This window comes from Squalius cephalus, assembly GCF_949319135.1.
Source record: "Squalius cephalus genome assembly, chromosome: 11".
Classification (NCBI taxonomy): domain Eukaryota; kingdom Metazoa; phylum Chordata; class Actinopteri; order Cypriniformes; family Leuciscidae; genus Squalius; species Squalius cephalus.
This window is the reverse complement of record NC_137132.1, coordinates 14,209,666-14,326,213: the sequence shown is the minus strand read 5'-3', so window position 1 is coordinate 14,326,213 and position 116,548 is coordinate 14,209,666. Positions and strand designations below refer to the sequence as shown.

Below are 116,548 nucleotides of genomic sequence, written 5' to 3'. Positions count from 1 at the left end.
GAGGTGGTGAGACAGGGTCATGCTCACAGAACAAAGGCTCTGGTGAGACTGAAGAGAGGAGCAGAGCTGTCTATCACTCTTTCCTGTCTCAAAGGACTAGATAAACTGCATCAAGCTCCCCACAGTCTTTCAGAAAGTGCAAAGAACAACATGTACCCGTGGGAGAGAATGTTATTATGTGCTGAAATTCACAGATTGCATCAAAAGATATGCAAAAGTGTGACATCTGAATGTTTGCCCTCTTGACCCACATTCGTTGAACTTGATATCAAGATACTGAAAGTCGATTAAGCAGTTAATTTAATATTTGGATGCCTGTAATAATACGATAAGACGTTGGCTGTATGGCACCTTTTAAAGGGATAGTTCATCAAAAAATGAAAATTATGTAATCATTTACTCACCCTCAAGTTGTTTCCAAACCTGTATGAGTTTCTTTCTTCTGTTGGACTAAAAAAAAAAAAAAAAAAAATTAAAGAAAGTTGGTTACCAAACAGTTGAGGGTAGCCATTTACTTCCATAGTGAAAAAAACAAAACAAAAACTATGGGTCAATGGGGTCCATCAACTGTTTTGTTACCAACATTCTTCGAAATATCTTCTTTTGTGTTCAGCACTCATACAGGTTTGGAACAACATGAGGGAGAGTAAATGATAACAGATTTTTCATTTTTGGGTGAACTATCCTTTTAAGAAAGAAAGGGGTGTGAATGGGGTTGGTTTGCTACCGTGTATTTTTGTAAGATTTACAAAAAAAATCATATTAAAATATTACAGATTAGTATATAGTAATCATAATTAGAGTAATAAAGTATAGCCTACTTACATAAACATTGTTCATATTATATAAGACAAATGTGCTGTTTGTTAAAGAAACATTTTCCCTGTTAGGTTTGAAAGGTAAAACGTCATAATATAAATGTAGTCATTAATTAACAAAACTGAAGTAAAAAGGAATGTTTTGTGTTATTGAATGTGCCTGTTTTTTACAGAAGGCCACACTCAGTTTGCATTTAGTGGAGTTGTTTGTTTGCGTCTAGTGCCTCTTTACAGTTTTGGGTTTCAGGATTCAAAGAATTTATTTATTAGACTAACAATTTAACAATAAATTATAAACTAACAAAAAAAAAAAAAATCAGTCTCTCATTTCGATCTTAAACTACTCATAGGGTACAGGTAGGCCTATAAATTGTTCTTATTAGATGGATACAGTTTATCGAAAAACATAGCCTACCTGTATCGCCTATGATGGTATATGCATATATGTATGTAATAATCTCTGGCTCAGAAATTGTTTTCTTGGCAAATTCATATTCTCACGTCACGTGAACTTGCATTATTTCGTCTAACTTATAGCTAATAATACGGAAGCCTTAAGAGGCCATGCATTATTGTCTTGCTTTCTCGATTTAATAAGATGGTTTCTCGATATTTCCTATTATAAATGAGTTCTCCTATTTTTTCTTGGTCTGGAGGAAACTAAATATATATATATATATATATATATATATATATATATATTAGCTTATTTAACTAACATATTAATAAAACATTACAGAAGCGGTAACAGGTTTCAGTCATATTATGTTTATATTGTGGTGGTCTTAAAATATTACACGCTTTGAGGCCATTTACTATTTAGTACTTCAACCTGTATTTAATATTATGTGAGCAAATATTTTAATTGAAATGAAACATTAAGCTGCTAGTGAAAGAAATCCTAACATGATATGATGACCTGGATGAGTGAAAATACCAGGGACAAAGACAGTTTCTAACACTTTTATTCAAGTTTAAATGTTAAATTATTACATACATAGTGCATATATAGGTTATTTTCCCCAAGAACGGCATTGCATGCATTATAGACTTTTCAATTTAAAAAGGCATTTTGTATACTACACACTGAATAAGTTTCTTTTCTCTTTTTCCTTGTTCTCATTGAAGATCATAAAACATAGGACAACAAAGGTCAGAATTACTAAACAATATTCTATCTATCAAATTGAAAAATAGAGGTGTTGATAACTGACATATATTTTCTCACATTTTTGCATCATGTGAGATATCTTCTAAGACTGTTGTGTTCAATCAAGAGGCAAGGAATTCCCAAATCCTGATGTAGATCATCATGCAAGTATTGATGTAGAGAACCAGTCAAGCAGAAAGAAGCTCAGCAAACCAGTGGCTATGCCAACATTCGTCAGTTGAGGGATGGATGCTGATGAGGTCACTAGGTATATTAGGGGGGAAAATCAACATCAAATCACATCATCATAATGAAACATTAAGAAATGTAACTATTTAGATAAGGTATTGTGTTTATTAAAATGAAGTGTTGGTAAAGAGAATTCTTACATCTAGCGGGCATAAGGCCACCTGCTGGAAAAATAACAGAGAATTGTTTTATTGTTTAAAATCAGTAACTTTAGATATATGTGACCCTGGATCACAAAACCAGTCACAAGTCGCACGGGTATATTTGTGGCAAAAGCCAACAATACATTGTATGGGTCAAAATTATCGATTTTTCTTTTATGCCAAAAATCATTAGGAAATTAAGTAAAGATCATGTTCCATGAAGATATTTTGTAAATTTCCTACCATAAATATATAAAACGTTTATTTTTGTGAGTGAATGCTGCACAATCGCGAACATAAATGGACAACTTTAAAGGTGATTTTCTCAATGTTTCGATTTTTTTGCACCCTCAGATTCCAGATTTTCAAATAGTTGTATCTCGGCCAAATATTGTCCTATCCTAACAAACCATACATCAATGGAAGGCTTATTTATTCAGCTTTCAGGTGATGTATAAATCTCAATTTCAGAAACATGACCCATGTGATTGGTTTTGTGGTCCAGGGTCACAAATATAAATGTATAAATATAGGATGATTCTTTGTACCGTTGTCAACTTTGGTTGTGATTGGTCCTGATGTGACAGTGGCTACATCACCAGAGGTGTTCTCTGTAGAGTCTACTGCTCTCACTTCTCTCTTCCTTACGCATTTCTATAAAACACACATATAAAAAGGTCTGATAATATCCACACACAACCATAAACACAGTCGAACCAAACAAAATCTAAATAAAAAAAAAATACAATAAAATAAAATTATTAATAAATGACATTATGGCATCATAAATGCGTGATTAATTACCGGAGTCACGGCGGCACAAGTGGAGTTCTCACAGAGTCGGGTAACACAATGCAGGTAGAAAGTGGAGATGGTCAGGTTCTTATGTTCCACAAAGCGGAAAGCCTCAAAAGAGAAGCGACCTTCTTGGGATATCCCATTTAAGTCGATTACTGTCTGGGGATCACGAGTACACCTATAAACAACAATAGATGTGGTTCTTACAAGAGAACTGTCTTCTTAACCGCTCTCTTCTTTTAATAAATGACTCACCCAACAAAAAGATCATAGGAGGTGCTGCTGACTGGATACGGGCTTGTTGTGGCATAGCAACGGTCCAGCAACACATTGAACCTTACAATACACAATAAGACAGAGAATTACATTGATCTGTAAAGGTATAATCAGCAGTGTTAATTTTCAGATTCATACATTCAAGAGTTACTGTGCTGTCATTGTAAAGACTAAGACTATTGATATAAATGTTAAGTGAAATAAAGCTGAAATAAAATCAAATATAAATATTAGGTGAAACACTTAAACTTAAAAACCTCAAACAAAAATGTAAAATGTTGAATAACATTGAATAAGTGAATAAGTTAAAGTTTTTTTTTTTAAAACTAAAACTGTAAATAGTTATTAGCTAATATTAAAACTGAAAAAAAAAAAAAAATATATATATATATATATATATATATATATATATGACAATCACAAAAAAAATAAAAATAACTTTGAACTGAAATTAAAAAAAGCTAATTAAAAATATGGATAAATAGTAGCCTAAATACAATAATGGTATATAAATAATTCTAAAATAACACTGGATTGCATTCTTACTTGTTTGTGAGATTTGTTGCCTTGACCTTCACATATATGCGAGTTTTTAACATCAACCCAGATCCTGGTATCTGGAGTTTGCTACTATAGTTGACATTCTAATATCCGAAAGAAAGGGAGATGTCAAGAAAGTTGCATTTACTGACTCAAGTGTAAATGTCATTTAATGAAAAGATCCTTACACTGAAAAGACTCATGCTTAGAGTACTGATGAAGGTGCCGTTGTTGTCCTTTACAGCTAGACTCACTCCTGACCTGTTGGCATGAAGACATGCTTTTGTCTTGAAAGTTACAGCACAGAAACTTCAACATAGAAACAGTTTCTTGCAATATATATACTCACACGCTGAGCTCGGTGTTGTTGATTAAATACTGGAGCGGATACAGACACGAAAACTGGTACATCAGTTGTTGCCTGTAAGTGATTGCGCTAATGCTGGGATCCCAGGAATTGATTAATCCAGAGATATTAACAGACTGGACATTGGAGAACTCTGCGAATAATCCTGAGCCCACTTGACTTGTAATCTAACCAACAAACATGCCACACACATTTTAGAAATCTGTGCCATTCAAATTTAAAAAATGTATTGCTTTAAAGTGAAAAAGCTCTTTTACGTTCATATTGTTGCCACAAAGGGTGAGGGCATCCTGAGAGATTGAGAAGTTGAACATCAAGACGGGAGGACTGACAGTCCAGTCTGCTACTCCACGGCAGGCTGGGATGTTAAACTTAGCATTGAGGGCCATTAGAGATTCGTTGTATCCCCCATAATACATCGGACACAGGACAACTTTTAAAAACATCTGATCGGTTCCACATGTCACTGTTATATCACTGTTTTCTGAAAGATTTAAAAATATATATATTCTGTTACTCAAGATTCTGTCTCGATTCTGTATTCATTTTCTACAAAATCATTTTGTTTTCTAGTAAAAATATCAAAGTATCCTTAAAACAAGTTACATGTATTTGAGAAGTATAATTGTCTAAGATCATTTTAATTTTGGAAGATAAAAAAAATAAGAATATTCTTCTAAAACAAGACATTTTTAGCTTTTATTTATAACTTTCTTTTTTTCTACCTTACCAGCTGTTTTTTTGTTTTGTTTTTATGATAATTTTTTTTTTTATTTGCTAGTGGAGTAAGAATAAAGTTAACTCAAGATATATAGTACCTGTCAAAATATTGGAAACATTAAAGGACAAGTTCGATATTTTACACTAAAGCCCTGTTTACAGATCGTTTCTGATGAAATAGAACGGTTAAGATTAAAATTTGGACACATGCTGCTGTCCCGAGAATTTTAGGTTTCTTTCGCTTCCCCCCCCACCTACAGAATGGCTGCATATGTGCACTGGAACAATCCTTCCTAAAACACATTAAACTTTCGTTTACAAAGACGTGAAACTCACCGAGTGGTCAGGGGTGTTCACTGATATGCTCACACAAAAATCGCTGCAAAAGATGCTTATTATATTATTAATTATTAATATTAATAATAATAAGAAGAAAGCAGCAAATCAGCATATTAGAATGATTTCATGTGACACTGAAGACTGGAGTAATGATGCTGAAAATTCAGCTTTACCATCACAGGAATAAATTACACTTTAAAATGTATTAAAATAGAAAAACAATTATTTTAAATTGGAAGAATATTTCACAAAGTTAAAAATGTATAATGTTTCTAAACTTTTGACAGGTACTGTATATGGTCTGAAACATCTTTATATCATGCATTTTTGCTTCTCAATTAAACTTTTAGGCATTGTTAACGTATATTTAGATAATATTTACTGGACAACAAGACAAATTATCATCAAAATCATCACCAATAAGATTTCTGCACTGCATATATACAGAAAGAGTAATATAACCACTGACCTGCCGGTCTGTACGTAGGGCTCGTAAGGCATGCTTGGAGACCCGTAAGCTGACCTTCACACTGTAGAAGGACGCCAGCAAGACACAATAACTGGAGCAGCCTGATCATCCTGAGACAAACTAAAGAAGACAAACCGTTAGAAAATACACAAACCGAAGCAGTAAATACTTTTTCATCTATATAAAGTATTTTAAATAAAAGTGTTCTCACATCACTGTTAAAACATTTGAGAATAAAAGAGATGTTACCTTTTGGATGCACAAACTCTTAATGAGTAACTTCACCTTCCTTTCTTCCAGATTCTTCCAGATTCAGTATTTATACAGACGAAAAGGGTGTGAGAGAAAACTTGACAAAGAAGAGAGCAACACGAGACTCTCCAGTGATCTTGTCACTGATAGCTATTCAGATCTGGTAACTAAGTTTACAAAACAATTTTGTCATCAGTATTGCTGACTGAACAGATAGTTCTAGGGCAACAACTGAAACTGGCACATGGCAATTAAAGTATGTCAGGTCTCTATTCACATTAAGGTCTTAAGACCTCAATTTATCATATTCAGTCGAGCCACCCAAATCATTCAAAAGCTCAATAACAATACCAATTTAGGGTTACTAGTGCAAAATGCCCGTGCAAAATCAGTTTTTGTGTGTGTTTTTAGTAATTGTTGGTTTGGTGCCCGTGAAAGAGACTGTGAACGCATTGAATTCATGGAGCAGGCTAGCCCTTTTGCACGTACGATCACACCGGTGTGATCAGTCTAGGCCAGGGTTGCCAGGTGCCAGCAAGGTTTTCCAGCCCAAAACCTCGTCAAAAACCGCCCAAAAAACCGCCCAATTTTTTGTGTGGTTTGTTTCTCGTTTAAACACATTAAAATCATTAACAAGCTTTAAAATGACCCATTTTTCGACTTAGCCTATCCAATTTTAGAAACAATATTAAATCAAATGAACGCAAAAGTAGGCTACTGACCTCAATCAGACTATTCTACTAAACTATAAGCTTATGTTACGGAAAATAATGCGATCAACTTATCGATGATGAGTCTCTTTATTGTCAATAAAAGTCACTTGGAAAAAAAGCATTCAGTAACATAAAAACAGTGGATATATGGACATAAAAAATAACCCACTTTAACATTTCAGTTATTTCAAATGGCAACATAAAACATGCATATTAGGGCTTGGGGGAAAAAAAATCGATTTTTTTTTTTTTGTGATTTTAAAATCGATTTTTTTTTTATTACAGCTATTAATTCAAATTAAATTGCTTTTTTTTTTTTTTGCCCTTGCTTATAGATGAGGTTGACCGAAGTTAGCCACTTTCGTTTCAACAGAGGATGAAATGTGTCGTTACAGAGCTGCACCATTCTTTAAAAGTCTGTGATCTCGATTCAAACACTCACGCGTTCTTCTTCCATTTCGTCTGTCTATTAAACCTTTGACAAAATCATATCGCAACATTCAAATCTGTGTTGGCGTGCGTGCGTGCGTCACTTTAAGGTAGCGGGAGGGAGTGTTGTGAGGTTAGGGGGCACATCAGCCAGAGTTGTAGTGTGTGTGTGTGTGTGTGTGTGTGTGCGTGCGTGTGTGAGTGAGTGAGACTGCTGCCTGCTGAACATTGGGTCGCAGGAATAAGGATCTGAAGTGCCGGTGTTTCGGGAACAAAAACCCGCCGAACTGATCCGAAACCAGCCCAACTTTTATCCACCCGCCCAAACCCATTTTTGCCCGCAAAATAGATTGCAAAACCGCCCAATCTGGCAACCCTGGTCTAGGCTGGTCCCTGGAGCGTACGATCACACCGGTGTGATTAGAACGGTCAGTGCATCACGTGATCAACTGCTAAATTCAAACGTGCTTTCGCGCGTTGGCTGGCGCTGAGCCAGAGACAGGCGCGCTCAGAGCTGTCATATATCACAACTTTTCAGTGTTTTCAACCACATAATGTTTATTTTAGGTTTCAGACATATAAGTACTAAAAAAACAATACATTTAGAGTTTGTAAAATACACACTGATGTCAAAGGAAGAGGCAATAATAATCATTTCCATTATAATTTTTATTCATATCAGATACACATTGTGTAAGTAACTTTAAAGTTTACTCTATTCTTCTCCCAGTTCACCGGCCACTTACTTTTATGTATTTCGGGAGTCGTGGATGAATTCACGTGTTGTAAACAATCCAACAGATCCGATTCTCTGAACTGCGTCTGCGGCACAAACTAAGATGGCGGCGCCCATCGCGCATACAGCTCAACTAACGCGATCGTTATAAAGGTGTTTAAACAACAAAACACTTCCACTTGCATATATTTGACAATCGGAATATCAGATATTTCATGCCATATCTAACAAATTTGTGAATATTTTGACTAAAAAAGGAAAAATGACATAAAAGCAGATCATCATTCATTCAGCTCTGTTGTTGCTGCGGTGTGTCACGTGACAAGCAATGACGCGTCACCATGGACACCATAAAGTGACACATTCTAATGAACGGTCGCCTTGAAAAACTCACGCTGGGGGGTCAGCCAGAATATTTTAAATTTACGTGTGAAAGGGCTAGGTTACTACAAATGATGGCTGTGAATAAACTATAATATTCAGAAGTAAACAGTGTAGCTGACTGAGCTAGGTTACTACAAATGATGGCTGTGAATAAACTACAATATTCAGAAGTAAACAGTGTAGCTGACTGAGTGTTATGTATACCACAACCTTCTAAGTGCTAGTGCAAAATGCCCGTGCAAAATCAGTTTTTGAGTGTGTTTTTAGTAATTGTTGGTTTTGTGTGATTGAGTGCTCATAGTTACAATTACACAGCAAAAGTTCAGTGACATTTTTATTTGTGCATGGTAGAAAGCACACAGTGAACTCTGAGAAAACGCTATGCTTGAGCAAACAGTTTGTGAATAGGCTACTACAAATGATGGCCGTGAAAGAGACTGTGAACGCATTGAATAGGATATGTTTAGTTGGTAAATAGCATAGGCTACTATTACACAGTAGCGATAACGTTAAGCGCACCAGAATGAAATAAAATATTCCGAAGTAAACAGCATAGCTGACTTACAGATTCAGTTAACAAAATGAATAAGCGCGTCGATTCAGGGAGCAGTGCAAAGTGCCCGTGCAAAATCAGTTTTTGTGAGCTGATTGCCGTCAAAAAAGTTCAGGAGATATTTCTTAGTGATGGCTGATATCAACAGTTTCAATATGATAGCATTTTGAAAAAAAAGTGTCATGAATTTATTGCATTTTTGGGGAAAAACAATCCGTTTTTATAATAGATCTTAGAAAATCCAAATCTGGATTTGAATTTTTTATGATATTATAATCTAAAGATGCTATGTGAAAGTTTGAAACAGAAAATAGTGGTTTTCATCTTGCCACTTTCTTGGTAAAGAAAACACATTTTTACTCAAATTAATCAAAACTAGTGCAAAAAATGCCCGTGCAAAATCAGTTTTTGTGTGTGTTTTTAGTAATTGTTGGTTTGGTGTGTTTGAGTGCTCATTGTTACAATTACACAGCAAAAGTTCAGTGACATTTTTTTTTTGTGCATGGTAGAAAGCACACAGTGAACTCTGAGAAAACGCTGCGCTTGAGTAAACAGTTTGTGTATAGGCCACTACAAATGATGCCCGTGAAAGAGACTGTAAACGCATTGAATAGGATATGTTTAGTTGGTGAATAGCATAGGCTACTATTACACAGTAGCGATAACGTTAAGCGCACCAGAATGAAATATAATATTCAGAAGTAAACAGCATAGCTGACTTACAGATTCAGTTAACATCCACAAATGAATAAGCGTGTCGATTCAGGGAGCAGTGCAAAATGCCCGTGCAAAATCAGTTTTTGTGTGTGTTTTTAGTAATTGTTGGTTTCTTGGTAAAGAAAACACATTTTTACTCAAATTAATCAAAATGGATTTATCACGTTTTGGATCCAAACTATAATATTCAGAAGTAAACAGTGTAGCTGACAGATTGTCAGAATGTTTATTTTTAAACCACAACCTTCTTGGGGCTTCTTTGACCGATACAACTCTCTAGTGTCAGAATGTTTATTTTTAAACCACAACCTTATAAAAATGATATATTTAACGATATCTTTATCATTTCTCATCCAAACAACGTCAAACTTGGCACTGCACTTACTCGTGACCGTAGCGAGACACCTGTCAAGTTTGAAATCAACAAATGATGCCCGTGAAAGAGACTGTGAACGCATTGAATAGGATATGTTTAGTTGGTGAATAGCATAGGCTACTATTACACAGTAGCAATAACATTAAGCGCACCAGAATGAAATATAATATTCAGAAACAGCATAGCTGACATATAGATTCAGTTAACATCCAACATCCACAAATGAATAAGCGTGTTGATTCAGGGAGCAGTGCAAAGTGCCCGTGCAAAATCAGTTTTTGTGTGTGTTTTTAGTAATTGTTGGTTTCTTGGTAAAGAAAACACATTTTTACTCCAATTAATCAAAATGGATTTATCACGTTTTGGAACCAAACTATAATATTCAGAAGTAAACAGTGTAGCTGACAGATTGTCAGAATGTTTATTTTTAAACCACAACCTTCTTGGGGCTTCTTTGACCGATACAACTCTCTAGTGTCAGAATGTTTATTTTTAAACCACAACCTTATAAAAATGATATATTTAACGATATCTTTAGCATTTCTCATCCAAACAACGTCAAACTTGGCACTGCACTTACTCGTGACCGTAGCGAGACACCTGTCAAGTTTGAAATCCATCGGACTAACGGTTCGAGAGATATGTGGTTAACAGACACACAGACAGACAGACAGACAGACACACACACACACACACACACACAGACAGACAGACGTTTCTGTAATTTATAGAGAGATGTATTTATCACGTTCTGGAACCAAACTATAATATTCAGAAGTAAACAGTGTAGCTGACTGAGTGTTTATGTCAGAATGTTTATTTTTAAACCACAACCTTCTTGGGGCTTCTTTGACCGATTAAAAATAAACATTAAAAATGTTTATTTTTAAACCACAACCTTTTAAAAATGATATATTTAACGATATCTTTAGCATTTCTCATCCAAACAACGTCAAACTTGGCACTGCACTTACTCGACGGTAGCGAGACACCTGTCAAGTTTGAAATCCATCGGACTAGGTTCGAGAAATATGTGGTTAACAGACACACAGACAGACAGACAGACAGACGTTTCTGTAATTTATAGATAGATATGCTTATTTTATAGACATCTGCAGCTGTAATGATCTCCTCAAACAGCATGAAGAATGTATCGTTTTACATATTCATTTTCGTGTTAATGTTTGACATATTATAACTACTATTCATACAACCCTAATTAATAAACCTCATGTAATTAAAAGGATGTGACCTGACACAGTGGTAAACATTCCTCTGTCCCAACTTTTTTGGAGTGACCTAGACCTTACGCGCCAGAGAAACGAGGGCGCCGCCATCTTTAAAATATTGTCTTTTAACTTCCGTTTTTGCGGTCGCTCTGTATATTTCAATGGCATTGATGTCCAGGAGTAATTAGCTCTTGAAGTGGACTTACTTAATGTAAAGTTAACGAAAGTTATCATGAGGGCTGTAATGTTTAAAGCAGACGACTTAACAAATCTCAATCGACCGGGAAGATTTTAAAACGAGCCGTTCATTAATAAACACGCAGAATCGCTGTGAAAATACAGACCGGAAGTCAAAAGACAACGAGCGCAGCGCTGAAAAGGGGCGGGGCTACATAAGGCAGCCATTAAAATCAAAATTTGTTTAATGTACAAAATACAATTAAGTGAAAACATTGGAATTGTTTGTGTACTTTTGTCAGTTAAATAAAGGTTAATGTCACGTGTCAGTGCTTGTTTGGACTTTAAGTTTGTGTTTTGATTGTTTCCTATTTTCCTTTGTTCTTTTCCCGACACTCCTTCGTTTCTATGGTTACTGTCATTTAGTTCAGCTGTATCACCTGTTTTCTGTTAATCAGTGTCATCTGTGTTTGTATATAAGTTCCGTCTGTTCAGTCAGTCTTGGTCTGATCTCAGTTACGTTTTAGTGTGTGTTGCTACCTATTCTGCTGTCTTGTGAGTTATTACATTAAACCTTTGTTTGTGGAAATAGATCTTTGTCTCCGTCTGCCTTCCTGCAACCACCCGTGACAGTTAAAGAGAATTAACAAATCACAGATTCTTGATTTTATTAAATTTTTACAAAATGTCCCAGATTTTCTTGATTTTTATTAAAATAATTTGTTATAATTTCATTTAGTTTTAAATTTACATTTGAAGTTAATTTACTCACCATAACGTCATTTCAAACCTGCACGAACCTGTATGAAAAAATTAATGAGGGATTCATTTTTTTTTTTTCCTTCAAAATAGCCTATCAGGGTGAAATTCAGGGAGAGTAAATGATGACACCTTTTTTAAATTCATTTTTGGTTGAACTATCCTTTTAACAAATTAAATAAGAGTATTTTGATATAAATAATTGATATTAGATATAAGTGTATTATATGAAAACTGACCTCACTACTTTTAAATGTGTTTCCCACTCAATTCACAATGGAATTATGCTCTTACAGTGGTAAATAATGTTTGATGGGTGTAGTCACTTTGTCGCCAGGCAGGGTGTTAAAAAAAAGTGTTGGTCAAGGTATTTTAGTGATAGAATTTCTCTTTATGAATATTGACACTTATGCTATACTTACATCATAGTTAAACACTTATTTCAACAAAAAGCTGGCCATGCACCGTTCCTTTCTCAGGTCAGCAAACACATTCAGGACATTCTCTTGATGAAACCAAGCACCTTTTCAAAGATTCTTACAGGACATAAAAAAGGGAATTCCTCTTGTAAGGCAGAGGCAGAACAATGATTCTCAAAGAGTTTCTCCAAAATAGTTACAAAATGCCACTTTTGGTATTCAACAATTAGTACATCACACTTTTTTTAAAAAAAATAAATGTTTAAAAAAGGGGGTATTTCATTCATAAATGGAACTTATAATTAATTTCCAGAAATTGTGTTTCCATAGTTTTGGTTAACCTGTGACCTGTTAACCTATATTCAGTGTATAGTTTTTAGTGTTGTGTAAAGTGGTGATTTCAAACTTTATTTTGTTGTATATGACATGTCAAGATTGCATGCTTGTCTACCCTTTAGCTTTATCCAGGTCAGGTACAAAAGCTATTGTGAATAAAACTATACAATACCATTCCTCTGTTTTCTGATTGACCTCTCTTTTGTTAAAAATGTCACATCCCAGAGGATTTGAAATGATCAGCCACTTTGCTTTGTCTGGTGCACAAGGGTGTGTCGATTTCTGAACTTGTGCTCTCTGTTTAAGCTGAACTCATCACACCCTCTATACAATACCTACGTCCCTTTTTTAAGACTTTTAGTTTCTACTTTCACATATTGTTTTCAGTGTAAGTGGACTGGTTGTCTTACTAACATAATGTACAGTACACTATTGAGAATTGTGACGTCATAATTGTCAACAGAGTACTGTACATGATGTTATAAGACCCTGTCAGGTCTCTGACTGTCTCTGACTGACAGGGTTTTCCCACAAATATGCCGCATGTGGACACTTACTGATGTGGCATCTTTTACAAATGAAGCTATACGGCAGTGCAATATAGAGCAGCTGATGCCAACTCAATAAGAAATGTATAGCCTAATAATAAAATAAAGTAATTATTAATAATAAAAGCTATTAAGTATAGCAGTAGTGAATAAATAAATCTAAGTGCAATATGAGGTTAATACAGGTGTTGTGGGACAAGAAGTTGAGTTGTATATTGCAATATATACAAATTGAATATTTCTATATTCATTAATTAAGTTTATCCGAAACTTTTTTTTTATTGCAGAGAACGGGAACATACAAAAGAATAAGCATACATCACATAATATCAACCACAACAATAATAAAGGAGAAAACAGCAACACACAAAAATGTTCACATGAAGAGATCAAAGGCAGAGCAAATCCTAACAGCCCTTAGCTTTCTTATTAGTAGATACTGAAATCACATTTAAATAATTTCCCATTTATTTTACGAAGACAGAGAAGACAGGTTAACAGTTTGAAAATGTGCATTTGAATAAAATATGACTAGAATTTTTTTTTATTAATAACAAAACAGATATTTTCTTTTGTGGAGTCTGAGTCCAAATACGATAATGTTTCGTATATGAGAAGCCTGGCAAAATCTTACACTTGACAAATATACCAATATCATTCCAAAGCTTCTGAATGTAGTGACACGACCAAAATAATTGAACCACTGTTTCACCAGAATTCAAACAAAAAGAGCATGTTATCTCAATGTCAGCTTTAAATATTTGTATAGGCCTACATTTCTTAACAGCTAGAACATGTGTATGAGCTTAAAAGGAAATTTCTTTCATATTTGTGAGAAAGAATTTCTGCATTAAAAACCCTTTTTTTTTTTCAAATTAACAAGCAAAATTATTCCAAAAGTAAATTATAGGTGGAACAGAAAACTAATTATTAAGAAATAAACATCTTATTTTATAGGTTTTCAGCTTTCGACTCAGAAAAACAGATTTGACCAACAGGCCTATCACAAGGTTTAGGAAAGGATGCAGTAGATACTGGGGAGTAATTACAGTTTTTAAAAAGCATACATAAACCAGAGGGAATATACTGTAGCAAATTATTTTGGGGTTATCCGAAAGGGTTAGGGCTTCCTTCTTTCTGACATAATTTAAGGGGGCGTAACGTCACGTGTGTGATAGAGCAGTGCTGGAAAACACCAGTAAACAAAAAGGCTGGGTATGCGTCTCAAATGTATGTAGGCTATTCTTCATTTGGAAGGCGGCGTCCTCCGGAGAAAAGTCAGAATAGCTAACCATTATAAATATTAACCGTTATTCCAAGTGAAGCGTAAATTGTTGTAATTTATTAATGACTTTGGAATGGTGGTCAGTTTACTGAAATGAAGCAGCCTCAATGACGGATGCGGCCGACATGCAACTTCCGGAGGACACAGCCTTCGAAATGAGACACGTACGGCTCATATACACATTATAGCCTATATTAGATTACTGCACCGGTCGCGAACAGAAAAAGAGCTCACCTGAGGAGGTACCCATAGCGTAACAACAGCGCCATCCCCTGCCAGTAACGTTAAGCTCCTGCGTTCTCAAATGTGACAAATCCCACATGTTAAGAAAAGTATTTCGTTGTAGCCTACTTGTAAGGATATTATCATAAAGGGTTTTATTTTCTTACTCACGGGGTTTTGTTGCGACCGTCGTCTGGTTTTTAGAAATGCGAAACAAAGACGACACTGGAGTAAAATGCCGCTAGAGGGAACTATGTTTTACCCTGTGGGCTGTTTTCGATTAATCACTTGCTATAGAAACAGTGTCTGTCTGTTCTCTTCTTATTTTATTTAATTATTTAATATTATATATATATATATATATATATATATATATATATATATATATATATATATATATATATATACACATACACACATTTTGACTGGATTTCTGATTAGTGCAAAACTACTCTGAATCACATGGGAATGTTCTGGAACCATAGATAGATACTTTATTATATTTCTAAACATTCGGTTGTGTTATAGGCTGAATACTGCAGGCATATTCTCCATCTCTGAACGCTTCAGCGACCGTGCGATGTGATTGGCTGCTGCGCTCGTTCCATCAGGTTCTGGACTGTTCTCTCAGGAAGTCTTAAAGCGCGTTACCGCACCGCACAGCACACATTCAGACAGTTCTGCTGCAGAGAGAGATCGCGCGCATTTCGAGCTGCGACACAGCAAGTGATTGACACAGTCAGCGTTTTATCTGGTGAGCATTATCACGATTATTATTATGCATTAAAAGTAAAAGAGTTTGGGATTATAATTATATATAAACTCATTTTACAGTTACTAATGCTTGTCAAGATATAACAAAATGGACCACCAATTTTAATCGCCCATATTATTTTGATAGTTTTGTGCACCCGATTTGCATACTAAACCATCGATGGCGTGGAATGTTCTAGACCTGTAATAATTTATGACATTCGAACGTCCTCGCAGTGTTGAGTACGTGCGCGCGTCCTAGATGATTCCAGAAAACACTCCCATTTCTTCCAGTTCCGAATGCTCATTGCTCACTGAAATCACGAATGTTGCATAATAGTGTAGCGCAAACGAGGAAACTGAACCTCGACGTTCCCTCGGGTGTAGTCAGTTATCCTAGAGTGATAGGTCACTCAAAACGGAAAATGTAATTTTCTCAAAAGGAGATTAAAGTAAATGGTTTATTCTGTCTGACAAATTTTGTCTACAATATAAGAAAAAAGAAGGCAGGAAAAGGTGCGGAACGAAATTAGTCAATGATAATGTGATTTAAACTTTGGAAAGTAAAAATATCATCAGTAATGAAACCGAATGAATGATTAAGCTGTGAAGTGCTTTCCACAGCTCTGTTTGAGTCTGACGTAGCATCCTTTAACACAGTGACAGCTGATCTGCTCTGTGCTCTGCTCATGCAGGCCAAAGGATCTTATGTCTTGTGAGCCAGAAAAGCTTTTGAGTGAACAGTCACAACGTTAAATATATTTGAGCTATAAATAGGATATAAACAAAACTTATATCCCTTATTTGGAAGGCTTAAAATATGTTTCATAATGAATATTAACCATTGCCATAATGTCTGTTTGCTGCCAGCAGAAACCATGTCAAAGGGACCAGCAGTTGGCATTGACCTAGGGACCACCTACTCCTGTGTGGGGGTCTTTCAGCATGGCAAAGTTGAAATCATTGCCAATGACCAGGGCAACAGGACCACACCAAGTTATGTAGCATTCACAGACTCTGAGAGGCTGATTGGAGATGCTGCCAAAAATCAAGTAGCAATGAACCCCACCAATACGGTCTTTGGTAAGTGATTTTATGCATGCTATACATTTGAGATTTTTTTAAATTGACCTGTATTGACTGATTTTGGATACTAAATTGTGCATACTACCTTTTGCTGTAATTTAACAGTTAGATTTAACTTTAAAAACACAAAAAATGTCATATTGTACATTATAACGGTGTGATGCTTAAATTTAGCATTTGATTTTAGTTTCTATTTTAATTTAATTAATTTACTCAAAATTGTATCCATTTTTGCCATTCATCTTTTTTTTTGCCATGACATATTTGTCGGCTTATTTATCAGAAAATAACCATCGGCTTATTGGTATCAGCAAGAATTATAATAGCTGTGCATCCCTGTGCTGACATTACTGTTTTTTCATGTTTTCAAAGTTGTTATATAAGGATACAATGTAGTTGCTGAGATTGTTGCCATATTTGTTTCTCTAGATGCAAAAAGGCTTATTGGACGGAGGTTTGATGACACTGTTGTACAGTCAGACATGAAGCATTGGCCATTCACTGTTATAAATGACAACACACGCCCCAAAGTTCAAGTTGAATACAAAGGGGAAACCAAGGCCTTTTACCCAGAGGAGATTTCTTCCATGGTGCTTACAAAGATGAAAGAAATTGCAGAGGCATACCTTGGAAAAGTAGGTTTCTGTCAAATACCTTGCCCTCATACTCAGCATACTGAAAACAAAGAGACTATAATTCTATACAAACACCTGTATTTGCAATAATGGTTTTGAGAATGTTGCTGTAGTAGGTCTAAGAGGTTGACATTTTCAACCTGTCAAATTGACACATGGCAATATATTAGAGAATGAAGGCCTGTTTGAACAACACATCTTAGACATTTGTGGAGAAAAGTGCCTTTTGATTTAGTAGATGACTTCAATAAAAATAATCAAAACTTTGCACAATATTACATTTCACGAAAGGCATGAATCTGTTTTTGCAGACCATCACGAATGCTGTTGTTACGGTACCTGCTTACTTCAATGACTCCCAGCGCCAGGCCACAAAGGATGCTGGGACTATCTCTGGTCTCAATGTTCTACGAATTATCAATGAACCGACTGCTGCTGCCATTGCCTATGGCCTGGACAAGAAAGTAAGATTGTTACTTTTACAATATAGCAATATTAAAGTGCGCATATTATGCTTATTTACAGGTTTATAATTTTATTTTTGGGAACCTTCAAGGATACATTTACATTATTTAAAGTAAAGAAAACAAAAAAACACGTTTTTATATTTATTTTACATACAGTACATTGCTGCATCACCTCTTGTCATCATCTGTTCTAGTTCCTGTCTCTTTAAAGCCCTCCTTCTGAAACACCCAGTCTGCTGTGATTGGTCAGCTGACCCAGTCTGCTGTGATTGGGCAACTGCTGGTCAGAAATGTAACTCCCCTTACCATAATCGGGATTCAACTCCCGAGTCTTCATGAGCAGCTGTAAATAATATTAGATTATTATTTAATATAAATTGGTATTGCTGTACCATTTTGAGCCCAAGTTCGATAATGACAGCCAGGGCCGGCACCACTTGGGGAGTGAAGGACTCACCCGGACTATCCTGCCCCCTTATTTAAGATGAATGTGAAAATAGATTTTAATGATGAAATAGAATTGACTATTTAAAAAAAAATCACAATTGCCAAGTGGATAGGCTTTCTAGCATTAATATTAGGCTAGTATAGCAACAATTTAATTAATTATGGTCAGTCTGTTTCACTAAATCACATTTTGATTGGCACATTTGACACACAAATCTTCCCACGCCACAAATAATGCAGCTCTGCTGGGTAGGCTAAAGATATGAAATATTTTTTCATGTTTAGAAGGCTAGATAATTGGTTGTAATTAGTTGATTATTTCATTGTATTGTTATTGTTTGTCAGCAGTTGCTGTTCAGGCTGTCTTTTTTTGCATCTCCGGCCCTAATAACTGTAGTAGCGGACAGACTTGTTTACGGTCCGACAAATACATGAATGGGCCACATGTTTTTCTAGCTGGAATACTTTGTGTTATTTCATCGCCCTCTTTCATTACTTCAGACCCCTTCTTAATGCTCTGCTGTGAGCATCTCCTCGACATAGTGAAATCACTTTCCCAACTGACGAGGTGTTTGATGCAAGTGGGAGAGATAAACTCCCATTTGTCTTGGACTTTGTTCTTTGTAACTGTACAAATCATTTACATGCACAATTAGCTATTTCACACTAAAGGAAAGGTCAGATCAAAATGGCATATTAGGTGCCTTAAAGGCAGTCATTTTTTAATAAAACTGATTTTTTTTTCCTATACCAGGTTGGTTCTGAGAGAAATGTCTTGATCTTCGATCTTGGTGGTGGCACTTTTGATGTGTCTATTCTTACCATTGAGGATGGCATCTTTGAGGTCAAGTCTACAGCCGGAGACACTCACCTTGGGGGAGAAGACTTCGACAATCGCATGGTCAACCATTTCATCTCTGAGTTCAAGCGCAAGTACAAAAAAGACATCAGCGACAACAAAAGGGCTGTACGTCGGCTGCGCACAGCATGCGAGAGGGCGAAACGCACTTTGTCCTCCAGCACTCAGGCCAGTATTGAGATCGACTCTCTTTATGAGGGAATCGACTTCTACACTTCCATCACCAGGGCTCGTTTTGAAGAGCTCAATGCCGATCTCTTCCGTGGCACGTTGGATCCGGTAGAGAAATCCCTTCGTGATGCTAAAATGGACAAGTCACAGGTTCATGAGATTGTCCTTGTCGGAGGGTCCACCCGTATCCCAAAGATCCAAAAGCTTCTGCAGGATTTCTTCAATGGGAAGGAACTGAACAAGAGCATCAATCCGGATGAGGCTGTCGCATATGGAGCAGGTAATCAAAATGGACTTCATTCTGAAAGTCCTATTCCTTCGTGAATGTCTTTTGAATTATAGACATATTTCCTCTTTTACAGCTGTCCAGGCAGCCATTTTGTCTGGAGACAAGTCTGAGAATGTCCAAGACCTGTTGCTCCTGGATGTTACCCCTCTGTCCTTGGGAATTGAGACTGCTGGTGGCGTTATGACCATCCTGATCAAACGTAACACTACCATCCCAACCAAACAAACACAGACGTTCACCACCTACTCTGACAATCAGCCTGGTGTCCTCATTCAGGTGAGCAACACCTGATGTCCATCGATTTTGTCCAAAGTTCCTTGCAGAGTTTCATGTTTAATTGAATTCTTCTAGGTGTACGAGGGTGAGAGAGCCATGACTAAGGACAATAACTTGCTTGGAAAGTTCGAGCTGACAGGCATCCCTCCTGCTCCTCGTGGCGTCCCCCAGATTGAAGTAACCTTTGACATTGATGCCAATGGCATCATGAATGTCTCCGCTGTAGACAAGAGCACCGGCAAGGAGAACAAGATCACCATCACAAATGACAAAGGTAGCATAACTCTTGACTTCCTGAGTGTCTCTTAATGTGCAGTCACATTAGTGGAATTGCAGCAAAAGCAAAAGGTCTATTGTAGGACTGCTCCCTCATATTCGACTAATCGTTAGTCGACTAGAAGAGGCTTAGTTGACCAAAAATGTTATTAGTCAGTTAGTCGCATAAAAAACATAAATGTCATGCTGTCTATTAGGGACAGGTCATTAGGAAATCCAAACGTTCGCCTATCATCCGTCAACCTCAAATATGGCTTATCATTTGAAACCTAAGTAGCAACTTTACATGGCCGCTCACTCTAATGTTAACCTAAAATGTGCGCTATTATTATGCGCATATCCCAGTGTTCAAGCAGGGTGTGGAAGCTTAAAGGGGCATTTCACCCATTTGAACATTGTTTTTTATTGAAAGTGGGTCATATATGTAGTCGAAATGTAAAATAAATTTTGAATTTGGTGCCTTTGTGACCGAGAAAAGACAAAAAATAACTTCAGGACGCATTTGTATGAAAGACAACAACTCCCACAATGCACCACATTGCACAGCTCCGCAAGCCACTCCCACTAATCCAGAAAGCGCATATCTGCCTATAAGAGAAATCACTCTTCCGTCTACAAGGCTAGCTACTACCAGAGCTTGAAATTAATTTCACATTCACACAAAATGTCTAGTTATTTGGCGAACTCATTAGTGCATTACTCCTTGTTTGTATTTCTTTCGAAAAGGTGAATTATTGCATGGTACCTGGATGTTCAGTCAGAACATATGCGGTGCGAAACTAGGATAGTTCACAACACAAACGTCCGTGTCCTCGTCTGATTCAGAGATTTCGTCCAGGAGAAATTGTCATCGTTGAAATTCTTTGCCGCAGACGGACTCTATCTCTGTGTTCGTAGCGGTTCGTAGTTGCATAGTGAGATCACCGGCACCACCAGTCCGCCCTAACTCGAGCCAGTCCGGGCTCCCCGTCCGCGGCAGGCAGGTCTTCTGCCTCGGCTGCTCTTCGCTATAATGCGGCTTGTAAAGGTAGCCACAAACACCTGATTCAAGCATCAGACTTCCGAAATCCTCTTCTTCTATATCATATTGAGCACTCTCCTCCGCTATTGTCATTACTTTACATCTGTCTCCACAGCGCCTGTTAGCTTAGCTTCAAACAAGATGGAGGATATTGCTTTCAGTTTCAGAGAGTAAAGTCCCACCCACTGATCTGTAATAGGTCTGTAGCGTGAGCGGGTCCCGCCCCCTGGGAAAGATGAGGAACTAGTGCTTGTAGTCTCAACAGAAATCCCCCCCTCTTACACTTCCTCCTACAATGACGCAAAATGACGATTTTTGCGTCATTGTAGGAGGAAGTGTAAGAGGTAAATAACAGATTTCTCCCGTCTCAGGGGAAAATGAGAGAGTGTTGCACGACCATTCAATAGTATGACTGGGTTTCTAACAATGCAAAGCTTAATGCAAATGGGTGAAGTGTCCCTTTAAGTATTACACACGCTTACTGCACGACATGGAGGCTCCGACGCCTTGCATTTTTTCTGAGAATAGCAGAAACAACTTAAAATACTCTTGGTCATACAGATAAGAGAAACTGTAAAGGGTCTACTTATATTTGCATAAACTCACAATAATGAGAAATTTGATATGTGTTATATAGGCAATCAAAGGCTTATATGGCTTATTAATATACACGTGCGATTAGTCGACTAATCTTTTAAATGAACGACTACTAGTTGAGGGCAGCCCTAAGCTATTTTCAGTTGTGTAGAGATGTATGGAGCACTGCTCACACAGAATTCACTCACACATCTACCAGCTTTCTGTTGGTTAAGGCTTGAAAATGAGCTAAATCTGCAAGAGGAACTTTTTCGCCCTCACACAAATCTTTTATTGGAATGACTGGATTTCTCACGTGAAATTACTATTATTTATTATTTGAAACCTAATCAGTTGTCCTAATCAAACTCTTCTAGGACGTCTAAGCAAGGAGGACATTGAGCGCATGGTGCAGGAAGCTGAGAAGTACAAGTCTGAGGATGATGTTCAAAGAGAAAAGGTTTCTGCTAAGAATGGCCTCGAGTCCTACGCCTTCAACATGAAATCCACCGTTGAAGATGAGAAACTCAAAGGCAAGATTAGTGAAGAGGACAAGCAGAAGATCCTCGACAAGTGCAATGAGGTCATAAGCTGGCTGGACAAAAACCAGGTATGGTCCTCAACTTTTGTCTCTGAGGTCTTTATGCATCCGTAGTACTTACTTTATCTTGTCATTTCTGTATAGACCGCTGAGAAGGAGGAGTTTGAGCATCAGCAGAAGGAGCTAGAGAAGGTGTGCAACCCGATCATCACAAAGCTGTACCAGAGCGCTGGTGGGATGCCTGGTGGGATGCCAGAGGGCATGCCTGGAGCCTTCCCAGGAGCTGGAGGTGCCCCTGGTGGAGGTGGATCCTCTGGACCGACCATTGAGGAAGTTGATTAAATCATTATGAGAAATGATTTCACTGTGTGGAGCACCTTACTTTGTTGTTTCAGAGCACTTTAATAAGCCATTTTGTTTTCTTCTGCATGTTTCTGTGATGTAAACATCTCAAAGCTTTAATTTGGTCCTGTGTGTTGATGTGTAATTCGTGAGCATTTATTACCAGTTTTCTTTGTAGCTGTTGATGTAAAACATCTCAGCTTTAATTTGGACCAGCTGTGAGTTTTTGTGTAACTCGTGCGCATTAAGAACCAGTTTTATTTGTAGCTGTTTTGAGCAGCATGTTTTTGTTCATGTGTTAAAAATGCTGCTGCAAATGTATCACATCCTGTTGTGTCTAACACTTCTGACAATAAAGGATTTGCTGTTCACAAAGTCAATGCGGTGTGTTCTCAGTTCTTCCTTAAAAAATGTACACAAAGTATGAAATAAGTCAACTCTAAACTGATAAAAGTTTGGGCTCAGTAAGATTTTTTTTTTTACTAAATGTAATAGTTTTATTCAGCAAGGATGCATTAAATTGATCAAAAAATACAGTAAATACATTTATAATGTTGCAAAAGATTTTTATTTCAAATAAATGTTTTTAAACTTTCTATTCATTAAAGAATCCAGAAAATGTGTCACAGTTTCCACCACAATATTAAACAGCACAACTGTTTTCAACTTTGTTAATAATAAGAAATATTTCTTGAGCAGCAAATCATCAAATTAGAATGATTTGAGAAGGATCACACTTTGCCATCACAGTAATAAATTATATTCAAGTTCATTCTACATATTTTACAATTTTACTGTGTTATCGATCAAATAAATGCAGCCTTGGTGAGCATGACTTTTGTTTCAAAAACATAAAAAATCTTACCAACTTTTGAATAGTGTATATAATTTGTAAAACGTTTAAATGCAGATTAAATTACAAAAGAAATTCAACTCTACATTTCACCATAAAAAGCCAGTAATTCTAAAATTTTTCAAACTTTTCCAAACCTAAATATATATAAAGTCTTATATTTTAATACCAACCTAAACTGCCCATTATGTATCACATATATATTGGAAATTAGATTATGTATAAACATAAAATGAACTGAACATTTGTATTAGTCATTTATTCATTTGTGTTCTGATTTTAAAATAAACAATAAATGACAGGTCTAAAATGAAGGGATCAGGGATGACATGATGGTTCACATTCAGACTGAAGGGTTCGAATAGCAGATCTAGGATGAGAAGCATCAGCGTGACATTGGGCCTCTTGGCTCTTGCATCCGGTAAGCACACATATAGAAGATCCCTGCAGAGAAACACCAGGAATGATAAGCAACAATAATCCTCAATAATTACTGAGAGACATTGACCATGTGTTCATGATGTAACATTTCAGTTTTTTGTTCTTTAAAGGAATATCCCACAGAAAATATCATTGACTCGTACCTCAGTTTGTAAAAACAAACACTAGACGTCTATGGGACGCCTAATGGACGTCTATTTTAAATTGCACTTATACTGCACTATTTTAAATGTGCACTTTTATACACACATTTTTCTGTAGTAGGCTAATATGCTCTCAATAAAAGTGTAACTTAGTTAATCACACGCTTTGTCTAGTGTATACCTGAAAAGAATGTGAGCACCACAGAAACCCAACCCATTATGTAGGACCAAGAGAACCGCCAGTTCCCATATCGTTTTCCATAGTAGTTGACTGTCATGCCAGTGTAGACAGCCATGGCCAGCAGCACAAAGAAGCCTGGAAGGTACAGCCACAAAATCCAACTCAGGTTCGCAAATAAACTGTGACTTCAGATACATTCAAGGAATAAATAAAACATTCTTACATGAGATGAAATAGAGAATTCCTGCAGAAAAGGTTTTGTCAAAGCCGCCAAAGGGGGAGTAATTGATGAAAGCCATGACACCGACGATGATGCCAAAGAAGCAAGCTAGGATAGCCAGGATCATGAAGGCCCGGGTCGCATCCCAGTATGCTGTTCCAAATCAACCAGATACTAGTCAGTCAGTATAAGTACCTTGTACAACATCCTAATGGATACATTTTTAGTCCGTGATGTGATGGTCTCACCGATGCTGTCTGTGTGCGTCATGCATTTTCCAGGCATACAGTAGCGCCACAGACCCTGATGCATAAAGTTGCTGGACTGGCGGTACTGCATCCAGTAGTCTGTGGCGGTGGAGATCACCAGGAGTATGTTCCCTATCCCTGCGCAAAACAATCCACCTCCCATAAAGCTGTACATCTTGTACACCTACAAACAAAACATAAAAAATAGTCAATGCTAAAATGAATTCATCAAGGTGATATATTTTTAAACACAAGATTGATCAATCATGGATTTATTAAATATTTTTTATATACTACAGTATTGATAATATATCGAATGATCTTTTATTGTTATGTTGGCAACACCTTACAATAAGGTTTCATTAGTTAACATGAACTAATGAACTACATTTTTACAGTATTTATTAATCGTTGTTAATGTTGTTAATGCACTGTGAACTATCATGAACAAATAATGAACAGCTGGATCTTTATTAACTAACTTTAACAAAGACGAACAAATACAGTAACAAATGTATTGCTCATGCTCATAGTTCATGTTAGTTAATACATTAGCTATTACATTTAACAAATTAACAATCAATTTTGTCATGTGCTTTTATTATATATACATTTTTCGTCTAACAATTATACTTTATTTCAGCTTCATTTCAATGAACGAAAACAATTTTTAGTTTTAGTGAACGATAACAATTTATTAGGCTTTCCATCAAAAAGAGCAGAGCTTAAATTACACTTAATTTCAAAAAATACATATTTACAGTTGTTTAAATAGGCTAAATTCTGAATAAACTAATTTCAAAGTCATTTTGGTTTCATTTGTCCATGAATGAATGATGCCAAAAAATGATACCCTTATATTTTTCTGGTATACTGTAAATAAAGATAAACTAGTTTCAGAACACTATTTACAAAAAAATGTACAGCATTTAAACCCCATCAAATCTGCGACCACAAAAACGTGGCCTTTTGTAACTCCAACCCGAACTACAACCAAACATATAATATGAAAAAGGATAACCTACCTGTTTTTTTCTTCCCCCAAAAAATATTATTAGACTGAATAGTGTGAAGCTCAATTAAGCCAAGGCAGGCAGATTTCCATGAGCTATTGGCAGTTATTTTTTTGGTGAGGGCACAGGAGCTGGGTGGAGAGCGGAGAGGAACAATAGAGCAGTCAGACCAGCAGCCAATCAGAGAGGCCCAATGAGTGCTTAAGAGAATCTGCTGAAAATACAAAACTATTTTGCAGTAGTTTTCACTAATACTGATGACAGAGTACTTTCAATTCACAATATAGACGCATCATAGAAAAGTTGACAGCAAACTGACAAGCAGTTTTTCAGGTGATTCAGAAAAAAACAAACAAAAAAAAACATGACTAATTCTTGTTTCCCATTATAATCTTTTTTTTTCTGTTAATTTAAGGAGGTCCATAAAACAGATTACGAAAGAAGAAAAAATTGCCATAATTTATCAGTATTTATTTGTTTTACAGAAAGAATATGTGAATAATTTTAAGCATACAAAATGACACCAAAACATGGCAAAAAATGTATTTCCCCCCAAATTAAATATTTATGTATTTAGTTTTGGGCCTTTATTTTAAAAGCTTCTTCAGCTCTATGTCTTAGATGCCACCTAGAGCCTTCACATTACAGTAATGCAGTAGACTAGAACATAGAAAGTAATGAACAGATAAAAATAGAGCTCATCTGCAGACAGGAACTAATAAAACATAAATCCTCTGCAGGACATTGAACATAATAGCAGCTGGAACTATATAAATGAACCATTTACACTTTAATGATATTTTCCTTTTCAGAAAAGAAGATAAAGGTTTGACTTTTTTATATTTGTATTTGTGAAAGGATTAAAGAGCAGTGGCACCTTACTCATACACATTATTCATATGATCCAAAACAGCTTAGATTAAAAACAATGTGGGTAAATGGTTTCTAGGTGATGAGGATGCTGTGCACATTTTACAACCAGCAGAGGGAGACTTTTTACCATATATACACTCTCAGAATAAGTACTCTCAGAACTTATTTTGTACCTTGTTTTCTGAGAGTGTAGGATAAATAGGGAGTATGTCCTTTTAACAGCATCTGTACTTGATAGTAGAGCTTTAAGTTTTCTGAATACACACACTGTAAACAAAGTTGCTGCCGTAAATTCTTAAGTAAAATCAACTTGGATGTTTAAGTCATTTCAACCAGAATTACATTAAACTGACTTAAAAAAAATGAGTTGAATCTTGCATAACATAAAAAAGTTACAAAAAATGCTTATTTTGATGAGTTAAAGTAATGTAAAAACATATGTTGTCATAACTTATTGATCATACAGTGCACCCAACATACCGACACTGTGTTCCTCATAAGGGATAGGCCTACTTTTATGTTTTCTGTCTCCAGACAGATCTTCCCTGTAATATTTACAGATCAAACATGGTTTGGCTCAGTCAGGTATCCAAAAGTTATGGTGTTCATTTCACTGAGGCCTACCCCAAATTCATGAACATACTGCACATAGGCCTATAGGTCAACATTATTTTTGAGACTATGAAGGCCTGAGACTTGAGTGCGGCAAGGATGTTGTATTTTTGTATGGCAAATCACTGAAGCTAGTTAGCATTTTAACACTTCCAGTTCTGTTATCCTGAAGTCAGTGTTTTTTTTTTATTTTGATTGGGTTTAAAATATGGTCTGCGGTTACAACAATCTAAGATATTTTAATGTTTTATTAAAAAAATAACAGTCAAATAAAATACATCAGTATTACTCTCCTTTTACTTGTCTTGAAAAAGGAAGTTGCTAACAAGTGGTTACAGTAAATGGGAATAGATTGTCCGTTGTCGGACATTAAACGCCATCGGGCCAAACAAGTGTAAACTCATCTACACATTAGTCTGCTTTCACAGTGACTCATTAAGCACTCTTAGGAAAAAAATCTAAATAACGTTTTTGTCTGATTGTTTCGGGAAAAGATTCAGATGGCAGTGGTTTAAAGTATTTGAGTAGCCTAAATATAATTAGTTACTGTACTTAAGTATATTTTTGGCTACTTTGTAGTTTTACAGAGTATCAAAGATAGGCCTATTAGCAACTTTTACTCTCCTCTACATTTTAAATAAGTGTACTCTTTACTACAGTACAGAGTAGAACACTTGCTCGTTGCATTTTTCTTCAGCACTTTATTTCTGCTGTAAAGAAGCCATCTACAGGGCATTAAAGGTACTACATCTTGTGCGTTTTGCCCTTACTCACCCAAACTTGTCAACAAGGCTATACTTTACACAAATGTGCGTGCATTAGTGTAGTTTCTGAATCACAGGTGTTTCATATGAGATGGGGCCGAAACCAGCACGTCCAGTGCAAGTAGGCTTTGACTATTTCATTTTACTCAACGTTATTTTATTTATCAATTGTATTAAAGCGATCTTTTTGAAGGATATTGGTTTACTATGGCCTTTTTGAGCACTTGAGCTCAACTGAGACTTGAGTGTTTGTAGACGTTTTAGAGGCTGTTGTGTCAACCTTGATTTATTGCGATATTGAGATGTTCAGTTTTATTTTAGAAAATAAACGTGATTTGCTCTCCTTACAAATCAACTGTTTCTTGTTTTTCACTGGCATCTCTCTTGGGTGCTGAGGACTAGTGCATCTTTGAGCCTACATTCACTATGAGTAAAATACTTAAGTATTGTTAAAATCAGAATCTCTAAGACTTTTACGTTACTCAAGTCGTATTGAAATTGGTGACTTCTTGTATTGGAGTCATTTTCGCTAAGGTACTTTTACTCAAGTAGGTAGGCTACTCTTTTCAGGTCCTCTTTACACCTCTGCTACTGCTAGTCGGTGCTTTAGATGGTGAGTGGTGACAATGAAGTCATGTGACCGAGTTGTAGTAGTTTGTTTATAGCCTAGTTTTAGGTTTTTACTTCTGGGAATTGTATTTAGGGTTCAAAAATTCATAAGTATCATTTAATCACTGTACATTACACTCAAAATTTTATGTTGGATTTAAATCAAGAAATGTGAAAATGTAATAGAATAATAAATTAATTAATACTAATTATAATAAATAAGTAGGGGTCATGACTTCAAATAGACAGGATGATTATTAGGTCTACTGAAATACTATGTATACTCTTATCTCCTTTTGTGAAATAAGATCCCATCCAATGTTGTACGTTATATAGGCCTATTGTTTTATCTGTTTTTTCTTTTTGTGAACATATAAAACAAAATTTTATGTACCTGCTTTGTAAAAAAGAGATGGATGAATTTTTTTACTATGACTAGTAATTATAATAAATACACATACACAAACTAGACTAGGAACAGACCGAATGAAAGGAGCTTTTTAAATGAATGATTTGTGGCCATCGAAACTTGCTCCATGGGGTACAAGAGAGAAATCAGAGCTTATAATGTATAATGAGGAGTTTGTGATGCAGAATTAATTCACTCCTCAATTATACAAGCTTCATTGTATTTGTTCCCAGGGGTGAAATTGTACAAGGCAGGATGCCCTCAGCATAGTAATGCATCCTGACGTCAACCTTTGTGTCATAGGCATTGATTTTGAAATGACGCAACAATGGCTAAATGATCACATGTGCCGTAATCCTCCTGTGTTTTGTCTGAATGGCTTCTAAAGGTGCTGAAAGCTCACGTTGGGACACACGATTCCTTTCAGAGTGCTGAGGGAACTGCGGCAAACGACGCAGTGTGTCGGATTCATTAGGCTAAACGTCACTGTGGATCAGTGCTGCTGGCTAACTAATTGGCTAATTAGATTTGTGCTCGTCTAAATCCATTTTACAACTGAAACAATGGCTTCAAGCAATTGAGTTTCCAATCTTCTCCTAGTGCTTTTTCAACGGTGCAAAAATGAGCTCAAACACTGAAAAAGCAAGTAGTGGTAATCAGTAAGAAAGAAGGCCTCAATTTTAGAAGACATTCTGAAATATACCTGGTTGAGGAGAGACCCCTGACATGATTGTAAAGCGCTTTGGGTGTACAGTATAGTACATATGAAAGCGCTATTTAAATGCCTCATTTATTCATTCAAAACACTTTACATATATTATACAAATACATTTAAATGAACTCAAATTGTTTCTCTTCAGGTTTATAGCCTAGATCTTAATACATCTTTATACATCTATGTATACTTCTTTTTTACGCGTACACGTATGCGTAAAGCCGAATGCGGAGCCTTTCAAAAGTATACTCCATCGCTGCGTCCGAAATCGAATTTTATTTTACTTATTTATTTTGGCTTTGGTGGAATAATTCCTAGCAATGAAACACTTAGCAATACTAAGTGACTAGTAAATTCAGTGTCAGAATTGGAAAATTGTGATATTTTCAGTCTGACTGTTACTTCTGCCTCTGACTGGAACTGTGTTTTTAGTTTCAACTTTCAATAATATATCAAAAGTAACAGTCATTTACATTTTAGATAGTGATGCAAGGTCATTACACACTCTAGAGCACATTTCCCCATATGTCTGAATTAAGGCACTCTGTCAGTCATTTCTCCTCATTAGTTTATAATCCAACACAGGCCTTGCTGTAGCTCAGTTAATCCACATGAATTAAAATGGGAAATTACTCAAAGTTAAAGTCAACCAGTCTCTCTTCGATTACATTTGTCTTGTGGATTGAAAATCACAGTATAAAACCCTGATCCACTGCGCTCAAACATAGTAGAAGAAGTGTTTAAATCAAGTAAAGTTACCTGTGGAACCTGTGCCAATATTACTCCAGTAAAAGTACAATTACTTCTTTTAAATTATACTTAAGTACAAAAGAGCTTACTTTTTAATGTAAGCATTTTAAGTAAAATTACTGATTGATGGATCACTTATTTATAATTTACATCAAAGTCAGCATGAAATAAAAATTCACCTTCTCTATTTTCTCAATACATGACAACCTGTCACTCACATGAGATCCACCAATAGCAAACTGCATCCAATCGATTCCCAATGGACAAAATCAAGCCCCGCCCAAAAAACTTTCTTGTTCGAGAAGCCGTTTCACTCTTGAAAAGACTATCCGAACTTCTGTTTCATGCTGACTTTAACAACAAAGGCCTCTATTTCAAGTCTCTTCCACAAATTCTCTGGATAATACCCCAGCAATGAGGGATCCCACTGCAATACAATCCTAACAAAAAACTCCCCACCAATCAATGCAGAGATTTTAAACATCTTTAAATGTCTCCAAGAACCAACTGGGATGGAAACATTTCATATGGCATCATATGTGTTAAGTGACTGAGTACAAGGACAGGCCGATTCACTCAGTGATCCATATTTAACAGCATTAACTGCATTACCGATAACGTATCCCAGCAACGGCCCATCCACACTAGCATACATTTTCAAATGTTTTTCTTATTTAAACCCAGAGGGCCCTACAGGGTTTTAAATATCACATGTGAGTTAATTAAGGCTGTGTGTTGCCGACTTGTGTGATTTCGAGTGTGCCTCGGCTGCAAGAGGTGAGTGGGGTCAGAGTCAGAGGCAGAGAGACATGTAGAGATCAAGTGTTTGTTCAAATTTCAAAATGATCTCTGGAGAAAGGTCTCAAGTGAGACACATTCACATTCTCCTCTGGTCCACATCTTTGTGGATGACTTAAAGCCATAGTTAGGCCATAGTTAATGTGCTCAAAACAGGCTGGTGTATAAACATGTTGTCTAATTCTGCACTTGTTTCTAAGCGACTGAAAGTTCACATGTCTGATTTGGAGTTGTGTTGATGCTCTTGTGCTAATGGTGTTTTGTCCTTAAAAAAGTCTAACAACTCCAACACCAGAACAGTCTTTTGATTTATGTGGCAGTTAAGCCATTTCAGGGAGTAAATTCAATTTATGAAGAGAGGAATTCAATCACTGGCTTGTAACTTTCCATCTAAATAAAATAAGTAGGTATTTGGATGGTCACGCGAGACTATGCATTGGGCCATAAATATTTGCCCATTTGGTTTTAGTAAAAACACAAAGATAATTAAGCAATATTACAACATTATTGATAATGTTGTCAGACAGTTCCATAAACAAGAATTTAAGAGTTAGTAATGTTCCTTTTAGGCACAATATTGCCAGTTACTTTGTTTTTGCTCCGCCAAAGAAACTAGTTACAAAAGAATTGAAAGCAAAAATCATTGTTCGTCTCAGAACAAATCAATGAATCAGTGTGTGTGAACAAATTGGTTGAGTTAATGTTTCAATGACTCATTCATGAAGATAGTCAGTGAACTCGGAACTGCATTTTGGCATACTATCCTTACTAATTTACCATCTTTGGCATGAAAGAATGATTCAATGATGACTCACTCATAAATGCAACATTCACTTGTTTTGTTCATGAATGCTAGCCTGACTACGTCAGACTTCTTACTTCCGCTCAATTTCATTTCGCTTCTGTACTCAGTCTGAGACAGCGTAATAGCTTTCCGTTTTCCTCCGGCCTGAAAACAGCCGGGCCAATCAACGAACAGAGAGCGGGCTGAGAGCCGTGACGTAGACGCTGATTGTACCGTGGATGCGTAGATTTACTTCACATAATCTGCAAAAGTCGCGCACAGCCATGTTCACTCCGGTATTTCGCTCGATGGTTTTGTTTTCGCATCATACATGTGTTTAGAGTGGAAGTTAGATGCGGCTGAGCATGCGCATAACACACGCCATAACCAAACGTTATGTGATTGGCTTACGGGTAACCAATGATTTTAAACTTCAGACAAGCGCCCCCCGCGAGAGAGAAAACACTTCTCTATTATGCCATTCCAGACTCTGTCTACGAAGCAAAGCGAAGTAGCAGAGTTTGGTATTACCAGGCTACATGAATGCATCAGTTTTTGAAGAACTGGTTGAATGACTCATTTAAAAAGACAGCCCGCTTGTCGCCACCTACTGGCATATCGATGTAACTTGCAGTCATTCAATGTCAGTAGTGGAACGATGAAAAAAAAAAGCTTAATCAGAGGTCACTTCCAAACCAAGCAGCTTTATATTTGTAAATGAGGCGAATTCGCATGTTAAAAATTCAAGTGATCGCACCTTATCAGTGGAATCGGTGCTCCTGTAATCCCGCTCAGCCAATCAAATTCGAAAACGAAAGACTGAGATTTACATTATTCATTTTCCATTCTCCATACACAAGTGCACAGTTATTGACAAAATAATACAATAAGAAATCCATATCAGCAACAGTGCTATAAAACATGTCTTAGAACATGAATTTTATTGTTTTGTATGCAATCTGCATATGATTGATGCATTTGTGGAAAACAGTCTGACGTGGTGCAAATCATTCTTCAGGAGAAAAGAAAAACCCTTCAGTGAGCACAGGGTAACAAGGTGACAGTCCTAGTGAGGATTTACAACAAGAAATATCTGGTATTCTACAGGCTTACTAATGTATAATGGTTTGTTCACATACCCTGATAACATCTGCTATATTTTTCACGAAAATGTTGAAACAGCTTTTTATCACATGTAGACATTGAGGCATACATGTATGAACCAGATACATTCAAACATCATGTTCATCTAAAATTTAGATTTGTGTTTTAGTTTTCATCTAAAACATATATTTTTTTTAAAACATTTCATTTTCTTTTTTAACTAATAAATACAATAAATAATAATAAATAAAATAGCACACCATCCGGAATGCTTTTTCCTGACACAAAAAAACATTGTAAAAATATATACATACAGAGGTAGGACAACAATGGATCATTTAAGAACGTTTTCAAAAAAAATTACCTAGACAAAAATCAGAGGGGTGAAGGACCAGAGCGTGGAGGCATATACACTGCATGGCGTATGTTGCATGTAGAGCGGTGAACGACAGGACGCAAGGACAACTTCCTCTCTTCATATCATGTTCTGAAAATAAACAAGCCCAAAATTACATCAAATCATCATTTTGTTGCCAAGCAATCTAATCCTGGAATATGAAAGCACATGCAGTAATGTTCTTACCGACAAACATTGGTAGTATTTTTTAAATTCATTGCAAATATCAATACCATGGAGACCACATGAGACATCGCAGTTCTTTAAAAAAGTGGAAATGTAATAATTTTAGTGTGATTCATTTAGTGTGTTTCCAGCTCTGCGCGCTCAGTGTCCTGGAGCTTATCGATTGCTAATTTACTACAACGCTTCAAGGCCCCCCATGCGTGGCGAGCGACTAATGAACTTATTCAGACCTTGTGCGACCAGACAAGACACACAGTCCCAAACAAACTCATCTAACCTGATTTCTTCTCCTTCCTGCCCCCAAGGAACGCAAGGTTGCGGAGGATTGAGAGGCAGAGCTTCTCACGAGGGAACAGTGGCTGGACATCTGACCGCTGGACAGCAGGTTTGCTTTGAAATACTGGATTAAATCTTCATCTATGCAGGAAAATATTCAACAGTCAAATACAAGAAACAAAAAACAAAACAACACACAGAACCATATTTGTATATTTCACAACCACACGTTATGAAGAAAATTAGAGTGATGTTTTCCTGTGCTAAACTCCCATCCATGACTCTATAGTGTTACTTTATATATATATATATATATATATATATATATATATATATATATATATATATATATATATATATATTTATTTATTTTTACCATTTTTTGCTTTATTTTACCATTTTATTTTAAAAACTGCATCTTATATTTTATTGCATTGCTATGTATGTGTTTTGGGGCTGATTTTTAGTAGTAACCCTAAAGTCTGACCTTCCGTGCTCCACTGTGCAGCTGTTCTGCGGTCTGATCTTCTCTCTCTGTGCTGCCGGGCCGTCCTGCTCCCGCCATTGTCCACTATGTCTGTCAGGTGCTTGAGAGGGTTCTCTGTTAGAGGAGGAGGCTCAGGTGGAGGCGGCAGGTCTGCAGACATGCAGAAACCGAAAGTGTGAATGATCATTTATACACTCCATTATTACAGACAATGGTTGACAAAGTACACAAATTAAGCTCTTGAGTATAAATACAGATAGCCTAATAAAATATACCTCTAGGTAAAGTCTTAAAGGGATGGTTCGGAGTAAAATCAACCTAGGGTCCTTTGCACCATGACCTCGAGCCAAACACCCCCCCCCAGAAGCCTTTTTTTCCTTGGTCGAACATTATTAAAGTTAGAGCTTATTTAGAGAAATCTGCCGGATGGCTTAGTGCAGGCGCTAATGGATTCAAGGTTGTATCTCGTAAATTACCCCACTAATAACGCCCAGAATGGTACCAAACTTATAGAGTAGTACAAATAGGTTCTGTACTCATAAAACGAGGCACTGGAAAGTTTGTAAGTACATCAGGAGTGTATTTAAATAACACTTGCCTGATGGTTAATGCTACCGCTAACCCGCACATCGAGGTCACTTCAGTGATTTGAGAAAAGCCCGTAAAAGTCCTGGCAGAAAGCGATGCATAAGGATGTAGTGTAACGACGCCCAGTTCCAGGAACGCACTAATATTTTGTTGGTAGTACCAGTTTGCAACAATTATTAGTTAACACTAAGTTGTCAACACTTCGGAAAAATAATAATAAAAAATGTTGGATATACTGGCTTTCTGCCAGGACTTTTGGCTCGAGGTCATGGTGCAAAGGACCCTAGGATAATTTTACTCCGAACCATCCCTTTAAGTACTCCTTTTAAATTTTACTCGTGAAAAAGTACAAAAGTACTTGACTTTTAATGTACTTAAGTATTAAAAGTACTGATTGATGAAATAAAAATGGGTAAATCAAAATGTGTGAAAATGTGTGTTGACAAATATACTGTAAACAAAACCAGACGTCACACAGGGGAAAATGTGTTAACATTTTAAAAAGAACACTATACAAACATACTAGTTTCACATAATTAGAAACTGCTACAGAGACGGGGAAGATTTATGGGCATTCATTTGTGTTATCGGATCAGTCCAATTCACAAATGAATCATTCAGTGTGATATGCGAACCGATTTAACAGGTTCATTGAAAATAATCAGTTTGTTAACAACTCAGACACCGCTATCGCGTCTCGGGTGACGATTTAAATCAAAATAACGAGGAACGACATGCTTTTATGAAATGTAGTCGAGTAAAAAGTATGATATTAATCTTTGGAATGTAGTGAAGTAAAAATAAAAGTTTCCCAAAGTAAAAAAAAAAGTACACTTGAAAAATTTGCAAAGTAAAAACAGATTAGAGAACTACTTTAGTTGCTTTCGATCAATAATTTATTAACTATGTGGGTTCTTACTGCCTGGTTTCAACACTTCTCGTCTCTTTAAGAGTTAGTAATGTTCCTTTTAGGCACAATATTGCCAGTTACTTTGTTTTTGCTCCGCCAACGAAACTAGTTCCAAAAGAATCGAAAGCAAAAATCGTTGTTCGTCTCAGAACAAATCAATGAATCAGTGTGTGTGAACAAATTGGTTGAGTTAATGTTTCAATGACTCGTTCATGAAGATAGTCAGTGAACTCCTTACTATCCTTACTAATTTACCATCTTTGGCATGAAAGAATGATTCAATGATGACTCACTCATTAATGCAACATTCACTTGTTTTGTGAATGCATCAGTGTTTTTGAAGAACTGGTTGAATGACTCATTTAAAAAGACATAAGACATAAAAATACATAATTTATTAACTAAGTGGGTTCTTACTGCCTGGTTTCAACACTTCACGTCTCACAAGGCCATCATCCCTCTGAGATTTCTTCTTAGGCCTTGGCTTCTGAATTGAGGATGTAAATGACGTATATTCTCCTAATAGCAGTAAGAAAACAAAGATTATGTTCTCCATCCATAATCATTAGCAATAAATGTAATAAAAACAGTCATTTTTGCAGTGTTGAAGGGCCTACTTGTACCTGTGTTGTTGGAGAATAGTTCCTCCATTTCTGCAATGTCTCTCCAGGGGCCGCTGTGGTGGGGAACACTGCCAATGAGAGACTCTGTCTTGGTGAACGGCTTTGTGTTGGAGAGAGCAAACTGTGCACTGTGTGTAAACTGTGCTTTCCTGTTGAACAAAACACATTAACAATTTAGTTTTTTGTTTGTTTTATGCCATTTTAGACTCTAAGGCTACTGTCATTGCAAAACATGGTAAAATTAGAAAAAAAGAACAAGAATTTTTTTTTTATTTGAATAATTTTATAAGCATTATACACTTCTTTTCAAAAGTTTGGATTCAGTGAGATGTTTTAATGTTTTAAAAAAAGTTTGTTAACCAAGGCACCATTTATTTGATAAAAAAATACAGCAAGAACAATATCAATTGTGATATATCACTACAGTGTCAAACAACTATTTTCAATTTGATTATATTTTAAAATGTAATTTATTCCTGAAATGTCAAAGCTGAATTTTCAGTATCATTACTCCAGTCTTCAGTGTCACATGATCCTTCAGAAATTTGCTGCTGTATTGTATCTATTTATTATTATTCATTGATAATGTTGAGCTGTCAAATTAAATATGGTTGGTCAACTTAATGAATATTTTAAATTTCACATCACTTTAGAAGACTTGATACGTTCAGGGTGATTCTTTTAGGATGCAGCCAGGATATTCTTCAAAAATGTATGTTCCACAGAAGAATGAAAACGACATGAAGATGAACAGCAACTGAGATTTTTTTTTTTTAAGTCATCATGAAATCAAAATGGACAATTCAAATTTAGTGAATTTTACAGTATTTATTATAAATTATCTATCCATTCACATCATTATTATAATTAATGTGCCCTTGTAATCCTTAATCAAAATAACTTCCCCTCTTGCAGCAACACCTCTTCTCATCTCTGATGACGTGTTTACTGGCGTGATGGCGGGACAGCCTGTCACTCACATGAGATCCACCAATAGCAAACCTCAACCATCTAATCAATTCCCCATGGACAAAATCAAGCCCAGTCCTAATTGTTTTCTTATTTGACAAGTCGTTTTACTTGGATATACGTTACAATATGGAAGAAAAGACTATCGGAACTTGCTGACTTTAAGGGTTCCTTTATTGTCAAAGCCCTGATGTGTGTATGTGTGTTTTTACCGTGGCAGCAGGTCTGGATGCTGCAGGCGTGGGTTAGCCGGGTATTGCTCGTCGCTGGGGGAGGGTGTGAGAGTTGCAGTGGACTGCAGACTGTAGGTTGTGGCCCTGTTGGTTTCCTCTCCCCTCAAAGGCAGAGTGGCTGCGTCCTCCAGACCCTCAATCAGATAAGTTCGCTCAGGCAGAGGAGGACACCACTCTTCATCCTTCTCAGGGCTATAGAGATGTAATAGACTAGGATGCTAGTTAAACCTATAAACTCAATACACTACTAAAACACAAACTAAGGGTAAAACAAAGCAAGGGCCAAAGAAGCACATAAAAAGAACACATATCAAAAGACTCAGGACCCCTGATGTATCAATCACAGATTTCATTACACGATAAAAGACTGCGGTAAATAAAACCAGACTGTGGTCCTTTGAAAAAGAAATAAAAATAAATAATATCAAAGAGAATCCGATGTGGGTACAAAAGACGGCATTGTAAAAAAGCGTATCAAAAATTTGTCAAAGCAGTTTCATTCACGGAGGGTGATGATAAAAATTGGTTGTGAAAGGAAGAAAGCATTGAGGACAAACACTGGTATGCGTGGATTTGATTCATTCCAAGCCGTGGCTATTCTTAAAGGTTCATTCTGGGAAGCCACGTCTGGTGACCTGCCTCTCGGCCCCGTCTCAAACAGCCAAAAAGGCTCGGCTCTAAGCGCTAACATCATTAGCCCCTGTCACTTTGAGCTGAAACATCAAATAAGATTAGATAAGACCTCAATTTATCACCCAGACTACATTTTACCATGTTGCACAGGTTCCATACTGGGTCACTTTTCAGAGAAGGAAAATTATATCCAAAAGTGTCAGAACTTTTAAAAAAAAAAAAAAAAAAGAAGAAGAATGACAGCTACTGAAAACCACATATATAAGCTTATGAGATCTTCTGGAACTTGGCTGACAGACTGTTACAAAAAAAGTATAAAAAAGTAACATGGTATTACCATGATGTTTGGACATGTACCCTTGTATAGACACTTGCGATGGTATTATCATGTTTTCTTTTTAAATTGGGGGGGGGGGGGGGGGGTGGGGGTGGTGTGGCGCAATGGATAAGACACATGCCTTTGGTGTGAGAGACCCGGGTTCGAATCCACTGTGAGACACCAATGTGTCCCTGAGCAAGACACTTAACCCCTAGTTGCTCCAGAGGCGTGCGACCTCTGACATATATAGCAATTGTAAGTCGCTTTGGATAAAAGCGTCAGCTAAATGAATAAATGTAAATGTAAATGTAAATGTAAATGTAAATGTAAATTGCACTTTATCATTTGATTTGGACAAGCATCATGGTACTACAATGGTTTTATGACATGGCACCATGGTAATATCATGTTTTATTTTAGATCTGTACCATGGTATTATAATGTTTTTTGATATGGTACTGTGTGTTTGGAAATTTACCATGGTATTGCTGTGGCTTTTGAACATGCACCATGGTATTACCATAGCATTTTTGGCATAATACCAATTGGACATGAACCATAGTATGACATTGTTTTTATGACATGGTACTATTGTTTGGGGCATGCACCATGGCAATACCATGTTTTTTAGATATGTACTCTGACATGGTACCATGAGCTGTATCATGGTACCAGGAAATGTACCATGGTATTAATATTGCTTTTTGAACAAGTACTATGGTCGTTTGACATGGCACCATGGTACTACCATGGGATTTTGGCATGATACAAAGTTTTGGACATTTACCATAATATTACAATGGTTTTATGGCATGGTATTATGGTTTTGGACATGCACCATAATACCATTTTTTTTTTTTTGGATATCTACTGTACCAATGATTATAATGTTTTTGTGACCTGGTACCATGAGTTTGGAAATGTACCATGGTGTTAACATGGCTTTTTGAACAAATACTATGGTCTTTTGACATGGTGCCATGTTTTTTTTTTTGGACATTTAACATGGTATTAGCATGTTTTTAAATTTTTTAATTGTCCACAGTTTTTGGACATGCACCATGGTTTCACAAAGGTTTTATGACATGTTTTGGACATTTTAATGCCATACTTGCCACATTTGTTTTTTGAGCTGCTTGAACATGTACCATGATAGTGCCATTTTTTTGTGTGTGTAAATTTACCGTAAACTACCATGTTTATTTGGACATCTACCAATACACTGCCACAGTATGGCGGTGGTTATTACCTGTGTGTTTTGTCTGTGTTTTGAACCTCCTTGTTTTGTGCTGAATGTAGGGACAACACATCAGACCACTGGGGTGAGGAGGTTTGTCCCAGAGTCTTCTGCTTCATCAGTTTGGCTGTAAAATAGCATGAAACAGTCACAAGGCCGAACTCAAGACCATTTGCATAAAATTCAGCATCAGCATTTGTTGCAGCACTTGTTGATCCAATCTGTCTGCATAATTGCTGCCTAATACCTTAAGGATTAATCCCTTAACCTTTATGATTGAAATCAATGTCGCTCCTACCATTTTCGCCTCTTGGGTACTGAAGTTTTGCATATTCTGCTCCACTATGGCTGGACTGAAGGCTCCACTGGTCCAGGTCCTGCTCCATGCTGTAGAGGTCAGTTTTGGAGAGGACAGGTGTGCTGGTGTACGGGTCTGGACCCTGAGAGTCCAGGCTGCACAGGTCATGCCCATCTGCATCGGTTGGGTTGATGGTACAGTATATGTCGCCTTCATTAGAGGCTGGGCTGTACTTCCCATTCTGGTTCAGATAATTTGATAATCCTGAAGCTGGAAAACAGATTAATGAGTTATGGGAGATATGATTTGTAAGTGTGACAGTACCATAATGCAGAGGACCGCCCATGACAGAGATCTTACTGTTGTAGTATTGATCTGTGCCTGCACAGCAGTTGACTGAGTCTTTTCCATTTCGAGAGAAGTTGCTGGCGGGCCACGAGTCAGCCAGCCAAGGGTAACTACCCAAGTGGGACTCCAGCAAACATGGCCTGTCAGGAAAAGGAAATATTTAATGTAATATAGATTATTTTACATAAAATATAAAATATTTCTATATAGTTTTATTAAATTATTTCTTAAAAATAATAATAATTAATTCTTTTTAAAGGGATAATAGTAAGCCAAGTTTCTTTTAATATACTTTTTCATGATCGCTTTCCATGTTCTACTTTTTTTTTGCTGCAGTGTTTGTAAGATGCTATATTCCAATTTTTATGTGAAAATAAAATAAAATCCATAATATGACCCATTTAACGATAATCACATTGAATTATATTAGACATTTACACATACAGTACCATTCATTTTTTTTAATACAGTAAAACAGTAATACTGTGAAATATTTACAATTTAAAATAACTCTGCCCTACAAAGGCAAAAGACCTTAAGTCGCTAGAGTGTGGAACTGAGAAAAATGACTTTAAAGATTTTTAGTTGTCCCGCCAAATTAATTATAGGTAGGACACTGGAAATCTGGCAAATAGATGTTTTAGTAATGGAAATTATATACATAAAAAAATCTTGAGCTCAAACTTGACTTTTGACCACTATTTTAAAGTTACTGTACTCTGCCTTTGTATTGTCAGCAAAAAGTGAGAAGTCTTGCCAAGGCAAAAGGCAGTAACTTCCACATTATCAATATTTAGTTGCTGATCACCATTAACAAAATCATTACAGTACACACCTATAAAATCTAGTGATCATTGCATTTATTTTGTATGATTTACAATTATTTATAGCCATCTACTTATTGCTATCCTGTGCTTTGGTTGCATTCTGATGGCATTATTAATACATTTGACATGACAAAATACCTCCTATTAGTCCAGCGTTGACTCGACCGCGTTTAGGGCGGGGCTGAAGGCGAAGTTTTGGCACTCTGCCAGCTAGTTTGCCGAGCTTTAATTCTTGGTTGTATTCATCTGATACGGCAATGTGTAACGTTTTTCTGTCAACTCTGCATAATCCTTCGCGATCGATATCGCACGTTTGTCGATGGAGCAGACCATACTAAATGTTCTGACCGCTCTGAGGACATCAGAAGTTAGAGCGACTGATGGCAGCTGTACAAAGTACACAGGCTACACCGTAATTTTAATTTTAATGGACATTAAAACAAAGGCAGATAACCATACAATCTGGTAGGTAGCATTATTTGATTAAACACCGCCACAGTAACTTCATATTGACGCGCGGCTAAACAAAGGCAGAGCACCGTAACTCGTAATTTGAGCGTTCCAAAACAAAGCCAAAGAGCGGTAACTGATGTTACGGTGTTCTGCCTTGGTTTCTCATGAGCTTTTGGAAGTTACTGTTAAGACAAATCATTATTTTCTCGAAAAAAAAACGGAATTGATTCAAGATACTTATCCACATGATAAAGAAGGTCTTGAATGTGCCAAAAATATAAATAACTCATTTTCGACCAAAAACGAAGTTACGGTCTTTTGCCTTTGCACGGCAGAACTGTTTTCTATTTAAATATATTTCCAAATGTAATTTACTCCTGTGATGGTAAAGTGTTACATGATCCTTCAGAAATCATTCCAATTTACTGATGCTTAAGAAACATTTCTTATTAAAACAAAAATGTGTAATATTTTTGGTGGAAACCATGATACACTTTTCAGGATTCTTGGATGAATAGAGAGTTCATGATACAGACCTTCCATTTATAAGATCTGACCCATCACCATGAGAGAGTGCAACTAAGGAACAAAATAGGAGAAAGAAATCATCACAAAGCCCATTTGAAAACATGGTGCACTGCTAGTTTTGTGCTACAAAAAGGTACCTGCAGGCGTGTATGCAAAGGAAGTAGTATAGTGTCCAAGTTCTTTCCTCCTTCTGTGTTTGCAGTAGATCCAGGCGCTAAAGCCCATTAAAACCATCCAAGACGATACACCAATCCCGGCGATGAAGGCTGGCTGACGGACCACCTCTGTGATCTGCTCGGATAAGCTGACACTATCATCTTTCACTACTGACAAGGACTGATCTATTGCTACTTCTGATAGAAGATATAAGGAGGAAATGGGAAAAAGTGAATAAGAGGGATTATGTAAAATTGGAAAAGAGACAGAAGAGTAAATGCTTCCTGTCTTATACAGGAAACATTTTATAAAAATATATTTCACTCAATCTATCTTCAACTGACACACAACATGGAAATACATTCAACATTTTCGATTCCTTAAAATAAAATACGAGTAAATGCTAAGATAAGAATCTGTCATCTGCCATCATTTTTTTCCCTAAACCTGCTGGAAAAATCTATCTTAAACTTATAGCTGTGTTTGGAACATAGTAGCAGGATTAATAGCTGGTTATTAGCTGAATTAAGCCAATGATTAGCTGGCAAAGCATGGCATTCGGTGATCCGTGAAGGTTATCAGCTGGTTCAATTTGGCCATTAGTTGGCCAAGCTGGTTATAAGCTGGATCAAGCTTGATAATAGCTTGCAATCTGGCAATTAGCTGGCCAAGCTGGTTAGTAGTTGGATCAAGCCTGTAAATAACTGGCGAAGTAGCCTATTAGCTAGCCAAAATGTATGTGTCTAAAGCTGTTATTACTTGGATCAAGCCAGTCATTAGCTGAATCAAGTCTGATAATAGCTGACAAAGATGGTAATTAGCTAGCCAAAATGGTTCTTAGTGGGTCTAATTATTAGTTGAAACAAGCCCGTCATTAGCTGGATCAAGCTGGTTTTTAGCTGGACCAAGCTGGTCATCAGCTGCTCGGCCATCTTAAGCTACTATGACCATCTGGTAACTAGTTTGTTGACTAGCTTAAACCAGCTAGAAACCAGCTACTAGATTTTCCTGGGTGGAAATTATGGTGATACTCACTCAGGATGATGAACACAGGTTGGCTATGAATGCCCACTCCTGCAATTGTCACCGCTGCAACCTGTATACGATACATTGACTCGGGCAACAGCCCGTCCAACAGCACCCACAACACATCCCCATCCACACTCCTGTTGACCACCTGCTGAGACTCGTTTCCTACACACCACACCTGTATGACACAAAACCAGACTTCAGAGTTACCATTTTACCTAGTGGCCACAGAGAAGGTGTCTGCATAAAGGCTTACCCTGTACTCTAGTATGAGTTCTTCCGGCACATCAGGGGGAGGAGGCTGCCAGGACACTCGCACGGTTGAACTGTTACTTAACTGCACCACGCTGACTCCCTGTGGAGGGCCGATGAGCACTAAAAGCAGAAATATGATGGGCAAATGACAAAACATTACAGCAAAAGTTAGAGGGTAAAATGAAAGTCATACAAAGTAAAAGCTAAAGACTAGAGTATCAAAACAAGTCTTACCTTCATCAGGAGTGCGAACCACTGCGATTTCACTGTCAATCCCCTGGAACTCATTGTAATACGGTCTAATTTTGAGCTCGTATTCCTTTCCTCTGTGTAGCTCTTTCAGGACAGCAGTGTGTGGGGAACCTGCTTTTATGTCCTGGATCATCCATGCGCTCCCCACAGGCCTGTAATACAGCCTGTAGCCTTGAATGTAGCGAGGGTGCCGGTCAAGCTGAAATAATATCATACATATACATATGATATCAGGTCAGGAGATTCAGTTTCATTGGCAATTTCAGCAGACAGTGACAACAAATCATGAATAATAATTTGTATGTTATTGCAGATAAGTAATACGATGGCTGATATTATAAATGTATACTATTAATGATATATAATAATCAAAATATTAAGCCTGGTAAAAATGATTCAAAATGCATGTTCACATACATACGTACAGCACGTCACATACTCACAGTCCATGTGATCTGAATACTGGAAGGGCTCAAGACTTCCAGTGTCTGTAGACGAACCTTCACCCCTCCTAAATCAATCTGTACATGTGCCTGGTCTTTTTCCTGACCATCTGGGCCATCTGAAAATGCATACAAAACATCATGCAGATCTGCACAAATGATAAAATCAGCCATCACACACACAACCCCAGAAACTATTCAAACCTTGTGTTCGGACTGGCTCTGAGATGGGGCTGGGGTCACTCAGGCCGTAGGAGTTGACCGCTCTGATGATGAACAGGTACACAGTATTGGGGTAAAGCCCAGACACTGTGTGCTTCTCCTGCCTCACAAGGTCAGCTACAGTTTGCCATGTGCTGCCCACTGACTGACTAGAATAAGACACACAAAATTAACACTACACTTAGTACACTAATTCACAAAACACATCTCCAGTTTTAAAAATAGAATGGATTAGCCATATTCAAAGCTGTTGATTGTACATCAATTGAATTCTATACTAATGTGCCAAGCTGCAGCTTGCAGTTAGGCTAAAGAGCTATATTACATGTACATTATTGAACGCAATTATTTAAAATGAGTCTTTTTTTCTTCTTTGCTATTGATGCCTTTTTATAAAAGGACTAAATCCTTCACTGTGAAGCTCATCCGTACACATAAAAAGAAGTTATTAGAATAATGTATGGGTTCAATTATACAACAGAGGATATGCATATTCAAAGAATTGTGATATTAGTGATTCTATTATGTGTTGGGGAAGCTACTTTGAAACTGTAGCTTGTCAAGTCAAACTATTCATAATTTAAACTATATTAAAGCTGCTCTTTAGTAGTAAAAAAAGGAGTTAGCTACATTACAAGCTACTAACAAAGACAATGAAGTAATATTAGGGAGCTTTATCAGATATAAATGTGGGGGTTTGAGGTCAGTAAGAATTGATTAAATGTGACAGTAAAGACATTTATAATGTTTCTGTTCCAAATAAATGCTGTTCTTTTTAACTTTCTATTCATCAAAGAATCCTGAAAAAAATGCAACATGATTTCCACAAAAAAATATTAAGCAGCACAACCGTTTTTAAACATTGATAATAATAATGCAATCAATGCAGCAAATCAGCATATTTGAATGATTTCTAAATGATCATGTGACACTGAAGACTGATGATGCTGATGAAGAGTAATGATGCTGAAAATTCAGCTTTGCATCACAGGAATAAATTACATTTGAAAAAATCCTTAAAAAATATATATATCAAATTTTAATAACATCTTACAATATTACTATAGTTCATGTATTTTTAATCAAATAATCTCAGCCTTGCAGAGCAAAAGAGACTATTTTAGCAATCTTCCAGATACCCAAACTTTAAATATAATATAAAATTATGATTATATACAATTAAGTTTAGAGTTAAGACAGTTAAAAAGAACAGTATTTATCAATAAAGGAATCAATGGTATAATACACTAAACTAATAAAACTAAACAACAGCCGTATAGCATACAGACAACATATAACTGAATAATGGTGTTAAATAACAGTATTTATGTTATGGTTTTGAACCAGTTCATTAAAATGAACCATCTGAATGAACTGACTCTCTAAACTAACCTGATTTCCCAACACACTTTGAGAGATAGAGACGTTTGTTTATTCCCTCAGCTTGCTCGGTTGCAAGGCTGTGTGTAGAATATAAACAGTCATGCTACACCGTTACTTGTCGGAAAAATAGCACGTTACTAGAAAGTATTTTAAAAACAGCTGAGCTATTGTCATGCAAATGAAAAATGTAGCTAAAAGCTTCACTAGCAAACTGAATTGGACACATTGGCCTTTGTTATTGAGAAAAAATGAGCATGGAGCAGGGTGTGAAGGACAATGGAGAGGATCTGGCCACGTCTCCATGCACCGTGAGCACATAAGGGCTGCCCACTTGACTTCTCGGAACGTGCACATGACCCTGACCTCTCAACATAGCGAGCTGCAACATAAATCCGAGTGTCTCCTTAACAAGATGTCAGAGCAGAGCTAAATTATGACTAGGCCTCTACTCTCTGCCTCCCATGCTGCTCTCCTGGCGGGACAATAATAGAGCCTTCTGTTCATCTGACCTCTACAGAGCCTAGAGGGACAAGTTCTGCTGAATTCTAACTGCAGCCCCAGGGAACATCCAGCCTGGAAGAGAGCATTGCTTCACTCACACTTCAGCATAAACTTCCATCCGCTCTGACACTCTGAATGACGCCTCTAACTTACCCCGGCACAATAATGAGAACGTCTGCCACTCACTCAACCCATCAAGTCACTGGAGAGGGTGCAGAACCCCATTCCCCTTATATTTCTTGTAAATATGCAGCAGTGCAGGAGACTTTAAATCCATGCAGGAACCGATTGAATGCATTTCTGAATACCAGATAAAAGTGCAAAATTTGCAGTAGAGGAATGTTCGACAGCATCTTTGACATGCTTTTGATCACCACCAATCTGAGGCCTTAGTTTGTAAACACAAGCAAAAATCATACATAATGCATGCAGGGTCAGAAATTAAAGGTGGCTCAGAGGAAAAAAATGCCCCTGAATTAAAAAAAAAAAAACCAGGGGCAAGAAATGCTCCATAATGAGCTCCTCTGTTTTTCTCATTTGTAACATCTGACATAGCTCTTAAAATTTTATTCTAGGCCTAGTTATCCGTAATATGACAGAAAATACGAGTTCATATTGATTTAGTTTTACTGGTGACACCCTAACATCCAATTATAAAACATATAAAAAGATGACAGAGTGATTTGATATGGTTAGAAATAAACACAACCTCATAAAGGTAAAAAAAAATGCCCCTGAAAAAATCAAATCCAGGGGGCCAATATCGTCTGTTAATGGAAAATTGGATTTCTGACACTGAAAGTGTGTATAGTAATGCATTACAATGAAAGTCTACAGTGCAATGTCTTGCACTGGAATAAACCGTCTCATGATGCACATAAAGATACTAGAGAAAGGTTGTTTACACTGAGAAAAAAATCCAATAGGAATTAAATATCCAGAAGTTCGTCCACCTAGAAAAGTATTTCAAAAACCTAAATGAAAGCTGCACATTTCTACTTTTAAACACCTTGGTGGATAAAGAGAAAAGGGGCAATAAATTAAAAATATAATAAAATATAAATTATACATTGTTTTGAGCCCTTTAAATGAAGGAAAGTTATTAAAAAGTAGTAAGTTTGTGTTAATGGTATCATATAAACCTGAAAGCCTCGATGATATAGGAAGTGACAGCAGCTCCGCCCTCATGTGGGTTGGGCTGCCAAGTGAGAGTGACGCTATTTGAGGTCACATCTGTTACCACAGGCTTCTGTGGAGGACCAGGCAGCTGCAGGGACTGCGAGACCCGCGGGACAGAGGACGTTCCAGTCGCTAAACACAAGAAACAGAGTCAAATGTGACCACCTGACTATTCCGTCAAGGGTGCATTCATGTCCAAGGACGTTTGACTGCACATTGAAATCATCAGTACAACGTGTTCCTTGAAGTGTAAGCCTTTTCAAAGTCTTATAAAGAGCTGTGTTACAGTGAAGAATGCTTGTATGCTACCTTTCACTGTCACGGTCGCACTCCAACTCGTCTCACCAGTGGAACTGGATGCGACACAGGTGTACGTTCCTGAGTCGGTCTCCTAGCAACAGAGAAGACAAAGTCATTTCTGAAAGACGACAACGATAATTGCGAGCATGCAGTGTTTCTGAAGTAGTTCTACGCTCTCCAAATGATGCGGATCAAATGTATCGTTTCAGCCGATCAGTTTGTTTTCAGTTAGTTAGAGGTCTTGACCGTTAGAACTCCTCTGAGATCATTTTTGACATCCTCAATGCCTGTTTTATATTCTGCATACTGCAGTGTAATCTGTCAAATGTCTCAATTAAACTATACAGACCTGGTACCACAGATGGCATTCAGTTTATCGGAATGTTTTTGAAATCCGAAGCAAATAAAAGCTGTATGATACACTGTTGCTTCTCTTAATTAAAATAACTTTTGAATGACAAAGTCTTTTGAACATCATTTATTATCAGCATTGAACAAAACTATGAATTTAAGAACTAGCTCCCTTTCGGTATGAATTTGAATAGAACTGGCGGCATGCTACAGGAATTTGAATTGGAACAACAGGAAAAGGAGTTTACTGAATTGCAATTAACACAGAGCCAGAGGAATATCAACAGTTCAACACACGAATGTTGAAGAACTAATTATGCCTATTTATTATATACCTTGACAGGTGGAATATATTTTTTCTCTAATTAGGCATTTTAATGCCGTGAAACACATTCTTCACTTTCATTAGTTTTGAAACATAAAATCAAACAGTGCAACAAATTACAAAATAAATTGGCATCATTTTTGACTAAATTAGTGCATACTGGGAAATGATGTGTTGCTCCACTCTGGTCCATAAAAATGAAAGTTAATTTATTAAATAAAATGCACATATAATTAAACACAACCATATTTAAATAATTGATAATTAATATAAACTAGTGCAAAAAATGCCCGTGCAAAATCAGTTTTTGTGTGTGTTTTTAGTAATTGTTGGTTTGGTGTGTGCTCATTGTTACAATTACACAGCAAAAGTTCAGTGACATTTTTATTTGTGCATGGTAGAAAGCACACAGTGAACTCCGAGAAAACGCTATGCTTGAGCAAACAGTTTGTGAATAGGCAACTACAAATGATGGCCGTGAAAGAGACTGTGAACGCATTGAATATGATATGTTTAGTTGGTGAATAGCATAGGCTACTATTACACAGTAGCGATAGCGTTAAGCGCACCAGAATGAAATATAATATTCAGAAGTAAACAGCATAGCTGACTTACAGATTCAGTTTACATCCACAAATGAATAAGCACCTCGATTCAGGGAGCAGTGCAAAGTGCCCGTGCAAAATCAGTTTTTGTGAGCTGATCGCCGTCAAAAAAGTTCAGGAGATAATTCTTGAGATGGCAATATGATCAAAAATAACTTTATATTGATTCAATGGATTAATTGCATTTTGAAAAAAAAAAAAGTCATGAATTTATTGCATTTTTGGGAAAAAATAATAATAAACCTAAAGATGCTATGTGAAAGTTTGAAACAGAAAATAGTGGTTTTCACACATTTAGTGGTTATCTCACATTCGAGAGATATGCGAATAACACACAGACAGACAGACGGACGTTTCTGTAATTTATAGATAGATGGATTTATCACGTTCGGGAACCAAACTATAATATTCAGAAGTAAACAGTGTAGCTGACTGAGTGTTTATGTCAGAATGTTTATTTTTAAACCACAACCTTCTTGGGGCTTCTTTGACCGATACAACTCTCTAATGTCAGAATGTTTATTTTTAAACCACAACCTTCTAAAAATGATATATTTAACGATATATTTTGCATTTCTCATCCAAACAATGTCAAACTTGGCACTGCACTTACTCGTGCCCGTGGCGAGACACCTGTCGAGTTTGAAATCAATCGGACTAACGGTTCGAGAGATATGCGAGGAACAGACACACACACAGACAGACAGACAGACGTTTCTGTAATTTATAGATAGATGTTTATGTAAATGATAAAATGTTTCTGGAAGTACTCCATATGCTATGTGTATGAAATATTTTTTTATAATATAATACAATTATTATCACTACCACTTCTGAATGGCACACAACCTTTCTTATACTGTTATATGTTAAGATATACGATGTATGATAGGCTGCTTTAACATTCAAAAGAGCTCCACAAAGTTATATTTGCAAATTAAATATTTCAGTCCTATATCTGATTATTTGATAGGCTAATATATCTATTATGTCAAACACTATCATGACATGACTGATTTGGCTGGTTGTTCAGATGTATGGAACCCAGAGCTTTAAGTTCTCAGCTATTTTTCCACTGAACCTACTTGATGAATGAATGCCAGAATCAATTAAAACAAATCTTACTCTTTACTCCGATCTTGGAAGGAAACTGCAGATTAGTGTCACTTCCACTTTATCAGCGTAATTTTGTGTGCGTAATTACATTTGAGCTAAATGTACGCAGAGCTTCTCAGAGCGATCAAATCTGTTGGTTATTGATTTATGAACATTACGCGGCTAAATGTGTTTTGCATGCGTTGATGGAAACCCTGCCTCGAGTATAAGAAACGCTCAAGTGGACACCATTATTTCAGGTGTGCTTGTGAACGTCTCACTCAGTTTGAAATGTTTTCTCAGAGCCTCTCTGTCCAGGGAGATTTTGCCTTTCACAGCCCTAATCAAAACAAACAATTCACATCTTTGTCTGATGCGTCTGTCAAATACCTTCACACCGCTGATGTGTAAAGTGCCGTTTTCCATTAGGCTTATGTGAATGTCATCGCACAGAACGCTTTGCCCGTCCTTCTCCCACCTGACGCTGGGGATTGGGCTGCCCATCACATGGCACTGGAGTAAGGCGCTGGAGCCTAAAGCGAGCGTCTGGTTGGCTGGACCCTGTCGGATAATTGGAGGGACGAGATCTGATGGGCCTGGAGGATAAACAGCAGAGTGTGTTTGTGAGGAGTGTGTTTGCATCTGTTCAGTTGTCTAGTGCCTCTGGCATCCTAAGATCAGCCTTACTTACTTGTACGGCTAGGGAAGCGCAACTGGCAGTCAGAGTTAATCACACTTTGAGAACACAATGGCAAAGAAGATGGATATATTCTGGAATTGGGGTGATGGGTCAGGATGTTAGACTAGAAGACCACACTGTGTTTCTTACTTTGTACATTTGTCTTGTTTTCTAGTAAAAATATCTAAACATTCTTGAATCAAGATACATTTACTTGAGATAAACAAAATTACTAAAGATATTAAGGGTCAGATTTACTAAAAAAGGCAAATCCCATGGGAGTTGAAAGTTCTGCGGGTGATCTACTGACAATGTGCAAATTAAAGAACACAGACACAACTGGATCATTTCCATAATGACCAATGCAATCTATCAAGAGCAGCGCAAATCTGTGTAGGAGCCGATGAAAATCAGGTGCGTGTGATCTACTAACAACACAGGCGAAATTGGGTTAAGACATGCTTTTTTGGGGCATTACATAATGGCACAAATACCAGTAAATTGACTAGCGCCAAACCTTAGTAAATCACGTTGCATGATTCATTTAAATACTCTCCTCCCATAATTTTTTTGTCTGAAAGATAAACTCCACAAAATTTGTGATAAGGACACCCACAAAAATAACTGTCCATGCATTTTCATTGCAAACATTTCACAGTCTTTAGTAAATCCTGTCATTTTTTTTAACACCAAAAGAGGGTTTGCACTGATGCAAGCTGTTAGTAAATCTGTCCCTGAGTCTTGTTTTTTGAAAAAGTCATTAAATTTAAGCATGTTTATGCTTAAAACAAGAAAAAAATCAGTCAGTGGGGTCAAAAAGATATTGGCAGATATTTAAATTTTTTAGAAAATGTAATTTTTGCTTAAATGTATCTTGATTTAAGATTGTTTAGATATTTGAACTTGAAAACAAGACAAAAATACGCAGTAAGAAAATTGTCAACTATAAAATATATATATTTTTAGGGGGGTGAATGACGAGATACTGCAAAATTTTTAAAAATAAGTTAAGTACACTTCACTTTTAGTGATCCCTAAAAGCACCATTAATTCATCATGATTGAAGTAATATACACATCAAAATTGAGAGCTGTGTACACTGTGTGCGTTCACGCTCAGGCGGTTTGTTAATACTAGGGGTTTTCTTCACAATTATCTCCGGAGACGCCATTTGCTGGGTGGGATGAACAGTAATCCCAGATACTCACCAGCTTCCACTTCCAGCAGAGCCTTGGCGAGGACACTTCCTGCCACGCTGATGGCCTGGCAGATATAGTGGCCTGAGTCTTCAGAGTGAACATCAGAGATGGACAGCTCTCCACTCATGGACACAGAATAACGGCCCGACTTGGAAGGAGGTTGGCCGGGGAAAAGCAGCATCTACAGCAGAGGACAGACTCTTGAGTTCACACCACACCGTGGGCAAAATACCCAGTGTTCAGAAGCACTGAAAGTCTGTTTTACAAGTTACACATGGCCATGGAAAACAGGATTGTCTTTGTTCTTTTGAAGTGAAAGAGTTTGAATTGATTGTAATTAATTGTTTATTCTCATTTCCTCTGATTTTACATTTAGATTTATTTCTGTCATCCAACGCTCACTTAAAAAGTTAATATTTGAAAAGACTAATCATTTAATAACTGTTAATGTACTGTTAAATGTAATCTTTACAAATGTCAAAATTAATATCATTTTTCATACTGTACATAATGCTGTGATGCCTAAAATCACTTATAGCATTTCAAATAATTGATTTTGGTTTATTTTTCAATTATTCAGACAAAAAAATAGAACTGGCCAAAGCATGAAATTAATTGTAATTTTAATTATTTTAATATACACAATTTATCATTCATCAGCCATAACATTAACATAATTAGGATTTTAATCATTTTAATATTCATTCGTCCCTATACTTTAAGACTCAATTCATTAACTCAGTTTAGTCAGTCAGTTTATGCATCATGATCAAACAATGAACAATATTTAAAGCATTTATTAATCTAGGTTAATGTTAATTTATAAATAAATAATTGTTCATTTTTCATTTATGTTCACTCATGTCATAATACATTTACATAATACAAATACCGTGCCGTTCAAAAGTTTGGGGTTTTTGAAAGAAATCTCAAATATATACAGGTGCTGGTCATATAATTAGAATATCATCAAAAAGTTGATTTATTTCAGTTATTCCATTCAAAAAGTGAAACTTGCATATTATATAGACTCATTACATGCAAAGTGAGATATTTCAAGCCTTTATTTGTTATAATTTTGATGATTATGGCTTACAGCTTGTGAAAACCACAAAATCTAAATCTCAGAAAATTAGAATATTACATGAAATCACACAGTAATTACAGAGTAACACCATGGTCATTGAACCAGGTTTTGGTTATTTTGGCAGTGTGGGCAGGTGCAAATCCTGCTGGAAAATGAAGGAAGCGTCTCCATAAAGCTTGTCTGCTGAAGGAAGCATGAAGTGCTCTGGAAATGTCCTGGTAGACGGCTGCGTTGAGTGGACAGCACAGAGGACCAACACCAGCCGATGACATGGCTCCCCAAACCAACACAGACTGTGGAAACTTCACACTGGACTTCAAGCATCTTGGATTGTGTGCCTCTCCATTCTTCCTCCAGACTCTGGGACCTTGGTTTCCAAATGAGATGCAAAATTTGCTCTCATCAGAAAAGAGGACTTGGTCCACTGTGCTTTATTAAATCCAGAGTCAACGCAGCCGTCTACCAGGACATTTTCAGAGCACTTCATGCTGACTTCATTTTCCAGCAGGATTTGCACCGGCCCACACTGCCAAAATAACCAAAACCTGGTTCAATGACCATGGGATTACTGTGTAATTACTGTGTGATTTCATGTAATATTTTAATTTTCTGAGATTTTGATTTTGTGGTTTTCACAAGCTGTAAGCCATAATAATCAAAACTATAACAAATAAAGGCTTGAGATATCTCACTTTGCATGTAATGAGTCTATATAATATACAAGTTTCACTTTTTTAACGGAATTACTGAAATAAATCAACTTTTTGATGATATTCTAATTATATGACCAGCACCTGTATATAGTAAAACAGTAATATTGTTAAATATTATTATAACATTTAATAATGAAAAATAACTGTTTTCTATTTGAATATATTTTAAAGTGGAAAATATTCCTGTCTGTGATGGTAAAGCTGAATTTTCAGCATCATTACTCCAGTCTTCAGAGTCACATGATCCTTCATTCTAATATTCTGATTTGATGCTCAAGAAACATTTCTTATTGTTATCAATGTTGAAAACAGTTGTGTTGCTTATGTGGTCAATTTAAATGTAGTCAATTTTTTTCAGGATTTGATGAATGGAAAGTTCAAAGAACAGCATTTATTTAGAAGTTTAAGTTCAAGTTCAAATTTAATTGTATGGCACATTTAAAAAACAACCACAGTTGACCAAAATGCTTAACAATGTCAGGATACACAATAAAAAAACAAAACAAAAAAAAACAAACACAGAGAACACATGCAGAGCCCCTGAGAAGGCTCGGTCACCATTATTTTTTAACCTTCTGGATCTCGGAACATCGAGGAGAATCTAATAAGAAATCTCTTATAAATGTCTTACATATTATAAATGTCTTTACTGTCACTTTTGATCAGTTTAACGTATCCTTGCTGAATAAAAATATTAATTTCTTTAAAGTGGCGCTATGCAGTTTTGGCAATTTCTCTATAGAGCTCCCCCTACAGCTTCAGAATAGATATTTGACAACACTGTCGTAAAAACTCGTTGGCGACTCTCCCCCCTCCCATCTTCTCCCGGTCATGTGCATTTGTTTTCAAAGAAGCCAACGAACGCACGGAGTCATGTCCACTGAGGTATGTACAGTATGATACACAGAAGGCTAGCATAAAAATGTAGGTGTGCAGTGCCGTAAAGCAATTTGTTACATCGCGAGACCTGATATCACACGATACTTCCTGATGCAAGTTGCAAGGGTGGTTTTTCCGCTCACAGGCATTAGGGAAAAGTGAGACGGCCACCATTCAACCCGAAAAAAGTCATATAACCATTCCAGTGACTCCGAAGCTGTTCAGTTAAGGTAAATTTAGCTAAAAAAACCTGCATAGTTCCCCTTTAAAGGTCCCGTTCTTCATGATCCCATGTTTCAAACTTTAGTTAGTGTGTAATGTTGTTAGAGTATAAATAATATCTGTAAAATTATAAAGCTCAAAGTTCAATGCCAAGCGAGATATTTTATTTAACAGAAGTCGACTACAGCGAACGGCTCGTTTGGACTACACCCCTCTACTTCCTTCTTTAGTGATGTCACTAGAACCGTTTTTTGACTAACCTCCGCCCACAGGAATGCTTCCTCAACTCTACTGGCTACTTGCGCACTTCTTATAACTTACTGTTTACTCAGCTCTTACGGTGATTTTCTGAAGTAAAACTGACGCTTCATATTTTGTGTGATGTACAATAAACTTTATTAAACTCATCAGTATATGTTTGATCATCATTCAGACAGCAGACTTGTAGGCTATTAATAAATAATGGATACATAGCCTACAAGCAGATGACAAATACGTTATAATAACCGTAATTAAACTACTAAACTATACCTGTTTCATCTCTATACAGCACTCTGACTCTGTAGGCATTATTGTCCGACTCGAAATGAACGCCGTTACTGAGAGTTTCTGATATTATCATCATTCCGTGAGATGAAATTGTCCTGACAGACTGAGCGCGAGCTCATGAAGCTCCATGCGTCGTCCAGCAGCACCTCATTTGCATTTAAAGGGCACACACTAAAACAGCGCGTTTTTCTGTGCCCCAAAAAATGACAATTTAAACATGCTGTAAAAAATGATCTGTTGGGTATTTTGAGCTGAAACTTCACATACACACTCTGGGGACATCAGAGACTTATTTTACATCTTGTGAAAAGGGGCATAATACGGGACCTTTAAAAAAAATCGTGCTGTGTACATAATACAAACTAATGCACTAATGTATACAAACTAATATTAGTACTTCATATGTAGAAATTCACATAAGCCTACATTAATAGACCAGGGTCATCGCTAGAGGTGCGGAAGGTGGTGAGGATTCTCCTAACACCACCATCCCCCTAAAAACGTGATTTCAACTGAGGGGAACCCCTACAGCAACAACCCGCACCAGGGCTCCGGATACCCTAGCTATGGCCCTGTGTGTTATTAAATTATGATGCTGACTAACATACATGAACAAATCTAAAACATGAACGGCATTAAATATGGTGCCGATTAAAGATCTCATCTCCATCACCACTGCACATCAGCTGATTTGAGTGCTTGGTCATGTGTCTATCAGGCAGTTTAATGCGCTGACCGAAGCTGGCTGCTCCTTTGTGGGACTTCAGTTAGGTTAACTCGGGGTATATACATGATGGGGAATCCATCCACTTCTCTTAAGAGGCTTAAACTGGGCAAGTAATGGACCATGGTGAAAAGGCCACAGCGTAATCTGGATGGAACACAGCTGCAAATGGTTTACAAACATGAACACGGGGGGCGTGCTATAAAATCCATTGCACAGGCAACACCCCGAATCACTCAAAAATGATGTGAGCCATCAAGGCTGAGTGGTCTTTAGCTCTCCGCTGCAGTGACGGAGGTCTATTTTTAGAGTGGAAACAAGCTCCTGACTACCATTACACTGAACGCTACGCTTATGGGAGCTGCTCTGACACCTGATGTTCCTCAGTGTCAAATTTTCTCTTCCTACTCTTTCACGAGTCTCTTCTTTTTCCTCTTAGGAGGCCCAACTCTCATCGGTGGTTTCCCATAATGGCTCTGAAAACATGCTGCCTTGAAGGGCCCGGCTCCAGCAATCCAACGCTCTGAATCACCTCTTCAATGCAATCAGCAATACACAACTAATCAGCATCAACAAGGGTAAATATAATCATCGAGAGGCTCTAGACTTGTTTTCAAGCTCTGGCTAAGTTAATGAGTCACCGATAAACATGCTCTGAGATGCAAATACAACATCTTTATATGAAGAGATCTCCCTTTGATCTCCAATCAGGCTTTTTAAACCCACGCATGACATTCAGAGAAGTAATGGATTATTGACTGACAATGCAGAGCAATCTCATAAGCTGCGTCTAAAATCATGTACAAAAGATTGTGTACTTGAACTATACAGTATGTACTTTACTATATACTGCATGAATTTCAAAGGGTAATATATTCTATACTGTACATACAACACCGTTCAAAAGATTTTTTTTTTCTTAAGCTCACCAAGGCAGCATTTATTTAATCAAAAATACAGTAAAAACAGTAATATTGTAAATAATATACTGAAAATAACTGTTTAATGTAATTTATTCCTGTGATGGCAAAACTGAATTTTCAGCAGCTGTTTGGTTGGTTAGATCCTGTAGGTAGGAAGCATAAGTTGCACACTCACCTGACTGCCTTCTTTCTTCCAGAAAACTGCTGGAAGGGGGTTTCCCTGGGTGCCACACTGAAAAGTAACAGTCCGTCCTTGAACAGCAACTTGATCCAGGGGACGTTCATCAATCTGCGGAGGCACTGAGACCATAGATAACCGAATGGGACTGGTTAGAGAATTTGCAAATGCTTTATGATTTTCCTGTATGTTTGTCATTTTTGCTACCTTTGTTAATACAGATACTGGAGGAAGGACAAAAAATAATGGCAAATGGTGTTGGCAAAATAACACAAGCTGCTAAACACTACAAGTGCACCACCCACATGCACCACCCACTACGGCACGGACATAGGAAAACTGTATTGCCCAGTAGACTAATTGACGTCTTGCTATCGGAATTATCATAATACAAGTTTCCCAGTTAAAAATTGGACACGAATGCCCTTTCAAGTCGTATTTACCACTTGGAAACTTGGGGATAATTTTGATACCCAAGTTCCTGAGTTGGGTGGACCATAAATTTTAAACATGGTGGAGGGGAGAACGATTGCTGCTGTGACTGTGTCTTTACTATTTTTTTCCACAACAGCAACATAACCTTGTTTTATTCTTAAAGTAGTGCATATTTATATATATGAATAATCATTTGAAGCATATTGTATGTTTTATACACAGCGAAAATAGCATGTATTTGACTGAAATTCCAGAATTGTCAGCTTGCATATCTTAATTAGCAATGAATGTTTATATGGTTGTCAATGAATTGGATGCGAAATATCATTTTGGCTTTAATAAGACTGTCCCAATAAATAGGCAAGAATAAACATGGTGTCCTCCATGATTCCTGTTCTTTCAGAAAACAAAGCGCTTGAATGCAACGAGCTCGTAATCACAATTCTAGAAGTGGGAAGTAGAAAATTACAATCGTAGGTGAAGCCAGCATAAATCTATACTAAATCAAAGAGATATTAATTATATTTTGTTTAAGTAACAAACATACACTATCATTTAAAAGTTTGGGGTGAGTACATTTTTTTCAAATAAATTGATACTTTTATTCAGCAAGAATTCATTAAACTGATCAAAAGTTACAGTAAATATATTTATAATTGTACAAAAGATTTCTATTTCAAATAAATGCTGCTTTTTATATTACAGGAATAAATTACATTTTAAAATATATTTAAATAGAAATGAAAATTGCAATGATATTACTGTTAATATTACCGTTTTATTGTATTTTTTGATCAAATAAATGCAGCCTTAGTGAGCATTAAAAAATAATCTAAATTTAATCAAATATTGAAAAAAATTGTTACTGTCACTTTTGATCAATTTAAAACATTCCTGCTAAATAAAAGTATTCAGAAAAAAAAACTCTACTTACTAAACCCCAAACATTTGAACGGTAGCAGGGACGTCGTTAGGCCTATTTTAGGGGGGCTGAAGCTACCCCAAAATGTTCCTAAGCCCCCCTAAATGATAATAAGAACAACAATAACAATTCGATTTATCAATAACCGTATCCTCATTCATATTTAGGTTACGGTAGTATATATCAGAAAATGAGACAATTGTTGATATTCAGTAAAGGTACAAAGCTATAAAATGAACATGGATAGTATAGAATATCATAAGAAATATTATGAAATGGAAATTATTGAAGACTTTGGCATCTCAGCAAATACCAAGTACAAGCAGTTTGTGGCATTGCTGAGAAACATTCTGAAAGTTCTAGAAGAGGTAAGGCATTTTTCTCAGAAACATCTGTGAAGTAGAAGACAAGCAAACGTCTCAGGGGAGTCATTTATTTGCATACTCTGTGTTGTTTTAGCACTTGATTCACTAAAGGAACTATGCTAATGGTAACAACAGGTAACAACACCCTAAAATCAGTTTCCAATCCAAAAGGATACAGCTGAATACCTAGATTTGGTTTAATTTACTGGCACAGTAGTTTGCAGTTGTTTTGTGAGAAACACGTTTCAATTCGTTTTTTTTAATCTCATAGCTTTCGCAATTGTGATATTGAAGACACATCATTAGTGATTTGTCTTTCCTGTGGGTGTCTCTGACAATTACGACTCCTACTTAAACTTGGTTTGATTGAATTGAACCCTCACCAAATACCATCTATGAATAACCCACTATATGAAAAAAATGAAGTGCTTTTCCCAGTATTTTAAATCACTTATCAGTTAAGTGCTGTCTTCTGTGGCTCATCAGCTCTGTGATTTGCACATTAGTGTGAGAGCCGTTGGATTAAAACATATAGAGTCTCCACTCAGCTCAGATTAAAGCAAGTAATTAGTTGTGACCCCAAAGAAGATTCCGATGCTGGAGTCCGTGGCTCATGCTGGGACAGCGGCGGATGAACGGTCTTGAAAAACATCTGTTTTTAACTGCAATGTTTGAGGTGGCTACTGCTTGGTTTATCGCTCGGTAAGCCAAACAGAACCACCAGCGTTATCCAGCAGCCATTTCCCACCCACTTTTTAGCACGGCGCTGAGCTCAGAGCTGTGTGTCTTTGTTTAGATAACCAGACCGCTACCCTGCTGTTCAGAAACTTCACAGTAGGTTTGTACACCAGATTCAAGTGAGAGAGCGTGAAAGGCAGACAGGGAGAAAAGCGTGAGATCTGACTCATCCGTGTTGTTTCTCCATTTTCACATTTTTTTCTGATGGAGCTACGAGCTCCTACACAAATAACAGCTTATGACGAGAAGCCGACAAAGATCACTAAAACCGGAGGAGAATAATAGTGTGTGGAAAAGTGGCTCTGGGCTAATGGAGCTACTGAACGCTTCTGCAGGTGACAATTCCCATGCGACAGCATATCTTGTATGTATGCATGCATGTCAGCTTTGGGGACTGAAATAATGAGTGAAAGAAATGCTTCTGTGTAGAATGCGATTCTGGAGCCTTAAAGGGACAGAAGATATTTTTTTAAAATGTCTCAGTGTTTATTTGTCCATACAATGAAAGTCAATTGGGTCCAATGGGAATATTGTTTTGCACCCTATTGACTTTCATTGTTTGGACAAAAAATACTTCTCCACATACAGTGCTCCACAGAAGAAAGAAATTCATTCAGGTTTGGAACCTCATAAATAACAGAATTTTCATCTTTGTGTGAATTGTCCCTTTAAAGGGTTAGTTCATCCAAAAATGAAAATTCTGTCATCAATGAATCACCATCATGTCATTCCAAACCCATAAGAATTTGTTCATCTTCGGAACACAAATTTTTATTTGTATTATTTTCTGTTCCTCCATTAAAAGTCTATTCACCCAAATCTTCATAAAAAAGATAGTAAAATCCATTTGAATTGAGCAGTTAATCTTCTGAAAAGACATGATCACTTTATATGATGAACAGGTTTAATTTAGGATTTTATTCTTTTATTTTATCTGTACATATTTGGAAAATAGAATCTCAAGCATTCTGAAGATGAACGAAAGTCTTATGGGTTTGGAATGAGAGTGATTATCTGATTATCCCTTTAAAAGCCACAGAATTAAAACCCAACATTTCCTGTTTTTAATACAGGGCACATTTGAGATGATCCAGTGAACGAGGATGCGTTTGACTCACGACTCATCCAGTAGGCATTTTGTTGCTGGGCTTGGTAAAAGCTCTCATGCACATGACCGCTCATCGTGTACACTTGTCTGATGAGTGTAAAAACAGCAGATGTGTGTGGTCAGTCGTAATCTTCAGCGTGTTAAGTCACTGATGCCGTGGCTTTGCTCCCTGGTATGTTGGGAAAATGTTAGGCTAGAAGGCAGCAAACATCTGCTGAGAGGATCAGAGAAGACAGCTTTCTCCTGACAGCCACGGGCCCTGTCAATCTCATACGAGCACAGGTGTGCTCATAATACCACACAGGAAACGAACGTTGACAGACTGAATACATAACTATTGGGGCTTTCTCGCACCGGGTAGTTCTAGGAACTTAGTTCTAGGAACTAGCCACTAGGGTGGTTCCCTGAGAAATAAATGTTCCCGTAAGGCAATTCTTAGTTTTTTCATTCGATTTTTATTTGTTTAACAGTCTTGTCTAATACGTTATTAGATAGAACTCTTATGCAAAGAAAGTAGCGTTTGCCGTGTGGTTGATGACCAGTCATGTTTTGCTTGGTCCCCTAAAAAGCCGCTTTTCCACTGAACGATTGAATTGAATTAAAATCGTGAAATTTGTAACCATGTAAACATTGTTGTCACTAAACTTAATAATATTCTGTTTAGTTACCAAATGCTTTGACAGCCACAATACACTTATTGTGATGCAAGTTTTGTTTGTTTTTTTACATCAACTCAATCCCATTGGGATTTTGTTCCTCATATTTTAGCTTTGGTGGATTAATGCAAGGAATATTCCACATACAGTAGTGTTTGTCAGAAATATGCTAGAAAAAAAAACTGCAAATTTTCTCATTTTACTCACCATTAATAGGAATGGCAAAAGTAATTTTGGATCTAAATATATAATTATTTAGTTTAACTGCTAGTAAAATGTATTACTGTCTTTTTTCTTTTATTGATATAGACAGTGAGAGAGAGAAAAGGATGAGGAAGAATGTGTGGGAACAGGATCAGTAAAAGTCACAAATCAAATTAACGTCAAAAGCATGGGTGCCACAAATGAATGTGGTAAAGCATGTGGACTAATTAATACACCTCCTATTTTTCAATAATCTGAGATGATGGCACATCACCTAAATTCAGTCTCAAAATCCTTGCAGCTCAACTTGTAGAGTATGATGCAAGTTCGATATCCAGGCAATACTAGCTACTGATTCAAATACAATGTTCTGCTTAATTGAATTAGCCTATAGGTTGTTTTGAATAAAAGTGTCTGCCAAATACATGAAAATAAATGTAAAATTTGCTTAAACAATCACTTCAGTTATAAAATCACTTGTAGTAGTCTCTCTCTTTTTTAAAACGTTTGAATGTTCATGTTTCAATTATATAAATGTTAAGCGGCTGCTTATTTTTTTGAGCTATAAAATCCCCATTAATCTAATGGCAGAATCATAGTAATGACTTAAAATGTTTTTTTTAAGCATTCACACACACTATGCAAAGCAGCAGACATAAAACAGCCTGCGCTTTGACACCTTGTGAGATGTGGAAGCATGCAGTGAAGAGGAAGGAAAGGTTGGTAAGGATGAAATGATGAAGGGCAACAAAACATCAAGGCAAATGAGACAGAAAATTCACAAATGAAACATCAAGAAAATGGCCCTGAGTCAGAAAATGGAGAGAGAGAGAGAGAGAGGGGGAGGCAGTAAAAGGAGGCAGTAGGCAGGAGATGGAGGCTTGGTCTCATCTTAATTGAGACTGGCAAAATAACTGGAGGATGAATTGAATCAGGTCTGCTACAGCTGCTTCCCCCGGCTTGTGCCAGTTAGATTCCCATCCAGTTCTTTCTTGCTCAGTCTTTCTCTCTCTCATCTCTACACACACGCAAAACACACATTTTTCCACATTCTATTAACACTGCCTCTGCACTCCGGCAGTTTGCTAAAGCACACCATCTCTCTATAACAGCTGTCAGATACAGTAATCCACATGCTTTAACATAAGCTCCGCATAGTTGCTCTGTTCCAAAACATAGTGATCCGCCTAAGTAGAAAATTCTGCCTTAATTTACTCACCCTGATGCTGTTCCAAACCTGTATGAGTTTCTATCTTCAGCAGAACACAGAAGAAGATATAAATGTTTTTGTCCATACAATGAAACTCAAAGTTCAAAACAACATTTGGTCTCTATTAGGGTTGGGTATCATTTGAATTTTAGAGATTCCAATTCCGATTCTGCTTATCGATTCCGATTCTTATTGATTCCCAGTTTTGATTCCAATTAGGTAAAAAAATAAGTTAAATATTTAGAAATCAAACATATTTATTCTGTCTCTCACAAAAATGTTTGTTGCAGCTGACTACCAGCTGACTAAAGAATGCTTACACAAGGAACTGTGTGACTGTTTACGAGGATATTTTGACATAACTTTGTGTGTATTTGTCCATTCAAGCGCAAGAAGATGCGAATGAGAAACTCAATTTAGTATTCGCACACTATATGATAATTGTTTAATTGTGTGCACAGCACAGAAAACAGAGCAAGAGTGCTGAAATGAGTTCTCCTCTCAGAGGAGGGTGTGTCTTCCAGGCAAATGGCATTCTGCTCCCAAAAAGTGTAAACTCTGAATGCAAATTCCCATTGTTAGCAAATGTTTCCAAGTGAAAGAAGTTTCTGTCTATATAAAGAAATGCAACAAGAGGCTCAGGCCGATTTGTAACTCAAATTAGTGTATGCAAGACACTCCGCATCATATATTTTATAATGTCAGGTTCGCATCTTCTCTCTTTATTCCAGAGCATTTGATGTTTTGCATTTATTATCTTTGAACTGATTATGAAATTGGCATGATACATTTATCCAACATAATAAATTGTTACATTTATTTTATTCCGACTGACTCTGAAATTGTTTTCCCAAGTAGATTAAACGGATTCGTATGTTACCGCAAGTTTTGCGTCAGATTAGTGATGACTAATATTTGGCACTAAATAATTCAAGTGTACGTGGTTCGCAAAGACAAGAAGTGAATTTCCGTTTACAACAGCAAAAATGCTGCTTGCAATCTAAATTTGGGTGTGCCTTACCTCTGTTTTAATTTAATGTTACTTTAGATAAGTGTATGTGGGAAACCACGGCATGGCCAATCCAAAGCTATTATAAGAGGAGTAATGTTGGTCAACTTATATCTGTAATAGTGGCCATACCTCTGCCTGAAGTAAACATTACTTTAATATCAAGTGTATGCAGTCACGGGGGCTATACTGAATGTGACCAATCTCGCGTATAGCCAATTACCTCTGTTTGGTGACCAAAACTAACGAGCTTGTGATTGTGAGACCCGCGTTAAGCAGAAGGCGTGAGGACCTTAGAGCGAAATAGCTTCCTAATATGAACGGGTAAAATATAAGTAAAGAGTTAAAAAGAATAATCAAACATTCGCTCACATTTAATGATGCTCGGATATCATTAAAACCTTTTTCATTTATGGAGTCAGATGAAATAACGAGGTAATACAAATGAAAAGTATTTCATTTAATCTTGTTGTGTTGCATGAAAGGAAAGACAGTAAGAGACCTTCACCCGTTCTATCGGATGCCGCCATTGGACCGATTTAGACGGGCTTACAATGATCGATGTAGAACGTCCAAATTTCATTCATACTAAACACATTCATACTATATAGAACGTACTTTTTTAATGGTCATGAATTAAGTTATATACAGTATGCGATTTCAGACGCAGCACTGTGTTCATTATGCCAAACGTTCATGTCAAAACTGGGCTTTACTGTCAGCTGCCTATGTAGGCAGTTCACTAGGTAGAATAGAGCTAACATTTAAGCAGCAACAGAGGAGCTGATAAACTCTTCCATGTGACTTCACACAGATCAGACTGATTGCGCCTGACAGGTTCAAATGGCTGCGGTGAGGTCTGTTTAATGGAAATGAGCAACACCATATGCATGAAGCTAAGAAAATCAGCTCAGTTCTTTGTGATTCATATTTCATGTGCTCTGTGATGTGTCGACACACATGTAAAAGGCTGAGAATGCATGCATGCACGTCTTACCATGGACCTGCAGCACGGCGGAGGCTTCGGTTTTGCCCACGCTGTTTTCGGTGACACACGTGTAAGTGCCCTCGTCTTCCGCTCTGACCCTCATCAGATGAAGGCTGTTGTCACCACGGATCTCAAATCTATTCAGCCGAGAGGGTGAAAAGAGACAATGGTTGTCCGTGAGGAGAGTAGATTGAACAGTCATCACACCTTTCTCCTACACCATGTCTACATCCTTCCACTCTCTGAGAGGACATTTCTGTGTAATTCCGCCATATATGCCTTCTATACCATATATCTCATAGTATGAGATGATAACCCTTATCACCCCCATTTGCTGCAGACAAATGATTACCATAAAAATTTGAAACTTAAAGGGTTGGTTAATACAAGGATATTTTTTTAATATAACTCCGATTTTGTTTGACTGAAAGAAGAAAGTCAAACACACCTAGGATGGCTTGAGGGAGAGTAAATTATAGGATCATTTTCATTTTTGGGTGAACTAACCCAATGTTGATTACATAGTTTTCAGTTAAATATATGTAAATATAATTATCTTATTGCAAATAACATTATTTAGCAAGTTATCGCATATCTAATTTTTCTTCAATATCGTGCAGCCCCACTTTATATGTGAATAAAAGCCTAAATTAAATCTGTTCATCATATAAACATCAATCAGCGCACATACATACAGTAGAGCTCATCAAATATGGTAAATTGAAGCTCAACCATACTGTCTGACAATGTCTTTATGAACTTATGAGCTTCATTAAGTTTTAGTGGAATGGACTTTCAATGGAGTGACAGAAATCTCTCAGGTTTTATTAAAAATATGTTCATTTGTAAGGGTTAGGAACGGCACGCGGGTAAGTAAATGACAGAATTGTCATTTTTGGATGAACTATCCCTTAAATGTTTTGTTGTATGTTGTTGTATAATGCAATGAAACATTTCTGTGTGATGTTGTATGTATATAAGATTCCATCCCATTTTAATATTTATTGAGCTTTCTCTTTCTCTAACTGAACTATAACGGAAAAAAAGCATCACAAATGTTTGTAAGACAAGTCTTGCCTCCCCCGTGGTAGTTCTCCCTCGTCTCTGTTCCAGCGGACAGTCGGAGCCGGGTCTCCATGAACCTCGCACAAGAAATCAACAGTCTCCTCAGCCAAAACGATCTGATTCACAGGTCTGCGGATGAACACTGGCCTCTCTGCTCCCACAATCACACAGACAAATCACACTGTGCTTACTTTCACCCTTTTGTCAAACAAACAACAACAAAAAACTAGCCAGGAAATTGAACTTACCAAAAACAACGAGTTCGGCTGGATCACTGTCTCTCTCGCCCACCATATTGGTGCCCACACACACATACATGCCTGCGTCACTTTTCCGGGTGTGAGAAATCATCAGCTTACCACCACGCATCTGAAGAAAAAATAAATAAAAATAATAACATCTACATCGCCATATCATCATTTAACTTTGACAAATATGTACACATACATAACATAAAGACTTATTTCAGAAGCCTAATAAAAGCCTGGTTTTATTTTATATAGTCACATGACCAAACAGTTTCTTTCAGTAACCAGCAATGTTATTTTAGTATTATTTATATACTATTATAAATGTTGAATTATCTTTTCTTTTTATATTTTCATTTTAAATTTAGTTTAAGATTTAGCCTTTGACATTTGTATTAAAAAAATTGTTTTTACCTTTAATTTATTTTTATTTTATTTTTTTGTAATTTTAGTACTAATTTAACATATTTTTTTTCAATTAGTTGCCAAAGCAACACTTTTTAATCTTCAATTTATATTTTATTTGAGCTTTTTTATATTAACAAAAACTATTTTTTAGTTTTAGCTAACGACACTGCTAACCAGCACAACATAAGCATAAAAAATAGCTAAAGTGCACTTTTCTTTTACACACACTCCCAAACTCACGAGTGATGTCATTTGTTGGTGGAGAACAGGACGTGACTAAGTACACTGATTTATGTTCCAATCGATGCTGGTTGCAGAGTAGAGTGATGTCACTGCTACACTACAACCTAATCATCACTCCTGTGCCAACATTGCACTTTCTGCTATTAACTCACAGAGATCCTGCCGTCCTTGTCATTGACACGAACATTGTTCCTCTTCCAGGAAACAGTGGGCTCGGGGTGACCCCTGGGAGGGACGCACTCCAGTACAGCAGGCTCTCCGGCTGCCACCACCACGTCATTGGGAGGCTGGCGGAAATCATCCCTGAGAACTAAGGGAGATTGAGACAAGTGTTAGCTCTATGTTGAGTTGTTTTTGATTTTGTTTGTGCTCCCCTGTGTGAGGTGTTTGTTCATGGATATTCATTGAGGAACTTGGGAACTATGAGTCAAAGATGAATGAGTCGTCTTCGCTTTTTTTCTCAGCTCCTGTCCTCAAATCTCCTGTGCTTCTTCCTGCATGTAATGCCTTGGCTTTCTCATCTTATCAATTATAAAGTGTTTTCATGACAACACATTCACATTAAAATACAGCTGAATAATTGACCAGAGAAAAAAAGAGACATTACATGACTGGGGGTCTGTTCTAAAACCTAGTGAGCTGCCTAATACTTACACTACCGTTTAAACATTTGGTTTTAGTAATTATATAAAAAAAGTATTCATTAAATTGATCAAAGGTGAACGTAAAGACATTTATAATGTTAAAAAAGATGTCCATTTCGAATTAATGATGTCCTTTTGAACTTTCTACTCCTCAAATAATCCTGAAAAATGGATCACGGTTTCCAAAAAAACATAAAACAGCCAGCTGTTTTTAACACTGATAATAGTAATAAATGTTTCTTGAGCAGCAAATCAGCATATTAGAATGATTTCTGAGGGATAATATGACACTGAAGACTGGAATAATGGCTGCTGAAAATGGAATTGTAATTACATTTCACAATATTAATGTTTTTACTCTGTTTTTGATCAAGTAAAGCCTTCGTGAGCATAAGGGGCTTTTTTCAAAAACACTGATAATCTTATCGACCCCAAACTTTTGAACGTGCATAAGCAAGAACCTTATATGGAGTGCTCTAAATAGGCAGCAACTCTGTGTGCCTCACAAATAGTGCTCTGCATGAGAGATTCGACACAGAATTGATGTCAATAGAGTATGGCATTAGCCTGTTGCTAATCTAACAACACAATTCAGAAATAAGCATAGCCTACAATACATAGAACCCACATTTACTGTATTTGGCAAAATTATGCTTTTTTCTTTAGTAAAGAACTAAAGCTACACTAAAACCAACATTTAACTCGTGTTTACTCAGAACTGTTTACAACAGAGTTTGGCGTTAGCATGTTTGCAAACCAAACAATCAGTTTGTCAGACTGCCTTGCTGCAAATGTTATGTAGCAGCTGGACCTATCAGAAACACAATTATTAATTATATTTAATGAATTATCCAACAGACAGACCCCTCGCCCAACAACAAAACTAGGTGCCAAGATGTCTGTGACAACTCCCAAAGGCAGAACAGGCCCCTGGTTACCATGGCAACAAAGACAAACCAGCACAGATAAGACAGTTTACCAACCAATGGAATGTAGAGAGAGTCCGCTCTCAATGGCATTCCCTATTAAAACAGACACATGAGGCTCATAAAAAAGGACTTCCCATTAATTCATAGACAAACCTCTCTATGAATGAACAAGCATTTTCCCAGTATATTGTGTGTACAGTATTATCACTGTTTAGTATATTATATTTAGTCTTTAGTATTGTAGCCTATACGGTTTTGTGCATGCCTTATGATATAACTATTAGATAATGTAACCCTAGATATCATGCTTCATATAAAAAATCCTTGTTTAGTTTTCTTACCCATTGGTGTATATCACCTCCTCATAATGTGCATTGTATGGTTGATATTTTAATTTTATCCCCGCCATTGACAAATTATCACGTGTTTTATGAGAAAACATTGATGCGTTTTTACGGCTTTCCGTGTTATCATTGTTATAAGGTAGGGGGTGTTATTACGCATTTAAATCAGAATGGCCTAATGTTATCGAGTGAAATGTCGACCCAGGAAGTGGTCAGGACTGTGCAAGCTTTGGGGGTTTTGATGGACTCGATCTACTCCATCTATGTTTTGATGCTGAATCTGATCCAGACGTAGTCTTTGACAAAAACAAGATTTTCTCAGCTTTTTGCTCAAAATGTTGCTTTTTTTAATGAAACTTACCCACATTCAAGTGTTGAAGAAAAAAGAATGCATGAAGCTAAATAAAACAGATTTGTTTAAAAGCAGAGGGTCTGTTCTTTCTTTTGATATATTGCATGTTCAGATATTCATACAACAAAATATTCTGGGGGCCATGAACTTGAACTTGGCCATGACCAAAAATGCTGGCGGTGGCTGGCAACTTAAAAAAAATATATATATAAAAAATGGCAGGGAAAGAGTTAATAGGGTTGCAAAGGGGCTGAACATTTCTGGTAACTTTCCAGAAACTTTCCAAAAGTTTCTGAAAATTTCCAAATAATACTGAAAAGTTTCCAAAAATTCTGGAAACTTTGCAACCCTATATATTAATCAGAGTATAAAGGGACACAAAACTACCAGCCCACTCGGATCATGCACATGAAACTTTTTCTGCTTGAAATTACACCCTCTTCATTGGTCAAGCCAAACTCAGGAGGTGTAACCTTGCAGAAGTTAAAAGGGCCTCTATCCCAGTGACCCCCTCTTTTCTCATTGCTGTTGGAAAAGACTGGAGACATCAAGCCATGTTGCAACTTTCTGTCGGGGAGAGAGAACTCACTCCTCCACTATTATTCCTATACTCACTAACAATTCCTCACTCAACCCAGATGAACCAGACTGAAACTTCACCTACCATCAAACTTCTAACTATCAAGACTTTCTTCTGAGACTGCATATCTGGACACTAGTTCAACTCGTTCTGAGTAGGACTGTACCCAGTAAGAAAGAGTTATTTTTCTGTGGCCAAGAAAAAAATCTTCCTGAAAGTGTTTGCTGGATGAACAGGTTAATTGAATGTAATATTAATTCTGCAGTTAATTCTATTAACTAATCAAAATATGTATAATTAATACAAATTTAAAATAATTAAATTACTCATATGCCCCTTTTGAGTTAATTTACAATCTCCTAATAAGCATAAAACTATGTAGCACAATCAAATATTTAGTAAAAGTGTTCCTTTTCTAAATAGTCAAAACTATTATCTATAGAATGAATTATATTTCTTGCACAGGGTTGTCTTTCTGTAAAAACTAGTGTGATGTTGCCTTAGAATTCAGCTAACACAAGATATATTATGGTGCATTCAAGTCATGCTGAAAGATCGTATTTACGAGTTCAATGCACATAGACACTATGGATTTTCTTTCTCTTTTTCTTGAGTTTCCGAGTTGGGAGCATGTCAGTGAGAAACATGGTGGAAGCAATAGATGCAGCATCTGTAGTTAATGGTAAATTTGTTGAATTGAATGAATTTCTTTTTTCATTTAAAAATAAAACTATCTAAGTTGTATATACAAAATATGACAATCTAATTCAGTTACTATATAATATAATAATTCAGTTTACAGCACCTTAAATTTACAGAAAAACAGAGCAAAAACACACCTGATGTGCATTCTTACTGTATTTTTTTTAACAAAAGGTAACCTGCAGGGGTTTGACGATACAATTAGCTCACGAGAAGAGACGGTACACGATAGGGTTCACAAGAATACGACGAGTATATTACATTATTTTTTATATATTTTAACACTATTTTTAAGAAACCTTCAATGACTACCTTTATGACTGGAAAAATAGTCTTTTATTCGACTGAAAGACACAAAATGCAAAATAATGCAGGTGCATTTTGAAAGGTATAAACTAACCTAGCGCTGTCACAAATTAATCGGTCAATTATTTTGACGATTAATCGGGTAATCTGATATTTTTTGTGGTCATAAAACTAGACCTACATAAAAAATAGCCTTTTGTAAGATGCCATAGTAAGATGACATATCTAATAACAATGAGGCAATAATAATTGATTAAAATAAAGTAAAGCAAGTAATCATATAGTTTTATGAGCAACACTGTTAAAATACATAATGTAATATTGCATATTTATATAATATAACATATTTAACTTATGCACATTCTATATTATAACAAATGCCTGCAGAGGGTGCCAACGGCCTTTTGATTATTGTTGTTACACTTTACAGCATGATCAAATCCTTGTTTAATATTGGCTAAACAACATTTAATTCAAATGTCCATTTATCTTTAATATTTGGTCACTTCTTTAGGATAGAGCTTGAATGCTTGAACAAGAACATGTGGACATCAAAACATGCAAACTCAGAGCTATAGGGTTTAAACTTTTATTTTGAAATCGCGATGAACAATTCACATATTTAGAAATATATTGATGTTTTTGAAAGCTGATTCTTGTTTCATATCAAAAGCAACCTGCTCTGTTTTGTCTGTCGGCGCGTTGTCAGTGTCCTCTTTTCTCTGGGATGTTTTTCACTGCGTGAGAAAAATGGACGTGTGGCGTGAGAACAGCCCTGCATGTGAGATAGTTGGAAGCCCTGCAAACACTGTGAAAGGTTTTGCCAGAAACTCAACTATGTCATCTTGTCTAAAAATATTGCGAGATCTCATGGCACGACCAAGAGAACTCGCTGTCTTGTTCTGACCAAAGTGAATTGAACGCATCGGACGTCAGAATAACGACTTCTCGTCTTGTAAATATGAACTTCCCAGGAAGATTTCAATGCACCATTAGCTTACTAGGTTTTGGAGACTAGGTTTAAGTCTCGCAAAACAAAAATCCAACAGGAAAGCCAATTCTTTAACTCTGCAGACAGCCAAATTCAACAATGGTTGGTTATGTTGACCTTACTAAGCATCAGTGTTAATGAAAAACACTGTGCCCCCTTCTTTTTTCTATACTTATCACACTGAGAGCGAATGGCAGAATGATGCATCCTGCCTGGCTTGGCAGGAAAAGTTACCTATAAATCCCCAGTGGTGATTGACAGATTAAAAATGCGACCCCTGCCCTATGGCAGCTGCCTCAGGGGGCTCTTTGAGTTTCCTACATCAAAGGGTGAGCTCCTACGGGGATGTAGACTCACAACAGCGGCTGGTACAGAGCCTCACACACACATAAATGCCACTCATATTCTCATCTCAGTGAATTATAAATGCATTTCGGTAATAAAAATGTACACCAATGTTCACAGATTAATTACGAGTGTGGCAGCATTATCTTCCAATCTTATCTCTTAAACAACACTTTGTGGATGAATTTTTTCGATTAACACCTCAATTATAATGCGTAATTTCAGCGGCCACTGGCTGCAAAAGGAAACCGAAGAATGTAAAGCATGAAAATGATTCTAAATAAATACATTCAGCCATCGATTCATAACTATGATATGACCTCTGCAGCAGTTCTGCTGTAATACCGAGTCCTGGCTACACCATCCTTTGGCAGACTTTTATAAATGCAATGACTTGTGATAATTACTTATAAATATTCATTGAAATGTCATGTTATCGGTGAGATCCAGAGAAGCGAGTGCTCCATTTTCTTTGTTAGTTAAACTCATGCTCATCTCTTGCCAATGAATATTCATATCTTTCAGGCTGGGACAAATGGTGCGGGTCTGTCTATGGGCAGTAAGTGACTCATGTTAGGATATGAAGTGGTCGTCTGGGCACCCAACCTGGCCGTAAACAACTTCACCACTCCATGATCCAACCCAATCTGCCACAATCTTGTTTACTAAAACCATCTTCACATTTTAGATTCTTTAGATGCCATGGTATTTCCTGCATCCTATTCACTAACCACTCGCAATCCAGTTTAACCAGGTGGAAATGTGTTGAAATTAGCCCACTCTCATTCTTTTCAGTGCAAATGTGTATCATTTCTATGTAAATGAACCTTATTGTGCTGCTTTACTCATAAAAGCTTAAAGAGTGCAGCAGTTGGGTTCTGGAAGTAAAAATTCAATTAATTTTCTCCATAGGGAAATTGATTTTTAACAATAACTCGTAAACCTTTAAAGACAGACCTGTTGTGAGCACTGAGGTTGTTAATTGCTGGTATATGCTGTTGTAAAAGCCATCAGTTTGCATTTTTGCATTATTATTAAAGAATCATGTTTAACAGCAAAATTCCTGGTGAAAAACTGCACTACCCATGATGCTGTGAAGAAAATCGCAGCGAACAAATCAAGCCAAAAGACCCACCCACTCGCTACGCTCTCAAAATACTTAAATGTTTGTATATGTACATATTTTGCCTTAAACATAAAATGTATTGTTTTATAACATTGGTTGTTGTACATAGTGCAGCATTTTGGAAATGCCTCATGACTGGCACCAATAAGTTTATGCTCTTTCGTGTTTGAAAATAATCTACCCCATTAAACCTAACAAAAGTAAACGTGTGATAAGTCTTTGAGCTTGTTTATCGTGATTTGTGTTGTGTTTCAAGGGACTCGTACCAGTGTGCTCCACATCACAAGTGTAATGCTGTACCAGGTAAGCTACTGAACAAGTTTACTACGCCATACTTACTAATGTTTTGAGGTCATAACGTATTGTGGAAGGAACCACGCAAGTCTTTATTAATCAATAATCTGCCCCTGTAATCATAATTTGTGTGACGAGGAATAAAAATAGTTGGTATTTTGCTGCCACTAGGATCCATTTCAGCTGAAAACCGCAATGAAATGTATGTAAAGGTACATTTTTGAAGGAAGTTTTTCCAAGGATAATTTCATTATAATTTATAAATGGCCATTTTAATACAAAATATACTAATAAAAATGAATACTATGTGCCAGGAACCAAAAGCCAATTCCACAACATACCTGACATTTAAAAATGCTATTACCAAACAAATAAATAATTTCATCCCCTAAAGCTATGTTTTTAAACTAACTTACTATAAAATGACTCAGTTTTCCTTTCCCCCCGTTGGCCATAAGACCTGCTGACTCCATCATGGTTGTCTGTCACTGTTAAATGAGCGTCCACTCATTCCCTTGGGCCACTCTGGCAGTGTACAAAAAAACAAGGCAAGGCAAGCCATCCCTAGCATATAAAAGCATGTTTTACGAGAGAAAGAGCACAGATGTTGCAGAAAAGTGGCCAACCGACTAACGGCACACCCAATGCAGGCATCTGCCAAATTCCGCATAACCCATCCGATGGGACATCCTCCAATCAGTGCAGATCCGATGGCCACTCTGATAATGATAGCTAATGCTGAGTGTGACTGGTGGCCACAAAACAGAAACATAAAAACAGTGGGGTAATACATATGCATGCATGAGCTTACAAATTGGCAGTGTGCATACATTCTCCATCCCCTGCAGTCCACTGTGGTGGCCCGTCACCTCCTGAACAGAATTTAACTCGCAGGAGGCATATGCACAAGCAAGGACAAGGACAGGCTGTTCCAAAACAGCCCACAGCATGTTGCATTTTTCAGGAGACGAAGCCATGTGTTATTCATGAGTGGTTAAGAAAAGAGAGGGTAAAATAGTGTCACCGTTTACCTAGAGCCGGCCAGCCTGCACACAAAACTCGTAAGTGCCCTCGGCCATACCACTTGCCTAGTTATGGGTAAGAATGATACACGCTTGGCTCTGACAGGGTTCGTCCCTCTTGGCGGTGTGTTCGGGAAGCCATTCGTTCCCCCTCTCATCCTCTACACTTTTACACAATTATGAAGCATAAAAAAAAAAAAAAAAAGCAATCTGATTTTTAATCATCTGTGAGATGAGTGACATGAGCAGAGAGACTCATTAGCTACAGCTGAAAGCCCTGGTGGGTCACGTGACTGGCATAAAACGTTATGGTCATTCTCTTAATTCTGCTTGGCTTCCTTCCACTGAGCAGACCATGCAAGGCAAAATCATCATCATCCCTTACATATGCTGTACAAGCCAATTACTGTTGCTGCTTAAATTATGTACGGAAATAAATCCACATGAATTAGCAGGAACTGCTTCCTTATACATTGGCCGTGTCTCAAAATATAGCGAGATGCTTTCCAAGACAACATTCAGTGCCCAAAATGCCCCAAAATGCTGTTTAGGCTCATTTTAAAACTAGGTGGTTGCAAGTTGGTGGTTGTCAGTTCGCAGAAAATTTCGGAGAAAAAAAAAGCTATTGAAAAATCAACTTAAATTTCTGTTTAGGTTTATGCAAAAAGTGTTATTGTTCACTAAAACGAAAAGTATTAGATTTACTTTTTGTTAATTGAAGGGAAGCTGAAATAAAATAAAATATAAGCATTAGAATAAACATTTCAATGTAAAAATCTTAGAAATGTTGAGATTGTAAAAAAATTACTAAAATGTAAAATGACTAAAACTAAAACAGTAATACAAATAAATTAAAACAAAAAAAAACTGAAAAAAATGACAAAAGCACAATAAAAATAAACTAAAATTGAAAATAAAACTGAAAATATTAAATAAAAGCTAATTCATAATATTAATACATACTCCATACTACTTTAATTGTCACATTCACATTCAGTTTAGTTTATCTTGTTAAACTACCTCTTAGTTTGCTCATGGTTTCCTGTTTCCTTTGTTCTCATTTTTCCACCACTTGTTTTTCACCATGATTATTGATGTATGGAAAACACACCTGTTTCTATTTTGTTCATTATTTAGGGTACGTTTACATGACAACGATGTGCTAAAAACGTAAAAGTTTTTCTCTGTACAGATGATAACATTATCAAAACAATACCTGTTCACACGGATCCGCGAAAAAGACTAATAACGCTGTATTATGCAGGCCAGGCAAGTAGTTGGCAATGTCACTTTATAAAGAAAGACTACGCGCTCGCACACATTTCTACAGTGCACTCGAGCCGAACGCACATGCCTTGCCTATAGACACAAATTACATAGTTTTTTTTTTTTTTTTTTTGTTTTTTTTTATTCTAAGGATGTTAATCTTGATAATATTGTATTATTACTATCTTCTGGATAATTTTCATCTTCACAAAGCCAGAAACTTTCACTGTAATCCCAATTTTACAATGTTCTTCTCTAATATAAAGTCCCTTTTTACTTCCTTTAAGAAAATGTCAAAACCTTTGAACACAAAGGCATCGAAAACATGTATCATCCTTGAGTCTGTTGTAAGGAACCTTTAATTTTTCATGATGACAAAATGTTATATTGTGCTCTGGCCCGGATCTACCATATGGGCCCTTGCACAGAGAGGGCAATTTGCCGAATTGCCGAACTCACCCGAATTTTGAGCTCTCTGGGTCTTCGCGTTGCAGAGATACAAGCAATTTTCTTCTGAGATCGTGACATCACCGGCGGCCCGCTGATGGACGCCATTTTGAAGCGCGCCCAGTGGTTTTCGGCTAAGGCTATCTCCGCGAAAACACCACCAAAAATGCTGGTGCCTCCTTTGGAGGGTGTGGTTGTCAGGTAGGGGAGGGGGGCCCATGAGCTTCAGTGCCCAGGGGCCCCTGGGGGCACTAATCCAGCCTTGATTGTGCTGATTTGCATAATTCTTATAACCACTAATAGACTAAACACGTAATAGCCTACACATGTGCATGACGTCACCGCTTTCACAGATTCACGTTTTTGTAGTTTTCATGGAGATGATAAAAGTGTCATTTTCAAAAACTTGCACTTTGAAACCCGTTTTCAAAAGTTTGCGTTTCCAAGCCACCAAAACGCCATTGTCATGTAATTGAACGACCAAAACGCATACAAATTGTTGTATTGTTTGTGCTAAGTACTCTGTTTCGTGGACTCTTGCTTTTGTATGTACCTGAGTGGATTCCATTTAAATTAAAGCTGCAAGCAGCGATGAAAAGGGCCCTCGCACCCCTGCCACCGCCACCCGGCACCTTTAGGAAAGGCCTTAAGATTACACTCACCAAATTTGAAGAGGATCAGATCAAAACTGTAGGAGGAGTTTGTTAAAGTACAACATCAGGAAATGGCAAAAACTGCCCAAAATCTGACAGGAAGTTCAAAATAACTGACTTCCTGTTGTGTTTAGGGCTATGCTCCAAGAGACTTTTTTGTAGGTATTGGGTCTTTACATGTGTGTACCAAATTTCATACCTGTACGTGAAACGTCGAGCCGGGGCAAAATGTAGGGGCAATAAGTAAGCCATTTTGCCCCACCCAATTTTTAAAACCACATCACACGTAAATTGTCACCACTTCTGAAGCGTGTGCAAAGTTTCATGATTTTTCGAGCACGTTTTGTATTTGCCACACTTCCTGCTACCAGCAGGTGGTGCTATTGCTATAATCATAATGAGCATTGGCATGTGTTCAGGACAGGAGTCTTATCAAACATGTGAAGTTTGTGGCAGATTGAAAATTGTATGCCTGAGTTACTGCAGGCTGTCTGTGGTTGCCTAGCAACATCAGAACTGCAAGCAACATTAATATTGAACTTATCTGATCATGCATATATCACCAAAAGGCCGAAATTGGGTGAACTAGTGCAAAAAATGCCCGTGCAAAATCAGTTTTTGTGTGTGTTTTTAGTAATTGTTGGTTTGGTGTGTGCTCATTGTTACAATTACACAGCAAAAGTTCAGTGACATTTTTATTTGTGCATGGTAAAAAGCACACAGTGAACTCCGAGAAAACGCTATGCTTGAGCAAACAGTTTGTGAATAGGCAACTACAAATGATGCCCGTGAAAGAGACTGTGAACGCATTGAATAGGATATGTTTAGTTGGTGAATAGCATAGGCTATTATTACACAGTAGCGACAACGTTAAGCGCACCAGAATGAAATATAATATTCAGAAGTAAACACTAACAGCATAGCTGACATACAGATTCAGTTTACATCCACAAATGAATAAGCACCTCGATTCAGGGAGCAGTGCAAAGTGCCCGTGCAAAATCAGTTTTTGTGAGCTGATCGCCGTCAAAAAAGTTCAGGAGATATTTCTTGCGATGGCAATATGATCAAAAATAACTTTATATTGATTCAATGGATTAATAGCATTTTGAAAAAAAAAAAAAAAGTCATGAATTTATTGCATTTTTGGGAAAAAATAATCCGTTTTTATAATAAATCTTAAAAAATTCAAATCCAGATTTTGATTTTCAATGTTGTTATAACCTAAAGATTCTATGTGAAAGTTTGAAACAGAAAATAGTGGTTTTCACACATTTAGTGGTTATCTCACATTCGAGAGATATGCGAATAACACACAGACAGACAGACGGACGTTTCTGTAATTTATAGATAGATGGATTTATCACGTTCGGGAACCAAACTATAATATTCAGAAGTAAACAGTGTAGCTGACTGAGTGTTTATGTCAGAATGTTTATTTTTAAACCACAGCCTTCTTGGGGCTTCTTTGACCGATACAACTCTCTAATGTCAGAATGTTTATTTTTAAACCACAACCTTCTAAAAATGATATATTTAACGATATCTTTTGCATTTCTCATCCAAACAATGTCAAACTTGGCACTGCACTTACTCGTGCCCGTGGCGAGACACCTGTCGAGTTTGAAATCAATCGGACTAACGGTTCGAGAGATATGCGAGGAACAGACACACACACACACAGACAGACAGACAGACAGACGTTCCTGTAATTTATAGATAGATGTTTGTCAGGCCGCCGAGGGCACACCCTTCGACGAAAACTCTAGATCTTCGCAATTTAACGTCACAAAGGCCTTAAGATTACACTCACCAAATTTGAAGAGTATCGGATCAAATCTGTAGGAGGAGTTCGTTAAAGTACAACATCAGGAAATTACGAAAAATGCCCAAAATCCAGGAGGAAGTTCAAAATAGCTCACTTCCTGTTGTGTTTAGGGCTATGCTCCAAGAGACTTTTCTGTAGGTATTGGGTCATTACATGTATGTACCAAATTTCATACCTGTACGTGAAACCAGGAGCCGGGGCAAAATGTGGGGGCAATAATTTACCGAATTTGCCCCCCCCAATTCTGAAAACCATATCACACGTAAATTTTCACCACTTCTGAAGCGTGTGCAAAGTTTCATGAGTTTTCGAGCATGTTTAGGCCCTCTAAAAAGCGATTCACTTTGGAGAAGAAGAATAATAATAAACGGAGCAAAAACAATAGGGTCCTCTCACCATCGGTGCTCGGGCCCTAATAAACGGAGCAAAAACAATAGGGTCCTCTCACCATCGGTGCTCGGGCCCTAATTAAAGCTGCAAGCAGCGATGAAAAGGGCCCTCGCACCCCTGCCACCGCCACCCGGCACCTTTAGGAAAGGCCTTAAGATTACACTCACCAAATTTGAAGAGGATCAGATCAAAACTGTAGGAGTTTGTTAAAGTACAACATCAGGAAATGGCAAAAACTGCCCAAAATCTGACAGGAAGTTCAAAATAACTGACTTCCTGTTGTGTTTAGGGCTATGCTCCAAGAGACTTTTTTGTAGGTATTGGGTCTTTACATGTGTGTACCAAATTTCATACCTGTACGTGAAACGTCGAGCCGGGGCAAAATGTAGGGGCAATAAGTAAGCCATTTTGCCCCACCCAATTTTTAAAACCACATCACACGTAAATTGTCACCACTTCTGAAGCGTGTGCAAAGTTTCATGATTTTTCGAGCACGTTTTGTATTTGCCACACTTCCTGCTACCAGCAGGTGGTGCTATTGCTATAATCATAATGAGCATTGGCATGTGTTCAGGACAGGACTCTTATCAAACATGTGAAGTTTGTGGCAGATTGAAAATTGTATGCCTGAGTTACTGCAGGCTGTCTGTGGTTGCCTAGCAACATCAGAACTGCAAGCAACATTAATATTGAACTTATCTGATCATGCATATATCACCAAAAGGCCGAAATTGGGTGAACTAGTGCAAAAAATGCCCGTGCAAAATCAGTTTTTGTGTGTGTTTTTAGTAATTGTTGGTTTGGTGTGTGCTCATTGTTACAATTACACAGCAAAAGTTCAGTGACATTTTTATTTGTGCATGGTAAAAAGCACACAGTGAACTCCGAGAAAACGCTATGCTTGAGCAAACAGTTTGTGAATAGGCAACTACAAATGATGCCCGTGAAAGAGACTGTGAACGCATTGAATAGGATATGTTTAGTTGGTGAATAGCATAGGCTACTATTACACAGTAGCGACAACGTTAAGCGCACCAGAATGAAATATAATATTCAGAAGTAAACACTAACAGCATAGCTGACTTACAGATTCAGTTTACATCCACAAATGAATAAGCACCTCGATTCAGGGAGCAGTGCAAAGTGCCCGTGCAAAATCAGTTTTTGTGAGCTGATCGCCGTCAAAAAAGTTCAGGAGATATTTCTTGCGATGGCAATATGATCAAAAATAACTTTATATTGATTCAATGGATTAATAGCATTTAAAAAAAAAAAAAAAAGTCATGAATTTATTGCATTTTTGGGAAAAAATAATCCGTTTTTATAATAAATCTTAAAAAATTCAAATCCAGATTTTGATTTTCAATGTTGTTATAACCTAAAGATGCTATGTGAAAGTTTGAAACAGAAAATAGTGGTTTTCACACATTTAGTGGTTATCTCACATTCGAGAGATATGCGAATAACACACAGACAGACAGACGGACGTTTCTGTAATTTATAGATAGATGGATTTATCACGTTCGGGAACCAAACTATAATATTCAGAAGTAAACAGTGTAGCTGACTGAGTGTTTATGTCAGAATGTTTATTTTTAAACCACAGCCTTCTTGGGGCTTCTTTGACCGATACAACTCTCTAATGTCAGAATGTTTATTTTTAAACCACAACCTTCTAAAAATGATATATTTAACGATATCTTTTGCATTTCTCATCCAAACAATGTCAAACTTGGCACTGCACTTACTCGTGCCCGTGGCAAGACACCTGTCGAGTTTGAAATCAATCGGACTAACGGTTCGAGAGATATGCGAGGAACAGACACACACACACACAGACAGACAGACAGACAGACAGACGTTCCTGTAATTTATAGATAGATGTTTGTCAGGCCGCCGAGGGCACACCCTTCGACGAAAACTCTAGATCTTCGCAATTTAACGTCACAAAGGCCTTAAGATTACACTCACCAAATTTGAAGAGTATCAGATCAAATCTGTAGGAGGAGTTCGTTAAAGTACAACATCAGGAAATTACGAAAAATGCCCAAAATCCAGGAGGAAGTTCAAAATAGCTCACTTCCTGTTGTGTTTAGGGCTATGCTCCAAGAGACTTTTCTGTAGGCATTGGGTCATTACATGTATGTACCAAATTTCATACCTGTACGTGAAACCAGGAGCCGGGGCAAAATGTGGGGGCAATAATTTACCGAATTTGCCCCCCCCAATTCTGAAAACCATATCACACGTAAATTTTCACCACTTCTGAAGCGTGTGCAAAGTTTCATGAGTTTTCGAGCATGTTTAGGCCCTCTAAAAAGCGATTCACTTTGGAGAAGAAGAATAATAATAAACGGAGCAAAAACAATAGGGTCCTCTCACCATCGGTGCTCGGGCCCTAATAAATTTAACTTTGATTTTGATTCTGGATCATCTTCACTGGAAACTAAGATATTACATTATTAATCTCTTTTGGCATTGGTACAATATAAATGTAAAATAAAATTAAAGCTGCAAGCAGCGATGAAAGGGCCCTCGCACCCGTGCCATCAACACTCGGTGGCTTTAGGAAGACAGAGCATGGTTGGGAAATGTACATTTAAGGAGGTATATATAGTAAGAGTATGTCAAAGTCAGTTACAAAATGTTTTGTATAATGGTGATAATAGCATGCTTCATGACTCAGCTAAGTGTTGCTAGCATGTTTAGTGTGTTTCTAGCATGCTTAGTACACAATAATTATGTGGTTAGTACTGCATTACTGTGTTAACCATGTCAGTTTCTGTTGCCAGTAGGTGGCGTTATGACTATAACTGAATATGAGCTTGGATGTGTGTTCAGGACAGAACTCTTATCAAACGTGTGAAGTTTGGTGCAAATTGGACATTGCCTTTTTGAGTAACAACAAAGTCATGTTTCATTGAATTAGCATGCTTTAGCACTTAGCTAAGCATTGTTAGCATGTTTTAACATGTTTCTAGCATGTTTAGAACTCAATGGCATTTTTAACATGTTGCTAGAACGGCATCAACGTGTTAAACATGTCACTTCCTGTTGCCAGTTGGTGGCGCTATTACTATAATTGAATATTCTCATGTAGATGTGTTCAGGCCATGACTCTTATCAAAAGTGTGAAGTTTGGGGCAGATTGGACATTCCATGCCTGAGTTACAGCAAATTCCTATTTAATTGCAATAATAGCATGCTTTAGCACTTGGCTAAGAGTTTGCTAGCATGTTTTAGCATGTTTCTAGTATGTTGTTAGCATGTTTAACACTTGCTGGCACTTTTTTATATGTTATTAGGAGTCCATAACAGTGTTAAACATGTCACTTCCTGTTGCCAGCAGGTGGCGCTATGACTGTAACTGAATATAAGCATGGTCATGTGTTCAGGACAGAACGCTTATCAAAAGTGTGAAGTTTGGGGCAGATTGGACATTCCATGCCTGAGTTACAGCAAATTCATATTTAATTGCAGTAATATCATTCTTTAGCACTTAGCTAAGTGTTTGCTAGTATGTTTTAACATGTCTATAGTATGTTGGTAGGATGTTTAGCACCTACTGGCATTTTTTTATATGTTATTAGGAGTCAAGAACAGTGTTAAACGTCACTTCCTGTTGCCAGCAGGTGGCGCTATGACTATAACTAAATATGAGCATGGACATGTGTTCAAGAGATAACTCTTATCAAACGTGTGACGTTTGGGGTAGATTGTACATTGCCTTCTTGAGTAACAACAAAGTCCTGTTTCATTGAATTAGCATGCTTTAGCACTTAGCTAAGTATTGCTAGTATGTTTTAACATGTTTCTAGCATGTTTAGAAGTCAATGGCATTTTTAACATGTTGCTAGAATGGCATCAACGTGTTAAACATGACACTTCCTTTTACCAGTAGGTGGCGCTATTACTATAACTGAATATTCTCATGTAGATATGTTCAGGACAGAACGCTTATCAAAAGTGTGAAGTTTGGGGCAGATTGGACATTCCATGCCTGAGTTACAGCAAATTCCTATTTAATTGCAATAATAGCATGCTTTAGCACTTAGCTAAGAGTTTGCTAGCATGTTTTAGCATGCTTCTAGTATGTTGTTAGCATGTTTAGCACTTGCTGGCACTTTTTTATATGTTATTAGGAGTCCATAACAGTGTTAAACATGTCACTTCCTGTTGCCAGCAGGTGGCGCTATGACTATAACTGAATATGAGCATGGTCATGTGTTCAGGACAGAACGTTTATTAAAAGTGTGAAGTTTGGCGCAGATTGGACATTGCCTTCTTGAGTAACAACAACATCCTGTTTCATTGAATTAGCATGCTTTAGCACTTAGCTAAGTATTGCTAGTATGTTTTAACATGTTTCTAGCATGTTTAGAAGTCAATGGCATTTTTAACATGTTGCTAGAATGGCATCAACGTGTTAAACATGACACTTCCTGTTACCAGTAGGTGGCGCTATTACTATAACTGAATATTCTCATGTAGATATGTTCAGGACAGAACGCTTATCAAAAGTGTGAAGTTTGGGGCAGATTGGACATTCCATGCCTGAGTTACAGCAAATTCCTATTTAATTGCAATAATAGCATGCTTTAGCACTTAGCTAAGAGTTTGCTAGCATGTTTTAGCATGCTTCTAGTATGTTGTTAGCATGTTTAGCACTTGCTGGCACTTTTTTATATGTTATTAGGAGTCCATAACAGTGTTAAACATGTCACTTCCTGTTGCCAGCAGGTGGCGCTATGACTATAACTGAATATGAGCATGGTCATGTGTTCAGGACAGAACTCTAATCAAATGTGTGAAGTTTGGGGCAGATTGGACATTCCATGCCTGAGTTACAGCAACTTCCTGTTTCATGGCGAAACATCAAAATTTGTCAGGCCGCCGAGGACCCGCCCTTCGACGAAAACTCAAGATCTTCGCAATTTAACGTCGCAAAGGCCTTAAGATTACACTCACCAAATTTGAAGATGATCAGATTAAAACTGTAGGAGGAGTTCGTTAAAGTACGAGGCCTGAAAATGTCAAAAACTGCACAAAAATCTGGGAGGAAGTTCAAAATGGCTGACTTCCTGTTGTGTTTAGGGCTATGCTCCAAGAGACTTTTTTGTAGGTATTAGGTCATTACATGTATGTACCGAATTTCGTGCACGTACGTGGAACGTTGCGGGAGGCGCACTCCGTTGAACTTTTATAGGTGGCGCTATCGAGCCATTTTGCCCCGTCCAATTCTGAAACCTATATCAGATGTAAATTTTCGCCAGTTCTGACGCGTGTGCAAAGTTTCGTGAGTTTTCGAGCATGTTTAGGCCCTCAAAAATGCAATTAAATGCGGAGAATAATAATAATAATAATTAAAGCTGCAAGCAGCGATGAAAGGGCCCTCGCACCCGTGCCATCAACACTCGGTGGCTTTAGGAAGGCAGAGCATGGTTGGGAAATGTACATTTAAGGAGGTATATATAGTAAGAGTATGTCAAAGTCAGTTACAAAATGTTTTGTATAATGGTGATAATAGCATGCTTCATGACTCAGCTAAGTGTTGCTAGCATGTTCAGTCTGTTTCTAGCATGCTTAGTACACAATAATTATGTGGTTAGTACTGCATTACTGTGTTAACCATGTCAGTTTCTGTTGCCAGTAGGTGGCGTTATGACTATAACTGAATATGAGCATGGATGTGTGTTCAGGACAGAACTCTTATCAAACATGTGAAGTTTGGTGCAAATTGGACATTGCCTTCTTGAGTAACAACAAAGTCATGTTTCATTGAATTAGCATTCTTTAGAACTTAGCTAAGCATTGTTAGCATGTTTTAACATGTTGCTAGAACGGCATCAACGTGTTAAACATGTCACTTCCTGTTGCCAGTTGGTGGCGCTATTACTATAACTGAACATTCTCATGTAGATGTGTTCAGGCCATGACTCTTATCAAAAGTGTGAAGTTTGGGGCAGATTGGACATTCCATGCCTGAGTTACAGCAAATTCCTATTTAATTGCAATAATAGCATGCTTTAGCACTTGGCTAAGAGTTTGCTAGCATGTTTTAGCATGTTTCTAGTATGTTGTTAGCATGTTTAACACTTGCTGGCACTTTTTTATATGTTATTAGGAGTCCACAACAGTGTTAAACATGTCACTTCCTGTTGCCAGCAGGTGGCGCTATGACTGTAACTGAATATAAGCATGGTCATGTGTTCAGGACAGAACGCTTATCAAAAGTGTGAAGTTTGGGGCAGATTGGACATTCCATGCCTGAGTTACAGCAAATTCATATTTAATTGCAGTAATATCATTCTTTAGCACTTAGCTAAGTGTTTGCTATTATGTTTTAGCATGTCTCTAGTATGTTGGTAGGATGTTTAGCACCTACTGGCATTTTTTTATATGTTATTAGGAGTCAAGAACAGTGTTAAACGTCACTTCCTGTTGCCAGCAGGTGGCGCTATGACTATAACTAAATATGAGCATGGACATGTGTTCAAGAGATAACTCTTATCAAACGTGTGACGTTTGGGGTAGATTGTACATTGCCTTCTTGAGTAACAACAAAGTCCTGTTTCATTGAATTAGCATGCTTTAGCACTTAGCTAAGTATTGCTAGCATGTTTTAATATGTTTCTAGCATGTTTAGAACTCAATGGCATTTTTAACATGTTGCTAGAACGGCATCAACGTGTTAAACATGTCACTTCCTGTTGCCAGTAGGTGGCGCTATTACTATAACTGAATTTGAGCATAGGCATGCGTTCAGGCCATGATTCTTATCAAACATGTGAAGTTTGGGGCAGATTGGACGTTCCATGCCTGAGTTACAGCAAATTCCTATTTAATTGCAGTAATAGCATGCTTTATCACTTAGCTAAGTGTTTGCTAGCATGTTTCTAGTATGTTGCTAACCTGTTTAGCACTTGCTGGCTCTTTTATATATGTTATTAGGAGACCACAACAGTGTTAAACATGTCACTTCCTGTTGACAGCAGGTGGCGCTATTACTATAACTGAATATTCTCATGTAGATGTGTTCAGGCCATGACTCTTATCAAACGTGTGAAGTTTGGGGCAGATTGGACATTCCATGCCTGTGTTACAGCAAATTCCTATTTAATTGCAGCAATAGCATGCTTTAGCACTTAGCTAAGTGTTTGCTAGCATGTTTTAGCATGTTTCTAGTATGTTGTTAGCATGTTTAGCACTTGCTGGCACTTTTTTTATATGTTTTTATATGTCCACAACAGTGTTTAACATGTCACTTCCTGTTGCCAGCAGGTGGCACTATGACTGTAACTGAATATGAGCATGGTCATGTGTTCAGGACAGAACGTTTATTAAAAGTGTGAAGTTTGGCGCATATTGGACATTGCCTTCTTGAGTAACAACAACATCCTGTTTCATTGAATTAGCATGCTTTAGCACTTAGCTAAGTATTGCTAGCATGTTTTAACATGTTTCTAGCATGTTTAGACCTCAATGGCATTTTTAACATGTTGCTAGAATGGCATCAACGTGTTAAACATGACACTTCCTGTTGCCAGTAGGTGGCGCTATTACTATAACTGAATATTATCATGTAGATGTGTTCAGGACAGAACGCTTATCAAAAGTGTGAAGTTTGGGGCAGATTGGACATTCCATGCCTGAGTTACAGCAAATTCCTATTTAATTGCAATAATAGCATGCTTTAGCACTTAGCTAAGAGTTTGCTAGCATGTTTTAGCATGCTTCTAGTATGTTGTTAGCATGTTTCGCACTTGCTGGCACTTTTTTATATGTTATTAGGAGTCCATAACAGTGTTAAACATGTCACTTCCTGTTGCCAGCAGGTGGCGCTATGACTATAACTGAATATGAGCATGGCCATGTGTTCAGGACAGAACTCTTATCAAACGTGTGAAGTTTGGGGGAGATTGGACATTCCATGCCTGAGTTACAGCAACTTCCTGTTTCATGGCGAAACATCGAAATTTGTAAGGCCGCCGAGGACCCGCCCTTCGACGAAAACTCAAGATCTTCGCAATTTAACGTCGCAAAGGCCTTAAGATTACACTCACCAAATTTGAAGATGATCAGATTAAAACTGTAGGAGGAGTTCGTTAAAGTACGAGGCCTGAAAATGGCAAAAACTGCACAAAAATCTGAGAGGAAGTTCAAAATGGCTGACTTCCTGTTGTGTTTAGGGCTATGCTCCAAGAGACTTTTTTGTAGGTATTAGGTCATTACACGTATGTACCGAATTTCGTGCACGTACGTGGAACGTTGCAGGAGGCGCACTCCGTTGAACTTTTATAGGTGGCGCTATCGAGCCATTTTGCCCCGTCCAATTCTGAAACCTATATCAGATGTAAATTTTCGCCAGTTCTGACGCGTGTGCAAAGTTTCGTGAGTTTTCGCGCATGTTTAGGCCCTCAAAAATGCAATTCAATGCGGAGAAGAATAATAATAATAATAATTAAAGCTGCAAGCAGCGATGAAAGGGCCCTCGCACCCGTGCCATCAACACTCGGTGGCTTTAGGAAGGCAGAGCATGGTTGGGAAATGTACATTTAAGGAGGTATATATAGTAAGAGTATGTCAAAGTCAGTTACAAAATGTTTTGTATAATGGTGATAATAGCATGCTTCATGACTCAGCTAAGTGTTGCTAGCATGTTCAGTCTGTTTCTAGCATGCTTAGTACACAATAATTATGTGGTTAGTACTGCATTACTGTGTTAACCATGTCAGTTTCTGTTGCCAGTAGGTGGCGTTATGACTATAACTGAATATGAGCATGGATGTGTGTTCAGGACAGAACTCTTATCAAACATGTGAAGTTTGGTGCAAATTGGACATTGCCTTCTTGAGTAACAACAAAGTCATGTTTCATTGAATTAGCATTCTTTAGAACTTAGCTAAGCATTGTTAGCATGTTTTAACATGTTGCTAGAACGGCATCAACGTGTTAAACATGTCACTTCCTGTTGCCAGTTGGTGGCGCTATTACTATAACTGAACATTCTCATGTAGATGTGTTCAGGCCATGACTCTTATCAAAAGTGTGAAGTTTGGGGCAGATTGGACATTCCATGCCTGAGTTACAGCAAATTCCTATTTAATTGCAATAATAGCATGCTTTAGCACTTGGCTAAGAGTTTGCTAGCATGTTTTAGCATGTTTCTAGTATGTTGTTAGCATGTTTAACACTTGCTGGCACTTTTTTATATGTTATTAGGAGTCCACAACAGTGTTAAACATGTCACTTCCTGTTGCCAGCAGGTGGCGCTATGACTGTAACTGAATATAAGCATGGTCATGTGTTCAGGACAGAACGCTTATCAAAAGTGTGAAGTTTGGGGCAGATTGGACATTCCATGCCTGAGTTACAGCAAATTCATATTTAATTGCAGTAATATCATTCTTTAGCACTTAGCTAAGTGTTTGCTATTATGTTTTAGCATGTCTCTAGTATGTTGGTAGGATGTTTAGCACCTACTGGCATTTTTTTATATGTTATTAGGAGTCAAGAACAGTGTTAAACGTCACTTCCTGTTGCCAGCAGGTGGCGCTATGACTATAACTAAATATGAGCATGGACATGTGTTCAAGAGATAACTCTTATCAAACGTGTGACGTTTGGGGTAGATTGTACATTGCCTTCTTGAGTAACAACAAAGTCCTGTTTCATTGAATTAGCATGCTTTAGCACTTAGCTAAGTATTGCTAGCATGTTTTAATATGTTTCTAGCATGTTTAGAACTCAATGGCATTTTTAACATGTTGCTAGAACGGCATCAACGTGTTAAACATGTCACTTCCTGTTGCCAGTAGGTGGCGCTATTACTATAACTGAATTTGAGCATAGGCATGCGTTCAGGCCATGATTCTTATCAAACATGTGAAGTTTGGGGCAGATTGGACGTTCCATGCCTGAGTTACAGCAAATTCCTATTTAATTGCAGTAATAGCATGCTTTATCACTTAGCTAAGTGTTTGCTAGCATGTTTCTAGTATGTTGCTAACCTGTTTAGCACTTGCTGGCTCTTTTATATATGTTATTAGGAGACCACAACAGTGTTAAACATGTCACTTCCTGTTGACAGCAGGTGGCGCTATTACTATAACTGAATATTCTCATGTAGATGTGTTCAGGCCATGACTCTTATCAAACGTGTGAAGTTTGGGGCAGATTGGACATTCCATGCCTGTGTTACAGCAAATTCCTATTTAATTGCAGCAATAGCATGCTTTAGCACTTAGCTAAGTGTTTGCTAGCATGTTTTAGCATGTTTCTAGTATGTTGTTAGCATGTTTAGCACTTGCTGGCACTTTTTTTATATGTTTTTATATGTCCACAACAGTGTTTAACATGTCACTTCCTGTTGCCAGCAGGTGGCACTATGACTGTAACTGAATATGAGCATGGTCATGTGTTCAGGACAGAACGTTTATTAAAAGTGTGAAGTTTGGCGCATATTGGACATTGCCTTCTTGAGTAACAACAACATCCTGTTTCATTGAATTAGCATGCTTTAGCACTTAGCTAAGTATTGCTAGCATGTTTTAACATGTTTCTAGCATGTTTAGACCTCAATGGCATTTTTAACATGTTGCTAGAATGGCATCAACGTGTTAAACATGACACTTCCTGTTGCCAGTAGGTGGCGCTATTACTATAACTGAATATTATCATGTAGATGTGTTCAGGACAGAACGCTTATCAAAAGTGTGAAGTTTGGGGCAGATTGGACATTCCATGCCTGAGTTACAGCAAATTCCTATTTAATTGCAATAATAGCATGCTTTAGCACTTAGCTAAGAGTTTGCTAGCATGTTTTAGCATGCTTCTAGTATGTTGTTAGCATGTTTCGCACTTGCTGGCACTTTTTTATATGTTATTAGGAGTCCATAACAGTGTTAAACATGTCACTTCCTGTTGCCAGCAGGTGGCGCTATGACTATAACTGAATATGAGCATGGCCATGTGTTCAGGACAGAACTCTTATCAAACGTGTGAAGTTTGGGGGAGATTGGACATTCCATGCCTGAGTTACAGCAACTTCCTGTTTCATGGCGAAACATCGAAATTTGTAAGGCCGCCGAGGACCCGCCCTTCGACGAAAACTCAAGATCTTCGCAATTTAACGTCGCAAAGGCCTTAAGATTACACTCACCAAATTTGAAGATGATCAGATTAAAACTGTAGGAGGAGTTCGTTAAAGTACGAGGCCTGAAAATGGCAAAAACTGCACAAAAATCTGAGAGGAAGTTCAAAATGGCTGACTTCCTGTTGTGTTTAGGGCTATGCTCCAAGAGACTTTTTTGTAGGTATTAGGTCATTACACGTATGTACCGAATTTCGTGCACGTACGTGGAACGTTGCAGGAGGCGCACTCCGTTGAACTTTTATAGGTGGCGCTATCGAGCCATTTTGCCCCGTCCAATTCTGAAACCTATATCAGATGTAAATTTTCGCCAGTTCTGACGCGTGTGCAAAGTTTCGTGAGTTTTCGCGCATGTTTAGGCCCTCAAAAATGCAATTCAATGCGGAGAAGAATAATAATAATTAAAGCTGCAAGCAGCGATGAAAGGGCCCTCGCACCCGTGCCATCAACACTCGGTGGCTTTAGGAAGGCAGAGCATGGTTGGGAAATGTACATTTAAGGAGGTATATATAGTAAGAGTATGTCAAAGTCAGTTACAAAATGTTTTGTATAATGGTGATAATAGCATGCTTCATGACTCAGCTAAGTGTTGCTAGCATGTTCAGTCTGTTTCTAGCATGCTTAGTACACAATAATTATGTGGTTAGTACTGCATTACTGTGTTAACCATGTCAGTTTCTGTTGCCAGTAGGTGGTGTTATGACTATAACTGAATATGAGCATGGATGTGTGTTCAGGACAGAACTCTTATCAAACATGTGAAGTTTGGTGCAAATTGGACATTGCCTTCTTGAGTAACAACAAAGTCATGTTTCATTGAATTAGCATTCTTTAGAACTTAGCTAAGCATTGTTAGCATGTTTTAACATGTTGCTAGAACGGCATCAACGTGTTAAACATGTCACTTCCTGTTGCCAGTTGGTGGCGCTATTACTATAACTGAACATTCTCATGTAGATGTGTTCAGGCCATGACTCTTATCAAAAGTGTGAAGTTTGGGGCAGATTGGACATTCCATGCCTGAGTTACAGCAAATTCCTATTTAATTGCAATAATAGCATGCTTTAGCACTTGGCTAAGAGTTTGCTAGCATGTTTTAGCATGTTTCTAGTATGTTGTTAGCATGTTTAACACTTGCTGGCACTTTTTTATATGTTATTAGGAGTCCACAACAGTGTTAAACATGTCACTTCCTGTTGCCAGCAGGTGGCGCTATGACTGTAACTGAATATAAGCATGGTCATGTGTTCAGGACAGAACGCTTATCAAAAGTGTGAAGTTTGGGGCAGATTGGACATTCCATGCCTGAGTTACAGCAAATTCATATTTAATTGCAGTAATATCATTCTTTAGCACTTAGCTAAGTGTTTGCTATTATGTTTTAGCATGTCTCTAGTATGTTGGTAGGATGTTTAGCACCTACTGGCATTTTTTTATATGTTATTAGGAGTCAAGAACAGTGTTAAACGTCACTTCCTGTTGCCAGCAGGTGGCGCTATGACTATAACTAAATATGAGCATGGACATGTGTTCAAGAGATAACTCTTATCAAACGTGTGACGTTTGGGGTAGATTGTACATTGCCTTCTTGTGTAACAACAAAGTCCTGTTTCATTGAATTAGCATGCTTTAGCACTTAGCTAAGTATTGCTAGCATGTTTTAATATGTTTCTAGCATGTTTAGAACTCAATGGCATTTTTAACATGTTGCTAGAACGGCATCAACGTGTTAAACATGTCACTTCCTGTTGCCAGTAGGTGGCGCTATTACTATAACTGAATTTGAGCATAGGCATGCGTTCAGGCCATGATTCTTATCAAACATGTGAAGTTTGGCGCATATTGGACATTGCCTTCTTGAGTAACAACAACATCCTGTTTCATTGAATTAGCATGCTTTACCACTTAGCTAAGTATTGCTAGCATGTTTTAACATTAGCTAGCATGTTTTAACATGTTTCTAGCATGTTTAGACCTCAATGGCATTTTTAACATGTTGCTAGAATGGCATCAACGTGTTAAACATGACACTTCCTGTTGCCAGTAGGTGGCGCTATTACTATAACTGAATATTATCATGTAGATGTGTTCAGGACAGAACGCTTATCAAAAGTGTGAAGTTTGGGGCAGATTGGACATTCCATGCCTGAGTTACAGCAAATTCCTATTTAATTGCAATAATAGCATGCTTTAGCACTTAGCTAAGAGTTTGCTAGCATGTTTTAGCATGCTTCTAGTATGTTGTTAGCATGTTTAGCACTTGCTGGCACTTTTTTATATGTTATTAGGAGTCCATAACAGTGTTAAACATGTCACTTCCTGTTGCCAGCAGGTGGCGCTATGACTATAACTGAATATGAGCATGGCCATGTGTTCAGGACAGAACTCTTATCAAACGTGTGAAGTTTGGGGCAGATTGGACATTCCATGCCTGAGTTACAGCAACTTCCTGTTTCATGGCGAAACATCGAAATTTGTAAGGCCGCCGAGGACCCGCCCTTCGACGAAAACTCAAGATCTTCGCAATTTAACGTCGCAAAGGCCTTAAGATTACACTCACCAAATTTGAAGATGATCAGATTAAAACTGTAGGAGGAGTTCGTTAAAGTACGAGGCCTGAAAATGGCAAAAACTGCACAAAAATCTGAGAGGAAGTTCAAAATGGCTGACTTCCTGTTGTGTTTAGGGCTATGCTCCAAGAGACTTTTTTGTAGGTATTAGGTCATTACACGTATGTACCGAATTTCGTGCACGTACGTTGAACGTTGCGGGAGGCGCACTCCGTTGAACTTTTATAGGTGGCGCTATCGAGCCATTTTGCCCCGTCCAATTCTGAAACCTATATCAGATGTAAATTTTCGCCAGTTCTGACGCGTGTGCAAAGTTTCGTGAGTTTTCGCGCATGTTTAGGCCCTCAAAAATGCAATTCAATGCGGAGAATAATAATAATAATAATTAAAGCTGCAAGCAGCGATGAAAGGGCCCTCGCACCCGTGCCATCAACACTCGGTGGCTTTAGGAAGGCAGAGCATGGTTGGGAAATGTACATTTAAGGAGGTATATATAGTAAGAGTATGTCAAAGTCAGTTACAAAATGTTTTGTATAATGGTGATAATAGCATGCTTCATGACTCAGCTAAGTGTTGCTAGCATGTTCAGTCTGTTTCTAGCATGCTTAGTACACAATAATTATGTGGTTAGTACTGCATTACTGTGTTAACCATGTCAGTTTCTGTTGCCAGTAGGTGGCGTTATGACTATAACTGAATATGAGCATGGATGTGTGTTCAGGACAGAACTCTTATCAAACATGTGAAGTTTGGTGCAAATTGGACATTGCCTTCTTGAGTAACAACAAAGTCATGTTTCATTGAATTAGCATTCTTTAGAACTTAGCTAAGCATTGTTAGCATGTTTTAACATGTTGCTAGAACGGCATCAACGTGTTAAACATGTCACTTCCTGTTGCCAGTTGGTGGCGCTATTACTATAACTGAACATTCTCATGTAGATGTGTTCAGGCCATGACTCTTATCAAAAGTGTGAAGTTTGGGGCAGATTGGACATTCCATGCCTGAGTTACAGCAAATTCCTATTTAATTGCAATAATAGCATGCTTTAGCACTTGGCTAAGAGTTTGCTAGTATGTTTTAGCATGTTTCTAGTATGTTGTTAGCATGTTTAACACTTGCTGGCACTTTTTTATATGTTATTAGGAGTCCACAACAGTGTTAAACATGTCACTTCCTGTTGCCAGCAGGTGGCGCTATGACTGTAACTGAATATAAGCATGGTCATGTGTTCAGGACAGAACGCTTATCAAAAGTGTGAAGTTTGGGGCAGATTGGACATTCCATGCCTGAGTTACAGCAAATTCATATTTAATTGCAGTAATATCATTCTTTAGCACTTAGCTAAGTGTTTGCTATTATGTTTTAGCATGTCTCTAGTATGTTGGTAGGATGTTTAGCACCTACTGGCATTTTTTTATATGTTATTAGGAGTCAAGAACAGTGTTAAACGTCACTTCCTGTTGCCAGCAGGTGGCGCTATGACTATAACTAAATATGAGCATGGACATGTGTACAAGAGATAACTCTTATCAAACGTGTGACGTTTGGGGTAGATTGTACATTGCCTTCTTGAGTAACAACAAAGTCCTGTTTCATTGAATTAGCATGCTTTAGCACTTAGCTAAGTATTGCTAGCATGTTTTAATATGTTTCTAGCATGTTTAGAACTCAATGGCATTTTTAACATGTTGCTAGAACGGCATCAACGTGTTAAACATGTCACTTCCTGTTGCCAGTAGGTGGCGCTATTACTATAACTGAATTTGAGCATAGGCATGCGTTCAGGCCATGATTCTTATCAAACATGTGAAGTTTGGGGCAGATTGGACGTTCCATGCCTGAGTTACAGCAAATTCCTATTTAATTGCAGTAATAGCATGCTTTATCACTTAGCTAAGTGTTTGCTAGCATGTTTCTAGTATGTTGCTAACCTGTTTAGCACTTGCTGGCTCTTTTATATATGTTATTAGGAGACCACAACAGTGTTAAACATGTCACTTCCTGTTGACAGCAGGTGGCGCTATTACTATAACTGAATATTCTCATGTAGATGTGTTCAGGCCATGACTCTTATCAAACGTGTGAAGTTTGGGGCAGATTGGACATTCCATGCCTGTGTTACAGCAAATTCCTATTTAATTGCAGCAATAGCATGCTTTAGCACTTAGCTAAGTGTTTGCTAGCATGTTTTAGCATGTTTCTAGTATGTTGTTAGCATGTTTAGCACTTGCTGGCACTTTTTTTATATGTTTTTATATGTCCACAACAGTGTTTAACATGTCACTTCCTGTTGCCAGCAGGTGGCACTATGACTGTAACTGAATATGAGCATGGTCATGTGTTCAGGACAGAACGTTTATTAAAAGTGTGAAGTTTGGCGCATATTGGACATTGCCTTCTTGAGTAACAACAACATCCTGTTTCATTGAATTAGCATGCTTTAGCACTTAGCTAAGTATTGCTAGCATGTTTTAACATGTTTCTAGCATGTTTAGACCTCAATGGCATTTTTAACATGTTGCTAGAATGGCATCAACGTGTTAAACATGACACTTCCTGTTGCCAGTAGGTGGCGCTATTACTATAACTGAATATTATCATGTAGATGTGTTCAGGACAGAACGCTTATCAAAAGTGTGAAGTTTGGGGCAGATTGGACATTCCATGCCTGAGTTACAGCAAATTCCTATTTAATTGCAATAATAGCATGCTTTAGCACTTAGCTAAGAGTTTGCTAGCATGTTTTAGCATGCTTCTAGTATGTTGTTAGCATGTTTCGCACTTGCTGGCACTTTTTTATATGTTATTAGGAGTCCATAACAGTGTTAAACATGTCACTTCCTGTTGCCAGCAGGTGGCGCTATGACTATAACTGAATATGAGCATGGCCATGTGTTCAGGACAGAACTCTTATCAAACGTGTGAAGTTTGGGGGAGATTGGACATTCCATGCCTGAGTTACAGCAACTTCCTGTTTCATGGCGAAACATCGAAATTTGTAAGGCCGCCGAGGACCCGCCCTTCGACGAAAACTCAAGATCTTCGCAATTTAACGTCGCAAAGGCCTTAAGATTACACTCACCAAATTTGAAGATGATCAGATTAAAACTGTAGGAGGAGTTCGTTAAAGTACGAGGCCTGAAAATGGCAAAAACTGCACAAAAATCTGAGAGGAAGTTCAAAATGGCTGACTTCCTGTTGTGTTTAGGGCTATGCTCCAAGAGACTTTTTTGTAGGTATTAGGTCATTACACGTATGTACCGAATTTCGTGCACGTACGTGGAACGTTGCAGGAGGCGCACTCCGTTGAACTTTTATAGGTGGCGCTATCGAGCCATTTTGCCCCGTCCAATTCTGAAACCTATATCAGATGTAAATTTTCGCCAGTTCTGACGCGTGTGCAAAGTTTCGTGAGTTTTCGCGCATGTTTAGGCCCTCAAAAATGCAATTCAATGCGGAGAAGAATAATAATAATAATAATAAACAGAGCAATTCCAAGAGGGTCCTCACACCATCGGTGCTCGGGCCCTAATAATAATAAACAGAGCAATTCCAAGAGGGTCCTCACACCATCGGTGCTCGGGCCCTAATAAACAGAGCAATTCCAAGAGGGTCCTCACACCATCGGTGCTCGGGCCCTAATTATAACAAAACCGGCATATATATATATATATATATATATATATATATATATATATATATATATATATATATATATACATATACATATACATATATATATATATATATATATATACTTGAGGGTGTATATATACTTGATATACTGTTTACTATGTTTTGAGACACAACCATGAAGTTATCAGTACCATGAAGTTATCAGCATTTGACCCATTTTCATGTGTTAGCGTGTTAGGTTGTTAGACATGACACCACGTGGAGACCCTGCACTGAATATAAACATCATCACTGCACCCAAAAACAGTGAATTTGTCTAAATGTGATACTGGTGTTTGACTTATGGGAGTGAAAGGACATTTTTTGAGGTTGAGCTCATTTCAAAAGGCCAGAAGTCTTTCTTCCCCGCCCCCCTGTAGAGATCATGGAATGATTGTAAATGACAAGCCTGTTGGGATGTACATTATTAATAGCCCACCACTGACTCACCACGCGCTCTGTCTCCTTCCTTACACACGGCCGTTCATTCGCATCCCCCACTATGGAGGACCCACAACACATTCGCCCATTTGTGACTCAGGCATTGGTCTTTAAAGGATAATCATTCTAACCTGAAGAATCCGTGACGGTTTTGACAAGTGGCCATCTGTCGACGTGTGTGTGTGTGTGTACGGAAGAGGGAGGAGAATTGTGAAATGTTTCAGGCTAACTTAAGCACTCCTACACTTTCAGCCTGACAGTGACAACTACATAATTACATTTAACAACGTGTAATTATATGGCGGAGCATGAAAGTGGATGTGGCTGCGAAGAGTTACGACAGGCCGGCATTGCGACACATGGCTGGAAGTGTGTGTGTGGACTAGACAGAATGTTGTTATTGTTCATTTCAGAGCCACATAAATAAATCCATCCCAGAGGTGGGCTAATCCCACGCCACGTTACTCCCCGTCTCGAGACTGGGCTAATCGACCCACCCAGAGAAAGGGTGACTGGGTTAATCCACACATCGTTTGTGTTTACTTCCTTTCAGACTGATAACATCCCATTTAATATCGCTTTCCGGCTTCTACATGCTTTCTTGAACAATCAATAACTGGACAGAACTTGGCGTCGCAGAGCCAGAGATTGTCTTCTGAAAATTACACAGTGCAACAGCTGAAAATGTTATGCATATTACATGAAATAGACAAAAAGAATGGAAGATGTGCGAGATAAATAGTGAGTGTGTTATGTTCAATAACATTGTGCATGCAAGAAACCCCATAACAGCTCTTCAGAGGGTTTAGATAAGAGCGCATGGGGAAAGATGTATTAGGGAAAAGCTGCCATGGAGCATTATTACTTTATAATCCCACACTGGGAGAAAGAGGGACAGCTGGGCTAGAGCCTTTTAAGCAAGTTTTATTTTTCATTTGTCCTACTTTATCTTAATCCAGGCTCAGGGAACGCGGCAGTTTGCTACCCCAGACAGACTGCCACATTCAATGCTTTGAAATAGATACAGCTTTTCTCTTGCATAAAAGCTTCAACACAAAGCTGCTATTTAAAAAGAATACGTGAATGGATTCGTATTCAAGCCGAGAGCTAAATATCTACCTCTGCTAAAAAAAAATAATAACAGGCACCACTAGTCGCACTTGCCACTTGTCATTCTGCCTTTATGACAAGCGTCAGATTAAGCATTGGTCGTTTGGCATACATATGTTACATGGATAATACTATATCCCCCAATATACCACAGTCTAGCATGGGATGGATTAATATATTAGTGTAAGACCCAGATTTAACCTTCTCTCACTGGTGCATCATTTAATATTACAGAACAAAACTGGATGTTCACAAAACGCAGATCTTTTGAAACTCATCACCTTGAAACTCATGAACAACAGAAGCGTTGCATTTAGAGAGCGATTTATTCTTGCTATGGCTGTTTAAACCTTGAAGAATAAAGTCACTTTTTACATATTCTTGAGGAAATGTGAGAGTTGCTTGAAACTCACTGCTGTAAATGGCTTTTGTTTGAAAACACGTGCTGTCAGTATGTACTGAATTGAAAGAACCTACATCTCCATTCTATGCATGCATGACCTTGTCCGCCATTAACAAATATGATTTCTCTCAGTGCTTGAAAAAGAAAAAGTGCCTGGCAGTAACATGGAAGAAACAAATTAACATGAAAGTTGGCCTTGCCGTTAAAAATAAGTGTTCTTAAATAATAAGATGGACACTGATGCTTTGACTCTGAGTGGAAAAGTACCGGCAACATGTGAGATGTGGCGGTACGCAAGAAAAGTGAAGGTACGCTTAAGATTAAAATACAGTATAGAAGTGCCGGAAATGCGTCCTAGTGCGCACCAGCCCACTTCGAGCACTGGTTTCTCTATGATGTTGAAAAAAATGGTAAGTCTGAATGCATAAAGGAAAAGTTCACTCAAAAATGATAATTCTGTTATCATTTACTCACCATCATGTTGTTCCAAACCTGTGTTGTACTGTTAACTAAACCTTGAAAATATTAAAAATAGGCCTAATCAGTAATTGAAATAATGATGAAATAATAAATATAATTATATATATAAATAAATTTAATCATTATGATGAAAAACTTCAATGAAAATTAGAAAGATTTCTAAGATAGAAAAAAAATAAGTTGAACCACTAAAACAGAAATAAAAATAAATGAAAGCTATTTTAAAATAAAAAATTATTAAAAAAGACAAATACATAACAAACAGCAAACTTATACTTATATCTATATGTATTAAAATAACACAAGTTTCCAAACTTACGTGACTTACTTTCATCTGCAAAACACAAAAGACGATATTTTGAAATGTTCATTATTGCTATTATCATGCTTTCTTGGTCGAAAATGCTGAAAGTGTGGCCACAGATCAAACTATTAATGTGGTTCCAAAACTTCTCTCACAAAGGATGTTCACGACTCTACTACAATAGTTAATTATATCACACGTGCCTAATACTGAAAAACACTATTGATTCGCCAACAAAAAAGCACAAAGTGAGCATTTCATAAACCAACAACTCTCTATGTTTATGAGTACCATAAGATGAAATATGTAACAGATGGACATGGCCGCATCAGACTTGTCATGGCAAATATTGCTCACTTATCACAAACAGGCTGATCCCATGTATACGATATTTTTTTTCCCACCTCAATCCGCTTGCTGCTGTAATCTGACCAGCAGGACATGCATGCGGCCTCAAAGACGTGTGAAGGATCGCTCACTCTCGCCCCAGCCTTCACCTGTTGTACCCCTCAGGATCCTCCGTCTTCATAAACCACCCACTCTGCCCTCATGCAGCGGTCGCGCTGGCAACTGTCCAGCTCTAATTAGCACATTAATCACTGCTGAGGAGAAGATACGGCCAGCGGTGAGCTGGGTCTCCCGGTGTATGACCCCAGTCTCATCTTCCACAAGGGCGAACACTTAATTCATGAGCATTGTGCAGCACGAGCTAATATCCAGCCTGATTTGAGGCTCAAAGGAGTGCTGAGTGTAGATATATATGGACTCTAGAGAGCTATGAGTACTTTCTCTTTCTGGCTTTCATCGTACATAATAAATCATCTTGTAAGTCTTGCTTAGACGACATATTTTCTATGCGGTAATTATGACTTGGAATTAAAGGCCATGTAGCATCATTCAGCGAATCTTGTGCCCGAAAAAAATCCACATTCAGTTTTATTTTTGAATGAAAAGTGAGATTTAACGAGATTTAGGTCTTAAAATACTGTGCTGCAGTCAGCTAGTATTCCCCCTCTATGCTATTATTAGGGAGTGTAAGTATGCAGATTTCAGGATAGGATCTACCACAGAGTGCATGATTGCAAATAATTTTCACCCAGCATGCTCTGCTACTCAGCGTCCTCTGGGACAGTAAGCAAAAGTCTGTAATGGCTCTAAGGGCTTGACTCTCCCTCAGCATTTAAAGATGTCTATTTTAAGATCTCATTCCGCTTCGAACGGGGAAACAATTTAATAATTTCTTTCGGCAAGTCGGTAAATGCATCAAAATGGGCTTGACATGACATTGACCTATCAGATCAGCCTCACCTCCATCTCCAAGCGGCACACAAAATTGCCAAAAATCTGACTCCTGAAAAGAACAGGGAGCTACGAGAAATGTAATTGTGTACTGTAAAAGACACAGTTTGTATATGAGGAAATTAGATCATGTGGAAAACAGGCACCAGAAAAATTCATCTCTTGTTTTGTTAATGAGCAAACTTCGTTGCATTCCCATTCTAATCAATAAACTTGCTAATCCAGTTTCTTCTGGCGGAGAAGCTGGATATGGTGCCTTTCTGGAGCCAAGGAGCTGGATTACGACTGAGCCAAAGGCCCAAAGCAGAGTCACACAGCAGGAGGACACACTGTCACAGCAGGCAGAAACTCAGCAGCAGCCTGCCACAATGAACTCAACAAACAAAACCTCAGGACATGTCTGAGAGGAATAGATTACTTCTATTTCAGCACAGATATGCTCCATCTAGAAACAGAATAAGGTGGAATTTATCAGAAAATACTTACTGGCTACTTCCAGCGAGGCATTTCGGCTAACAGCCTCTCCTAGGTAATTGCGGGCGACGCAAGTGTAAACACCCTCGTCGGGTTTGCTGCGGCGTCCGTGAACGATGCGCAAGAAAAAAAGGGAGCCGCTTGGCAGCAGCATGCGGTGGGAGCGAGGGTCGTCCTTATCAGTTTCAACGTGCTCGCCGTCTTTATACCACTCCACCGTGGGCATGGGCCGACCCTCTGCCTTGCAGTTCAGGGTGGCTGGCTCACCCTTTGACACGATCAGATCTGAGGGATCCTCCACTATCCTGGGAGGAGCATCCTCCAAACGTGGACGGGACCCTGCGAGAAATCAACAGTGACAGTTAAAAGCATATACATGACATACTGGAGGAATGTTTGGCACTTTTAGTGTAAATTAATTAACCAAACCAGGCAGTTAAACCTAACTTCTTATTAAAAATAAATTTGCTGGCGGGCTTTAGCATATCATCCTCACTATGCTGCGAAGCAGGGGAGTCTCAAGAGAAGCCAGGTTATCCCGGTATATTTTTCTCTTGATATAAATAATTGTGTACATTTAGTAATATAGCCAGAGAAGTATGTATATGATGTGTATTACGATGTTATAATGAACAATAGTACATTAATAGTAGCTTTTGTTCAAGTTGTTCAAAGCATTTCTAAGGATGCTGATTGTTAGAAGGCAGCTGTCTGACTCTGAGATGGCGAACAGGAAAATGGTTTGTGTAAAATTAGCAGCACATTATTGCTGTTTATTTGCTGTTATGAGTCTGACGTTGTAGAGAGCGATACATAAAACGCATTACTACTCTGATACATTGACTTGTAGAAGAGCCTGTATGAGTGAGGGTAGGCGGGACTCATATGAATATTCATGGACCGCGAATACTTAATGAAGCAAGGTTGTAGAGTTACATTCATAGCCAATTTAAGGCAATTGAAATAATTTAGGCTATTTTACAGGAAAAAGACGTTTAAATATGCCCTTTTGGTGATCAAAGATGAGTTTTAAGGGACAAAATTATTGACTACATTATTTATACAGACTTTAACCTTCATTACTTGAGTTTATTGCCATAATTAGCTTTCTTTACTTAAACACAAACATAAGCCCCTTTCACACAGAGCGTTAGGGGTGTGTAGTAGAGATGACGGCTGAGATCATTCGCCAGCTTAATGGAACAGTACGTGATACGCTAGTTTATGATCGAATCAGAAAAAAAAATGCAAGAGCGTGGTTTTTCAAGAGATGTCACGACTCTTTACGGGATGTGTGTGAACGCATACACAGATTCCAGAAAATCACTGGCAGTGTTAATGAACCAAAATCAAACGGCCCCGGGACACATTATCAGTGTATTTTCCGGAAATTCTGTGTGGAAAGGGGCTATATTGAAATAGCTAAATGCATGTCTGTTAAATAAATATACTACATCTGATGCAGTTTTCAGTTTTGAGAATTCGTAGAGTACTACAAACTAACCAGGGCTGAAACTGATTAACAGGTGTGTGGAACTTTTTTTTAATTTTTACGAAGCATTATGTGAAAAAAAAAAAAAAGCCTTTCATAACAGAGTACCAGGGTGTACCATTCAACTACACAAATAGTCTTCACCAGCATCAGTGAAAGGATGGAACCAGAGGAGAGAGGCTTCTAATGGCCAGTGGGAAAGGGAGCTGGGGATGAACCTCTCAAAGGCTGATGACTCAGCACCTATTAAGCTTTCAGCCCAGAGAGCCAGATGAAATCCGTGCGAAGTTAAAAGAAGCTGACATTAAGGCTGAGTCTAGCATGGCTGCGGCTGTTGAATAAGGCTCCAAACCTCACCACCCATTAGTCCCGAATTCTGCTCTGGCCGGGGCTACAGAACTAACAGAGAGGGTTTCCTATTTTATGAGTGAGGGCTTTAAAGAGGTGGAATACTTGCAGTGCAATGCACAGCGGTGGCCATGTGTAGGGGTTTTCTTGACATTAAAGGGGTGGAAATTCTCAACAGTTGGTGAGTGTGTGCAGCAATAAAATAATATCATCTATGGAATGGAAAACTAAATACTTAATTTGTCTGAAAATACTCAAGTGGAAGAAAACAGTTCTTAGATAGCATAATGTGTTTATTCTTGGTGAAGTTAAATCCAATAAGTTACTAATGACTTTCATAAAAACTTCGTGAACGTGAACACCTAAATAGTTCATCAGCCTCCCGCTGCACATTACACTCATAAGTATGTTTCCATCCGTTCACAACGCTCGAGATTATAACTCCCCACTACTCTGAGGCATCATCATTTTTAAAGTTATGGCAAGCTAATTGGTCCTTGTGAGAGAATGAAAGGAACAAATAAAAGCCGGTGGTTTTCAAACCCATCACACATGAAAAGCCATGCTGATTTGAAAGGATAATTATCTGTCAGTGATTTCACGACATACACAGTCGCTGCTTCCTTTCGAAAGTGTAAATGAGAGGTATAAGACCACATTAACAGGTTCATATCTTTACAGGAAAGAAGGTTACATTTGGAGAAGATTGTGCCATGCAGTCACCCATAGAGCTGTACAATATTTACACACACAAATCACATGAGAAATTTCTGAGAGATTATTCTCACAGCATCTCTCTCAGTGATTTCCTGACTGGTGGGAAAAAAATATATTTTTAATGGGTTTTCGGATATATTTTATTAGCTGAAAATGTACCTCGCATTCTTAAAGCTAAAAACGTAGAAACTTTGACATGTCAGAACAGAGTTGGGAGAGAAGAAATCTAATATGCTGGTAAATTAATACTCAGGAATGAATAAAGACTGGCTGTCTTTTTAGGTGAGCAGAAACTGTACAACGCAGTTGTATGCACCCGTACCATTCAGAATTGAGGTAAGAAATGGGATGAAATTGATGAATTGACATGATGAAATAATACAGAAATTTTGATCGCAAGAAAGAATTCAAATGAATTGAAATAACTGATAAGTTCATACAACAAACTAAGTTCAAACAACCATCATTTTAAAATAAAAAAAGTTTATCAAAACAAATGTTAGGCTTAACAATCAATAGACAGACAGACAGATTGAAATGTCATAAAAACATCTGCTATTCTGAACACAGGATTATCAAGTGTCTTCCTTTGGAATACTGTTGACACAAGTTATATTTAGTGTATGGCCATGAGCTATGGCGTTATGTAAAGCATTACAGTAATTAATATTTACAAATATTAGACATGCATGCTTCACCCTCTTTCTCCTTAGGGCTTAAATGTACCATCACTAATGCTAATGCATTATGAAAAACGGTGCCCAGTCGAATTTTCAAAACTGTTCGCCTCAAACATATTCAAATAATATGAGCATCAACCTGGCTCCCTGGTATCAGTAATGATCCAATGCTTTTCTCAACAGACATAATGGGTGCGTACTGGTGTACACTGATCAAAGAACAAAACAAAACATTTGTTCATGAAAGAAATCTGATGGTATGAATCCTAGACCCATTATTACGCCAGGCACATCGCTTTTCACAGCGTAGCAAAAACTGTTCTTTATCGACTAACTGTGACAGCTTACATCTCTGCTGGGTGATCCATCTCAGGCCATTTGTCATCGTTTCAGAAACGTCATTATCTCCGTCAACCCCATTCAACCTCTTGTAGTTGGCATTTGCCCTAACCTGACTGCAACTGCTAAGCAACACAAGCTGAACAGCTTTTGTTTTGTCAGTTCTAAGCTTCAGATCTCTTACATTAATTAATGACAGTTGCGGGAGATTTTGCAGTCTGCAGTTTTCTGCTAATGAACAAACACAAACACACACACGAACAAACACAAACACACCCACATGGCCGCTTATTTAAGGAACAAGCACATTTACTTACGAAAATTAAATCTGGAACACTTATTTGCTAAGTGAAAAGCAATAAGCCGAATGAATCATTGGTCTATAGAGATATTATGTGATGTTGTTACTGTAAATGGTGTCAACATGTCTTAAGATAATCACTGGATTTAAAGAGCTGCAGTTAATCCATGTATATATACTATGGACAATACATTGGATTATTTTTAAAAATAATTTCATTAACTTTGTCATATTTGATCAGATTTAGACTAAGGACACCTTCAAAAACAATTTGTGAATTCATCCTACTAACAGCTCTGCCTGTGGTACAGACGTCTCTTAGCAACCAGACTATGTCTGCTATTATCTAGTATTATCAATCATCTTTCATAGTATGTTTTAACTCAGAACTTTCTCCAAGTAAACAATGCTTTTCATATTCACAGCTGACAGTCAAATTGATATACCCGCTGCATATTAATACAAGCGTTGCTCTATTTTGAGCATCCTTTCAGCTCGGGCACCCCCACAATGTGGAGAGACAGATGCATAACTCATAAATTCTATTTCTAAAGCTCGCAGTGTATAAAGCAGCCGCTGTCTCCTTTAATGCAAAAGGCCATTAAGCTGGCCTCAGCGGGGGGACACATCATGCCGCCCGCAGACTGATGATACAGCAGTGGCATCCCTCTTTGCACCTGCCAAACATTTTCGGTCAGTCTCTTACAGGTCATTTCACCGCAATCAAGACGGTAAACATACTCCAGGCTATAGGAGATCATGGAAACATCTCTTGTATAAATATTTACTCTTATAGTGTGACAATTGGTGTCATGTCCAGACTTAAGACACGTCCCCTGTGAGTACTGCCATAATGGATGAAAAAAAAATAAACACCATCTCTAATAACTAGAAATGCCTTTCTTTACACAATTTGTATTTGCACTGCTGTACTTGTTTTGTATCATTAGCTACCAAATGAAGAAATCAAACGCAGTAGTCTTTCTTGTAAGACGCTTTGATAAGTGCCTGAACATGAATATTTTATAACACAGCTGTCTTTTGTTAAATCCAGAGTGATTATGATCTTTTTAATGTTTTAATGGAAACTTTCTCCTATTATTGTCTCACATTTCACTATAAAATCCATTACATAAAAAAAAACATTATTTAACTTGTCAGAAAAACTTATTTTGATTAGATTTTTTTGAGTTTCAACTTAATTTCCTTCATCGGAAATCACAATTTAAGTGATTGAAAACGTGTGCAATTAACTAATATTAATGGATTTATACATAAATGTACATTTTATACAACGTGCAGTCAGTTGACAGTGGTTACGTAACAAGATGTGACCTAATGTAACTCAACGTTGGTAGTAAATGGAAGATTTTCTAGTGTAAAATAAATTGATTTTTGTGGATTTGTTTTAATATGTTCCATTTTTGTTGCTTCAACAACAGTATTAAGAATTCACATTCAATAAGTTAAATATCCAACAACTGAAAGTCATCTGGCTGTTTAATCAACAATATTACTGATCTGCATGCATTGACACCATTGTTTTAAAACTGAACTGGGCTGGACGATGACATCACTGTTTTCTCCAGAGCGCAGTAGGCCTATATAAATGAACTAAATTAATAAGTAATGATTTTTACAACGGAAATGAATCAACACTGAACTTATTTGAGCTGGTCAACAACACTATTTTCTTCTAGACCTGCTGTGCAGCCCCAAAAAACTTTGTTTCATTGTTTTCCTGGTATCACTGTAACGTTAAATCTGCTTTGAAACAATCTGCATTGTAAAATGCGCTATATAAATAAAGGTGACTTGACTTAGTGACCATATAGGCCAATAACATGAAAGTCTGAGACTTAAACTAACAGATTAAACTTACTCTGCAGTATTGAACCAAAAATAAGATCAATAAACTAGTGTTTTAACTCACCTGAAGAGCTGTAGATGTTAGAGAGCATCAGTAACAGGGTTCCTATGACAACAAAAGCCATTTGTCCGGCTTCCAACGAGACTTGCGCTGTTATCTACGGCATTAGTAGTTTCTAGACAAAAGACATTCTCACTGGAACATGCCAAGCGAAACAATTTTAAACTCGTAAAATAAAACTCGGGAAAAGCACTTCAGCTGCTCTCTTGGAGAAATTCACAGCAGCGCATTACGATAAAGTCAGTGATGCCTGATCTGAAACGCGCGGATATTTGTATAAGAAATTGCATGATGACTCTGATGCCTAACTATTTTGTTCACTCCCTCTGTCACTCATTTGGATGTAATATCGCACAGACTTCAGAAGCTGTTCTCCCATTCAGCTCACTGCATGGCGTTTGAATAAGATGCTCGAGTGGGTCGAGTGTGAGCGCTCTGCAGAGTGAAGCGCGTGGAGCTTCAGTCCGCCCGCGAGACTAGAGCGCGCTTCACAAAGAAATCTTAAAGCGACAGCTTTGTTTTGCTGTCCTTGTCCATCGGTATTTCGCTTTATGAGGGGGGAAATATAAAGCGAAATATATCCCCCCCCCCCCCCCCTAAATAACAAAGAACAAACAATAACTTTATTTGTTATTTTATAATGATTTATTTTATACTTTTTTAAAATAAATATACACTTTATTTGAAATATAGGCTACATGTTATATTTATGTATAATTCAATTTAATATTATATCTATTATACCAGTTAGGTAACGGGTACACACCTTAATATTTTCTCCTGTCCATAGTTGGCACAATATCTCATCTCAGCACTTTTGATGAATGGCTTTTTAAAATGTTTAATTGTATCTGAATACCAACATTTGTGAGATTCTGTCAACCGAAACAGTTTTGAGGTTAATTGATCTAATTTTGTGTCTCAGGAAAATAGGACATTGTATTATGTTGAACATCAAAGTTTTTGTGTCTATTTTTTTATTAGGGATTTGTGGACACATTAATGTTTTTAGATTTGTTGAGTAAACGTTATAATTTTTATTTTTAAGTAAATATAAAATTAGGCCCTTGGGGTATTCTGCCTGTATATAAGTCATAGAATAATACCTTTCAGATTAATCCCTTTTACTGGGATTCTGATTTGTCGTCATCGGTTAATCAATTGTTCAACTAAATTGTCGATCACGCCGATGATGCTAGCAAGATTCTTAAGCTGTAACGTTAGGCCTACTTGAATTCATATTTTTACTTATGTTTATTTACAAAAACAATATTTTCTGCTACTGTTATTTAAAAAAAAATTAAATTTTGCGGGCAAAAAAACTTTCATTGTCAATAGTGTAGCTGAAGCATGGCTAAACCAAGCAGCTTTATTTTGATCAACGCTGCGAATTTGCGTGGAAAATTGGATTCAAAATCGACATCATTTTTAAAGGGTGTTGCTTACAAATATATATTCTGAATTATAGTAAGATGGAGATTAAAAACAATTTGATGCTTGTGTAACTTTATCCTCTCTTTCCCTCTTATATTTTTTATATAGGCGGCTAGTGTTGGAACTGCGATCTTCTCTGAAGAAGAACTGAGCACATTTGTGTTGTGGACACGTATGCATCCATCCAGGGAACAGGGGACTGATGCATATGTCACTTTTCTGGAAACACTTCGGGAGTTTCAAAGTCGCGATCTGATTGGTTGAATTCTACAGAATGTCCGGTAGACGTGCGTGTCGTGTTCTTTATCGGTCCGCCTGGAAACAAATGCTGTGACACCAAAACCCCTCGTTGAAGAAGAACGTCGTTGTGTTTACAACTGTGACAATGAGCGCTTACCAGGATCAACTAAACGCTGGATTTTCAAAAGTATGTGAAGTTCGCGGCTCCGTTGTTGCAGTAAACTTGTACAACATTCTTGAATGAATATTAGTTGCACGCCAGTCTGTTGTTGTAGGGAGTAGGGACATCGACCGGCATTATATTGTCACGCCCCTAAACATGACGCAGAACAAAACGAACTGTGATTGGTTGCGTTACATGTCAGTCAAATGTCCTCTTGGGCAGTCCTTGGTCAAGAAAAGCAGCGATAGAGTCTAGGGATAGGTCTGGCTACACAAGACTAAGCTCTGAACAGGAGAAGTTCATTTAGGTTTAGGTTCATTTACTTTTTCCCAAAGGTGGACAAAATATGCTTATTCCCAAAGGTTGGCTTTTTAATGTTTTTATGATCACTTTTACCTATGCTGTGGAAAAGATGGAGAAGTACGTTTCTTCAGCATAAAATCATCATTATAATAATGTTTTCTGAAGGATAATGTGACACTGAAGACTAGAGTAATGATGCTGAAAATTCAGATTTGTCATCAAAGGAATAAATTAGAAAACAGCTGTTTTACATTGTAATAATATTTCACAATATTACTGTTTTTACTGTATTTTTTGTATCAAATTAAATATTTGGTGAGCCTAAGAGACTTCTTTCAAAAACATTAAAATGTTTAATATTTTCAAAACTAAAATGTATCATGTACATCAATCCAAAAATGTTTGGAAATAAGTGAAATTATTTTGAAGGTGGGGTTATGTGTCATGTTTGAGATTGTGAAAAGAACTGTTCTATGTTGGACATTTCCTTTTTGACTGCTTTAAATTGTATTGTTCTATTCTGGATTGAATTTAATTGTTGATATTTCACTATAATACATAATCCTTTATTCATTATAATAAAGGATAGTACATAATGTGGTAATGTTACACGTTTTTACACATCTTTATGTTAACCTTTCTGACACATTTAGTGTGTTAAACTTATTAACACAGTCAATTAGTTAAAATGAACACAAAACTAGTGGTCCTGGAACTCACCCATGAATGTGTAAAGGTTTTGTCATTTTTAACAGGGACTCACTTTAACATATGTCAGTGTATTCTGAAGCAATCTTTGTTTAGACAATCTGGCTATCCTTTCAGGGATGCATTTTGATGAATATATATGCGGCTATATTTTACAGCGACCCATTAAGTGTGGACTTTATTTCCAATGCAATCAGACCTCTCATTGATCGGCCTTCTTGAGATTTACTGGTGCTCTTCTCCAGGGCTTTCCTTAAGCCATGTGACATTTTTCTTTACTGCATTGACTTTGTGTCTTTTGTGAAAGACCACCATTATTGAAGTGAGAAGTGAACATTTGTCTTTCTTTGAAGCCCAAAATGGGCTGAGAATCAGAGGACAGACAACAGTTGTGAGCTCCAAGGAAACCAACTGTGCAACAAATTGAAATTCTCCTCACCTCGGTTGAGAAATTGCTCTGAGTAATAGCAAACAATGTCTGAGAGGTCCGAATGAAAACCTTCATCAAGATCTCAGTGCATCAATAAGTATTTTGAAAACATGAATTTGCTGTCCACGCATGGCGGGTTTACGCTTCTGTGCTCACATCAGAAACAACGGCCCTGTCAATATTCTAAAAGCAATGCTTCATCTGGTTCCCTAAATAAAAGAAGTTAATTAATATAATAATTCCCTCAGATTGAGATGAGATGACATTTTCTTTCAGCCTTTTCTCTGATACTCTCAGTGTCATCAACATGCACCTACATGTCAAAGGAACATGTCAACTATGATTGCCTTGCAGATGACACACAATTATGTGTTTAGACATATTCAGACTATAGTGCTGCCACAAACAAATGATCGTCCTGCTATACTGTAATCACAAAGCGGATGAGTCATACTTTCTTTCTGTCACAGAAACTATGGTCCCTTAACAATGTGTGGCACATTACAAAAAAACTCGACAGCATAAACAAATAATGTGTCTTACTAAATGTGTATCTCCTCAAAGGATTTTATTGGCATATATGGATGTAAACTGCACAAGAACCGAACTACAATTCTACGCTTTCTTCCAATGTGCCTTCATAAGCTGCAAGCTTTTAGTGAACTAAAGTATATTTTCCCTTTAAAAACTGCTATTAATCCATATGATGTCTCAAAGGAACACTCAGCAAAGCAGCAAAGTATTTCTTCTAGGAAAAAGCTTGACTATGCATCACCAGTTTTCTTCGACTGTAAATACTGTTTAGATTCCCACAACATTTTGTTTTCACCAAAAGTGACGCATGGTACAAATGGACAGAAAAGAAAAAGCAAAGCTCAAAGGTGACCCAAGTTATGGCTTCCTGTTCTTTCAGCTCAGCACAATGGCACATGATAGTAAACATTGACTCATCCGTGCTCTCTTACAAAAAAAGGATAGTTGATGCTTGGAGAAGCTTTGACGCAAATACATTTGAGTACTTTTGATCAGACCAAGCACCTCCAGATACGATTCCATGTATTTCATGTAAACACAATGCGAAGAAACAACAACAGCATGACGCTAAAAATAACATAACTGCTGCGAACCTCGACGTATTTGTGTTCTTGATGGCCTAAGTTGGCCTATAGCCCATGTTTCTGTTTCTGCTGTCCACAGTTCCTGTCAGTGGCGTGGCAGTGCCATATGGCCCTGGCTCTGAGTTTCTCCTGGATTCAGGAAAGGGGTGGGAGAGGTGGGGGACGAAGAGACTGCGGGTCACTCCGGGGCAGGGCGAGCTTTTCATAACAAAGGGCCTGCTCCTGGGACGTGTGCTCAAGTAGATATGCCTACTGCGAGGACACAATAGCTTTGTGACGATTTCCTGTGGTCTGGCACAACTAAATAACAGCTCAGTGACAGAAGTGAGGGCGTTAATCTGATGATAAATGCAGGAGTTTTGGATGAGGATAGTGATGAGGGGGGATATGGGGTCAGTTGGGATAAAAAGAGCAGACCGCACACCTGCCTGGCAACATCAATAAAACTTCACAGTTTGACCTCTGGTCGACACAACTGTGACCCATGGGAATAGCGTGATTGCTATGGTACAGATGCTTTTGTTTATTAATTCACTTGAGGATGGAGTGGTTTTTCACAAGAATACAAACTCTTGAGGTTTTCTGTGCAGAATTATGATGAAAATGGTCCAAGAAACTGTTAGTTACTGAAAGTTGAGAATAGTGCCTAAAATGTATATATTTACTGCCACCTACTGGAGATATCAATGCCATAGTGGACAGAAGGGTTGGGAATCAAAATCAGGGCCTCATTTATAAAGACATGCGTAGAATGATCCTATGTGAGCGGACAAAAATGTCCATAACATCCGAATGCACAAAATAAAATGCTTCCCTCTTTTGCAGTTCATTTAATTCAAGCACAATGTGAACAAGCGCATCAATGTGTGTGTGTGTGTGTATGTGTAAGCCTTTGTTGTATCATTTTAATTAAGCTACTGGTGTACAGTAATGTCCAAAAGTGATGTCCAGAGGGTTATTTTGCACAATATTTCATTTAATGACATGTCAAGTTCTATTAAAGGAGAACTCCGGTCAATTTTAACATTGAGCTCATTTTTTAGTACATTTGGAGTGTTGTCAATACAGAGAACAACGACAAAAATCGGTGTTGCCTACACCGTGTTATCCTCTTTTTAAAATTTGCACCCTGTTGACTTCAATGGGGCAAGTTTTAAACCTGCTTTTAGCCTCTTAACATCCTTGATGTGTCATTACAAGTGCACAGGTCATGTGAGTGATTCCTTCGGAGTGAACGCGGGTCAATCTGACTGCAGTAGATGTGAAAGATATGAATAAAAATGATATTTATTTAGCCAGCGCTCATACCTGTATTTACATCCTGTTTTCGGTCAAAGTCCATAGTAATCGATTGTCGAGTTCACGCGCATGATCATAGGTACTAAACCAATGCGCGTGAACTCGACAATCGATTACTATGGACTTTGACCGAAAACAGGATGTAAATACAGGTATGAGCGCTGGCTAAATAAATATCATTTTTATTCATATCTTTCACATCTACTGCAGTCAGATTGACCCGCGTTCACTCCGAAGGAATCACTCACATGACCTGTGCACTTGTAATGACACATCAAGGATGTTAAGAGGCTAAAAGCAGGTTTAAAACTTGCCCCATTGAAGTCAACAGGGTGCAAATTTTAAAAAGAGGATAACACGGTGTAGGCAACACTGATTTTTGTCGTTGTTCTCTGTATTGACAGCACTCCAAATGAACAAAAAAATGAGCTCAATGTTAAAATTGACCAGAGTTCTCCTTTAAACAATAAAAATATGAGTGTGGTTGGTTAAGGTATTAAAATGTCAAAATGATTTGGCAAGAAAGGCAAACTCCAGCATATAATTAAACATGGGTTATATTATGCAAAACAAGGCATAGAAAAACAAAAAGCTCACATGAAATAAAGTATTGACGACAATGTAATGTTATTAATTTTCTTTTTGGTTCTCCCTTGTTTTTGATTACAGCAGCCATTCTCCTGGGCAATAACTCACTAAACTTTGCACACGTGTCTTACTTAACTTAACTTAACTCCAATCCTCCTTAATTTCTTCCCAAAGTTGAGCTTCATTGTAAGACCTGCATGACTTATCACAATTCAGGTTTATAATTTTCCAAAGGTTTTCAATGGCTTTAAGGTCAATGGGCCACTTCAAAATGCTGAGCATGAACACTTTCATTGTGTGTAACTTTATTGCATTTGCGATGCGATTGTTATCGTATTGGACAATACAAATTTTCTCTCCAAACAGATTCTCCATGCTCGGCTACATTGTGTTTAGCGGGATTCCCAAGTATTGCAGTAAATAAAACTAATAGCCTAAATGATTTCTTGACTACGCAACCTCTCAATCCAGCCTCTTATAGCCAATGGCTTACAGTTCAAGATGCAGTTGGAGGTTGAAGGTCTTATCCAGATCTTTAGAAGCTGTTTTGAGGTGATCCCACATTCAGGTGATTTTTATCCTCTCTAGTCTTCCTTGACCAGCCACAGCACTTTACATTCTGCATGGTAGTGGTCTCATTGTGCTTTGAAATAATTCAGTGGATGTTGTGACCATTCACATCCTGCATATGACAAATCCAAAACTGATTGACCAGATTTAGCCATTTCAACAATATCCTCATTGGTTGCAATGGACAGCTCCTTCCATCTGGGGATTTTTGCTAAAACCCACAAAATTACATCTAATAATATAGCTAATAGGTCTACCTGCTACATCGTGATTTATTGAGTTATATGCTGGGAATAATGAGTGCAAGCTTTGGTATGACCACTTGACCAAAAAATGTTTCATTGTGTCATGACAACTGAAACAATTGAAACGTGTAATGCGTACAATACATTTTACACTCTAGGCACAACTTCACAACATACATACAAAATATTGAATAAACATTTGAAAAAAGTTTGAAAAAAGTGTGAAGAAGAGAATTTTTCTAGGTCAGACACCACTTTAGACCACTAATGTATGAGGGCATAGAACTAAATTTCCACCTTTATAAATCCCAATTTGTTCCTCACTTTTGATGTAGGATGAAATCCATGGAATTTAGTAGGCTATCAAATCCGATCATACGTACAAAACTTTTTGTATGTTTTCCCAACCCAGTTCATTAAAAAACGCTATCTAAACAGCATCTTTCACATTGGACTGCACGTTCCACAAGGGGCATGACAAAGTCATTGTTTAGAGGGGTGTCTGTAGAGGACATTTGTGCGGTAGCCAGTTGGGCATCATTGCACACGTTTGTTCGGTTTTAAAGACTAGATGTCACTGCGGTGATCAGTCTGTCACTCCCTTGAAAAACATGGGGATATGTGGTGGTGGGGCGTGAATATATGTCCCATAGTCATGGGTTGTACCGAGTGAACCGACTGAATGGGAACATTGAGTTTTACATATAACTACTGTTCCCAGAAGGAAGGATACAAGGTGCAACAGGTAATCCCGCCCACGTCGACATGTGTCATTGGCATTTCAGGCGTGAATAAAGGTGTCTTCAGAGAATGACGCGAGAGAGCGATATCCCATAGTCATGTGTTGTACCTCGTTTCCCTCTTTCTTGGAACAGTAGTTACAAACATATCTCAACGTTCTTTTTAGTGAATCAAAAACATACAGCGCAACAAGTCCAGTCTGACTCCCGAACGAATGACTCCTATTAACCAATTATTTTTAGTGAATCAAACACACCAGATTCTTTTTGGTGACTGATTGCAATTTATAATTCAACAAATGAATGGTGAAAATATACCTTTCAACTCTAGACTCCAAGAAATTCTAAAAAAGTTAAAGGTTGAAGAGTCATATCTCTATTGCCCCAGGGTCTTACACTCTGCAAATGTACAAAAAGTAGTCGAGGGGGAGGGGTCTCTTCAGCTGTTGTCATGGCAACACCTGAGAAGTCCCTTGAGGCTGCACCTGTTTTAGCAGTCAGGTGAATAAAAGTAATTTTTTTGGAATATAGCTTAATATAAAATATAGCTTTTGTGAACACTTCAAACTAAATGCAGTCAGTTTAATAAACACATATTTATCATTAAGTGCATTTTTATATTTTAAACATATACTGACAATCAAATCTGTAAAACACCTAAAACATTTTGGAAAATTAACTCACCACTAACGCCAATAGCCCGGTCCAAATCCAGGTGTGACAGACTCTTTGAAGTGATTGAAGAAAAGGTGGGTGTGATATCTGTGTCTTTGGATTGTGTATATATGTTTAGCTGAAGAAGTGCTCTGAGTAGATGGAGCAGCATCTTTCTTCTTGTGCACAGAAACTTTTTGCTTCAGTCCTCTATTCTTCAATGCCCAGAGGAATTCAGTAGAAAAAATTATCTAGCATTAAAAAAAATCCATTCAAGTAAGTCCAAGATATTTAAGATATACTGTTGAAATAAAATTTGGATGGACTTATCTTGGTCTGAAAGCAGAGGTGAAACAAACGCATCAGTTCCAGCTATGTGGCTATTGGAAATGAAAGTGCCACTGGAGCTCTCTCTCTCTCTCTCTCTCTCTCTCTCTCTCTCTCTCGCTCTCTCTCTCTCTCTCTCTCTCTCTCTCTCTCTCTCTCTCTCTCTCTCTCTCTCTCTCTCTCTCTCTCTCTCTCTCTCTCTCTCTCTCTCTCTCTCTCTGCCCATCTGCATCATTTGAATCCAAAGATTCCCTAGAGAACCTGTTCAACAGATTGTAACAAAGAATCTATACAAAACATGCTTACTAACAGATTGCTTATTTCGTAACTCTATGCAATTAAATGAGTACCTCATGCAAAGAAAAGAGTGCT

The 116,548-nt window shown here is 37.5% G+C and overlaps 4 protein-coding genes across 6 annotated transcripts; 1 reads left to right on the top strand and 3 right to left on the bottom strand.

Moving 5' to 3' along the window:
• Window positions 1-1,767: 1,767 nt before the first annotated feature.
• Window positions 1,768-6,197, bottom strand: LOC307166762 (zona pellucida-like domain-containing protein 1). Of its 2 annotated transcripts, none has more exons than XM_079885398.1 (11): window positions 6,119-6,197; window positions 5,870-5,989; window positions 4,599-4,825; window positions 4,324-4,508; window positions 4,163-4,235; window positions 3,981-4,078; window positions 3,414-3,494; window positions 3,165-3,336; window positions 2,909-3,014; window positions 2,358-2,381; window positions 1,768-2,232 (listed from the first exon to the last, which is right to left on the bottom strand). In XM_079885398.1, exons 2-11 carry the CDS (start codon window positions 5,976-5,978, stop codon window positions 2,129-2,131), a joined length of 1,179 nt encoding a protein of 392 aa, XP_079741524.1. In that variant the 5' UTR covers window positions 5,979-5,989; window positions 6,119-6,197; the 3' UTR covers window positions 1,768-2,128. The 2 variants fall into 2 exon arrangements, with proteins under 2 accessions (XP_079741524.1, XP_079741525.1); XM_079885399.1 differs by having other exon boundaries at window positions 2,046-2,232; window positions 2,358-2,378.
• Window positions 6,198-14,662: 8,465 nt separating this feature from the next.
• On the top strand, window positions 14,663-23,123 carry hspa8b (heat shock protein family A (Hsp70) member 8b). Of its 2 annotated transcripts, none has more exons than XM_079885396.1 (10): window positions 14,663-14,712; window positions 15,533-15,758; window positions 16,631-16,840; window positions 17,273-17,478; window positions 17,790-17,942; window positions 19,147-19,702; window positions 19,785-19,987; window positions 20,063-20,261; window positions 22,238-22,470; window positions 22,546-23,123. In XM_079885396.1, exons 3-10 carry the CDS (start codon window positions 16,636-16,638, stop codon window positions 22,741-22,743), a joined length of 1,953 nt encoding a protein of 650 aa, XP_079741522.1. In that variant the 5' UTR covers window positions 14,663-14,712; window positions 15,533-15,758; window positions 16,631-16,635; the 3' UTR covers window positions 22,744-23,123. The 2 variants fall into 2 exon arrangements, with proteins under 2 accessions (XP_079741522.1, XP_079741523.1); XM_079885397.1 differs by having other exon boundaries at window positions 14,671-14,712; window positions 16,628-16,840.
• A 170-nt stretch (window positions 23,124-23,293) lies between these two features.
• Window positions 23,294-26,048, bottom strand: lim2.3 (lens intrinsic membrane protein 2.3). Its single transcript, XM_079885336.1, has 5 exons — window positions 25,855-26,048; window positions 24,830-25,013; window positions 24,585-24,734; window positions 24,362-24,496; window positions 23,294-24,040 (listed from the first exon to the last, which is right to left on the bottom strand). The coding sequence occupies exons 2-5, from the start codon at window positions 25,002-25,004 to the stop codon at window positions 23,982-23,984; spliced, it is 519 nt and encodes a 172-aa protein (XP_079741462.1). The 5' UTR covers window positions 25,005-25,013; window positions 25,855-26,048; the 3' UTR covers window positions 23,294-23,981.
• Window positions 26,049-32,846: 6,798 nt separating this feature from the next.
• LOC307166723 (roundabout homolog 2) lies at window positions 32,847-107,835 on the bottom strand. The gene is made up of 27 exons (XM_079885278.1): window positions 107,361-107,835; window positions 101,563-101,889; window positions 67,573-67,730; window positions 66,770-66,890; window positions 66,534-66,672; window positions 65,466-65,593; window positions 57,819-57,943; window positions 52,556-52,727; window positions 51,059-51,264; window positions 48,302-48,383; window positions 47,956-48,124; window positions 44,912-45,078; window positions 44,708-44,826; window positions 44,247-44,463; window positions 44,014-44,132; window positions 43,764-43,935; window positions 42,710-42,925; window positions 42,581-42,623; window positions 40,777-40,904; window positions 40,417-40,686; window positions 40,131-40,245; window positions 37,909-38,121; window positions 36,728-36,876; window positions 36,522-36,623; window positions 34,607-34,756; window positions 34,121-34,260; window positions 32,847-33,747 (listed from the first exon to the last, which is right to left on the bottom strand). Exons 1-27 carry the CDS (start codon window positions 107,419-107,421, stop codon window positions 33,736-33,738), a joined length of 4,020 nt encoding a protein of 1,339 aa, XP_079741404.1. The 5' UTR covers window positions 107,422-107,835; the 3' UTR covers window positions 32,847-33,735.
• Between the last annotated feature and the right edge of the window lie 8,713 nt (window positions 107,836-116,548).

Coding starts and splice junctions, on each gene's coding strand:
- LOC307166762 (XM_079885398.1), bottom strand. CDS start 5,978: ATGATCAGGCTGCTCCAGTTATTGTGTCTTGCTGGCGTCCTTCTACAG. Junction 3,495..3,980: donor GCAACAAATCTCACAAACAA/GTAAGAATGCAA, acceptor GTGTATTGTAAG/GTTCAATGTGTTGCTGGACC. Junction 2,233..2,357: donor TGGCCTTATGCCCGCTAGAT/GTAAGAATTCTC, acceptor TAATATACCTAG/TGACCTCATCAGCATCCATC.
- hspa8b (XM_079885396.1), top strand. CDS start 16,636: ATGTCAAAGGGACCAGCAGTTGGCATTGACCTAGGGACCACCTACTCC. Junction 19,703..19,784: donor GGCTGTCGCATATGGAGCAG/GTAATCAAAATG, acceptor CCTCTTTTACAG/CTGTCCAGGCAGCCATTTTG. Junction 20,262..22,237: donor CACCATCACAAATGACAAAG/GTAGCATAACTC, acceptor AAACTCTTCTAG/GACGTCTAAGCAAGGAGGAC.
- lim2.3 (XM_079885336.1), bottom strand. CDS start 25,004: ATGTACAGCTTTATGGGAGGTGGATTGTTTTGCGCAGGGATAGGGAAC. Junction 24,735..24,829: donor GACGCACACAGACAGCATCG/GTGAGACCATCA, acceptor GATTTGGAACAG/CATACTGGGATGCGACCCGG. Junction 24,497..24,584: donor AATTCTCTATTTCATCTCAT/GTAAGAATGTTT, acceptor TGTACCTTCCAG/GCTTCTTTGTGCTGCTGGCC.
- LOC307166723 (XM_079885278.1), bottom strand. CDS start 107,421: ATGGCTTTTGTTGTCATAGGAACCCTGTTACTGATGCTCTCTAACATC. Junction 101,890..107,360: donor TAACATCTACAGCTCTTCAG/GTGAGTTAAAAC, acceptor GATTTCTCGCAG/GGTCCCGTCCACGTTTGGAG. Junction 48,125..48,301: donor TGCGACCGTGACAGTGAAAG/GTAGCATACAAG, acceptor TCTTGTGTTTAG/CGACTGGAACGTCCTCTGTC.